This window comes from Rhea pennata, chromosome Z (assembly GCF_028389875.1).
Source record: "Rhea pennata isolate bPtePen1 chromosome Z, bPtePen1.pri, whole genome shotgun sequence".
Classification (NCBI taxonomy): Eukaryota; Metazoa; Chordata; class Aves; order Rheiformes; family Rheidae; genus Rhea; species Rhea pennata.
Genome location: NC_084702.1, coordinates 30893450 through 31037628, shown reverse-complemented (window position 1 = coordinate 31037628; position 144179 = coordinate 30893450). Strand labels below are relative to the sequence as shown.

At 37.9% G+C, this 144179-nt stretch overlaps 4 protein-coding genes and 1 long non-coding RNA gene across 12 annotated transcripts; 3 read left to right on the top strand and 2 right to left on the bottom strand.

Annotated features, from left to right (window-relative positions):
- Nucleotides 1–8480: 8480 nt before the first annotated feature.
- Nucleotides 8481–11242, top strand: LOC134153122 (protein FAM240B-like). The gene is made up of 2 exons (XM_062598956.1): nt 8481–8626; nt 11110–11242. The coding sequence occupies exons 1-2, from the start codon at nt 8481–8483 to the stop codon at nt 11240–11242; spliced, it is 279 nt and encodes a 92-aa protein (XP_062454940.1).
- Nucleotides 11243–54240: 42998 nt separating this feature from the next.
- On the top strand, nt 54241–58541 carry PRXL2C (peroxiredoxin like 2C). 2 transcript variants are annotated; one of them, XM_062598974.1, is made up of 6 exons: nt 54244–54477; nt 55011–55079; nt 56619–56672; nt 57099–57213; nt 57484–57615; nt 58251–58541. In XM_062598974.1, the coding sequence occupies exons 1-6, from the start codon at nt 54298–54300 to the stop codon at nt 58376–58378; spliced, it is 678 nt and encodes a 225-aa protein (XP_062454958.1). In that variant the 5' UTR covers nt 54244–54297; the 3' UTR covers nt 58379–58541. The 2 variants fall into 2 exon arrangements, with proteins under 2 accessions (XP_062454959.1, XP_062454958.1); XM_062598975.1 differs by lacking the exon at nt 57099–57213 and having other exon boundaries at nt 54241–54477; nt 57489–57615.
- A 1698-nt stretch (nt 58542–60239) lies between these two features.
- On the bottom strand, nt 60240–61844 carry LOC134153131 (uncharacterized). Its single transcript, XR_009961118.1, has 3 exons — nt 61719–61844; nt 60412–60538; nt 60240–60308 (listed from the first exon to the last, which is right to left on the bottom strand). It is a non-coding gene; the product is annotated as an uncharacterized LOC134153131 (long non-coding RNA).
- Nucleotides 61845–61875: 31 nt separating this feature from the next.
- On the top strand, nt 61876–105686 carry CDC14B (cell division cycle 14B). Of its 6 annotated transcripts, XR_009961117.1 has the most exons (15): nt 61876–62219; nt 69468–69561; nt 70587–70662; nt 72461–72553; nt 82359–82435; nt 84895–84961; nt 86419–86481; nt 87362–87449; nt 87779–88009; nt 89940–90078; nt 90204–90357; nt 91031–91131; nt 93770–93915; nt 97688–97813; nt 100131–100213. XR_009961117.1 is itself a non-coding variant. In XM_062598970.1 (14 exons), the coding sequence occupies exons 1-14, from the start codon at nt 62057–62059 to the stop codon at nt 103962–103964; spliced, it is 1500 nt and encodes a 499-aa protein (XP_062454954.1). In that variant the 5' UTR covers nt 61876–62056; the 3' UTR covers nt 103965–105686. The 6 variants fall into 6 exon arrangements, 5 of the variants coding, with proteins under 5 accessions (XP_062454954.1, XP_062454952.1, XP_062454957.1 ...); XM_062598970.1 differs by lacking the exons at nt 93770–93915; nt 97688–97813 and adding an exon at nt 103928–105686 and having other exon boundaries at nt 100131–100247; XM_062598968.1 differs by lacking the exons at nt 93770–93915; nt 97688–97813 and adding an exon at nt 103925–105686 and having other exon boundaries at nt 100131–100247.
- A 6001-nt stretch (nt 105687–111687) lies between these two features.
- HABP4 (hyaluronan binding protein 4) lies at nt 111688–137713 on the bottom strand. 2 transcript variants are annotated; one of them, XM_062600263.1, is made up of 8 exons: nt 137286–137713; nt 127759–127909; nt 126856–127017; nt 126586–126657; nt 124610–124693; nt 117592–117760; nt 115588–115764; nt 111688–114508 (listed from the first exon to the last, which is right to left on the bottom strand). In XM_062600263.1, the coding sequence occupies exons 1-8, from the start codon at nt 137611–137613 to the stop codon at nt 114452–114454; spliced, it is 1200 nt and encodes a 399-aa protein (XP_062456247.1). In that variant the 5' UTR covers nt 137614–137713; the 3' UTR covers nt 111688–114451. The 2 variants fall into 2 exon arrangements, with proteins under 2 accessions (XP_062456247.1, XP_062456248.1); XM_062600264.1 differs by lacking the exon at nt 126586–126657.
- Nucleotides 137714–144179: the final 6466 nt, after the last annotated feature.

The following is a 144179-nucleotide window of genomic DNA, read 5'->3' as shown; positions in this document are numbered from 1 at the left end:
GCACCCAGGATCAGCTATCTGCTCTGTCTGACTTAGAGCAATGAATCATGAGCCTCCTGTTACATTTCATGGCTGCATTCTACTTGCAGCCGTGTTGCTCACTGAATGGCCAGATAGTGGAAAAATTAATTTTGTAGTCCATCTAAACTATGTAATGGCACATCAAAATTTTCTCTCTTCCTTTCTTTTCATTTGCTAACTTCTCCCACATTCACCAAGCACTAAATAACCTATTTCTCTTTATTGTAAGAGTTAAGGTGACCCATATCACCTTTCGTCTACTATCTTCTCTTTCCTGCAGAGGATTCAGCTTTTCTTTCTGATGGCCTCGTCAAGATTTAGCTATTTAAACTGAGAGCACTTGTTCTAAGCTGCTATTTAGCCCTGAAGTTTGCTACTTCTATTTCAAACCTTGTGCATTTTTCCCAGCTCTACCAGCAGATCTAAGAAAAGATATTACCTCTACCTATGAATCTCATCCAAACTTTAGGCATTGACAGAGAACTCAATAAAATATACTATTATAGTCATATTCTGTAGCATTTCAAATAGAGCGATTGGTTTGAACTTGCAACCCCATAAGAATTTCAGATAGACTTTGGCAGATTTAATAGTTAAAGATCTGAAGGCAAATAGGATAATGCAAAGTTGGTTTGCCAAAGGTCAACCATGGCACATTAACTCACTGCTTCTCTTGGCCCTGATAAACATGACCAGATAAATGTAGGCCAGATAAACTGTCAACCTCAGTAACATATTTAATAAGGTGCCACACTGAAAATTACCAGATAGGCTGTAAAAAATGGAATCCGGTATAAGACATAGAAGTGGATAAGAACTAGTTAAAATCAGATAAAATCAGCACTTTCAACAGAAGCTACTCATCTGCAAGACAGTTTTGATGGAATTCCTCAGAAGCTATCCTACTGCTTTTTGAGTGGTGTTACTACAGTTTTGAGCAGTGACATTTGACAGAAAATGAACGCTGTTGAATAAATGTGTTAAAGAAATTTTCCAGATATCACAAAGTTGGGAAATTGTCATCAGCACAAGGACTGAATATTGCATAAAAAAGAAACAGGTGACTTGAAGGACTGAAATAGAGAAAACAACACAAAGACAGGTCACGAACTTAGGATTTAATTAACATTTCTGTTGTAAGTAGGAGCTTATCAGCTAGAAAAAATAAATCAGGAGAACTAGAGGAGTGTGTTAGCTGATTAGAGAGTGTTTAAGAGCATGAAACGTCTCTGAAAAAATAAATGTGATTCTAGGACATATCATATTTATTTCCAATCAAAATAAGGAAGCAGTCACACCATGTTTAAGGTACTAGTACACTGCTCGGATATTACATACAGTTCTCATTACATGTGTTCAATGAGACTGAATTAAAACCAGAGCAGGTGCAGAGAAAGGCCACGAGACTTATCAAGAGAATGGATATGGGAAGAATCCAAAAGCCTTGACTGATTTATCTTAGCAAAACAAAGAATAAGAGGGGAAATGATTTCTTCTATATATACCCAGAAGGAAAAGACAGGGGAAATTCTCTCTTGAATAAATTTAGAATGGAAATTAAAAGAAATGTAAAATGCATTGAGAAGAAAATTTCTGGAGCAATCTTTCACTGGAATTATCTGGAGCCAGAAATGTACTTCATTTCAAAACGAAACAGAGGGGTTATGTCGTCAGGTTGCCAATAACAGCTGGGAAAAGGAGGTCTCTCCCAATTTTTTCTCCTTTTGTCAGAATATGTAGCACCTTACTGCCTTGTGTTTTTTTATTCCTCTCAGTGGTACCAGCAGAGGAGGGAAGAATCCACCCAAGAAAGTGGAAGTGCTAAATTCTATAACAGATTATATATGCTATGATCCCAGCTAGCAACCAGCTGAGTTCAGATTCCTGTGCTATTCAGAGTATTAACAGCTTAGCTGGAATCCTGTCATGTAGCCTACCAGGTGCTCTTGCAGAGCAACACTTCAAAAGGAGAAAAAAATACGTATTTATCTGTCAGTCACACAGTGACACAAGCCTGAAACAAGCTGTGTTATTCAACACGTTCTGTTCAGATCTATCCATTTTCTTGGAGGTGACAGGACCAAATTCTCGCAAGTCATATGGAAGTTATGTTCCAGGGATCTGCATTTGTCAAAGAATAACTGTTTCTCCAGAGCCAACTTATGACATCAGCGGCACCTGACAAAAATTATAGCATAGATCAAATGTGGCATTCGGAGTTTGTGCCCTGTAACTGCCTGGCCACGCCGCTGCCTGACCATTCCACCTCACAAAATAAGACTGTGGGTCTGGGCTTTTTCTCCCCCTGCCGTAAAATAAATTCAAAATAGCAGATGTCACCACTTCTAAATAAAAATGAGTGATGGATGAAAAGGTTTCATCAGTTCCTCCTGGCAGTTGCAGTCCTCTAGAAAAGGGGAACCCAGAGATAAGACTGACACTATTCTGTAATCACTCAAGAAATCCATACTTTGACAGAAGAAGAAGCTACTATACCACCAAAGTAAGCATTTATATTCTTATATTTTGGCCAAAATTAAGATTTTCTCCTCCTATCTTGATTATTAAACTCACCTAGATACACATACACATACATTTATTTTATTTTTATTAGAACCTGTGAATATGAATAATGCTTTCTTGTTTTCACTTCATGACCTTGAATTCTCTATATTACTGTATATTTTACTAGAAAATAATCTGATCCTGTGTGATTTATAAAATCTCAGCAGTATTCTGCCTCTATTTTATTTCATTCTAACCTTAACTTCCATTATTAACCTGTTGTTTCTTCCTATGTTGGTTTTGTGCACTGTTATTAGAACTTGTGTAGTCAGTTAAACATATTTCAGCTGAAAGAAAGGCATTAATTAAATGAATATGCAAGAGAACATTCAACCTATCGGGATAATTTAAAACATTTTAAAACATAAAGCTTTTTTCAAAAAAACAGGTTTTGAGCACACACACTATACTGTAATAGCAACTCTGCAATGCTCAAAAATGTTCTATGTTTAGGTAAACAAATCCCAGCAAAGGGCAAAAGGAACAGGAGACTAATTAGCGGCCTGACAAAGATAAAATAGCTCAGGCCATGATATGACCTTAGGGACTGATCTCAGCTGAAATCAAAGACAGTCTTTCCACTCTTTGCCATGGGCTCCAAAAAAATCCTTAAATGGCTAGGGAATTTCTTTCCAAACATAAATGTTCATGTTCAACATTCAAAATGGCTAGATGTTCAAACTCTTTGAAAGTATTAAATTTATCTCTAGCTCCAACTTGTACACAGGAAACATTGTTTTAAACATAAGCAAAATCATTCTTGTCAAAGATTTTGTTATTTCAAAATAGGCATTTTGGAAATAAAATTGAGAATTGTTTAAATGTTGTTTCATCTTCGTGCTTAAAATATTTTCTAATGAGAAATAAAACGTATGGTTGACTTGTTTTTTTCTATTACCCAAACCAATGGATTGATTTTTTATTATGAATCATTTAGATTAAAAGTGACTTCTGAGTTTTCTCAAAATGCATTTAGTTATCAACAGCTACACTGGATATAGTAAAATATTTTTCAGTAAGTAGATTTTCGGTGTTTCTCATTGAATGTTTATATATTGTCCTTCAGAAATGGCTAGGTTAAGACATAGTTTTCACAGAAAGACCGAAATTGGGTAAAAAAATCCTGAAATTTTTCATTTTGCTTATTTTACCTAAAAGTTACTAAAATAGTATTTTTGTTCAAAATTATAGGAAAGTAATTTCTCACTCTAAAAATTTCTTCTGGCATAGATTCCAAACTAAAAATGCAGTTATGAAGATTGGAGAAGAGAAATCAGATATTTGTTGAACCTTTTTTAGTATCTCAGTGGAGGTTGTATGAAATTCATATAACCCAATACGTGCAGTCTGGAAAAGAGCTAAGACCAGAGCATTTGGAAACACCTAATTAACACCTTTCCAAAGCATGTTTGGCCTGCAGATCAGTTTTAAAGACCGGAGGTTGTACCGCTGTCTACGTCTGTATTAATTTTGTGGATGTGAAAAAAGGCTGTGTACACACTAGCTTCCAGCTAGAAGCATAATTTCTTCTCTTGCACAGAAGAGAACTACTGAGGAAAATCTAATCACTCACACTTTAATTTCCTTTAAACATGGTCTGGGGCAGCAGTTCAAAGAACTTAAACCATAGTATTTGTGTGTAAAGACTATCTGTGTATCATGAATGATAGCTGCATGGCCACGTGATTTGATTATAAATGCAAGAAGTTTTTCTTTTGTAGTTAATTTTGCAGTGACTGCAATTTTGTTGGCTATCAGCTTTTTTATGGATATTATCTACGAATTAACAGTTTATGAACACATAAATTAATTCTTATAAATAACCAATACTGTAAAAATCCTCTCATACACATATGATCATATTTTTGGCAATTGAGTTTCAGAAATATCTAACAGATAAGCTGCTTCAGCAAAAATCTAGCTTTATCTTTATTTAAATGCTGTTTTATCAACTTCACTCACAGCAAAATCAACCATTTGTACTTCAAATGGTCAGGTAATACTGCACAATTTATACAAAAGTATTCTCTCTTCAGCCATCTTACCTGCAGATATAGGAAGGGAATCTGCCTTGCACCATCATTATTCACACATTAGTGGTCCTTCATAGGAAGTATATTGCACAAATTTTCATAACATAAACTTTCAGTTTGTAAAAAATACTCACACCTATCCAAGCCCTCTGAATGAATCGTTATGAGTCCATAGTAGTGGTATTGTTGCCTAATTTTTAGTGTTATTGTTGCCTATTTTTGTGTGCATATTTTATTTTAACGTTAGGGAAAAAACATATTAATATAACCTACCACCAGCAATCAGAAAGATGTCTTCTCAATTTTCTTTTAATTTTTCTGGGACAAAACCTCACTATTGGAAATAAAAATACAAATGATAAAGAACCTTCCTGTATGCCTGATCACTTTCTTTTCAGAAAAAAAATTGGTAGAGTGATCCAAAGAAATATTCATCAATTGCAGAGGTGACTTAATTATCCAGGTAGGATCTGAACGCTGGGGTATCTGTAGGCCATTAGGTAAAGGAGTCACAAGCAAAGTCTTCCAGAATTAACTTAAATTGTCAGTGTAACTTCAATTTTTATTATTGGGATATCTTAAAAGGAAGCAGAAACTCAACCAACAAAAAGCCTTCTAGAGGAATAATTTTTAAAAAATGATTGTTACAAGTAAAACAAACTCAGATAATTACTCAAAAATCCAAACCAAAGAATTCTGTTCTTAAACAGAATTCTTTGATTAGAGAAAAAGAAGGTATTATACAGTATATGTGAACTCTAATCTTTCTATACATAGATCTTTTAATGTCAGGATCACAGAAAGGATACTTTCACATATCACAAAATGAGACATGCTGACTACTAGTGCCAGATGCCCTCATATACAAAAGTCTTGGGTCAAGAATCTGCTCAACAAGGACACTAGGGTGATGCCAGGTGAAACACTCACTATCACTGACATTCCTGGGAACTATCACCAGGTCAAATCCTCTTGGTTTTCAAAGAGTCCCAGAATCAAGCCGGAGTAAAATTTGCAGAAGTATGTCCTTCTTTGGGGTACCCATGCTGATCACAGCTTGTGCTTCTGAGTAAGGCAGCCAAAGACAGAGGCACCCGAAATTCTCTAGCACTCTCCAAAACCAATTTTTGTAACCAATTTACACCTTAAAAAAAGACTGAATGTCCTCTTTTGTACAACTTGAATAACTTTTAGAAGTTGAATAATCAAAAAGGCTTAAGCATAAGCATAAAAGCTTGTATGAAAGGTTAATCTGTTATGGCAGGCTCCTAGAGTAGGCAAAGGATAATAGGGTTTGGAGGGCAACCTACTCAGACAGTTTGTCAGCAGGTTGCACTTGGCTTCTAAGGCAAGAGGATAATTATCTGAAGAGGGTCAAGTGGGCAGCTGCTAGTGATAGAGGAGTCTTTAAATGATGCAATGACCCAGGTGACCTGCTGGTCCAGGAAAGATGATATAATCATACTCCCTCACTCACAGCAACAAGTTATTACTAGAGACTTCTTCTAACACTGTTCAAAGCCTACAGAATTAGGATACAGACAGGGCATATTCCAGTGCATCTGTGACATGCATATCTTTTTTGTAGGGTGAAGCCCTGAATACTACTGCTGTTTCACTGCCTCATATTGAGATAAAAGATGATTAGAAGATTACCTTTATTCTCATTTAGACCATATCATTGACATACAAAGCACATTTAGGAAAAGACGTAGTTGAGTTGTCCTGTCCATAGCAGTGCAGCAGCTTCGTGTCTACCCTCCTGTGCTTTATCTGTGGCATCCCAAAACCACAGCAGGGGAAGCATTAGACACCTGCTATTTACCTCAGAGAAAATACATGATTGTTTTAGTGGTATTACAGCTCTTGCTAGCGTTGTGTAAAGAGGACCAGTATTTTAACTGCTCAGATGTGTCTGATACTACATCTGATAGGAGATTATATCACTTGTAGGCATACCAGTGCACACACTTACTACTCTAGTTGGACTGTGCTGGTCATTAAGCATCTGGACTTCTCTGTGGAAAAATACTGCATCTGGAAGTGGTAGACTGTTCTTTTTGTTTAGCAAGTATTTTAGTCTGATCAGACAGCAGAGATTTTGACAAAATTGTTTATTTTGGGGCTTTCTTAAAAATCATTTTGTGAAAATTAAGGAAAATCCAGAATATTTTGGCTAGAAAGATAAATCTTTCCCAAGTTCTTTTCACAGAATGATTGAGGTTGGAAGGGACCCCTGGAGTCCCCATCTAGTCCAACCCCCTGCTCAAGCAGGGTCAGTTAGAGCACATTGCACAGGATCACATTCAGGTGGGTTTAAAGCATCTCCAGGGACGGAGACTCCACAACCACCCTGGGCAACCTGCTCAGATACCCACAGAGGCTGCGACGAGGGTGGGATTCAAACCCATGCATGCAGAGCACAGTGGATTAGCAGTCCATCACCCTAACCACTCAGCCACCTCATGTTTCCATGTGTCTTTTTAAAACTTCTGGAATTTAAAATAGAGTATTGATAGGAAGACCTTAAGTTCTTTATGCCTTCCTGTCGCATCTGACTCTCCTTTGATAATTTTCCGGTCTTCTGATATCAGCATAAACAGTGAATTACTCAGATTGGTCTACATGCGCAGAACCTTGTCAGTATTTTTTATGGATAGCTCATAAAGTATTACCTGTCTACAAAGTAGACTCACAAAAACATATCAGGTTCTATGAGGCACTAATCTTATCAGCAATTCCAGAGCAGACAGTTGGCAAAAATATCTAGTGATGGCCAGATTATGGACAAACGCAAGAAGGCAAAGGGATTTCACAGGAGACCCAAAGTACATATTCATCTAGCTGTGAAAAACTTGGGAGCATGTTTTGTTTCTTCCTTTCATTATGCCACTCTCCTACCTGTAGGAGCAAGTTATTGTAGGAGACTGATACAGGAAATCTTGCTTCAGGCTTGTGGTGTAAGGAGTGTGAGGGGTTTTTGGTACTTTATTTAATTTCATATCAGAGCAATATTTGACTGGCAACAAATATAGCGTTTGATGCAAATTTTCTGTTAATTTCCTCTGGGAAAAAACAACAGATTTTAACTTTTCAAGGTACCATTAAGATCTGATAACCAATGCATATTTGGTGGTATCAGCAATCACCTTGGACATGCTGAGAATTCTAATGTCCTCCATTTGAATATTATGCATTTAGCAAAGAGAAATTCCCCTCATTTCTGTGCTTTCTCTCATTTATTAGATCTCATCTCTGTATTTTAAGTATTTAAGCCAGGATTTTTGATAAATGAAAGAACAAGGCCATAACATGCTCCCCAGTGCTTTGCACTCTGTGTGCTTCAACTTTAGATTCATAATTCCCCTGCATAGTTTGTGCTTGATATAATTTGCAGCAGTATTAGGAATCATTTAAGAGCAACGTATTTCCTTTGAATAACAACTATCTATGATCTCCTTTGAAACTACAGGAGGTAGAAAAAGAGAAAACTCTTCAAAACATCTCATCTAAACTACAGTGAGGACAGCACTATATATGAAAGTATTTTTCCCAAGTTCTTGCAATACCATTTAAAATCTTTCTCACACCAAAGCCTCCACAGTATTTCAGAGAACTATACCATGCCTAGTCATTACTCTGTACCAAAAATATAGGTATATTATTTAACTATCACCCAGGCCTTTTTAATGCCTGATATTTGCTGCAAGGCAGAGTAAGCATCAGTTACCTATTCTTCTCAGGCAGCATACTTTATTTTAATAGCACTTTATGAGAAAGAAATTGCAAAGGGCTCAGCAACACAGTATCTGCCTCAGGTCAGGCTCCTGACCGCTCTGACTTCCAAATTGCTTTCAGAAAATGAGCAAGCATACCAACTTTAAGCGCCATAAGATGGCTGGTTACGATGCAGAAAGGCTGAAGAACTTCTGGGAAAAGACCATTCAAGAACAAACTAAGCAACGAGAAGGTGAAGAGGCTAGATTAAGCAGAAGTGCCTTGAATAAGTAAGTGTCATTTTTCCTTTTGCACAAGAAAGTAGGCATGTTATCACATGCTTTAAAATAAGGTAACCTGTTATTGTACTGCTTTATTCATAGCACAGATTGTGTTCTGTATCTTTGGCACCTTTCCTCTCACAGCTGTTTGTCTCATATTTCCATGGCTCTTCTGTATGGAAACTCAGACACTCCTCACCCCCTGAACCTCATGAGCATTCTTCAAAGGTCTTGGAGCACAGTCACGTTAAAATAAAGCACCTTGGCACTATAACTTCTGACAGCCAGAAAATATGAGGATTTTTACCTGAAACTGGTATAGCAAATAAAGAAAAACATATTATATTAAGGGGACAGGGAAACCACCCATTAATGTGGAATACAAGGAAATTCATAGCACCTTTATCATGTTTAACAGCCTTTTATATCATTTAATCCTGCAGCCAGATATGGTACAACCTGATTTTCCTACCCCATGGAACACATTTCAAAAACATTTCTGTATTATAACCGATAAAAAACAAGGCTATTTGATTGGTTTTTTAACCAAAAATTTGTAGAGCTATGGGCACCACCTAAAAGGGGCTCTGGTCTCAGTAGAGATACTCTACTGCTAGGTGGGATACTGCTTCAGATACTTGCTCTATTAGTTGTACCTCTGGAGTTTGAACCAGGATCCTACGCACACCAAGGGAATCCCCTGACCAACAGCTCAGCTGAAGGGGTAAAAGGATGGTAAAGGTGCATATCTTTTGTTTTTTCAGAAGGAGTTTCCACCCAAAGCTGACAAAGTTGTTTTCCTGCTTAAAGTTTTCCCAGTACTGGAATATTCATATAAATTAAATTTATTTCAACAAACTGGGATGTGCTGGTAAAGGATTGTTTTTTTAAGCAAAATTCCAGGAATTCTGTTCCTGATGCCCAAGGAGACATCTTGAATAGTCATTTTAAAGATGCAGAAGCTAAGATCTCTGCAGGCCTCATGTCCCAGCAGAACCAAGCTTAGAGAGCCCTGTTCTCAGGATCCTACTGCAGCTAGTCAGTGACATTCCCAATTCCCAAACACTAAGTTGCTGGAAAGAAGACACAGTGTTCAGAAAGTCTTCAGAAAATGTTCAGCTGCATCGGCAATCTTCATCACTGTGGATCCACAATAAGCTGCCACAAAAAGATATCTCAAAGCAAATGCCGTTGCAGGTGTATAAACAATATTATTTTTATTTTACAGAAGTGTTTTTATATGGTCTTTTCTACATAGAAAATAATTCACCAAAAGAACTCTGAGTATGTCGTAATTAGTTCAGGCACAACTGGAACAGTCCCAAGCAAGTTCATACAAGGTCACTTGACCAGAGCCCCAGGTGTTCACAAAGTGTTCTATAATTTGAAAAGAGGTACTTCTGTAAGGTTACTGACACTGCCATTGTAAAAGCTACAGGGCCACTATCTCATATATCCGGCGCTTGGGAGAATTAGATGGCACTAAGTATAAGCAAGTGCTCCTCTGTGGCCCCTAGGATGCTAGGTAACAAGGAACAGCAGGGAAAAGGTAGGGCTTTGAATGGCAAATATTTCCCAACCAATTGCACTGACTTTTTGAGGTTTGACTATGCTTACAAAAGAATAGTGAAGTCAAGTCATAACATATCAAATGGGAAAAATTTAATACACAATTTGCAAGTAAACTCAGAAATCAAACTAACACAAGTGCCTTTGCAAAACAGCTACAGTTAAGCTATTCTCAGAGGAAATTTTTAGCTGCTATTCTTATTAGTATATCAAATGTAATATAAAAACCACCCATGTATTCCATGATGCATTTGGCATTAACATGTGATATCTAATCCTATAACATTGCTGGGTCAGGTGTTTCATAACATGATTTTCTTTGGAAAGTGACCCTGTCATCAAAGATCTGACAGTGGTCCCTAGTGATTTTCTTTTCTGTCTGTATTATACTAGTATCTTAAAGCTACTTGGATCCTCTCGCATATGAGATCAATTGCTTTCATTATTAAACACATATAAGGTCTGCAGAGATTTTGGGTCCTAAATAGTTACACTTTCTCTTTCATTTCTTGCTTCAAAGTAATTTGACGTAACTAAAATCCTGCTTTCTCTTCTCCAAAGTATCTTACAGTAAAGTTTAGGGAGTTTTAATTATGACTTTTAATTTACACATTGCATGACCTTAGCAGGAAGACAATCCTTCTGTGTGGCTTTGAGAATACCCCAGAGGGAAAAAAGAGTATTTCAGCAGTTGTTTGACTCATTAGGAATCCAGCAATGTCACCCACTGATACCATCAGCGCTATCCTTTTCTCCCTTGCATTCCCAATCTAGTAAGCTACAGAGATGTGTAGATGGTAAATAAATACGGGGCAAGTGCTATGGTGATGAAAGAGAGGTAAGCTTCGATACTGCTGAAAAGCCCTGGATACACTTGAAAGATTTGGCTCCGTGTTCACTAAGTGCTTGTTCTCTCTTTGCAGACTTCGCCATGAATGGACTCAGAGGCTGGAAGGACGCGCAAAACAGGTCCAGGCACACACGAAAAGGCAGAAGGAACAGATGACGCTGCTGTCTATTGAGGATCTTTCTTCAATAGATAAAACTGTTGCTTAAAGATAGTGGGAAAACAGAGAAAGCATTTGGGCCTGACCCTGACCTTCTGCATGCACCCGAGAACAAGCACTTACACAGCTGGGCAAGCAAGAGGTCAGAATCAGGCCCTTTCCTAGACCAGCTGCAAGAAATGCCAAGAAAGCCCTGCTGAATTTCAGTGCAAGAATAGCCTCAGTACATGATCTCCTAAAAACTCCTGAGGGAGAGATGAGAAGCAGGCACTTTTAATTTTGCATGATATATGATTGCTCTGCTGTAACAGGGCTTTATTATGTAACTCTGCATTTCCAAGTGACAATAACGTGTTCCTAGGAAAGATGATCACTTTTTTAAATAGGTATAATAGTTTCATAATAGGCATGCAAATTTTCACATTTCCATTTACAGAGCTTATACACAGTCTGGCTTAATGCAGGTCCTGCCTGTCTTGATAAGCCACTAGTCAAGGTAGTTAAGGATTAGTCTGATTAGCTAGCTGGAAGGAAAAAGATATTCTTTAATGGAATCAGGGAGAAAAAAAGAATGAGCTTTTCTGATCAACATATAGTGATTCTCCAGATCTTAATCATTAAATGAAGAGAGAAAGGATTCTAGCTTTTCTGGGGTAGGTAAGAAAAATATTACTGAGGTTACTACAAACTTGTTTGAGGAATGTCAGAGGAAGCGAGTATGAGAGTTTGAAAGACAAGGTGGTAAATCTATTCATCATAACAGCACAGGAATACTCTGAAAGGTATCACTTGCCAGACCTGGTTTGCACTAATACAAACATTTTTTATTATTATTTCATCTTCTTCTAGGTCAGATGAAATACAAGAAATAGCTAAGCACAGGGTAACAGTGCATGACTTCTGTTTACCTACACTTTGGTGTAGCTAAATGTCATATATTTTGGAGGCAAGCCTTTACTTATCTCTTCAATTCATTACTTTGATACTCAAGAGAACAGTCATAAGTCTAAGCAGTTTTTTTTCCTAGTGACACTGAGCCAGATTCAATTTTGCCTTGCATCTTTATTTATACCAAGCAAGCATATAGCAAGTCTGCATTTGATAAATTTCAGAACAAAATAAAAATCAAAATAAACTCACAGAAATGGCTTTTTACCCCTTTAAAATCACACTTCATTGAAATTCATAGTTTAACGGGAAGTCACACTTTTAGAAAATGTTGTTCTCCCATAGAAAAAAACCACTTTATCACAAAATATTGCTATTCCATAAAAGATTAAAAAATTCTACAAAGTTCTTTGGTCAATGTAAGCTTAAGGGAATGCAGGGTCAGACTTTTTTCATGTAACCTAATGCATAAAGCAATCTTTTTTTTCCCCACTGTTTTCTGCTCTTAGAAAAGCAAACTGAACAATAATAAAGTTGTAGCTGTTTTTGCCTTTGCTGTGCTGGTCTCCTACTTCTATGGTCATTTACATCCTATAATTTTGTAAAATGTTCTTATGCTGCCACACTAGTTAAGCACTAATCTTTTGTGAAGCAGGTCAACAGGGTTTGAACATGCTGCTACTTACATATAGAACAAAATACTCCACAGCTGTTGCTAAAGGCCATAGGCAAGACCTATTAAATTGGAGAAGTGTCCAGTTCCCCACTTCAGAAAATCAGAGGCCTGGTAATCTAATAATTTAACCACTGCATCATAGCATTGTAATTTCACCTAAAGGAGTGCGGGTTACCCCCACTTTATGCTGGGTTGACAAGAGAAAAAGTCTCAGGAAACTGGCCTGTAAGCATTTGTTGTTAAGTTTGATGGCAATATTTTTAATTACTAGGAACACTTTCATGATAGTGGATCTCTTTGCTTATTAAGCTATTGCTGATGTTCTAAAAGCTACAGGAAAAAGAGCACAATCCAAGCAGTAGTCTTCAGCACCCCCCAGCGCGTACCCGAGAGCCACAGTAGATCCCTGAGCACCAGCTTTTCCATTTGGAGCTCTGAGGAAGCTGAGGGACGTGTGAAATCACTTCCACAGCAAGCAGGCAGCATCGGACTGACTGCGCTCCGGAGGAGTGTCACGGGCGTTGTTTATCACAGCGAGTACACGGGGGCTGCTTCAGAGGCGAATGCATTCCTGACACATTCACTGCAGAGCCGAGCTGATACATAACAAGTGTGAAAGACAAAAATCCTCCCGCTCTTAGTGAAAAACAGTTCTTTGGGAGACATTCGAGTGCACATGCGTTAGTCAGGCTTACCGATTCTAACACATATTTTGCACAACAGCAGTGTCCTTGCATCCCTATAATATTGGATATTAACTGCTTTTTGTTCCTGGATGCGTGTGTTCCTCCATTTTCACTGCTACTGTTCCCACAGCCAGACTGAGAAAGGAATCAAGTACTGGATATAATAATGTCTAGCAGGCAGATGTAGCCAGATATGCTGCCTGCAAATTGCAAAGCTGAAGGCAGATAACAAGGTGAAATATAGCATTTTTTGCTTTTGCCTTAGTTACTGAGTTGGTGAAATTCATGCCTGAATTTAGACATTTCAGGCATGCCTGAAAACGTGAAACCTGGCTTTCATTAAAAAAGCAAGCAAACAAAACACTCAAGTTGGAGTGTTACATTAGAAAACATCTGTTTCATCCTCATGCACAGTCCCCACTGATAAAAGAAAATATCCACTGCGCACAAGCTTCCAGGATACTTTGAGCACAGTATTTTTCCCTCCTCTGTCCCTGATTCTTCCCACTTTCCCATGAAAAATGAAGATTCAAATGAGAATTTAGGCTACCAGCTCCACTGCACTGTGTTAAGAGCATCAAACTAGCTACTTGAGAGGAAAAACTAATTAACCAGCTTTTTCTTTTTTTCTTTTCCCTGGACTTTTACTAATAGAAACAGACTTGAAATTCAGCATCAGTTAGTCTGCATGCACAGAGCAGTGCTACACCGAGCCTGCACTAGCAAGATACTACCATGCCTTGTATCTGCATACAAGCGGCCTAGTACTTGCCTAAGCCAGTAAAGAACAAATTAACTTGTAGAACAAGGCAGGGATTGAAATTTCGGTCATGGGACTTAAACCTTATGATATAGGAAGCAATAGATGTGTATCATATCCACGAAATAACTTATTTGGCATAGTGGTGTCAGCTGCAGAACATTCACCAGCACATCAAATTCGTGTGCATGATGTAAGCACACTCATTCACATGGCTGCTATTAAGTACTGCTTCTGATCCTGAAACCAAGAACTAATGCTTCAGAAGTCTCAAGGAAGGCTTTCTTAAGCTGTCTCTAAGCAGTGGCTAGCTTTGAAGTCCTGCATGCCCAAACCAAGGCAGTCAAAGGGGTAAATTTAAACCATTTCAGCTGCAATTCAGCTTTATTCAGAGACTGTCCAGAAGCACCCACAGACACAAGGTATTTTAAGAAACATTAACCATGACCTGCCAGCTGCTACACTGGAGTTAGTATTTTAATCAAGAGCAGGAGAAACCTTTTTAAGTCAATCCCCCCAGTTGCCTCCACTTACAACACACTGATTCGGCTCAGAGCAGATCTAGTGCGTGCAAACCAGATTTCATTCAGGAAAAATTAAACTAGACCAGAAGTCCTGCTCCAGGTGCACACCCTCAAGAAGCCCCAACCTCTTGGGATCTGAGACGAGTGCTAGTTCTTCAGACAGCTTCTTGCTGCCTATAGGCTGGGGATGTTCAGTTTAAGGAATGAAATTAGATTCTTTTTGAGGTAAAAGCCCTGAACCACGTACAGGCCAAGACAGAGACTTCAGCACTGGCCGCTTTGATCTATTGAGCTGCTCATGAGCTTAATCACTTTCAAACGCAGACAAATTTACAAAACAATGCAGATCAGCTGTGACACTGTGATTCTGTGATCAGCTCAGTTAGTACATTGAATGTTAGTACATTTCATGCAGATCCAAAGGCAGTACCTTAGCAGACCTGATGCAACTGAACTCAGGATCCATAATTTAATTGTATACTTACGCAGACATGCCAACCTGCATAACTACATGGCTTCTTCAGCTGACCTACTGGAGCTGGATGTATTGGACACAATTTACCCACACTAATATAACACTTGCTACAGATCTGGCTTTCAAAATCATAAAACAGTTAGACGTGATTCCGTTCTACAATTAAATAATAGGATTATGAGTATAATTACTGATTTCCTAGTCCAAATGCTCTTCCTAATTACAAATTGGCCGTATCCTGAGGTCTGGCCTTCACTGTCTTAGCTATTAAACAGCACTTGATTGCAGCCTCACTGCTACAATTGGAATAAGGAATATTAAATCACATAAAATTTGCACATAAAAAAATAGTTGTGGATTGAAAAGGGCATCTGTAGACAAATGAAGATAAAATGAAGAAGAATTTTAGAAAATCTTATACTTCCTGGGCATGCTTCTGTGTATAAACTAAGCATTGCTATACTATTTATTTCTAACAGAGGAGGCAGCAGTTATTCATAACATTACATTTGGGACAAAATTCCACACAAAAACTCGGTACTAGGACCGCCATAACAAAAATCTCCCTATTTGTCCTACTTCTCATCTATTTCATCTGAGTGTGCTTGTATGTATGTAGTACGGTACTTTTTGCATAGTGCTTCAAAATCCATGCTAAAATTTGTATGTTCTCAGGAGCATTTAATATTCAAGCAATAGACTTTTAGACTTTTAAACATAGTTCAAGCTAAGATGGATACAAAGCAGGGAATATTCCAGTCCAAACAACAGCAAACTGGCAAACAGCCTGAAAACATTTAAGTTTCCAGAGAAGACAAAGTGGACAACAGGTTGCTAACTATCTCTATAATTAAGTGTACTTGTGTGAAATGCCATTGCTTAAAAGCAGCAACAATTTCTTACTAGTGACTATTGAAATGTGAGAGTCTACTGGCTTAATTTGTACCTGGTGCTCAATGCCAGTTGTCAGCCATATGACAGTATGACTTTGGAGGCTCATAATCAGGATCACCATTTTTTCCATAGCCAACAGCATCAGTGAGAGTTAAAATTTCGAACAACTGTAGCAATAAAAAAGTTGCTTGACAATAATCAAAGGGGAAACAAGGATGCAGTATGAAATCTGAAAGATAACATTTAGCTTGGATATTTTCACAAACTGGTCAATTCTTTAAAGGCTGGACACTTCATTTTCCATTGTAATAATGCTCCACACACAACCTGAGCACTGGTGCTATTTGATCAGAACTGTAACTTCCTTGTATATTTTGAGTGCTCAACTGTATACAGAAGGGAAAAAGATCTAAAAGTGAAAAGCTCTTAATTCTTTTAGCTTTAGTATCTAATGTGAAGGAATCATATCTGCAAAATAATACAAAAAGCTCAATCTGTATTATTTATTTGCAAGTACGCAGCAGAGAGGCTTGGTTTTGCTTTCATTTGTCTTATTTTCACTCCTTTAAACTTCTACAATAGTAATGCAATTGTTAACTAGAATTAGAGTTTGCATTGTGTGTTACATGTGTAATTATGCAAGGAAAACACAGCATTACTGGAGTGGCCAATAATGTATTTTAGATAAACCTTTTGAAAAAGGACCTTCATTTCCCCTGATGTCTTAATTTTAATATTTTCAGCATGATGTTGATTCCACTGCAGCTTCTCAAAGGAAATTTATTCTGTAAAATGTGTATTAGTGCGTTTGCATGTATTTTAATAAGTGAAAATCCACACAATTGTTCATTTTTACGTGTGCAAAAGTCTAATAGTAATGCTTTCTCATTAACTACTGAATATTGTTGCAGTAGAGTTCTTATTAAAGCTTAATGATAAAGTGCTAACTAGTCAATTGATACTCTGCAGCTTTTGGAGAGTGTATGAGTTTAGTGATTTTGCTGATACTGTCTTAAGCATTAAATATATATTTATAATAAGATTAACAGTTACTGAAAATAAGCCCTACAAGCTATAAGGGCAGCCTAATATAAAATATCAGAAACCACAGTTATTATCTGCCATCTCAAATGAACACTTAATAACCTGGAACTAAATCCCTTCAGGCACCATTTATGATATGTGCACACTTCTGTTGCAGTGATGACAAATACTCCATTTCCCCAGAACTAATGACCCCTCTATAATATGTACTAGGGGGCTGACAATTGTATAGAATGAGTCTGTCAACAAACTAACAGAGTGCAGCCACGTTTGAAAAGTTTTATGCCTAAACTACAGGCAAATTTCAGCAACTCCAGCCCATAATAAGCCCCTCTGGACCTATATCGAAATTCCATAGCATATGTTTGGTCAAGAGAGTTTCTGTTTCTGCTTTGTTTATTTTCAGTTTGGTTACCTTTGGCTGTTACAGATAATTAGGAGCAATACATGAAAGTAATTAATACGTAACACTTCACTGTGTTCTAACAAAATATTAGTGTCTCATGAGATGTTTTATTGCTTTAATTGGTGGATGCACTAAAGGATATCATCTTTATCCCAAAATGCAAACATGCTTTTATTCCAAGACACCTCTGAAGAAGATTTCACACTAGGAACTGGTGTATCTTACAGCTTCACTGCAGGGATTTTGACAGCACTCAGTTAATTTATCACTACAAAGATTAAGGATGCAGAAAATAATTATAGCTTTAACTGCACTAACTGCTGTATCTATAGCTTAACGTGGACACTGCAGGTACACATCCCACAGTCGCCAGAGAAGACAGTAAGTTCTGATAACAGACCAGCACCTCTCCCAGCAGGATAATTTTGAAAAGTGTAATACTGATTAGTCCAAATCCTGCTAGATCTGAGCAACTGTTTTCAACAAGAGCCAGCAAAGTTGAGCACATATATTGCCTGGTTCCATTAGTGCCATCTTAGCATTTATTCAGGCACCTTCTTACCATTCACTATTTCTTTTCTCTTTTGGAAGGTGTGTGTCTTGACAGCAAAATCACTGTCACATGTAAAATCATCTGTATTCAAGACACAGTTACCAAGCAATCTTTTCTCCTAAGAAACAAATAAACCAAAAAATACCTTAAGTCAAACTTGGAATTTCTGGCAGTCATTTGTGACGGCTCTCATTCAAGTGCAAATTCTCCTGGTTGCCTCAATGCACATCAGTAAGGTCCAGTATTTCTGCTGGCAAGTAGGAAAAAAGATTTTGCAGCTAAGTTGCAGAACTGTTGAGTGGAGGAACTTTATTTAAACTGTCAAGAGACAACTATAAAATATGAGCCAAGTAAAAACAAGGCCTCCTAGCATGAATTCTGGTCTATGTGACAGGGCTTCTCGAGTTTCGCTCTGTATGTGGCACATAATTACTGTAGATTTCTGATCAGGAAGCTGTGTCTCGTAGGTTAGAGCAATTCCTGACTTGCACACATACATTTTTTAACAAGAAACTAGTACTTGAAAGGCATATCTTAGAAAATTAATTTTTAATCGTTGAAAATAAAAAGAAATAAAAGCAATTATGCCTTGAAACATTAGAAAATTACTCCAGATAAACATATCAATAAAAAAAAGAACAAGCTAAACAAGGACAAAATAATTTTGCCTGGGTGAGATACAGCTTTTCTAGCAAACACTTCTTAAATTTAAGCAGTTAAAATTGAAACAATGGAAGCCTTCCATGTGCAGGCCTGGAATTACCGTTAAAGACAAGTTTTTTCTGTTCCACGGAAAAGCACGTGCAGACGGTATCATAAATGCTTCAGCAATTCCAGTCTCAAGTTTAAATAAATATCATTTCATAATTTCTTGGCTCCAGTCTGGACACAACACAGACACAGTGCTTTTTCTCCCTATTTCTTAATATTTGGTGTTCTGCAAAATTTCACCTGGCTGTTTGCCAGTCAGAGGAGGAATAGATCACACCAAAAAACCCTGCTAGGGAAAGAAAAACTGTTGAATCAGTACTGAATACATCTCCCCATCAACTGCAGAGCATGGGTTCTAGGAAGCTCTTAAAACAAAATACAGCTGCTTCCAGAGAAAAAAATCCTCTTTTTTTTTTTTTTTTTTTTTTTTATCTCAGAGGAGTAGGGTCTAAGCAGGGACCCATCATGGTCCCCATGACAGTGTTTGCAAGTCTGGTCCCAGTCTGGAACCAAACTCTGCGTTTTCCTACGCAACATGTTTTACACTTCTGTATCTGTGTTGCTGAGGTGGGTCTCCACTACCTTCTCAAAGTACCAAAGAGAAGGACCTGCAGATCTGTACAGCAGATCACACCAGAGGGATGTCCACCACAGGCAGCTGCCTCTACAGCTGCCATCCTGCCAGCAGGTCTAGGGTCCATGCTACAGCTTCATTCCTCTTTCATCTCACTTTCCATAGCCTCCTCCAGCTACATAAATCTGACTGCTAGTCATGAACTATTGCAGCTATGACGGCCTGTGAGGTTTATGGCGGGCAAGGTGGAAGGGACTCTGAGGAGAGGAATCAAGATACTCTTTGATATTCTTTTACCCACCACGCTCAGATGGCACAGCACCTTTACATCTACTGGGCTGAAAGCTACTTACTGCTCTCATGGCAGGCCCTGAGGCAACCAGCTGCAGCAGTGGAGTAGTCACTACACCTTAGGCAGTGGGCATTGGGCCAATCTTCTCTTTGGTGCTCCCAGGTAGCCGCACCACAAGAGGAGAAATGTGTAAGCAAGAGAAAAGTGGAGAAGAGAAATGAGGATTATGGCAATAGTGCCAGGATACAGCACTATGGAGAACAACAGATGTTCTGGAGCCAAATAAAAAATCGCCCCAAAAAGCTTTAAGTTGTTTATACACATTTCTCTATGCAAATAAAAGACTGTTGAGAAGAAAATTTTGCATATATTCTTTGAAGTCTGCTCTCTCAGATGCCATTTTTCCTATGCTAACATTTCTCAGAATTTCCTGGAGAGCTCTCTTTAGGGTCATGCAAATTTTTAACCAGACTGATACAAAATAAACCACCCACATGCCATTATACATTACAGTCAATCCTTGGTATGCAAACATCATGGACCAACCTCCCAGAAACTCATGATACTGTTAAAAATGCGGAGTTCCTATTATTCTCAAGTTTCAAGCTTTCTGGCCTTTTCCTACAACACTGCAAGCCACGAGCATTTTGCTGCATTTTAAGTCCTTACATATGCTTAAAAATTTAGCATTTGATCTTTTATTCTCAAGCTCTAGAGGCTTTTATTAAAAGAGTACCAAACATCCTTGATACTAAGATACAATCTTAGAGCTGTCAATGCTTTTTATAGGGTAAAATAATCACATTAAATGGTTACATTACAACCAAATTATGAGAAAAGTCTGTATCTGTCTTAAGTCAGAGTCAAATTGCTCTGTAGGACTATTTTTATTGAAGAGAGACTTGTGTGGGTTCCACCCTCTTGAGCTCACTTTTAGGGCAAAGTTACACAAAGCATTGGAGCTAATGTAATATTATTCACTACCACCAGAAAGGACCTTCCTGCCCTGCTTTTGTCTCTGCCTTCATGCGGTTGCAGAGTCCAGCAATTCACTAAAGCAATTCTCTCGCTTAGTAGAAACCTAACCAGATTTTACTGGGTGAGTTTTCTGCTGGGTTAAGGAGATGTGGCTCACCACAGGGTCTGACAAACACTGGGGCAGGCACAAGGAAATGACACACAGGCAAAATTAGGAGTAGAGCTACCATGGGAGTGAATTACCTTGCATAATGTCACACCTCACCAGGGTGGAGGATTAAATATACGACACTCACACCATACAGCTGCATTCCACGTGCAGTAAATGTACATGCACAAAACACGTGGACTCACATGTTTTGTTTTCAATATCTACTGCTGCATCTAGAAGGTTCACATACACCTTTGCTGTCTTTAGCCTTGAGCACTACATCAAATACTCTGGAAACACCCCTGGGAGATCGAATTATTGTGGAATATAGCTTCGTGTTTCCTGTTTGGTGGCAATAAATGTGCACATACAGCAATTGTGTATTGCTCTCCACTTGTTTGAAGGTGAGGACTTCCAATGATTCATGTGACCTGTTATAAGCTGTCATCTTTTGGCTAATCTCCTCCTTCTGTAATTCTGGCAAGGCTTTGCAAGTTGACAGAGAAGTTCCTGCTTTGGGGAGATTCATCACTGATATCTTAATTCTGACCACATTTAACAGTGATAATCCAGCAAATCTGTAAAAAATCTCAGTTGACATTTTGTGCTTTCTTCATCAAACAACAGGACTGGTTGAGTCCTGATTTTTTTTTCAATTCTCCTCATTGTCGTATTCTCAGAGTCCAGTACTAATGACCTGCAACTCACACTACAAGTGAGAAATATCTTCATCAGCTAGCAGAGCAAAGATGTCACAGAAATTAGCAAAATAATAATTCACTCTCTGTGGAAATACTAAGAGTGCATGAAGAGAGATGAAGAGGAATAGGAATTCTCAGCAGCTTTATGTTTTCTCTAGATAAAAATTCAAAATACTGTTTGAGATCCAATTTACATGGAATTGAGATTTCAGTAAAATTTGCATCAAGGGACTAAGTAAATTTAGAAAGTTATTCAGAAAAAGGAGAAGCTGGGAGGAAGGGTACTAAATTCATTTCACATTTGTCTCCAAGCAGATGAAGCATCATTGAAAGATGCAGCTCTGCTTTTCTCAAAGAGGGAAGAAGTTTTACACAATATAGTTCAGTTCCTAAAACTCAGGAGACTTTTCCTTTCTTAGTTAGGGATCAGCTAATAGTCTCAGGTAACAGAATTGATGTTTTAATTAGTAGTTTTAAATGCATATTCCCGCAGCTTCCATGCAATATACCAACATTAATTTACCCACTGCCTGAAAAAAAAGATTTTGCTGTGTCGTAATACCATATATGCTCTTGGAATTTTATATTACTTTTCTGAGAAAGTCCTAAAGAGCTTAGAATTTTGTAAGAAATTTTATTTGTGAGAATTATATGTATTTTTAAAATCTGTAGGAAAAAAACTTTCTTTCTATATTAAAGAAACAATCAATGCAGGAAATGCAAGATATGCTTCATGTTAAAATTAATTTTTATGGGTTTGGACTATTATACAAAATATAAAAAATTTGAAAAAAATAAATTACCATAAAAACAAGCAAAAATGATTAAAGTTATTAGCATATTTAATATATATAATATAATATACAGCATAAATATTTAATACAGTGTATGTACATATATACAAAATATTTTATCAATTATGCAGGGCAGAGCTAGGATTTTCCCTACTTATTAATTCACAACTCATTCATGTCCAAGCTAGAAGTGAAATATAAAAATTTTTTGATCAGCTCAAAGCAATGGTGAGAGAGAATAAGAGAGTCAGAACTCCTGGATAGATTTGCTTTTTTTTTTTTTTTTTTTTTTATGAAAACTAAGTAGTAAATTCACTTTTTCCTCTTTTCTGAACAGCTTCTGCTGTATGACTTGAAAACCGATCTGCTGGTGCAGCTCAAGGCCAAAGTTGCATTTTTGGTGTTTCTTAGGGCTCCTGCAGAGACATGTTGGCAGATCTAGTACTACCACACACAACTGTCTGTCTCAGCTTTCAGCCTCTGTTTCCCGTATTCCCAGCCCATAGGATCTCCTGAGCACAATCCAGTGAACTAGCTTAAACCAAGAATAAGGTGTTGCGCTAAGACCAGTTGTCCTTGAGGTGGGACAACTGAAGTACAACTGCAATTTCTACTCTGTTATCGTTGCTTTGAAAAGTGGTAACTTGTAACTGATAAGTAGAAATAGGCAGGCCATAGTAATTTTTTAAATTCCTGCAGCAAAATCTGCCATAACTCATCTATCAGAGTCCTAAAGCCCCAGCTGAAGCTATTGCAGAGAGCCAGTTTGTGCAAACCATCTTAGTCAGCACCAAAGGAAAATCAAGTCTGGTGTATCCAGCCTGATCAACTGTTCTTCAGATTTATTAAAACAACTAAATTAGCAAAGGAGGCCATTTTTAGTCTTTTTGGGATGGGAAATGAGCAACAGGGATGAACACCTGTGGAAAAGGAAGAGATAAATTTTGAACCCTTCACCAGAAAGACACAGTAAGAAAATAACTCCTCCACCTAACAAATATGATCCCATTCCCTAGATATCTGAAACTAGAAGATGAGCAAGAATTTAACATGAAAAACAGTTAGGCTGATCAAACCTTCACAAGGCTGAGAGATGTACATGGAATTTATCTGCTTTATGCTACCTTATTTTCCTACAATTTTGTTTTCCCTACAGATGAATCAAGGACAAGTAGAGTGGAACAGAGGGAAGAGTGCCACGGCTTTTGAAATCCAATCTCTCTTACCTTATACTGCTAATTTGGGGATGGAGGAAATTATGCGGTTCGATTTACAATTAGGATTCCTCGATAATGATGTCTTTCCTCCACAGTTCTCACACAGAACATGCATCTCTTCCAGAAACCTAAAAATAAAGTATATTGCGCTGTCCAGCTGTAGTGTTGTTTAACTGGTGTTAGATTGTTAACTTGGTGACAGATTGATCAACACAAATATAGACAACTCAGAAAAGTCAGTGAGGGGCTTTGACCAAACAGATGATTTGAAGGGCATGGCAAAGGAGCAATCTGAGCAGCTGTCAAAAGGGTAGACTTTCTACAATGCGGTTAATGTTCCAAAAAGTTCTCTGTTATCTACCTATAAACAGGTCTTTGCAATGAGGGAATGTAAGGGGATGTATTGTTTCCATGTACTGATGCTCATTCATCCATTCAAAATTAAAAATAATACGTTTAATAAGGGGTAAAGCAAATCTACAGTGAAGGCAAATCCCCTGCCCTTTACTATAAAAATGGAACTACATCTACACACTGCCAAAACTTGCTAATTAATACTACATTTGGTGTTGGCTTGCCAGATTACAAGTTTAGGTAAAAAGCATCTCTATTCCTCAGGAATTTTGATTGCCACATCCATTAATCATGCCAAAATATCCCTTAGGAAATAGAACTAGAAGTTTGGCTAATATTCTGTATGTTAAGTCAAAAACAGATTTTAATTTTGAATTTACTTCTTTTGGGGTGCAGGAATGCTAAACTGTCACTCTGAATGACAAGTTGAATGTCTAAAATAGCACTCACAAACTAAGAAATCACTACGGCTTTACTTTTTTCACTTTACTGAGTTTCACTACGCAAGATCAACTACCCCAAATAAAACTAAAGATCCATGGGAAACACATATAACACAGGAGCATAACAAGGTCTTAGCCAAAATGCTTCTGGCTGGCGGATGAAGCTCTTCTGGAATGAGATGCCCCATTCTTGAAAAATGTATGTCCTCCTTTACCTTGGCACGCGGACTCGTATCCCTGAGTCATCAAGTTAGCTTCACTTACAGTGCGTTACACTCTTTTCTTTCTTTCTTTCTTTTTTTTTCCCCCAGCTAAACTAGATTTAAAAAGCACACAGAACCAGTTCTGGTATTTCCCACAACTTGGCTGTTCCTCACAGCACGGGTGGTGGTCACAGATGAATGAAGGCGTAAGTGTCATGAGGGGAAATCTCAGCCCCACTCAAGTTAATGGAGACTTGCCACCGTGTTCAGTGGTGCCAGGATTTCACCCGGGCCTTCATTCATCAGCCACGGGATGACAGGGTGTTGAGCCGCTTCGGCTTCGGGAGTCAGCACATCAGTCTGCTCAGAATCTATCACCCTTCCTGCGAGGTCAGGTAAATGCAGCCGTCCGGCTCCTGCTTTCGTCCTCCTACGGTCAGGTCTTTCTCCTCCGTTCTTTCACTTTCTCTCTTACCAGCAGCAGCTCTTCCGAGGTGCCAGAAAAACCTATCCTCTATCGAATAAAACACGAGAGCATTCCCTGCCGGAGAGCAGCATCCACGTGGCTGGTGCTCCAGGCTGCCTGGGTGAGAACTGTCTCGGGAGATGATTGGAGAATATTAGATGAAATTACTGTGATGCATTTTGCAACATTTTATAAACCAGCAATTCCGCAAATTTCTTTCCTCTCCTCCCCTGTTATTTCCCCAGTTTACAGCCTTCAACATATAATTCATAAACACATAAAATTTCTGTGTGATGCCTAAAATAAAGGAATTACAAATCAATTTTTCATTATTTGCCCAGACTCTTATGCTTTTGTAAGAGTTCATGCTCAAATAATAGCACAGTATTTACAGAAATTGTTAGAGTGCCACCTATTGGAAAAAGATGTACGAATGAAAAAGACCATAGTCATCCTGCATAAAACAAGCGTTTGTTATCCAGGCGTTGATTTTAACTATATCAAGTTAAAAGGCTTTAAAATACATACACTTCATGTTCTCTTCATAATTATGTCAAAATTTAAACCAACGTGTAGCTTTTAAAAGTGAGCCTCTCCAAGGAGTAAAACACAGGGAAGTAGTAGAGATTTACAGTCCTGGAGTATCACACAGCAAAAATCTGAGCAGATTCACCTGCTTAAAGGATAGCCACCTGATTAAAATCTGAGTCACATCATTAAACTCCTTATCCACTGTTGGAGTAAGTTTTATATCAGATCCTGGTTTGCACTCTGTAGAGATGTATGTGATATTTAGCTTTCTCCCTTTAGTTATATCTTACAATCTGAATATAAACACGTAATTTTCCCCAAGGAAAGCAGATGCCTTTTGATAAAACCTCTGCCCTCTCATGGAAGACTTAAAAGTCAGGAGGTTTGATTTCACAGTCTTGGGACAGAGCAAACGGTTTTTATAACACTGACCCTTAACTGTCATTGCTGTCTGGAGGACACCTGGGTGATGCGGTGAGTGAATTCTCTCCACTCTCCATCCTCCATGAACAGAAAAACCTATGTTTTTTTCCTCAGTTGCCTCCCCAGAACTACAGTCCCAGGCCTTCTAAACTCCTTGAAGTCAAAATGTGTTGAATTGCACTTGAAATTAAATTAGATTGCAAAGAGTTCAAGCCGATGTAAAACTTGATCCAGTCTTCGGCCTTGAACTTTATGCTTGGGCTGTCTGCCCTCTCTCCTGCTGCCCAGCAGCCATCGGCTTGGGAGTGTCGTGACCTGAAGAGCATCATTACTGAAATCCTCGTATGTCCGCGTCATCTCCTCTTGCCTTTACTGTTACAGCCTCTTCCTCCGCAGCTTTACAAATTCCCACACCAAAATACATTTCGTGTCACCAGCTCTCTTCTGTCTAAACATCTCAGGTTTGACCTCAGAATCAGACTATTCCTCTTCCAAGTCCTTCTGTTAATTAGCACTGACCTCTGTCCAACTTGTGACAGCTCTTTCACACCTTTGCCAAGGAGAGCCGCATACACACACTGAGTAGCTGCTTTTGCAGATGAACCTATTTTGAAAAATAAACCTGCTGTTGATTATACTTGCCAGTATGATGTAGAAAAGTAAACAGGAAAATTAACAAAACATAGAAACAAAATGAAGTAAAATACACTAAATATAGGATAAAATATAAAATAAATTTTTATATATAAATTATATAATGTATATTTAAAGTATATTTAATGTCACATACATTACATTGTATATAATGTATTTAATATGTTATATTAGATATATGGTATATTGTTATTGTATTTAATATGTTTTATCAAATATATATTATATTAAATATGCTTACTTAACCTATCTAATCCTCAGATTATTCTGAAGGTCGATCATTCTGATCAATGCAGTTATCCTCACTGGTCTAAAATTTCTTTCAGATTTCTTTTGTTTGGTAATATTTTATAAGAAGTTTACAAAAAATGATCTATAGAATGTGAATATGAATTACTAAAATAGATGCTAGTCTTTCTTATTTGCAGTCACCTTTTTTATTTATATTGCTGATGAACTGATTTAGAAAATGATTCTATCACTTAGTATCTAGTCTGTCATCCTCTTTATTTCCAGAAAGTGTCTGGTATATATTTGCATTCTTCACAATCACTTCCTCTTTTTCCTGTTAAGTTACATCATTCTACCATTGCACGCTTTTTTATTCTTTTGTTTTATCTCTTCCTCCAGATCCCACAGAGTATGCTCCAGGCTTCTCTGTGGTTTATAAAAGACCTTTTCTCTTATGGCTTTCTCTTGAAACTTCAGTCATTCTCTGCTTTCCTATGGCGTGTACTCTCACATATAATTTCCCTGCCTTAACAGTGTATTTGCTTGTTCTCTGGACATGTTTACAACAAAAGTTCAGGGCAATCAGAAGTAGCATTTCTTCAGTGCAACAGTTGTGGATTGTTAGTCAGGGAAGGGGAACGCAGTCTGCTGACACTTTCCTAGTGGACCAGGTGGAATGCAAATTAGGTTAAATTAATCTCCATGTTGTTGTGATGACAGTGCTCATTCAAATGGCAAAGAAAAAAATAATATTTTAATTTTTATCAATAGCCTGGAAGAAATTACATTTTCAATGTGATCCTCAATTACAAATAGCTTATTTCAATTACATCCAAAATTTTTCCCAAAAAACTTCCTGAAGATATTTTGAAGAATAGTATAGAATATAGGAAAACAGGAGTTTAGATGCACTTATAGCTAAAAGCAGGAAGGGCAGATTTAGGAGTACTGTTGGTCAGGCTATACAAGAGCTCTGGGAAGGAGATACAGTAGGTAAATGTGAATGGAAATTTATATTTTTCATAAACAAGGTAGCTGGATAAAAGCAGACCGCTTTCCCTTGCCTTCCACAAATGAAACAAAGGAAAGAAACAAGGCAGGAAAGCAGGAAGGAAGGAAAAGAGAGAAATCCTAAGGCCTGAAACCTTCCTCAGTCCTTTCAGGATATCACTGATCACATGATTTAACCTGAATAGGTATACCAAATAAATGAGGGGATTTACAGTTTTCGCTTTATGGGTTTCTCCTCTATGACATAAACATCTGCAAAAAGCTCCCATGAGACATGGCAAAATATGCCTTTAACCTTTGCATACATAATTTCAGACCAGCCTGGCATCGTTTTACTAAGGATGAAACCATATGTCACCTGATGGCTCAAGGGAGATGCTGACATATGGAGCTTTCACCATCAGTTTGAAGCTGGCCCAGGTCAGTAACAACCAGCACTGTTGCCATCTGAAGGCTGTTGGATGATCTGCGTAAAACGAGCTGGCCATCACACTTCAGGTCCTACAGCAGCGTTGTCCACCAGAAAACTACTCTTGCAGACGGCTCACACTGGCCCCTTGTGTTGGCAGTACCAACCAGCCAGCTAAGGATTAAGCAACTAGAGCTGTTAGAGCTTTCGTAAGGGGTAAGAGAGGTTCGCAGGCAGGACAATTTTTTGAGACAAAACCCTGCGCTGGAACCCCTGGCGCCCACCAGCCACGCTGGGTCGCCTGCGTGTGCGCTGGCACCACACCGCCTCCTCCCAGCTCTTCCTCTGCACGGCTTTAACCTTCCAGACACACCAAAATTTAACGTCTGCCTTAACACTCTACGCACCGCAGTAGTATTTGGGTAATGACAGCTGTTTTCTAAAGTGAAGGTTCAGACTTGTGAGAAGTTTTAGAAAGCAGAATACAGAATTAAAAGCATAGTGATAAGGAGAGGTTAAAACGCGCAGTCGTTTTATGAAGGGTATAGGAAGGGTAAGGGAAAAAGTGCTATAGGATAACAAGCAGTTAAGTCTTTCTGAAATAGTATCCTGGGAACAAGAAAGAATTAAATTAATAATATCAGTATGTGCATTGCATTAAAGAACACTGAAGGCCTAAGGAAAAAAAATAAGACATTTTAAAGCTTCTTAGAAAAAGGATTACCAGGGAGTCTTTTCTTAATTATCAACAGCAGAGATTTTCATCAGTATGACATGAGAGTTTTCCCTTTGCAGTAGTGAAAACATTTTATGTTTGTATTATTGCTTCTCAGTGAGGCTTCAAAAAGTAAGATTCTGTTTCTAATTCCTACTGGAAAAATTATGAAGACAGACATTTTAACACATAGTGCGACACCGACCTACTGTTGGGAAATGAAGGTAAGCAAATTAATTGATAATGCAGTTCTTTACGCGGTCTGTGGGAGCTGCGTCACAGAGGAGGCTGACAGCAGTGTTTACAAAAACAACAGAAACTAGGAGGGGATTTTAAAAGCAGGGCTCTTCTTCCTGATCGGGCTATATTCCACGTACTGCCAGGTAACCAAAGAGCTTATGTGAAAGCATTAGTGCTAGAGAATCACTGCCTCGCTGATATAACAACCCATTTTTACCTATTTACACAGAGTACTTTGTATTATCGGGCTTGATATTTTGCAGAGTTTTTTGCTGTCGTGGCTTTGTGTACCAAATATGCATACACCAAAAAGCAGTATACACCATTCACACATTTCTCTTTTCCTACTATTGTAAATTACATTGTTATTTCAGAAAAGATGTGTATTATGCCAAACAAGCGCGGGAGAGGATCCTGTCGGATTCAGTCCGTACGCCCCTGCGTCGCTATAGTAACTGCGCGGCCTTCGGTACCCCAGCTCTTCCTCCTCGGCAGGCTCGGCCCAGTCCGCACGCCCCGCTCCGCGCGCCCCGTCCCCCAGGGTCTCCCGTTCGCGCCTCCCCGGGTGCCGAGAGGAGGGTCCGTCCCTCGGAGCGGCCCGCGGAGCAGAAGAGGGGGGCACCGGCGTGCGGCAGCAGCCTCAAGCCTCCGCACAGTGCTCTCTCTGAAAAAACATTCAGCTAAACCCGTATCTTATTCCCCCAGGTCCCCAGAGACACGTTATCTTGACTTCTTCCTTAAATGCTTCCTATCGCACTGCTCATAGCTGACTCTAAACCAGAGGTCGCTCTGATAAACTTTAGCATTTGTTATAAACTCTAGTCGTTTCTTCTAGAACATTTGCTTTCCGATAGTTTAGATTATTAAAATATATTCAGACATACAATATCTGTTAAATTCTTTATTCCTTTTTAAATATTAATTTTTGCCTTCGGTTTCCATTAGGCGTGGAGTTCAAACTCAGAGAGTTTTTTGAACACGGACTGTGGATGCACAGTGTCTACCCCTTCTGTTTTATTTATCCTAGTAATAAGACGTTTTCACTTGGGCTGCATAAAATGCAGAGGACAATTTAAAGTGTGCTTATATGCATTAATCTAAGACTTTTTAGAAGTCTAATAACAATATGTTCATGATTGATTTGGGTTTTTAAAAATATCACATTGTTTAACTTAAGTAGGGTTCGTCACTATTTTAGAAAGAACACACATTTTTCCATTTATCAACACTAATGAATCATGAAAAAGACAGTTCTCTCACTGGGCTGGGTAGTCTACCTGAACATTAGAAACAGCACCCAATTGAAAACACAAGGGTATTATCCTTAATGCAGTTAAACTATTAACAGTTTTTAAAAGCTGGGGAGAAAACATTGTTCTAGATAACGGTTTGGTAGTATTTCGTTCAGTGGTATAATCTGTCTGGTTGAGGAAGAGATATCATGTAATTGCTTTTGGCATGAAGAGCTGGGACATTTGAATTGGATAAGGTAAAAGGGAATCAATACAGCAGCTGATGCTTAGGCTAGAGAGCTGGCTAGAAAAGACATCCCTCCGTTGCAGCTATTTCCTACTTAACTTTGCTCTTCTGTACTTGAAAAAAAGTAAAAAATTTCATAGCTGTTAGGTAAGTGGTTGATAAAATGCACATATCCATCACTAATTAAATAAATCACTGAACAGAAAAAGAACAGCCTGTCATCCCTTCTCTACAGATGGGCTGGTTAAATATTCAGGCTGATTCCTCGTTAATGGCCAGACTCAAGCACAATTTGGGTTTAGAGTATCTTTTCTTTGACAGGAAGCTTACTGTATCATGACATGACATGCCTATCCTTTTTTGAACCTTTAACAAGGGTGTTATATTTTCCCTTCCCCAGACTAGAAAAATGTAACAGCTTAAGTCAGGTTTCAGAATTTTCTCATATGATATCTACTCAGACAGTGGAAATTAAGGAGATATATATTCTAACTCTGAACTTTGCAAAGAGAAGGGACTAATAAAGCGTATCACAAATACACACAGAGGCAGTAAAGGGTGTGGGGGAGAAACAGGGAAAGTATTTCTGGTAAAAGGAGCCTGTAGACTGGACAAACAGATAATCCCAGAGACATACCTAACGGTCTGGCCCGGGGAGCAGCTCTGCTAGAAAGGTCTTTGTGGGACACCAAGCTGAGCAGGTGCCAGCAGCAAGCCCTGGCAGCAAAGGCAGCCAGCGGTGCCCCAGCCTGGGTCAGGCAGCGGACAGCCAGCAGCCCAAGGAATCAGATTATTCCTGGAGATGAGATTATTCCTCTGGGCACTTGTCTGGCCACACTTGGAGCACTGCATCCTGTTTTCATCCCCCTAGTTCAAGCTAGACGTTGAAAACCTGGAAAGGTTCCGGTGGAGGGCCACCGAGGTCGTTAGAGGGCTGAAGAAATTGACACACGAAGATGGAAGAAGTTGGGTTTGTTCAGTCTACAGAAGAGAGGGCTCAGGGAAGATCTAATTAATCACAGCCCCCCAATACATAAATGGCAGTTACAAAAGACATGAAGGTACTCCCTACAGGTGACAGGTACAAGCTGATTCATGGGAAACTCCGTCTGGATATAGGGAAGAAAATACTTCACAGTAAGGACAGCTAAACCCGGGAAGTGGTGGAATCTCCTTCACTGGAAATATTAAAGACTTATCTTGACAGGGCCCTGGATAATTTAATCTAAGGCCCTAATTCCAACAGGATTTTGGAATAGATGCTACCCAAGGATCTCTTTCAATGTAGACTTTTCTGTGATTCTATGAATTTCTATCCTGTTGTAAATTCTCTCTCTCTCTTTTTTTTTTTTTTTTTTTTTTTTTTTTTTTGGCAACTGGCTGTAGTCAAGTTGGACAAAACCCCTAAATATTAACAAAATATTTATTATTTTGAAGCAGGAATTTTACAAAAAATTATTTGGAGCTGTTCAGCTCAGTTCGGCAAAGAACTCTGCCCAATCAGCTGCCACCCTGCCCTCAAAGTAGTCCAAGGGCCTTGCGGCTCCTTTTTCTTCTGTGGGCCAGATATCCAACCAGATGGCAGACTGCTGCCATCACAGAAATTGCGGCCAAAGTTTGCTCAGAAGAGAAAAATAAGAATAAAAATTATGCCCAAAGAAGATATTTCTGCATTCTGAAACTTAGATTATGACATCATTATGTTGCAAAACAATTTTAAGTGCTACTAAAAATGCAGAAAATGGTATCTGCCTTTTCATAGTTTCAAAGCTGTAAAGACTACATCCTTTTCCAGAAGGCTCCTTTGTCAAAAAATCTGTTCACACTCATTGCTACATAGGGTAATAAGTATCTTTGTAAGCGTTGCTGAGAAAAACCTAGGCATATTCATTGCTTTCTCTGCTTACTCATCTCTTTCTCAGAAATCATCCTTTTCTTTTAAAAGGATGATGCTAGGACAGGACTATGTGCCTATTACTTTGTTTTGAATGCAATATGGCATCTTTGGGTAAAATCAATTACAAACAATATTGCCTATATTTTTGAAAATCACTGCCTTTTTTAAAAAACTATTACCAGTACAAAACAGGCCTTTCTTTTACCTCAAGGCTTTTTTCTATCTGGAAATACCTTTTCAGTACAAAGGTATCCAATTTCCAGTACCTCCATTACCTTTTTGTTAGAAATTTCCCAGGTACATTCTTTCCCAGATAGTTATATACTTTCTTTCCTGTTACAACTGGTACTACCAATGTTATTCCTTTTAGGATGTTAACATTCAGTTATAGTAATGCTCATAAGAAACTGCAGATCTTACACAATTTAGCATAAAGAGCTTGATAATACTCGTAATACTACTTGTTTTCTCTATCATCACTCCTATCGCATCAGATATCCACTCTGAAGTATTTGTTGCTTCCATAATTTTGCTATTTATCACACTTCCTAGTAAGTTTTCCAGACTGAAGATAAACTCATATTAAACATTATTTGCTAAGAATACTAACAGCTGGAAATTCTCCACTGATGTACACAGCTTGTTCCATCGTTCTAAGTATGCCATACATCAAGCTACCTACCTGCAGTGGTGAGCATATTAAATCACTTGAAGCTCCATTTGCATGATCATCTTTCTAAACAATCTTGCTGTGTTGCTGACTCAAGCACTTCGAAAGACTCACTTGAAATTACTGTTTAAAAATGCGAACATTGTCTCACTGAGTATGCAGGAAATGAAATGTGTTAGCTCTTATCCATTTCAAATTAGATTCAGCACATAACTGTCTAAAGTGAGCACACCTAGCTGTAGTTTACTTTTGTCTCTCCAGTAAGCTTTTTAATCAAAAGTAATTTAGTGTTAAGCATATCAAAAAGCCTTTCATTAGCCATGGATGGAGCTTGATTTATTCATATGCTGCACAACATGTGTTGCTGATGCTGCAGTCTATCACATCGTCAATTTTAAATAAGTGTTTTCATTTTTGGTTGATAATTTTGGCCAAGTGCCCATTTGAAGTTTTGCACTGTGCAAGGCAAGAATGGTCAGTGTGCTCATGGAGGCTGGTCTGCACTGGTGACTCAGCTGGTGAACTAGTCATAGGACATCAGGTGACACATTGAAGGGGATTTTTTTTCTGTTCACTTGGGTCATGCTGGATTTTGGCCACAAGGCCTTATCCTGAACAAAGTATTTAACTGGAATAAGCTATTGCAGTGCACAAAGCTCAATGGTAACAGAGCAGGGCTGTGTCAAGGCACAGTGATTGAAAGGAGTTCTATGCCTACATTTACTGACATGTCATCAAGCAATTCATATAGGACCATATTTAGAGATACGTAGGAAGTAGAGAGGAACTCCTGAGAGTCCTGTTCAGTTTAGCTTGGCATTAGACATAGGCATTTCTGATTCCTCCCAAGCATGTCTCTGCATTAGCTAAATATTAAAACATTCCTCCATAGCCTCCTCACTCCTCTGTGGGAGGAGTGGCTGATATAGCTGAGGGCTGTGCTGCCATTCAGAGACACCTGGACAGGCTGGAGAGCTGGGTGGAAAGGAACCTCATGAGGTTCAACAAGGGCAAGTGCAGAGTCCTGCACCTAGGGAGGAATAACTCCGTGCACCAGAACAAGCTGGGGGCTGACCTGCTGGAGAGCAGCTCTGCAGAGAAAGACCTGGGAGTGCTGATGGACAACAAGATGACCACAAGCCAGCAATGTGCCCTTGCAGCCAAGAAGGCTGACAGTAGGTGCATTAGGAAGAGTGTTGCGAGTAGGTGGAGGGAGGTGATCCTGCCCCTCTACTCAGCCCTGTTGAGGCCACATCTGGAGTACTGTGTTCTGGGCTCCCCCAATACAAGAGAGACATGGAGCTTCTGGAGAGAGTCCAGCATAGGGCTACAAAGATGATTAGGGGACATGAGCTTCTCTCTTATGAGGAAAGGCTGCAAGATCTGGGCCTGTTCAGCATGGAAAAGAGAGAAGACTGAGGGGAGAACTTACAAATTTCTACAAGTATCTTAAGGGAGGATGTCAAGAGGATGGATGTGGACTCTTCTCAGTGGTGCCCAGGGACAGGACAAGAGGCAATGGGCACTAACTGAAACACAGGAAGTTCTGCCTGAATATAAGGAAGAATTTCTTTACTGTGAGGGTTACAGAACACTGGAACAGGTTGTCCAGAGAGGTTGTGGAGTCTCCCTCTCTGAAGATATTCAAAACTCCCCTAGAGATAATCCTGTGCAACATACTCTAGGTGATCCTGCTTGAGCAGGGGGGTTGGACTAGATGATCTCCAGAAGTCCCTTCCACCTTCAACCATTCTGTGATTCTGTGATGGCTGAAATACTGGTATCACTTCTGTTGCAAATTTACTGAATCCAAAATTTCACTTGTTTGGCTTGGATCACTTTGGGCTTGGATCAGCTAGGTATTGCCAAAAAAAGAGAATTATACTACCTGTCTCATATTAGTTCAGCACCAGTCACACATGTATAACGTGTATGTATAAACAGACATTTTCCACTGGTGCCTCAGATAACCCAACCACATGTTACCTTACAAATTTCTGTTACTGAAAGGCAGATATTTGAAATATTCTTACGAAAGCTCTAACTGCTTGAAAAATTTAGATATTCCAATATATTTAAAAGTTCTTAGTATCTAAACACCATATGCAGTTAGGGAGGGCAACAGCATCACGTGAATAGTATTACCTCATTGAAGTGACTAGAATAAACACACCAGAATGAAGTTCCTCAAAGATGCATGCTTAAAGTTCAAGCATTCAGTTATATGGAAGGAAATTTTTCTAATTCTTTCACTAGTGTGCACTTTTTTAGAGCTGTCTTTAGTATAGGAAAGTTGCCGACAGTGTCTGGTAAGAACTGTTAAAATGTTCTAGTAGGGAAGATAGCAGACCCTTGCCAGTTCAGGAGGCTTGAAGGAGGGTGAAAGGAGAGATGGGCAGTCCATTAGAATACAAAATTAAGTCCATTTCCATTCATCCTGATAAGTGCAATTCAAATGAATATACATCACATCAAATACTTTATGTTATTTTTATGGTTATTAAAACATATGCTATCTCATGTGTGGCAGGAGATACAGTTCAGCATCATTTCCTCAGTATTGACTTGTGTCTTCCAAGAGTTTAAGCTAAAGAGCAGAGACTGAATTTTTACTCTGTTGCTCTCCCCGCCAGCACCCCAGGGGATGAAAATTTGCTTTTATGTACTCTCGCAGTGTGTCCATGCCTGATTCCATTTCTGCCAGTCTCTTTCCCCTTAGTAGTTTTTGAACCTTATGGCAAGTTTCAACCAAATAAGACACACAGGTCTCAAAGCAACTTGCTTGAAAATAGGCAGCCAGGGAAAGGAGAAAAACCATATTAGTGCCCTAAAGATGAAGAGGCTAAGACATGCATTTTAGACACCTGATATAACCTGTGGAAAAGAAATCTGGTGTTTCTCAATAATCTCTGAATATTCCAGTTCTCAGAAGAGATTGAGTTCAAGCTCAAGTCTTATTAAACCCCGTAAGGCATAGACAACCCCCGGGAATTTGGTTTTACTATTTCTGCAGTTCCCGAGACATTTTTTTTTCCTTTCTCCATAGCCCTATCCTCCTTCCTTCATTATCTCACAAGCAAGCTTCATTTTTTGTGTGATGGACTATTAAAAATTTGCTAATACTGTTTCCTCCAGCAGCACCTTTATTCCACTTTGCTCCTTTGGAAAATGGTCTCTTGAGCATGAAGCCTTTCTGCTCCCTGTGTATTTCTTCATCTAGCCCCTTGGACTGACTGCCTCTAGTTATCCATTATTTCATGTAAAGAAGGAAGGCACCAAAGCCCCACAGTGATAAAGGACAAATACCTTCTACACTGACTGGAAAGGGAGTTATTCCTACCTTTCATGAATGGGAAAATATTTCCTGCGTATCTCCTCTGACAAGAGAACTTCCCTCCTGCTCATCTCACTGCCCCACAAAGACCTCCCTAATCTTTAGGGTACTGACTGAAAGTTTACAATTTGCTTGTTCAAGTTAGGATGCTCTCAAAAGCAATCTTCAACTGAGCTAGAGCAGAGAGAGCGATACAATGACAGACAATTGACTTGTAATGTTTCCTTCATTTAAAATGGTATTATTTGAATTATGAATGGACATAATTACTTGTGTTTGTGATGCAGATTCATCTGTCTCAATAAAATAATACTGTATGAACAAAGATGTATTTTATAATACGTGGCAGAGGGAAAGAAAGCTCATTAATTTTACAGAACCATTCTTTATATACAATAATCTAGCGACATTAAAACAGCACATGATTTTAATTTAAATAAAATAATTAAGATTGTTTAATTAAACAGTGTTCTTGTCATACAGAACTTTTAAATATTTTATTCCACCATCAAAATCTGCTGATACACTTCAAGGGCAGCCTAGTAAAGCAGATAGAAACCGAATCTGGATAAACAGTGCCATCTAGTGGAGCTCTTCCCTACGGAGCCCCTTGAAGGGACCTCAGGACCTACTCAGGCGAAAATTAGTCTGAGCTCGTATTAAGTTTTCTAAGATACATAGGCAGAAGAGTGTCCTAAACGCAGGTTGCACAACAGAAGTGCTATGGTTTAGGTCAGCTGAATCTTGGCCGAGATATCTTGGAAACTAAGCTATAAAACCTCTCACTTTTAAACAGCTATTCTGAATCGTAAGTGAAACAAGCATGCTGTTCCTTTCTCTAAGAAGTACATCTGGCAGCTGAGATGCTCCGTTCTGCGTACAAGAACAATACTGGATGAACAAGGAGACCGAACTTTCATCGTGCTCACAGAGATGTAGCCTTTAGGGCAGGTTTGACATAGAACGCTGGATCAATGTAGGGAAATCTGAAACACTCCTAGCAAACTAGATGCAGACATTGCACAGTCTTGTCAGTTCGGCAAATTTCCCAAACATGAAACTTGCTTTAAAAACCGAGACGTTTAGCTCCAAGCTCAGATGAGTCAGTGAGTTATTTGGGGACAGATTAATGAATGATGAATAAAGAAAGCCAAAGATGAGTCATATCACCATAACACCAAAGAAGAGATACAGCATTCTTGGTTCTTCCTCCTTTTGTAGCTTTCTGTTTGCTTGTTTTCTGTTTTTTCTCTTCATTCAGAGTAATTCCAGGCTATTGCACTTCAATTTTAGTTCTTTAATGATATTCTTCTGTAGAGCTGATCTGTGGATCAAGGAGGTATTTATCTTCCTGATACATTATTAATCAGCCTCCAGTCTTCAAACCCCTGGCCCTGTTTTCCATTGAGTCAACTAGTGTTAGCTCTAAAGCCTTTTCTTCTTGAAGTTACGAAGTTCAGTACCCTATTTAGCATTATCACCCCTCAAAATGGATCCACTGAGCAGCTGTTGAGCAGTACCGGACAGTAGCAATACCAGAGATTACACCTTCTTTTGCAAGTTCTTCAGAAAGGAAAATGCTGTCCTAAGAAGTTTCATAATTACTTCATTCAAATTAAGACTTTGCTGGAAAGCCAGCTAAATCTGAACTCAAACAAGCATAAAGTTGATGGGCAGTCACTGGGTAGCTGAGAAAACTAAATGTGAGAGGCAGGGTGAAAACCAGCACTACACAGAGGTGAAACAAGTGAGTTTCTAGGCAGTTAGCATGGTCTTTTGGATAAGCAAATAAATTTGTCTGCAGCATGAGGAGAAAACTCAGATCAGCTGCCAGCTTGAGAGACAGCTTCAGGGTCACTCAGTGATGACATCATACTTCAGATAGAGACAGTTTGTTCATTTTGATCAGGCAAAACAAAATTTATGCACTGTTTGGCCTACAGTACCAAACAGGTACCCTATTGGTAGTCTACAAAAAAGATCACATCCACCAGTGAAAAAAATAAAAGCAGTCAATTTTTGCTGCAAGGAAGTAGCACCAGAAATGTCCGGATGGGATCACAGGTACATACAGCGATACACTGGGGAGGTGTGACATCAGGATCACTGTACATGTAGTTGCAATTGCAATGCTTGTGAAGACAAGCTTACAGGTTGCTTTTCGTACCAGAGACAGTCAAATAAGTGTTCACTGAATGTTTACTCAGTTGCTTTCTTGTAAAGTAGAAGAACTAGCTCCACAAACAGAAATGTTAGGGGTGTGTGTTAATGGTGGTAAGTAGCAGCAGAAAGTACATTAACGTACCTAAATTTTTCCAAACTCCTAGCCATCTCTCTACTGATTGAAACTTTGTACTGAGCAATTGCTTCTGGGATCGTAAACTTTTATAAATTTAATATTTTTTGTTTGAATTATCAGAGTTTTCCTTACTCTTTATCCCAAGGGCAGAGTTATATGAACTTGTCTCATGTACCTTAAAGAAGATTAGTGTCATTACCAAGAAGGATGGGGCCAGTGAAGCCGGAAAAAATGCTCAGATTTCAGATCTCAAGCTAGGCTGGCAGCTAGAAAAAAAATGACATTATAAACAAAACAAATTTGTTACCTGCATCATTGAAAGAACAAATATACTATCACAGAATGTCAGTGATGCCGAATGAAGTGTTATACATGCCAATTCTTATAAACTGTGGTGACAAAGGTTAGAAAAATATCTTAGATCATTTTTCCAAGCACTGTGTAAAGTTTATTCGATATATTTCTCTAATTCCAAACACTGTGTATAAAAATAAAACATCTCAGTCATACTCACAAAGCATCTCTTATAACCATCATAGATTCTACTTATACAGTGAACTAGTCATCAAGGATAGCTGGCATAAAAGTTTTCTCCTTATTTTCTCAATCTAGAAATGCTCTGTCTCTTTAAATAACAGTGACTATGAAATAAAGAACCTTGGCTCATATATGCCTCATTAACATCATTTCTTCTGGCAACAGACCTACAGGAACAAACAAAAATCACTTTCCTCGGTAACATTTTTATGCATCTCAGCTTCCTTAGAATACAGCTCAATATAAACTTAACCCTGAAACTTCTGTGGCTACAGGAAGACTTGTATTAATAGGATGTGAAAAAATGAGCAATTTTGAAAGGACTAAAGAGTCACATAACTTAGGATAAATTTAAAAGAATCAAAATCAATTTATCAAATTACCTGGCATTTATCTCCCCTGTAAGTAGTGTCTTGTTCTGCAACATGAGAACTGGGCTTGGTTCTAGCACTCAGTAAGAAAATTTAGCAGAATATACACTGCAAGAAAAGACCTGTTTCTAAGCTGAAGTACTCTAAGTACACAGATGAACTACCACACAGCACTTTTACCTAGAACCCCAGCCTCAGAGCCAAGAAAACCCAAGGTGATGTAGCACTTGGATTCAGAAGAGGAGAGACGCTCTCAGAGAAGCTGGTATGCGTAGAAGAATAGTGAAGATTAAGGACCAGGTTACATATAAATATCCCTTTTAAAATCAGAGAAGGCTGGCACTCCTTCCTTCTCCTTCTTTATTTCTTTCTAACCAGAGCCTCGGTGCAGTGTGTTATTTAAAATCAGCAGATTGAATTGAGACTGTTCTACAAATACCCCTGCAGGCCTACAATATCATTAAGCACAGACCATCAGCCGTGCACGGCAGCCAGAAGCAAACAGCGGGCCTGATCTGCCTTCTGCTCTCTGCCTTTACATGCTGGTGTAAACGAGGTACCTCCATTTGCGAAAGGATGCAATCGCTCCAGATTTTCATCAGTGTAATTGAGGGCAGATTTGGCCCAGGTTGTTCACTGGCCACCAGGGCCTACAACACACACGCAACGGTGCACAGATGTGCAGTGAAGTTTTAAAAACATACTTTGTACACGCTTCAAAAAAAAAAAAAATACAATGAATATTAAACAGCCCCCTGAAGTTCCTGTTGCCACTTGCCTAGAACTAGCATCGCAGTCCCTATTACAGGCAGCGCTCTTCCAAATGCTGATGACTATTTAAACTAATTCAGAGCAGACAGGCAAAGAGACAGGGCAGCCACAGGGTGATGGCATTTACTATGTGCAAGTTTCTTCTGTAGCTTTATGTATTCCGTTTCTTTCTTCTTTATTTCAAACAGACATTTTATCCAAATTGGACTATTTCTCATAGCCCCAGAGGACAAAAAAGTGATTTTCACATCCAAATGCTTAAGATGCCCACAGGCCAATTTTGATTTAGGGGAAAGGAAAGGCTGCCAGGTACTAGAATTTCGTGTTAAAGACTAGGGTGACTAATTGAATCATAAAGGAAATGGATATGAAGCCTCATAAGAAGCATGGTATATGGAATTTCCCTGCTAGCCACAGGGCTTCTGTAACCTTATACTTGTATTGTAAGTATACTCACACTAGACTTCAAAGAATTACAGGACTGAAGTAGCAGGAAACCTAAAAGATATTTAGTCAGAGGACAGCAAGCAGGTGATGTAAAAGCTAATTATTTACATAACTAGGAACACTGTACACAAAACAACATACAACCTTGTAAGTTAATTCCTCACTAGTGTATCTCATCTTTTGCTTATATTCTCTGAGAAGTACCACTGCTAATGCATGCCAGCAATAAAAGCTAATAAAAAGACCTACTTTCTATAGATCACTACAGCTTCCATTTGGTAACTTGAAAATGTGTTACTGCCTTTTTTAATTGTTTATCTAACAGGGCTACCATGGCTTGGAAGAACTAGTACTCAGGTAGTAATCATCTCAGGCCATGGTAAATTAAAGCTAATATGATCTACTCTGTCTTCTATTTCTGTGCCTATGCCCTCTCAAGGGTGCCTTCCCCAAATAATCACTTCAGCAAGTCCCAGTCTAAATCTAACCCATTATTATATAAATGTATCTTTCGAGGAATACTTCCTTAAATAAGCAGTCACAAAGTAAACTGATTTTTTTTTGCAGTGGGAACTGGTACAAAATGCAAACTAAAATGAACCAAAACATTAACATTGGATTCTCTGACATATTTATGAGCACCTAAAAAAAAACAAAAACAAAAACAAATCAGCACCTGAAGTACAAGTGACTGAGTTTGTAGACAACAACTGGGTATCCAGATGGTGTCTTGTATAGTGTCAGATTAAGCTCTACTTGGTCAGAAAGAGAAGCCAGGACTTCCAAGACACTCTAATAGCTTCAAAGACAGACTCAAGCTATTAAACTTGGAGATAGATTTGATTTTAAATACTCTAAAATGCCCTGACACCATGGTGTCAAATATGGCTTTGCACTTTACTTTGAGACATATGAATATGTAGCGCACTGTATTTCCTCCCAGAGCAAATTCCTGACTAGAAATATGCAAACTGCTCCACACTCCTATATTATGTACCTACCTTTTATTCTCTGCTCAGCTGATCAGGTCTGTTCCTTATTTTCTTCTTCATGTTCAGTACATGTCAAAGCAGTACAGTGGAAGGGAAACTGTGGCTGCACCCTAAACAAGTATTCCTATGCTTTCCCTGGGACACAGCTAGCAACTGTTGATGCTATGGCCTTTGTGAAGTGTTCACAAGGCAGGAGGGATGGAGACCCACTCTTTGGTGTCTTTCTGAACATTTATGCAAAGGTTAGAAACAATCTAATGCAGGAAAAAAATAAGATCATTTAAATCCTTTAAAGGAACCTGAGGTTGTTGTCTAGCTGTCCTTGATATACTTAACTCAGCTTATAGCATTCCTTTGCCCAATGAGAACAGGAGGAGTTATGTTGTTTTTTTAGTAGATGCATAATTTACTTCTAAACTCCCCTGTATAAATCATTTTAAGGTCTGAGAGCTCCTTTCAAAGGTATAGTCTTTCAATATGCAACTCTGGGGGCAAATTTGCGGCATAGAAGAGATCTCTACGAAGGCTTTTGTCTCTTTCAAACAGCTCCAGCTAAATATATTCCAACAGGGTGCATTCCTACCAACATTTTAGCAAACCAAAATATGCAAATGAGCTAGATAAAGATGAGGGGAAATGAAAACTAATTGTGAACACTGAAAGAGTAGAAAAGAGGAAAAGAAAAATAAGAATTAGAAAAAAAAGAGAGAAGAGCCAGCCCTTTGCTGGAGCCCCATCTTAAAAATAAACTTGCACAGTGATAGCCACAATCCGCATAAGACTGATCTCACCACGTCTGAGCAATGATGGGCTATGCTTTCATGACACCAAGTGGTTGGTCGGTAGAGGTGCATTCTGCCCATCTCTTGAATGTTCTCCACACTCAAGAGAATGTTAAAAAGAAATTATACTCAAAAGCACTTACAGACATTCCTCCTAAGCTCACCTTGTCCGTGTCACAGGTCCCAAAGATGGCTTTTCATAAGAATGCCACATAATGTCAAACTATATTTTTTATATTTCATGCTATCCCTTTCACCTTTCAAAGGATTTTTTTTATTTGTACGCAAAATAGTATACAGTAGTCAGATCAAGCAATTAAAAATATCTCATCTTGCAGAAATCATACCTATAATCGACATAGACTAGCAAATACCTACAAAATATTTTTCAAAAGAAACAAACAACAAAAGATAACAGAAGTTAAAAAGAAGTCTGACACCAAACTGACTTATCTCCTTCCCTTACAGAAGTGATTCAGAAAAGAAAACGTACGAATGAAGAATGGAAAATACAAACACACCAGCATGACTGTCATTTTTTTCAGACCAATTGTTTCTCAGAGTTAATGATTCCTAGGATCCAGATGTCTTCAGACTCTCTCAGCAGTAAAAAATCTGCTCCTATTGACTATAATCAGCATTCAGGAAAAGAAAAATCACATTTTCCTTTACAATTTCAATAGTCTAGTTAACAATTAAAATGAGTGCAGTTGTGTTTGTTTCTGCTTCTCATAAGGCTGTCATCACCACAATTCCTATACATTTTCAAGTTATTAGAATATTCTATGAACTCTTCACACTGAACCTTGTTCTCTGTGTCTGGACAGTTCCTGTTAGACAGTTAAGCCAAATATGTCCAAATTCTCATTTGCTTGCTCATTCCTTTCATTCCTGACCTTACCATTAATATAATTGTATCTGAGGTAACACTGGAGAACATTTTCATAGCAGCTAGGCATTGCAAATGCAGTTTAAATTCAGTTTTATTTCATTCATTATCTCCATCCATGGTCAGGTGACCTCCTACCAAGAGCCTTGTCTGTCCTGAGCTTTTTAACTGTGTGGTTTCTGAGAGAACTGCTATGGCATCAAGCTACAAATGAAAAAGAAATAGATTAAATAGATTAAGAGCCCTTGGAAGGATACTAGAGGTAAAAAAAAAAAAAAAAAAAGAAAAAAAAAAAAGAGAGAGAGAGAGAGAGAGGTGGAGGATCCTGGGAACTATAATAACTGGTTGGTGGATTAGGGAAATTGATTGTCACCATCACACCAGGTGAAACTGGTGCCTATCACAACTTTCAGCTGTAGTTCATTACTGTAGTCTTACCTTGAGGTGGCAATCACCAAGATGGACTGTCCTCAGAAGTTCTTCATAGTACAGAAAAAGAATTTTTGCCTAGCAAGTTGGCTGTTAAATAAAGCATTTCACACTTCACACTAATGCAGAGTTTTGCAAGACTTGCCTTTGGTAACTGAAGACAGATACCCTTAAAAGAACATCGGTTCTGTAATCAGTCCTTAATACATTTTGTTTCTGAATAGTCTCACCTTCAATCTCATCTACATGAGCTTTGGATACACTTTTCTCAAACTGTTAATGTCTAACAGGCACTGACATCTTTGAGGATAAACCAGGTTCAAGAAAGATGCTATTACCAAATCCGAAGTGCAATTCTCTTAATTTCTTATTTCAATTTTAGGAGACTGCACCCACCTGTGTGGAACATTAAAGACAGCGTTTTGGTAGCTGAGGCCAGCAGGGGTGCCCTGTGTGGGAGAAAGCCATGAACTACCCTGTGTCAGTTACTGTCACTTCCAGCTAACTCTGAAACCAGTGTGAGTGTTACCTTCATGCACTAAAACTTTAACCAGTGGCAGGAGCATGTGGCGCTTCTGTTCAGACATATTTAAGAAGAAGTGGCAGCTGTTGTTGGGGTAAGCAGAAACATGGGAGGGGACATTGCTGAGGATATGGCTGGAGATGCACATTTAGAAGGAGGTGCTCCATGCCAGGGGAGGTACACTTCTGAAGATACTGCAGCCCATGGAGGGCCCACCCTGGGGCATGGACACACCAGAGGGACTGTAGAACATGGATAAGCCATGCAGGAGCAGAGGAAAATAAGCAGAATGCAAGAAGTGGCAGAAAGAAACCATTATGCAAACAGTTCCCCAAGAAGAGGATGTTTGGCCCATGACAACATGTCAGCCAGGCCCCTGTGGCATCCCACTGGATCAAGATGTTCCTGCAAGTTCAGTGAAGGAAGGCACCATACGGCACCTGCGGCAGAGCCGTGTTCACATCAGGGGTACATGAGAAGCGGGTCCCCCACAAGCCTTCACGACACACCTAGAGATGCTGGGTTTGTTTCAGTTCCAGCTTTAGTTTCACAGACTTATTTCCTCTGAGGAAATTGTTCTGTAAACTCTTACCCTCCAAAGACTGTTACAAGTATGTCACATAAAATGCACGCTATATACTTCCTTCCTTTTGAGGTGAGAAATAATTGCCACACAGCACCTGTTTCTAGGCAGATATTGGGCATTAACACCAGTGACTCCATTGGTAGTACCCTCACCCCTAAGTTAGTATTACACTAATATCCCAGCAGGATGTCAGTGTGAGCTGAATTATTGGAAGTGCTGTCTTTAAGACACAGTATTAAATCTAAATCTGAAGTATTTACAATCGGAGATCTCTATGGCACTGTAAACAAGGCTATCCCTGGAGTTCTGACTAAATTACATTTTTGCAATTGCATTCTGTCAGCCTAAATTTCCACTGCAGTTTTGTTCAGATACTGCATACTCCTTTGCCTCCTGTCTTAAACTGTTGTGATGTATTTGTGCACACTTCCAGAAGCTAGTACGTTTCTAACCGCTTGGAGAGGAAAAGACAAGGTCTTGTAGCGGTTTCAAAAGGCAAACTGCTTTTATTTGCCCTCAGACTTAAGAGTGGTGTCACTGCATTCCTCCCTTCTGCCGTAGGCCATGCTCTGTCAATGTGAAGGCAGGCATCAAAAAATACAGAAGTATCAAAAAAAGGTGGCCAGTAGTGACTTCAGTACTGTCAACTTCAAATGTTCAAAAACTTACTGATCTAGAACTCTTAGAAGAGGGGATCTTTTTAGCTGCATTTAAATTCTACGTACATTGATTTTATTTTCAAGCTTTCCTACATCAAGAAAACAGAATAAGTTTCTAGTGAATGCTTTTCAGACTGAAGCTTGTCCCTCAAATAGGCAAGAGAACTGAGACCTCTGCATCCATGACAAACTACTTACCCACTCTCTCCATCCTTAGAAGCCTTTCTGTACAGTTCCTGTAACAATGCCAGACCAAATTTTGTGGCAAAACTATGCTTTAGAGTAAACGCTTATCTAGATGTCATGAATGCTTCAGCATATAAGATATGTTGCACCCAGGAAAATAACAAATTTTTACTCCTGCTTCAGCTTTTCCCCTTAATGTAGGAAAACTCTTCCTGGGACTCTAATTATTTAGAGATTTAGTAAGGCTTTTTAAAATTATTATTATTATACTATCATTTGTAGAGGAAACTTAAGACAGACTGATAAACAGCCTATCACCCTCTTTGTGCAAAAACTTGTCTATCAAACTAGTCAAGCACAGCAGTCCAGTTGTTAACTCCTTATTCTTCATGTTTTTCTTTCAGAAAGGGAATCTAGCAAAAAACTTACTCTGAAATATTACAGTCAATTTTCCTCAAAGAAAGCAGTCTAGTTCAATTTTAAATAAAATAAAAGTTATTTTTATCTTATTGTTGTATTTGATATCACTTAAAAGAAATGTTCCCTGTGAAATTCGCATAGAAAGCTAAAGTAGTACAACACTGAAAGTCTTCTCACAGTTTGTCTATAAACCAGGTAGAGATATTCTGAACAACTTTGTTTTGACATGCCATTTCCTGAATGATAATCCCTTGTTCTAGTTTACCCTCATTATTTGAAATTTATTTCACATAAGCAGAATTCAAATAAGTACATCCACAAGTGGAGTTACTCAGCAATAGCCACAGAACTTGAATTTAAATCTACTTTAATCAGAATTAACTTTTGAGTGTTAACAAGCACTGTATTACCTTGTTAGAAACAAAGATTGAAATACAATAATCTAGATAGGATAGAGCTGCAGAGACTTACAAGAAAAACTAATTACAGATATGAATTGTAGAAGTATTTTATTAAAGGCACAGGTGCAGAATTCAAAAGTCACTGTCATAAGACGAGGTATTGGCCAAGGAAGAAGCATTCCACAATAGTCATCCATATATGTATTTCAAGAGAAAATAGATAATGCTTGTCTGTGTGTGTGTGTGTGTGTGTAAGTTTCCAAAGTGGACCAAATGTTTCCTGAAGAAGATATTTTTAGACTAGGATAAGTACTTTCACAGACTGAGCTGATCGAAAGCCATTTGATGCATTTGTTAGAAAATAAAATATGTAATTTAAAATATTTCTGCTTAGACTCATCTGCCTTGGCTATGAGCAGCCTAGTAGGAAGTAGGAGAGAGGTAGAGAGGGATCCATAAAGATCATCAAGATAACTCTATTTAGTCCTAGGTTATGGGAACTTTTCATTTTATAAAAGCCGTAGTGGTTATAACTACTCAGCAGAGTCTACACAAGCTACATTAGCTGTGACTAAAGACGTGACTCCTGTGGGTATGGCGATTCCAGACCCTGTGCTGATCTCTTCTGGAGTGTCATCCAGATTTCATTCATCATCTGCCACTTCCCAGCAAACTGGTTATTTAAAGAATTTCTTGTTGCAGAATTAAGGGCAGCAGCACAGAAATAAATATGTTTTATGTCTTGACTGTTATGACACCTGGCTAATATTTTGTATGATCAAATCGATACAAGTCACTAGAGTTCTTTGTCAGAAACTAGGAGACTGTGGCAGGACCACAGCCTGAATGCTAATGTGTCTAATGAAAAATTTTGAACACTAGCTGTTGATCGTTTTTGAACCAAGAGAATAAGTCAGTTCAGCCTGAAGAAGTGATCTGACCTCAGGATTATACACTGCTGTGCAAAAACAACAGAAGCTGCATTTTAGAAGTTGTTGATGCATGATAATCAGCATCAAAAAACTAAGCGTAAGTTGTTGTGAGCATTTTATAGAATGTAAGGAAAATCAAACAAAATTCTGTTAAGATTTTGGGAGTGAAATTGATGGGAAACAAAATGTAATCAGCCATTTTTCATTCCTTTGCTATTCTCTTCCCTTGTATTCTTCTTGTTTGCTTTTATTCTTCAACTCTTACATGTGAAATCTTTGGATTTAGACAGAAGGCTGTTGCACATGCTAACTCATAACATGAAAGACAGCAGTATAAGGGAACAATAGTACATAAATTGGAACTAATGTTAATGACCTTTCATCAGTCTGCAAAAGCAGATAACACTGGATCATTTGCAGATGATTCAGTTAGAGGAGTGTGTTTTAGCTGATATGTTAATACATTTAATTTAAGATTTCCTGTAGCTAAAGTATATTTGACATTCTTGTATTCCCCCTTGTTCTGTTAGCTTTCTACATAAACAAATAACTGCAACAGAAATGTGTGTGTAGAGAGTGCTTCATTAAGAAGTGAAAATCTTCTGAAGCAGATTAACATCTTTGTTAAAGAAAATAATGCAGTTATGCAAACATCAGAAAAAATAGCTTTCATGTTTAAAACACTCAGAAATTACAACATCCTGCAGGGTCCACCTTCTTTAGCCCCAGGCCAGCGATCAGTTCTCAAAGCACCAAGTACAGAATTCACACTGACGTCAATGCAAATTCTGGGTTTGGAAAGCTTCAAGGACCAGACCTTCAGTCCCAGCTGTGGCATGAATCTTACTGACAATGGTAGAAGTTTTCATCATTAAGGAACCAAACACAGGGACTGAAGACATTTTTCCACTAAAAGCATTTTAAAGGCCCAGCTGAAGAACTCTGTAGTTTAAAATTCCTGATGAACAATTCATATGACAGCCACTAGAAAACATCTTAACTTCAGACTCCTTTTCTTTAAATCTTTTCTTCAGGAAGGACTTAAAAGAAACTTGTGGCTTATTTGGTAAAGCCTGGCACTCAGTCTTGGTTGGACACACAATAATCAGAGAAAATGCAGCTACCCATTTTAGTCATTTTCAATGTAAGGAGAATGTGCATGGGCCATGGACTTGTAGCCCTCAGGATACAAGCAGTCAGTCAAGCTTAAATACTTGCATACATGCATGCACGTACAAGCTACCCGTATGTGGGAGCTGGCCTGGCCCCCTCCTCATTGAACCCATTAGCAAAGAGGCACAGGAGATGTATTTGATGTCAGTGATGCTACTCTTGACTATATACCAAGAAATAAATGAGATCTTTGTCAAATCTCTGCTAGAAGTAGCCCAGATTATTAACTTCTAGCAACCATATTATACCATTCACTAGCTTCAGGAAGGGAATTCCTAACAGTAGTAAAATGTCAAAGTTGTCATATGTAACAGAGCCAGCTGAACTGAATCCACTGCTAAGTACACAGCCAGCACTCTGTGTACACAAACAATAGAAAGAGCAGCTGCAGAAAATCTTCCTACAATATGTTTTTTCATAAGCAAATAGTAGAAAACTGTGTGGGGGAAAAAAAGCTTTAGATTGTTCTAAATGGTTTCTGTAAAGAAAAGCTACAGTATCTATGATTTTCAAGAAAGTATTTGTTTACTAGTAGGACATTAGAAGAGTCGTATACAAGAAGGCTTACTCTGGCATGAATATTGCATGTGATAACCTCCACTTCTCCTTCCTCATTCCATGAGTCTCTGATCTAGTTTGCACCATAATTTAAACTCTAAAGATAATTAGCTTACTTTCTAAGAGCCTTACTACCAATAAGACATATGACAAACTAGTTTGGATTGTAGCTTATCTTTTATTTGCTTTTTGCCTATTCTTTATCTGCTTAAATAGGTCATTTCTGCAGGTGAGAAACTTGCTTCCTCTTAGTTCTTCAAGGAAAGATTTAAATCATTAGTATTTACAGAGAGCAACAGAACTGTGTCTCCACATATAATTTACTATTCTTCACTCATAGGTAGTCATCCTAGTTTTTGATTTAGAGCGCACAAGGTATCTACATAAGGTAGGCAGCTGCAAAACAGAAATCGCCGATACAGACAGCTCTGACAAAATATGTTAAAGGCTTTGTTAATGCCTTGAGGCTACTTCAATATCCAGCTGGTGTGCATTTTACTTAACATTACATTTTGTTTTATACTGAAATTTGTAGTTACTGCTCTCCCTGTGAGGTTTGTGTAACAAAACTAAACTTGTCAACATATCACAGGGCAGAGTGGGAGGGGTGTTCTCCGTATGTAAGCATGATCACTGAGCTATAACAGTATCTTTTTGTTATCTTTAAGCTGTTCTTGTGTCATAAGAAAATAGTTAATGAGCATACAATACACACCAACCTTGCGAAGAGACTCACAAAGTCCTTAGTCTTGTGAATAACCCAGAAAAACTAGAAGGACTGAAAATCAAAGTGGGCATGTGGAAACACTTAAGCAAGTTTTGAAGTTGTAAACTCTCCTCCTTCTATAAGAAAAAAGAAAGAAAAATCAAAAAGAAAACACATCATGGTTTCTCATGTAAGTTTAAGAACACTTACTAGGAAAAAAAAAAGAATGGAGATGAAACCAACAACTGCAACTTGACTCTTTTGAGGCTGTAAGCCATTCTCTCTAAAATTACCATTTAAAAGCAGTTTAATTTTAGCTGGCATACAGCACAATAAACTTGCATTCAGAATTCTAGCGTAAAAAGCCTTTTAAATGATACTTAAGACTTATGTTTTATCTAACTAAATAATACTTAGCCAAAAAAAAAAAATGTAAATACACTAGCAGTAAGCCCATAACACATCTTGGAGTAAATTGGTAATATGCTGCTTTATAAATAAACTCTATATACCCTAAACAGAGTGGTCTGCTATTTATATAGGCCGAGATTCTCTTGTCAGATATTTTGTTCCACTGTTACAAACAAAAGGATTCAGGTTACATAATTACAGTGGGTATTTTGTTTCATTAGCCAATATAGAAGAAATAAACGATTCTATATCTGTGTGTAATTATTTTTCTTCCTCTTGAGATGGTAGGAATCTGAATTTTGTCCACAACGCACAGCAACTCAGCTGTTAAGTTTTAATTTAATTTCTCTTTAAAACTGTAAATTGCATTGCCATGAAGAAAGGGGAATGAATCTTGAATGCTACATCATGATTAACAATTACAGAGTACCAACTGATTCTCTGTAAGACATTAAAAGACATCACTCTGATGAGTACTATATTTTTATGATATAAACATTTCTATATTTAAAGAGCAATAAAGAAAAATGAGGAAGGGAAAGAATGAAAAATCTTTCTAATCACAGCTCACATTGTAGGACTTTATGGCTTTAGTGGACCATATTCTTAGACAGACAATACTATGCAGAATAGATCTAAAGTCAACAGATATGGAGTCTTTCTTTTCATCTAAGCGAAATTTCTATCAGTATTTTTAATAAATATATACTTAAACGAACAATTTTAAGCTTAAATTTTCAAAAATGATGGCTAATCTGAGTGATTCCTCTTTCAGAGAAAATGTCATTGTGAAACTTTCTTAGTCTCTCTTCCTTCTCTGTAAAATGAGGAATGATGGCAATTTATGTTTGTATTCTATTAATACTTGAGAACCCCAATCAAAAATTAGAACTGTATTGTTTTAGGGGCTATTTTCTCTTATTCAGAGAACCCTCTGACATCCTTAGAAGAAAGCTGCTAGTCATCAGTAGTATATTGCTGAAACAGAATGTAAAGAATATGCTTCTTCAACTAGTTTAAGATGGCCAAACAGCATAAAAAAGAGCAATCTGGAGGTAGCCTCGACTGCCTTAGATGGAAATGTTTACCAGTTCCAGTGGATAGGCTGGGCTCCTCGGAGACTTTGTTTCAAGTCAACTGAGAATGAGTTCTCTGGAGTCTATGCACAAGATCAGCTACCTGCAATATCAGGCTTGGACTGATAGTGTCCTATGAGTATGTGACATCCTGCCTGAGTCTTTCCAGAGCAGACTCATCCCTCTGTGTAGTCCCATGCAGAGACTGCAGTGATGGCAGATCCCCTGGAGCAGCACCACCTCCTATTCCTTATTTCCAGCTGCAGAAACAATAACCCTGCTCCAGTCTCCAATGACATCTAGGTGCTGAGCTGCTTCCTCTGCTCCTGCCTGGCAAGGCTTTTGCTACCCAGAGATTTCACTGCGGCCATAGCACAGCAAGGTTATGCCCCCTTCACCCTCAAGATGAAGCACAAAGCATGTCAAGGCCAGTTACCTCCTAGGGTAGGAAAGGGTAAGTAGAGTGCTCCCCTCCACTGTGGCTGAGGGGCCACAAAGTGCTGCTGCACAGTCCAGATTTGGCTCGGGGCTGCTGATTGAAGAGACCTGTTTGACAGGATAAAGTATATGTAACTGTTAAGTGAACCAAGATGTCCGATAGCAACAACACGGAAGGAATACTGCCCAAGCTCTTGCCAAACAGAACATAATTTTCACAATAGTCAGAAACAGTCATCACCAATCTGAACGCATTGCCTTTTAAATCAAAACTAATGTGAGGATATACTGGACCACAAAATTAGTCCTTGGGGTGCCCAGCCATAGGCAAATACAGAAAAGTGTTTTACTAACATTCAAAGTGTGATTTACTGTATCAGAAAAGTATTAGTATGATCATACTAACCTGGTAAAGCCACGGGTTAGATCTATATCATAAAATAAGTGTCTAGGCTGAAACAAGAGGGTTAAACCAGCAGCAGGATAGTTTTGCCTGTATATATGTGCTAGATACCTGTACACAGCTCTATCAGCCAGGGATCACTTCCCCTCGTATTGTGATTTACACTGCAGTGCTAACAGTTTTCTTCACTGTTAGTCTGGCATAAAGCATTGTAAGCACCCTGATGTCTATTTTGGTAAACCTTTTTAAACGGTTAGGGACTACCTCAGCTGTGGTGTTCAATTATATGGTATCATCACATGAAAATGTCTTATATAGAGCTAATCTGACCATTCAGACATTCTGAAGTTAGAGCAAATTTCTTTCACTGAGCATTATCAGAGGAACGATAGTAACACACTCCCTGCTAGGGAAGGCCTGTCAAAAAACAGCTAGGGGTTATAGTGGACCTCAGGCTGAATTCAAGTCAATAATGCTGTACTGCTGTGAAAAAGATGCAAGAGTGCTTAAATGGATGTACAGCCCCTGAGATGAGTGAAGTGAACTTGCCACTTAGCTGAAATAATATGCCTAGTTTTAAGCTCTGAACTTTGCAAACAATCGGAACAATCTGGAAAGTCTAGAGGAAAATACAAAATATGTATTCTAGAAGTTCTAGAAAACATGACCTATGAGAAGAAAGAATTGAAAAAAAAATAGGATTGTTTAGTCCAGGAAAAAGAAGATTCAGGGCAGCCTTGCAATAGCCTGCCCAGTGACAAAAACTTGATGCAGCAAAGTGATCGACTTGTTCTATGTGCTCACTTTCCACAGTGTAAGAAGCAAATGGGCTTAATCAGTAGCAGGGGATTTCTGTTTGAGAAACATTAACAGTATAGATACTGTGTCAGTTGCCAAAGGAGCACTCCAGAATTGACACCATCAGAGAACCTCGGAAAGGAAAATAACTTCTGGAGATGCACCCAGTCCTATTCCCTCTCATATTATATTTTCTCTCTCCTTTTTTAAAAAGGTGCTGTCCTCCTCATGAACTTTCAGCTAACAAAATATGCCATTACAGACTGAGATATTCATCTGTCTTGTGTTCTTCTTATTTTAAGAATAAATAAATCTGTTCATTCATTCCATGTGTTGTTTTTGTGCAAATATGAACATCTGTACTGCTGAGCATTCTCTATATCTCTGTTCACCTGCCAAAGCCAAACAAAGTTTTACTTTTACTTCAAAACAGGAAAACATGCTCTGCCCTTTCTGATGCAGCAGCCTGATAGTTCTCAGAAGACAGAAGTTTCCAGTTCACTCACAACCTTCTGAAATGTTGTGACATCCTGCAAAGCAAACTCTGATCTCAAGACCTCACAATAACATCAGTGCTCTGATTACACTTAATTTCTAGTAGGTTTGGTTTGGTTTTGTTATGTTTTCCAGGAACGAATTGTATTCTGGCTCCCCCAGATATGCAGCGATTTTGGCAGCTGATTTCTCTCTTTATTTACTCAAGGGCCCCAAACTCGTCAACTCCTCCTTAAGTGAGTGAAGCATCTGCAGACGCGGAGTGCTCAGCTGCTGACCCTGCTGCTATTGGAGGTGGATCCATTCCAGGAATAGAGACGATACCCTCCCACCGAGCCTGGATACTTCATCACGGTCACATCCTCCCTGAGCTTTTCTGTCTGGCTCCGCCTTTCTTTTCCTCTATTTTCCAGGAGAGGAAAGCCAGGCCACTCAGCCATGGCCTGTCCTCCAGCAGCCCCCGTCACGCAGCAGATCTGCAGCTCACATGTCTCGCTGCACCCGGAGCCGGAGGAGCTGAGAGAGGCCGCCCAGTGCCTGGTGGTAGATGCGGACGGGAAAAAGATCCCCTTCAGGGCCCTGTATGAGGAGCAGAAAGCGATCGTGGTGTTTGTGCGGGTGAGGAGAGAGGAGTTTCCAGGCAGGAAACTCCTTGCCTGTCTGGAGCTTAGAGCCACTTAAGCAAACTAGAAAACGAGTTACATGCAGTGAGCTCTAGCTTGGCTATAAATGGAGAGGGCCTTAAATGGGCTAGGCTGGAGCAGAGAGAAAAGAAAATGTTATAATGCAGATCAGTTGTTTTCAGGAACCCCTACTCTTTGGTAAAAAGATATAATTTTTATCCGAAGGGAAAGAAGCTTGCTACCATGTGCTTTGGGAAATAAGAATTATGTTCCTTGATTTCTCTGTCTGATAAGCCAGCTGTCACATTCCTAGTCATAAATAATAGCAAGGCTTCAAACCCAGTGTCCCTGTTCTGCCTTGGATAAAACCAAGATCCTAATCCAAATCTGGCTGCAGCAATAAAGTTTAGTCTCTCCCGTTCTACATTTCTGGTCACCTCTGAAATGCCTTGTGTCTGAACTCAGACTTCGATGCTTCATTGCTATGCAGTTACGTATTTCTGACTTGTCCAACTGGCTATGTTGCAGAATTTTTTATGTTACACCTGTAAGGAGTATGTAGAAGACCTGGCAAAAGTCCCCAAGAGATTTTTAGAAGTAAGTACAATGCCTTTAATATGTATTTGTACATGGGATTGCTGCAGTCACACAGATTTCTTACCTCCTGCTGCAGATTTACATGGCGTTTAAGCCTTTTAGGAATAAAGCAGTAGCTCAAAACAAAGATAGTACTCTCATTGTTTGCTACAATTACCATAATGTTTCTGCCTAGAAGACATATGAAGGAGTCTATTGCACTACATCCGCATTTGCAGCAGCATTATTTCTCCCTGCACTACTAACTTGATTTTTTTTTTTTGACTGTGTTCTGAACAGTTAGACAAAATTTGACAGACATTTCTTTCTAAATTAGTGCTGCTCTAAGCAGCTGCCTGTTCTCTACCACTAGCTAACTACAGCCTTTCCTATTACACTGGTACAGCTAACTGATGCTGGTGCATGGAACAAAATCAGGAAGTTGATCTGGATTAAAAATAGTCTTTTTTTTAACAGGTTTACTTTTTATTTGTAAGCTGCATCAGTTCTGCAACCTGTTCACCAGGCAGCTACACAAATAGGAGTGACATAGTGACAGAAAGGAGAAATGGAGTAGGCAGGAGTTGCTACAGACTGGTATTTGTTGAGTAGTAGGAGATACCGAGGAAAGAATGATCCTCTGCTAAATTAGAAAGATCAGCCTGTCTCTTCTGGTCTGCTGATTGAAATTTTGTAGTATTTTGTTTCCCACAGCAGCGCAGCTGATAACAGAGACTCAGCAGGCCTTAAACATAGTAGGAACTTGGGGGTGTAGAGGAGCAACTTCTTCAGGATCCCCTTTCAGTAGAGAAGCTTCAGCTGCACTTCTCAGGGCAGGATTTTTCTGAATCATTCAGTTAATGTTACTTTTTAAAATTTTGACTGCTCAAATAAATACTTAGAAAGAATCAAAGTTCTCCTTGCTTTTTTTACTATGAATATGTGATTTTTAGGAGAATGTATTTTGCTAAAAAGCAAAGTGATTCCACTGGTCAAGCATTGTATCATAATACTCAGATAATCTTAAATTCCATTGACTGTATTACTGGCATCTAAGTAAATTTATGTTCTGGCCTGTATTTTAGGCTCAGCCCTAATGGTGCACCTGCAAAGGATATCAGTACTTGTGGGTGCAGGATATACATATATATATATTACTAGGCATTCGTACATGTAAATCACAGAGGTACTAGTACATGCACCAATATTTGCATGTTGCTTTTCTAGAGATAAGTAAAAATTTGTATTTCTAAAACCATAAACAGTTTGCAGTTGGTTGAAAATATCTACTAATGTTACCGAGAACATAAAATTTACATATTTGTAACCTAAAAACTACCTTTGAAAAAATAATTTATCTCTTAATAGATTAGTACAGCCACTCACTGTAGGTGACAGACAAAGGTAAGCGCTCCAAGTGTGTAAGCAACTTTAATTTCAAATAATTTTAATTCAGTATACACTGATGACTAACTTGGAATACTAGATTCTGCTAATGTTTTGCAGCCATGCAGAAACAGAGTTCGTCTTCATAGTTTCAATATCTATGTTCTGTTCTAGGATGCAAATGTCAGGCTTATAGTTATTGGACAGTCATCTCATCATCACATCAAGGTAAAGAAGTCAATAAGTAATGTATTTAAGTAAAGAGTATATGCCGTCATGTTTTATGTTTTAATGACTTGCACTGAAGAATTTTGTTCTGAGGGAAAAGATGGTCATTCACAATCACAGTAAAATGAGCTTTTATTATTTTCCATGAAACAATTCTAATAGCCGTACACAAATAAAACAAGTATCTAAAACTTTTGGTTTAAAATTCAGTAAGAATTAGTCAGAAAAATATTTACTTGATTTTACTGGAACCTGCATTTTAGTAAAAGCTCCATGGTTAAAAATTTTTGGCCTTTAACTTCATTTAACATGATGGATTCAGATATTTTAAAATCAGGATTTTTTTCAAAGTATTTTTCCACAGACAGTAGATCTTAATTAATATCTTAACCTTAAACATATTTTCTGTATGTACATATCTTGCAGCCCTTTTGTAGTTTAACTGGGTATACACATGAAATGTATGTAGATCCACAAAGGGAAATTTATAAAACACTTGGCATGAAAAGAGGTGAAGGTAACAAGACACCAGGCACACCAGGTAAGAGTAATTTTCTCACCTTGATTTGTCTTACATAGAATAAAACAAGAATGCTCTGATAAAATAATATGATCGTGATGGAAATAGGAAGGGAGCTGCCCATCAGACCATCTCCTTATAGGCTGTACTTTACTTTGTCTAAACTTTGAGAAACTTGTGTTTCTTCAATAATCAGGAAATTGTAGGCTATTCATAGCAAAAACTTCATTTTGGTTTCGCCTTATGTAGTTTTGTATTTTTAAGTAACAAGTATTTTGCTCTTTTGTTTAGTGCAGAGCCCTCACGTAAAATCAAACATGCTCTTAGGAAGTATTAGGAGTACGTGGAGGGCGATGACTGGCCCAGCTTTTGATTTCCAAGGAGATCCAGCTCAGCAGGGAGGAACTCTGATTTTAGGCCCAGGTGAGCCTGTTTACTCTGCCTGAAAATTACAGTCCCCTCCTTCAGCTGTTTCCCTTATCTGCTTCTGTCTTGGCTGCTATCCTGAGGCTTCCAAGGAGGAAGGAGAGGCGTGTTGGTTGTGATAAAAGAACTTCTCAGGAAGAACTCTGCAGAAGTGGCATTGCGTTGTTCCACCTCCAGCAGAGAGGGCAAAAGCTGATCACCAACCTGATCAATAAGATTGTTGCCTTCAGCTTGAAGTTTTGACTTTTTTTTTTTTTACAACTCTATGTTTGCTTACACTCTGCTTTTACATTTGATCCTAGGTGTTTAATATGTTTTTAGGAGAGGAATAAAGCATGAAAGGAAGCTATAACATGACAAAATCATCTCCTTGCATCATTGGGAAGCATCCTGCTACAGTAGATTTAATTTAATTACATTTCTCAATGCCCCTTCTTTTTATAACTTAGAAAATTTTATTTTAAAAAATCCATGCCATAGTTTTAATTACAGCTTACTGCAAAATCTACAGAGCTAGTGCATAGTTTTACAAGAACTAGTAGGAAATCAGAATGCTTCTTTGATTTACTTGTCTTAAAATAAATGAATATTTTATTCAATTATTTATATATTTTTTTCTCATTCCATTCCAGGTAATGAAATTCATTTTTTGCATCTTGATAAACACAGGTTGGATCATGCTCCCATCAACGCAGTTTTGCAGCTGGCAGGAGTTAAAACAGTAAATTTCACAAAAAAATCACAGATCATTGACATATGACACTGAGACAATATATCACTTTTTATTTGTAATCTACTAGGACAATACTCCAGAGAATTCCCACCAGCATCGGTATTGTTGTGTCTTTATGGGACATCTGAAACTATATCTAGCATATCACAGCACTGAATAAACTACTTTGCATTGAAGATGAATACAAAAATGCTATTTCTATTGTATATTAGATAAAAATAACTGAGTCTTACTGCAAAAATTCATTTGGCTTATTATTTTCTAATCAACCTTGTTAATACATTTTAAAAATCTTTGGTTTTTGTTCAGGATGCACTGAACTATGGTAGAAAAATCTCTAAACTTGGCTTTGCTCAGAAGGAACTTGGGATTCTTGCCTTTTGGTAGATCATACTGACTTTTCAGTTCTTTTCAGTGAAACTTCAAATGTTCCAGCACTGTGAGACAAATGTATTAAAATATACCTTGAAAAATCACAATTGTTAACATTGACACTTAAGCTTATGCATACTCTTGTATCTGGCACTGACAGACACTATGAAATATTTTTTATAATTTTATATAAATATTTTAAATATATCATCAGTTGTCTGCAATTCTTTTCTGTCTACACAAAAAGTTAGGTTTATAAAACCAGGAGAGGTATGTCTTAAACATGTTCCTGATCAGATTGCCAGTTTTAAAGCAGGCCATAGTGGGTTAACTGTCTTCCTATAAATATCTGCAGAAAAATTTTCACTTCTAGATAAATTTTCTCTTGCTCTCTCAGAGCAAGAGGTCTTTAAAAAAATATCTTTAGTTATTTCTATCACGGACAGCAGAGCTGAGGACAACAGCATTTCAGTTTGTGGTCGTCTGATTTCTCATTACCTATTTTTCTGGCAGTATTTATGTTCAGAATCTATTGCTTTCATTAGAGTAGAACTTTCCCTCTGTTTTCCATGAGCTGCACTTTAGCAATTTTAAAATGAGATTGCCTGAGATTTATGGAGGAGCACATCCTCTTCTGCAGCTTATGATTTTTGGCCTTCACGGTAAACTGCTACTATTCATACATACCTCAACTGCAAAATCTCTCCAACTTTAAACCTTAACAATAATGCAATTGTAAAATGGGTTTCTATGAAGAGATTTGTCCCTGCATCTTTTAAGGTCATTGGCAGGCTCAGAGTAAACTCTTGAGAGCCCTACATCATGTGAAGATCATGTGAAATTAAATGCACAAATTTTCTTTGACCAAAAATAAAACTCATGCTTAAAAAAAAATTCAGTAATGTAATTCCTGCAGAAGGTACTATCCTACAGCAAGTTATTAATTATATACACGTTTTACAGCTGATTTGGATGTTTGAGAGACTATTATTTCTGTGAAAATACTGTATTTAATTCCCTACTTTGATTAAACAGCACTCAGAACTAAAAGCAATCATGTGCAAACTCTGAACTCTCATGATGTCAGAGTCAACCTGAACCTTTCTTAGTATTTAGCATAATAGACTGTGACCAGCTCAAGAGCCTTTCTGGCAGCATCAATTCACAACAGTAAGATCTGCTTTTAATGAATTACTATCTCTATGTTCATAAAGAACTATCCTCCCCTCTTTCCAGGGTTCCTGCACCTTAACATCTCCGAGTAAGCCAGAAACTCTCGATTTCAACTGCTGTGTATTACTGAAACCACAGCAAAAAGCAAACTAGAAAACTCTTCCTGTGTTTGTTAAACACAGGTGTTATTAGAAATGCAGAAAATTAAAAATATATTCAAAGTGAAAGAACGACAAATAAGCAGTCTCTTTGTAGTGTCTCCACTCTAATACATTTATCTGATCATCACTGTCGAGGACACTGAATTCAGTTCCACTTTTGTTTTCACAGCGATTTCATTTTCATGTTCCTGTTGTCACAGTGCTTTGACTTTAAAGCAATTGTTTGGCTGGCTGTTTTTCTGCCTGTTTTGCTGTCGGTAGAATTAAAAAAAAAAATGACGGGAATATTTCTACTGTTAAATTTTACAGGCAAAACAGTAAATAAAATTAACTACACCTAAAAGGAATGTGTACCTTTGAAGTGGATTGGAAGGCATTAGGTTATGTAGTTTGACAGCTGTATAGATTGATCTGTCCTCACCCATTCCAATACTGACAGGAACCACACCATGACCTCTATGTTATCCCAGCAAAATCACTTCTTCAGAAAGCAAAGACAAACAAAACAAAAGAGACACAGAGGAGGATTCAGTAGAACAACCACCCTAATTAAGGAATAAGCCCTACATTTGTTGCATGTAGGTGGACTATTGCATCTGCCCACAGCTTCACTGGAACTGTGTGAAAGAGCAATACCCCCCCCCCGTGCATAATAAATTGTAAGAATTATCTCCATAAGAGAAAATATTTTCAAAACATCAGCACAATTTTAGTGCTATTTAAAAAAGTATTTTTCAAAAGAGCTGCAGTGAAAGGTGGAAAACAGGGGGACATAATCGCTGACCTCCTACTCAGCTGAGGGTAGAATACTTCCAGCGAGGGCTTTCGGCATAGCCAACTGACAGAGATGGGAGGCTGCAGTTTTTAGAAGCTGTTTGCACTACGCTCTTAGTTTATTTGAACACATCTACTTAAAATACTAGTGTATTTTAAAGTATCGCTGTGCTTGAGAAGTAGACACAACAAATAAGTAGTGTAACTTTTCAAATAAATCACTTTTATTTTCAGGCCCAAAGAAAGGTGCATGTACTGGATTGTTTTCTCTCCAGCTGCATCAGCTGGAAAAAAGATAAAGCCTCTCCGCAGCATCCGTGCTTTGTGCCTGTTGTAAGAGGTATCCGAGAGACTGACAGACGTCACGAACGCAGTTTAAAACGCTCCCTCCCGGGGAAGGCACAGTTTTTATGCGAGAACCCACCTTCCAGGCCTTCTCCCCGGAGCAAACCCCTCTCGCCGCCCCCGAGCCGTGCCCCCGCCCGCCGCTCGCGCCCCTACACCCCGCGGAGCCCTGCCTCAGCGGCGCTGCCCTCCGCCCACCCCCGGCCCGGACAGGGGCGCCCCGCAGGGAGCAGGCGCCTCTCCGAGGCGCGAGGAAAGGGCAGCGCGGCTGCCCGGCAGGTGGAGGTCTACCGTTAACTAACCGCCGTGGCTCTGCGGGGCCCCTCGGGACAGCCGCGCCCGCCGGGACCCCGCGGAGGCGCCAGGGGGCCGCCGCGAGGCCTCGGTTAGGCGCTGCGGCGGGGCAGCCGCGGGCGGGGCCCCCCGCGCCGCGGCGGCGGCGGCGCCCCAGCATGGCGGGCGGCGGCCAGGCCGTAACGGCGGCGCCCGCGCCCGCGCCCGCGCGCGCCGCCCCGCGCCGCGCCTCACACCCCGCGGCCCACCTGTTACGGCCGGCCACTGTGACATCACCGCCGCCAGCACTCCGCGCTGGTGACGCCACGCCGCCCCGACCCAATCAGCGGCGGCGGGGGAGGGGGCGCGGGGAGGTGGCGGCGCGGCGCCGCCGGTCCGGGGCGGGGGGCGGTAGGTGCATGGGGCGGCGGGAGGGGGCGGTGTCCGCGGAGACGCGTCAGCCGCCGCCGCGGGTCCCTCCCCTCCCGTCCCGTCCCGTCCGTCCGTCCCTCCCTCCGGCAGCCGGGGCCCCGCGGGGAGCGGCGCGGCGCGGCGGGGATGAGCCGCGCCGCCTCGCACCCACCGTAGCGGCGCGGCCGCCTCCGCCATGAAGCGGAAGAGCTGGGCCGAGGCGCGGCGCCGCGCGGCCCCGCCGCCGCCGGCTCTGAAGAGAACTCGGAGCGCGGCGCAGAGGGCGGCGGCGGCGGGGGGCGAGGCGGAGCGGCGGCAGCCGCCCCCCGCCGCCCCGGAGACCTGCGTGCAGCTCGCCGGTGAGGGGGCGGCGGCGGCGGGGGGCGAGGCGGGGGGCAAGGCGGGCCGCGCCCCCTCCCCTCCCCCCTTCTCTCCCCCCTCGGGGGCTGCGAGTTGCCGCCGCGCGACTTGGCCGTTGAGGGGGTTGGGGGGGGCCGGGGCGGGGGGCGCGGTACCGGCCGGCGGCCCCGGGCGGGAGGCGGGAGCGACACCGCCGCCGGGGAAAGTTGGTCTCCAAAAGGGCTCCTCCTGCCCCCCACTGCTTTTTAAACAAAATCCACTCTGACAACTTCTGAGTGCGGTACGATTTACAATTACTTTTTCTCTCCTTAAAAAAAAAAAAAAAAAGAAAAAAAAAGAAAGAAAGAAAAACACAGAAACAAACCTCGTTGCTGTCTTTTCTGCGAAAGACGGGCGCAAATGGGAAAGTGCGTGCGGGCAGAGCAGGCGCGGGGACGGCGTCAGCGCGGAGAAAGCCGCTGCCGGCGGAGCGGCGCGTCCGGAAACGGCCGGGAGCCGCCCGCGTGCGGGGCGAAGCGCGGGGAGGCAGCGCGGACGTGAGGTCCCGGGCAGGTTCCTGCCGTAAAGGAGCCTAATAGTGTCGGGGAACTAAAATTCCCAAATTCTTCAGCATGAAAAAGCAGTGTTTTAGACGTGTCCTACGCGGGGGGGACGGGGACACATAACGGTAGAAGCACAGTCGTGACGCTGTGTAACTCCATGTGTGTGTCTTCCTTAACTGCAGTTGTTTGTACTGGAAATCGTGACGGTACTGTTTTAAAGTTCCCTACCGAAACCCCCTAGTTGGGCAGGTGAAACCTTTTTGATAGCAGAAGATGTTACCAGTATTGCACAGCCCTACCCAGCTCTGATCTCCAGCAAACAGGTCTGCAAAACCCTTCTTAGGCAGCAGTTGTTTGGGTCTGACCATACAGTCTGGCATTAAATAGGCTTCTCCGCTTACTGTATTTTCTCTTCCAAAGAAACATTTGCCTGTTTAAATAATACAGTGGAGCACATAGCATTGGACTTGTGTTTTTTCTCTGGGATGTCATCATACAGAGCAGTATATAGTACAGCAAACTTCATTAAAATGCAGTAGATTCTTAGAATTTGATACTCTAAGATTCTCTTTAAAAAAAAAAAAAACTTTATTGGCTGCATGCATCTAATAACGGAACAATTATAGTCTAATCTTTATTTCACTAATGTGATGTACTTATTTTTGAATAGAGAAACCATAAAATAATAAGCCTATAAGCTTACCTTTTCGTTCAGCTGTTTTAAAAGTTATTTCAAGTCTTAAAGTGGCAATTCTGTCTTTCTGTGGTGTAATTCTGGAAATGAATTAATGGTTCTACACTGGAGATAGATAAAGGCATAAGGTGCTACTCTTGAAAATAAACATACTGGTAAATATTTTAGATTCTGTATAGGTTAAAAGATCTGCACTAGCTTGTCTGCTTACAGAAATAGTGCAAAACTCATTAGGAACACTGCACACTTCCCTCGTTTTCATCTTTGCCAAAAACAACAGTAGTAAACAAACCCAAATACTTGTAAAGACTTCTGAATGTAACTTATTTTCTTGCTTGATGTTACTTTTATACACAATAGATCTTGTAATCTATTATGTGCAGAGATTTAATACTCAGAATACATGCAGTATTTACTGCACTTCTTTATTTCCTTGTGAGTTTTGTCTATCAACTGTGTGTCAGAATCATCTTTAAAAAGCACTCTAAATATTTTTTGTTTGCTGTTAAGGGTGGCTCAGGAAAACTATTCTTTTTAAAATATTGTTTGTTGTGGTGTGGTAAGCTGCACAGAAAGTTGTACCATTTTGTCTTTGTCAACTAATGCATGGGCTTGCTGGTATGAATTCAGTTTGTTGGGTCTTAATGCATTTCTGCCATTTATTAGAAGCATATTATTATATCCTAGTGATCTCTCAAAGCAGTAATTTATACAACTTAAAGAAAACTTAGCAATCTTACTTGAGATGCTTGAAAGCTGTAGATTTCCTTTCTGGGGCTTTCTGGGGCTGTTTGTCTTTGCTGTAATCGTGTAAGTAGCATTTTAAAGAAGATTTGGAATAGTAACACATAAACTTCAGGCAAAAAGTGTGTATTTCTTGCTTACCTCTTCAGTTAATTCCAGAATGAGTTTGGCAATAACTATATCTGGAACTAAGTTATTTTAAGTGCCAAACAGTGGGACATTTATTGAGGATTGTTTTCCTCCTCCTAAGTGGATATCCGCTTTGCTTACAGTGAGGAACTAACTTAAAAAGTTCTCTAAGCTGTATCATATATACCTTTTTTTCTTTAATTGAGAATCATTTTACTTGCACAGCCATTTGGAGTTTTTATGAAATAGCATTTGGTTTGATACGTTTATTGACGAATTCAGCAGTTTCACCAGAAAAGTTTTCTTTCAGTATTGCTGGTTTGCTGCTATAAAGCTTGTGTATTATGGAGAAAACAAAGTTTTCTGAGAATGATAAGAACACTTTCTTTGAATGTCACCAAGCCTTTCAAGATTTTGACTATAAATATTTTCAGTTAGTTTTCATTATACAGCTACCTCAGCACAAAAGTTCTTTTTATTCTTTTATCAAAATGATCTCACCTATGAGTCTTGAACTGAAGATTTAAAAAGTGAGTCTAAGGATTTTACTTTTAATCCAGCACTAAAAGTGCAGGAACATGTGTGATGTAGTCTTTTAAATCTGACAGCAGCAGTAGCACAAGGACTATATATGTGATAAGTGAATGTTGATCAGTCATGATGTGACCCTGAAATAACTTTTCACAGTTCTCTCTTAAATAAAAAGTTACTTTAACTTTTTAGTGTGGTAATCATTTACTTTCTCAGAAGGCTAGGCTTTTGCTGTACTACCAACAATGTCACAGCTTAAATTTGAAATATATTGTAATGATGAGTGACTGAACCCTTTCCAGGACAGAATAACTTAAAAAAAAAAAAAAAAAAAAAGAAAAAAAGAAAAAAAACCTTGCATTATTGCTTACATTTTGACATTGCAACAGCATTGATGTCTTTTACATTCTCTATTGTGCCTCCGTTATATTTTGGGGCCTTTTAAATCTAGCATATAACAAAATAGTTGTGCTAATTCCAAACCTAAAAATAAGCTGCATTTTTGCTACAATTGTAAAACAAAACAAAACAAAACCCTCTCTGGTTATGTTCCTGATAATTCAAAACAGGCTTAAGCTGTTTTCAGTTGCACTGTCAGTTTCCTCTGCATTTTTTTGTGTGAGGCATCTGTTTAACAATCAAATACAAATACAGCATTTCTCTTTTTATGAAATGATCTTTGCTATTTGAATACAAAGTTGTTGTCTACAATAAGTGCCTGCTCAGTATTTAGTAGGTTCTTGAATCACTGAAATATTTTTTTCTTAGGCCTTTACAGCAGATCCTTAGAAACATCAGGCTGATTGATAGTAAAGGAAATAGAGATTGTTTTGTGTCATCTCTAGAATTACATAAATGTGATTATGAAGTGGTAGCTCTCAGTGTTCTACAGAGACCTTTCCACAAAATACTGTTGATCTGAAAAACAAGCAAAAAGCTTTTCTTCCTGTAAGCGTGCTGCAGTTGAATGCATGACTGTAGCTTGTGTAGACATGCTTGTACTAGCTTTATTTTCACCAGTCCGTGTACCAGCAGCAGTGAAGCTGTGGTAGCATAGTCTTCAGTTAGGGGAATACAGGCTTATTTTGCACCTGGGATGCTTACTGAAGTTAATATCCTGCAGTGAAGTCCATGTTTCTATATTTTTAATGAATTTGTTATTTGAGACTAATAAAATTAAATGTAACAGAAATATATCTAACCTGCTGCAATCATATCTTTTAATTGCAGTGCAGAAGCAGCCTGTCAACTGCATCTCATTCTTCTGATAGAGGATTAGAAAAATCGTATTAGTTTATGATAGTGTAAGGATGACCTTTTTTCTGAAATTTGAAAGAATTTGGAAGCATACATTAAGTACATTAAATGTAAATGCAATACCCCCAAAAATAAAATAAACCAAGGAAACATAAATATATATTAAAATGGAAGGCTTGCTCCTTTAGTCCAAATCTTTGTTGAGTCCCGTTGAAATCAATTCACCAGTGTATTATAGGTAGTAAGCCCTGATCCTGCGGTCAGATACTTAAGGCAGGAGTACTCATTTCACAGTGTATATTATTCCTGTTCAAAAATTAACACACTAATCCTTGGCTACTGTAAACAAAACTGGGAATGTGTTTGCAAAAACCGGGTGAAAATAGACATAGCAAGTAATTTATCATTTTGTCTGGTATCAGGCTACTAAGACAGGAGAAAAGTAAATACATTTATGAGAGAAGACTTTTCTGTGTAGTTCATTTTCAGATCTCCCAGTAGGAAACACCTAAAAATGATGGTGCTTGTTGTTTATTTAATGGGGAGCAATTGTTAGTAGTGCACTGAAATGGACAGCTTATCAGGGTAATGGCATTTGACATGCACTGCTGCTGCTGTGAGGTAGCTATGTAAATTCATTAAACTTGAGTTTCTAAGCTAAACTCTTTCGGGTGTCTTAAGAATAGCAACAACTAATGTGATTGAAACATACTAGTGCAGAATATAATGCCAACAGCAATTCAAAAGGCTGTGAATGTGCTATTCATTCAAAACACGAATTGTTATTTTTGCAGAGGATCCTCATGTAAGCAAGTGATTCTGGTACTCCAAAATTAATGCTACGTTTTGGAGCAAAGCACTAAAATCTTTCAGTCCTTTGGCCTATGCAAACATATTTCTTTGTATTTGTTTTCTTTTTCCCCCACTCTTGTATTTGAGCTCTTGGATTACGCTTTCTACAGTGCTTTCAAATTTTCAACGGTGATGTAAGGTTTGTGAAGAGGTTAGTGTACAGGGGGGTAGCATGTGAGTTTTATTACTACAACTGTTCTGTACAGACATTGGTATGAATATTGATATATTCACCAAGAGCCCAGTCCTATGCAGTGATGAGATTGGTCTGAAGGACAAGTGCCGCAAAGGGAGAGCTGTTGGCTCTGTGTTTCCACTGCTGACCCACATGGAGCTGGTTCAGGGAGCTAATGCGGAAGAGAACTTTCCCGTATTGGGAACCTGGTGGCAGCCAGCAATTAAATCAGTTTAGAAGTCGTGTGAAATTACAGCTTAGGGCTGTAAAGTGTTTAATCTGGCAATGCCTGTTTAAACACAGTCCCTGGATATCATATCCTCTCAGTTCGTATTTTTGCTTCTTACTCTGCCCCCAGCCCTCCCTCCCATGCACATATTAGCACTCATCCTACCATAGGGTGAACACAACCATCAATGAATTTTATTTATTATTATTATTTTTTAAATGTACTAGGACACCTGTTGTCGATGCTGATCTGGGTTCATACAATGTGTTTTAGCACAGCATAGGGAATAGTGCAGGGACAGATGCAGGGGAGCTCTAAGAGGCTGGTGGTGTCGGTATCCCCCCTGTCCTGGCCTGTGTCAGCCAAAACATGTTTCTGAGGTTGTCTGTCTGCAGTTCCCCCCCAACACACGTTGCATCCGCTTGGGGTATTGGTGCACTTGCTCCTCCACACTTGCTGTCCTGCAGTTTAGCCACTTAGAAAGTCACAGTGTTACTCTGTCAGTTTGACCCTTTAGCTTATTTTCGGGAAATGCTTTGTTAAATGCTGGAAATAACATAAGTTCCTCAGTTGGTAAAGCAGCTACATATTGCAGCTACTATGCCTGCATGATGGGACTCTTAGTAGTTAAATAACTAAGTTTGGTGCCTTGCTCCTATTGAGAGTGGGAGGGAAGTAGGTGCCTAACATGCACAGTAGTTAGTGTGCGTCCCACTGGTTCCATCTGACCTGTAAATGCAGAAGTTAGCTGTTGGTGTCACACTGGTGTTCTGCAAAAATGTATATTTACTGAATACACATTGTCTAGTGTCATCGTCAGCTGTGTACCTCCCCAGTACTGCTTTTGGAGTGAGTATTGAGCATGTGAGCCTTCAGACAGAATTTGGGGCCTGCTTTGGTGCATATTTTGGTGTTACATCTTACAGTCTATTTTGCAGGGACAATTTCTGATTGCTAGTGAACTTGTGGAGGATTTTGATCTAAGATACAAAATGATTTTTTTCTTTCTGCTCTCAGAGAAGGGAGTTGCAGTTCTTCTCCTGTATGAAAAGTATACTTCTACATTTATGTGCAGGTGATCTGTTTTGATATTTAAGTAATATATCTCTTTTGGGCAAAGCAAAAAATAAAATCTTTCCTTTTAGATTTGAACTTTACCCCTTATACTTTATAATGCTATTTTTTTTTCGACAGGAAAAAAAAGATACTGCTATGCACTGCAAGGGCCTCAATTTTTATTGACCAATTACCACAAGCACTGCAATTTACAGCAGCAGTACCATCAGTGTTTAAAGTTCACTGGGGCTACAGCTTTCACAGCCATAAAAATAATTTATATCTATATGAGTAGCAGTTGCATTTTTTTTTCTTTCTCAGCTTAACAAAACAAACTAGGGCAAAACTAAGGTGATGCCAGCACACACGCTTGAAAGAGGCTGCCCAGATCAGCTTGTGATAGCCAGCTAGGGCCCAAGCGCAGCCTTGCTCCTCTGCCGGAGGCAAGAGGCACCGGTGCAATCCCCTGCTTGCCTTCCTCATGCCTCAGGCATGTGTGGCTATGAACTTAAGTTTCACACTGCCATCATCAAAATCACCATTTTACTGGAAAATTGGAAGCATCATCTGCAGTTCAAGGTCAATATAGCTTACAGTTTAGTTTAACATAGGTACTGGAGGTGTTGGGGTTTTCATGCTTGAAGGGGCTGGAGGGGGAGGTTGGTGTTTAGATTGCAACAGCTGAGGTCCGTTGTGTGGCAGACTGTTACCCAGAGGAGGTAGGTCTCTCTTGTGTGCATGGATGCAAGTCGGGTTCATGCTGTATTTCAGTCTTCAAACAGGCAGCTTTCCTGGGAATGCTTTGTTTGGCAAAGAATACTAAAGAGCCATGGATTACACATGGAACCACTCCTAAACAAAAAGTCTCAATCTTTGTGTGCCTCGTTACCTAGCACCAAAGAAATAATAATGTCTAGCTCAGTAATACTTAAAGGAAGATGTGGTTCATTTAAAACCATATAAAGTTGTTTCATTGAGAGCAATACTTTAGATTTTCTGCAGAAAAAAATGTAGTGTTTAAATTCTCTTACATTTCAGATCGCCTTCATTTTGCAATTCTCTGCCAAAAACCAAAGAGCGGAGCTGCAAATACCCATTATTTCTGCATAGATGATGAACTTGTATATGAGAAGTAAGTACAGTCATTTTATTAGTCAGAACAAGAGTAATAAGGAGCCACTTTAACTGGCATTCTGTTTTTAATGTAGCTGAGGGAAACACATCATTCCCATTATAGAACTAATTATACAAGTTCTGTCCTCTCAGACTTATCTGCCACAATGTTTTATGCCCCTTAGAATGGTTTCTTTGCTTCTCATCAGAATTTCTTAAAAATCTTTTCAAAGCAGAAGCTCTCATTATAACAATTCTTGTTGGAAGATACTGGGGCATGTTGCAACAATATCTGTGCAGAAACACATGTTGGAGTATTGAGCTAAAGGAGATGTCTTTTGCTGTTCAAGTGTGAGGTGGAGTGTCTAAACTTCCTAGAATGAGGGAGAAAACTGGCAAGCTTAATACAAGCCTTTATGAGCCAAGGATGGATATATTTCCCATGTAATGAATAGCATATGCCTTTGTATATAATCTTAAATGCCACTAGTACTTCAAACATTTTTGACCAAGGACATACTCTTTTTCAAATTCATTTCAGAGTTGAAATACAATGAAGTTCAGCAAAGTGAATCTTTGCTGTCTATATTCACTTTTCTCAGCAGTACTGTGTGTTATATCTTTATTTCATTGAGGTATTTTACCAGAGTGTACCAGGAGCACTCCATGTATGTAAACAATCTTATTTCCTTATCTGTGAGGTACTATTAATTGCCTTCTAAAGTCATGGCTTTCAGATTCTTAAAATAGTTTCAAAACTAGTGCTACAGGGTGATAATTTACTGAGAACTTTTCAAGCCTTATGCATTCCAGATAGTTTCTGAGTAGTTTTGTGTGGAAAACAAAGAAAACGGTGCCTCTTTTAGTCTGTACTGAAAGATGACAAAACTTTCCTCCAGTAAAATAGTATGAATGCAAGAAGGCAGTCTTGTGTTTAGAATAATGCATGTATATGTTATTACTCCTTGCTTAGTGCATTCACTTTAGAAAAAGAAGGCATTTACAGAGTTCATGTATAAACAATTTACCCCTTTTTCTTACAAGCTTCTATGCAGATTTTGGACCACTCAATCTGGCAATGGTCTACAGATACTGCTGCAAACTAAATAAGAAATTAAAGGTAACATTTTTATTATTATTAAATATTCTTGTGTTTTCAAAAAAGAAAAAAAAATAGGCCCAAAGTTTGTTGTTGAAGTGCTTCCCTGGGGTCTTCATCAAGCTCATTTTTGAATGTGCATGTTAAACTTTATCAAGATGCATTTAAGGAGGAGGAGGGTCAGGAGGGAAAGACTGCTTACTTTTAAGATGTAAGTTGCACAGTCATGGCAGTAAAGGATATTACACTGCTGGAAGACAATCACTAAGTAGGTACAAACTTCTTTGAATGTAAAGCCTGCCTTCTCTGGAATTTAGTCTCGTTGGCGATCTGCCAATATTGAGTGACCTTTAGGATACAGTGCAATATATTTTTATTTGAAATGGCTTGTGTTTGAAGGGTTTCTCTCCTCGTCCTGACATCACATTTGTAAGAAGCAACATTTGATCTTCAAATCATAGCATTTATGGCATGGTCTTGAACAGACTGTTACACTTCCACTGAGGGAACTGAAAGTTATCATCTCTGAGGGGTACTCAGTAGTCTTCAGGATTAGACTCTTGGTAGAACACAGTGTCTTTAAAACAGAGAGCTCCTATATTAAAGTGAACCACTGCAAGTTAATTGACCTCTAATAGAAGCTGGACTACAAAACCTGTTAGGCAGATAAAAAGCTTATTAGCATTAGTGTGAATCACAGTTTGCCTCTTCCAAAGTGCTTCGATCTTGAAGCTGCCACTGAACTGTTAAAATTGGGAAGTATACAAAACATTATAGTTTAACAGGGATTTTTTTTTCTTCTCTGTTCCTTGGTGTATGTTACTGATTCTAGTTTACCCATGATTCAGATTCATTTTGTGCCTGTGACATTACGAATAGATTTGCCTGAGACAAGATTATTTGATTTTTATTAACAAGGTACTCTGCAGCAATACAAAGCTTTTGAATATGCTAGCTTGGGATATTGGAGAATTGTGTTAAGATTGATGAGACCCTCCTTTGTTAGATATCTGGGGTTTATTTGCCTTGAGTGCCTTGAATAACTGAGCAAGTAACATTGTTATTTAAATGGTGATCTTTTATGATAGATTTGCAGTTGATCAATTGAAATGTACAGCTTCAAGCACATTGAAATTTATTGTAATGGTAAGTTAGCACAGAAATTTTGCTGCCATCGCAGATATTGTTCTTGGTATTAACAGTTCCATCCCACCCCCTTTCTAAGTTAGAGGAAACTGTACAGCAAGCAGTGTGGTGAAATTTTAAAAAGTTGTTTCTGATAAGGTAGAAATCAAAGTGTTTTAATTTAATACTGTATTTTCCAGAGTTTCTGCTCAAGTCATATTTTAGAAACAGCTATTAGTAGAAAACTAATTTATGGAGAGCCAATATTTCTTTAGAAATTAAAAAAAAGTCTAAATTCTATTTTCAAAATCAGTTAAGATTTTAACACATCTGTGATGATTTTAAGAATGCCATGTAATATTTAGTTCTCATAAATACATGTCATCTGCACAGGACTAGGAGTCAGAAATGTTGAATGCCTATAAAGAGGAAAAACTGAATCAGTATAATTTATATCAAATACGATTCAGGTGGGATGCTAGTAAAAATACTGAAACAAGCTGACAGGGATCCAATAAACTGTTCTGAAGCTATTGAGGAATTAGCCTACAGTATACTTGGTGCTCTTGTGCATGTGGTTGAGAGTAGGCAAATTGTGCCTGGCCTGATTTTATATTTTCTCTGATTTTATAAAAGAAGGCATAAAAAGTCCAAATTGGAAAATTACAATATTTTTGTTCATTTCTTGATACAGTCATTTTCATTGATAAGGAAGAAAATAATTCATTATACTGGCTTTGATCAGAAAAAGCAAGCAAATGCTGCATTCCTCATAGGCTCTTACGCAGTAAGTATTTAAATTTTTGCCATTATATCAGACTGCTAAATGTTTTCATTCTTTCATATTCAGTTTTAAAATATCAAGATAGAAGCAGTTTTTTCCATGACTAATCTTCCTACAAATATATTTTATAATAAGGTGCCACATTCAAAATCAATTTTTAAACTTTAGCAGGTATGTGTAGGTGGGGCTTTGGTTTGTGGGTTTTTTTCCCCTCATGGCAATCTGTGCTCCTTAGCCCCTCAAATGCTACTGGAGAGATAAGAGCGCTGCTGGGGAAAAAGTCTTTTTGAATGTTTTCGTGTAGAAAAAATGACTGCTTCTTGATATTTTTCCTTCTCTCCCCCCCCCACCCCGCCCAGTCTCTGTTTTTCTTTTTCAAAATGGAGAAATATTATCTTGCGCAAAATATGGTGTATCATTTCCTACTGTGTACGCTTTAAAATATACCTTTTTTTCTCCAGTTTCTTTTCCTATGTGAGGTGATCTCTTCAGTTAACCTAGGAGAAGGAGCAAGATCACGTGTGGCAGGCATAGAACCAGTATAAAGCCCAGGGATGTTCAAGGTGGCTGAAAATTTACTGGGTCATGGCCCTGATCATAGAGGGGAAAAAAATTACTTACTTTGTATCATAACCACCTCTAAAAAAGTTGGTATTTGGTGCCACCAAAGGGGAATGTCAGAACAAAACACTTAGTGCCTAAGAATGAGAAATGTGATGTCCAGTATTCATTTTTTGCTTTGACTTGTACTGTACCTTCATTGTGACCATACCTTTCTCTTGTTCACTCACTAAGAAAATGAAGAGAGAACCTGTGCTTTTTCTCATGTGAGAGATTTGAGGGGTAAGAGTTTGTGTAGCCTTAGGTCAATTCATTTTATTAGCTGCAAGGCTATGTGAGGTACTGGCTGTGATGCTGGCAGTCTCCTTGGTGCTTCTTTACATTATGGCAAAAGTTCCATTTCCTGCTCTGCAGAATCTTCTCTGTTTTCCACTTTCCAGAGTACTTATAAATAAAGAACTTGACTTTAAAATGTGTCACAGTTTTTGTATTTGAAACGCACAAAAGCTGTAGGAATTTTGCTGTTAACACTTGCATTTGTGGTTACTAAGCTTGTTTGCAGTTGAGGCTTTAGGTTAACTAAACAGCTGTAGCATTTAGGAAAACTAAATTTTTGAGGTGACTTGGTTATATTATAGGCCTAGAAAATAAGGGTGGATTGATTTCAGTTATCAGCTATTATTTGGAAGGATATTGCTTTTGTTTTTGCCCAAATTTTCATTCTGAACATGGATAGTATTGCTGTGCAGCACAGTATCTGTCATTTGGAACAGCATCCGCAATGCCAAAGTTACTAACTAATGGCAAACAATCTGTTTTGAAGATATTTTGGTTGACTGTCCTAAAAATGAACTAAAACCTTAACTTTATTTGTGATCATTCAGTAGCCTTGCCATGTTGCAATAACAACAAGCAGATGGAGTGAATCTTTGAATGGACTTGCATAAATACCTAAGGTCTTAGATTAACATGGCTTATGGTGTTGCAAAACAGAGTAATTAAAACTAAAGACCTTTGAACAGAGTAATAAGCAGTTTTTGCTTCAGAAAATCCTACTGAAGGAGACGGGTGATGCAGAGAGGAGGCTAACACAGAAGCCAGCTGAAATGGGAAAAGAGATTCTCTTGCATAGTTAGTCACAAGTCACAGGCGGTGGGTAGCTCTTGCTAGATCCTGATTTTGATTCGAGTGCAACAAACTCTGGGTTTGGTATTACTTTTCTTATAAAGCAGGGTGTATTTTTTTCACCAACTGATGTGGGAGCGATTCCAGTGCAGGAAGATGACGGAATAAAGACTCTATCCCTGAGGCATACTTTTTTTCCTTCACTCTTTGATGATCTTTCATGAAGAGCTGTACTTAATTACGGCAGTCACTTTTAAAGTGTTCAGATACATATCCAATATTTCCACTTTGTGTAGGGAGATTTTGTTTTTTCTTCATGTGGTGAGGAATGGCTTTAATGTATGTCTACAGACATTTCCTTATTGAAAGAAAAGGCATTGAGGCTTTTTCTGTTGAAAATATATGTAGGCTTAAGCATCCAATTACTTCAGCAGCAGCAATGGTAAAACTTTTGCTTTCTGATGAAGAACAATTTGTTCAGCTATTGGTCAAAACTTTAGGAAGCTTTATTGTAATTTTAATTTATCACACTGTGGACCTACTGATAGTACTGGTTGCTCTTTGAAGATTATGATTTTGTTTCTAATTTCTGATCTCTTGTTGTTTAAGTGGTTGGTTGTCAATGTATTTTGTATTCTGTGGGATGATTTTTTTTTTCTTAAGTGGGTTCCCACTTCTGCAGGTTACCTTAGGTTAAGGAAGCATGTGACCATGCATCAGGCTAAATAAGAAGAGCTCTGGTGGGGAGACCAATAAACTAGAAATGGGAAATAGCATCCACAAAGTTACTTATAACGTAGTGTTCGTCTGTGTGTGTGTTGTAAAGCATTCAGTGACTTAAGCCTTGTTTTGAAGGCAAGATACGCCATTGCTCCAGGTGTGTTAAATTTCTTTTTAGGAATAACAGACTGCCAGCTTTCAGGAGTGGTGCACAATAAGTATGTGCGTGCTTTGCTTTTTGTTTTAGATGCACACATACTTTCATACATACCTTCACTAACCTATAATGAAGTGACTATAACAAGTTCTTCCCTGGAAGCTGCGTGTCTAAGAGCAAGCACTCAATGTTGTTATGCTAGCAACTTGCAAGTCTGTCCTTTTAAAAGCTGGTTGACCTTAAAGTTACATTCTGTGTAGTATTAAACAGATGTTGTTTAACTTCTATTTAAATAAATAGGAATATATTGGCAAGATTTATCATTTGGCCCCTTTTGTCTGTATGTGTGTGTACCTATACATTATGTATATATGTATGTATTTACATATTTCGTTTGGGGATATGCTAATTTTGACTGCTAAAGCAATTGTGAAAGTCTTCATTAACTGTGGTGGAGTATAAGGGCAGATGTTAGTGTTCTAGTTTACAAGTGAAGTCTGTTCCCAGTCTTTCCTTCACAGTTGGTGTTTGAATGTTGCCCCTGAATACTTCATCTAACTTGTCTTTCCTTCCTCTTTAGTGGAGATGATAGTTTCTGAAGGGGTCATCCAGGCTACACACTCCTTTCTTCCCTCTCCTGCAACTACTGCTTCCTTCCAGGTGTACTTTGATGTTCCAGCGCAGCTTAACTAAAGCTACAGGGTTCTTCAATATTAAATGACCTTAAAGATGAAGAACCAAAGTTTTAAATACATTGTTATAAATGTAGTTTCATGCCACATTGTGAATTTTAGAGTGAATCTTAACAATTTAGACCTTAATTCCTTTATCATTCATCTTCCATCTGTTGTTTAATTTTTATAGATAATACAATGCATAACAAGAATGATATTCTGCTGTGTAGATTAGAATAAATTTGGCATGTTCAGCAGGGCAGCTAAAATTCAGTGTGGGGGGTAAATGTCAATACTTTATTTGGGCGGTGATGGGGAAAGAAGGGAAAGGAAAGAAAACTTTTGTTCTTCACCTTTTAAAGAAGAATTACTTTTCCTTGGAAGCTATCTCCACTGTTCAGGCCTTGCCACTCTACCAAAGCAGCAGTGATCTTCTGAGTTGATTTCTACAGTGGCTTCTCTTGATTCTCGCCAGGACTTGGCTGTGGGTGAGGAAAGTCTGCTTCTTCCACCATTGCTCCTCCTGTATTAAGAAAGAAAATGTACCCTCTGTGCCCTATCCACCCAATACCCAAGCTCTCCCTCTCCCCTTCACTGCGTTAACTTAGTAACAGTATTTCTTTTCTCAGGCCTGGCACTAATTATGTACTTGGAGGGTGACCCTCCGTGGGTACCGCCCCATGAGCTGCTGTAATTCAGGTCACCTTCTCCAGGACTCATCTCTGTACTTTGTCTATTTTCTCATCTTCTTTCTTCAGGGTAAGCAGCATTTCCTTCATCCATTCTGATCCATAGTATTGTTTTTACCTTTTCAATTTGTTAGTGTCCTTCCTAGGTGTGGCCTACCATTGGGTAAAAATTCGAAGCTGTAGAAGCAATTAGTACCAATCTGTATAATATCGAATTGCTCTGCTCTTACAGCGGCATTTGCAGAATGATCTCTGGCTAAGCAATGGGAAAGCAGGTGAACCTGTTTCATGGTCCAAGCAGAGTAACAGCAAAAGGGTAAATACTGCAATGCTTAAATTGGAAGTGGGTAAACTGTGTTTACCCTCGGCTAAGTTTTGGCAAAGGACTTGAAAAAGTACTTGAAAAGTGAGTGGCAGAGAGGAGATGGAGAAAGAAGTACTTGCTTTTCGTTTAAGAAAAGTTGCTTCAAGGCTTTTGTCTTTCTCTCTATTAATTTTGTCTAAAGCACTACCTCCTCTGAATTGTATTTTGGAAATCTTGATGAGACTTCATGATGGCAGTTTTTCCTGCTGTTTCTACCAGGTTCTTCCTCACCATGCTCTGATTAGACTCCTTGTCTCCATAGTGGAAGAAGTTACTCCCTGGGGTTCCCTTGCTGTAGTACTAGCTTCCTTTCTTAGCTGTCATGAAGTACTCCCTATGTGGCCAGCCTGGTCTGTTCTCAGCTGATAGGGATTTTTATGCCTCCTTTCCCTCTGCTGTTTGAAAAGTGATTGGATGTTTCTTCCTTCTGCTTATGGTAAATGAAGAGAGTTGCCAGAGACAGGTGGTTGTTCCTTCTCTGCCACTTTTATCCACTTATGACTGTTTCCATTAATAAAAGGACATTTGGCCACTTATCATCACACAAATTTATACAGGAGGCTGTTTTATTTTAATGTCTTTCTGGTTTAATTTTGCTGTTTTTAACCTTGTCTTGTAAGGAATTTTGTTAGAAATTGCAGTTGTTAGCTGACTAGTATATTCAATGGAGCATATTAAGTGAAATAAAATGTCTAATACTGTGAACTTACAACAAATTTATGCATGTGCGGGACCTTGTGTTTGAACCTTGTCAATACCTTATAGGACTTGCTGTATTTGTTCAGAATGGGTTTGTGTTTATTTGCAGTTTACAGCTGTTGAGATTATTTTGAGTGATGTTTTTAAACAGTTGTATCACGTGAAATATGCTTGTATTGATTTTAAGTCAATGTGGTTGGTAAAATGCATGATTTTGTTAGCAATCTTAAGTAAATTTTGTGTTAGGATGGGCAGGAAAACAAACTTGATTACCCCAAGCACTTTATAAATGTGAATTCCAAGTATTATATACTTCAAATTGATGTGAGTTGATATAGCTTTTAACAATTAAGTATCAGGTTTAATTTTCCTGAAAAAACAATAGAAGAACATTATCAAAAATGCTTTGTCTTGCCTGCAATATTGCTATTTCACTTGGTAGTCGCATGTATTGGTTAAGGTACCCTTTTTGCCTGAAGCCTCCTTTCCTTTTATTTTAAGAATTTTTTCCTCCAATTGTGAATATTATTTTCATGATTTTAATCATGAAATTGTTATGTTTTTAATCAAGGAAACCTCTGTTTAAAATAGAGCTGATTTGAAAAAAAAATATAAGAACTAGACAGTAGCACAGCATGCTGAAAGAACTGTCATTTCATGGTTGATTTTAAATGCTCAGAATTAAATACTGGGTACTCTGGTCTTGCAAGCCCTTTTATTTAATTCAGTGAACATTATAATGGCTGTTAGACTACATGTCTGTGTTGGCACGGATAGTGCTTGACTGCACCTTTTTCCAGTAGTGCATGGATGATTCTTGACCATTCACAAAGCTGCTTGCAATCTCTTAATTAGAAACAGATGTCCTAAATGAAAAGGATGATTAGAGCAATGTTAGTGGTTCAGCTGCTAATCACAAATTTATGGCTGTATTTTGAGCTCAGCGGGATTTTTTGTGTGTGTGCGTAAAGAAAAACAAATTTCTAAAGAGTTGGTACACAAGTGATTATATAGATTGATAAAACAGTATAGTATGTATTGCTTGAAAGATGTCAGCTCCTTCTTGTAACAATTTTTCTGGAAGGTCCTAAGCAAAGGATTTATAAGGGATTTTAAGAGTGTGTGCGTGTGCGCGTGCATGCATGTATGTATCTCAACAAAGTGATCTCAACTCTGGTATATTTTAATTTCTAAAATTTCCCCATACACAAAACATACATCTCATGATTTCAGAAGTACTTCATGAAATGTCTTTGGTTTTGCTGTTCATCAACTCAATATTTCTGTTCTGTTCTGAAACTTCAGTTCTACTTAGCAAGTCCTCATTTCTTCCACATCCATCTATTGCAAGTCTCTCTCTACCCTTTTGCTTTCTAGCTCTCTTTCATTGGCTTTCTTAAATCCCCTGCTTTGGTCGCTCACGTCGTTCTAGTAAAATTGTTCTCCCTGAAAGCTTTAGTGACCTTCTGCTGGTCAGGCACATGAGCTGCCACTCTGATCTTGTGCTATTAGGTATTTCTGAGTGCACCTGCAGTATAGTTTAAATTTGGTCAGGAATATGTTTTTTGAAGTGTATCTCTCCTAAGCCTTGCTCAGCACACTCTGGATCACCTCCCAGCAGCCTGGGAGCACTCCTGCAGCTAGCAGGCATTCACTTCACAGAAATGACTGGAACTAGCTGCAGCTAAAATCCTTGAAAGCTATGGTGAGGTATCCAGTCCTCAGTAGCAACTCCTGGTCTACAGATCCGTTTCTGTTGGTGCATGCTATATTCTAATGTAGGTGTAGCCTTTGCTCCTTTCACTTCTGTTGCTCCCCTGGGCTCTGCTGCTCTTTCTGTCACTGCTTCAGTGTCACCTGTTTGGAGACAACTGGGCTGGTTCACTCAGGTCCAGCTTCGCACTCATCCAAGATTTCCTGCCAGGTGTTCTCTTGTAGTCTGAAACAGTGCTAGGGCTAATGTCCTCACTTGGACTGTTGTAACTTCCTGTGTTATGTTACTGCCAGGATACTTTCCTTGTGAACTAAGTATCATTTTGTGATCTTTCTCATTTTATGTAAAAACTGAATGCCATTCTTTCCTTTTGAAGAACTCCAGACCATCATCCCAGCTGTCCAGATAACTGCAATGCTAGACAGTTTTTTGCAAGCCCCTTTTCTCTGAGAACATCATATGACCATTTTATCTACTCCTACCTCAGCGGCTGTTCACACATTGTATCTCAGATGTGTAATAGTGTCACGGCTGAACTGCAACAGGATCTCTCATTTCAAAAAGTTCTGAAAAATCAAACTCCATTGAAGAGCTTCCTTCTTCAGTAAATGTACTGTGTGTTGCTTCAGATGTATCATTTTTGCTTGGTACTGGTTCCTTTAAGCTTGCCTACAGTGAGAAATGTCATGTCCTTGAAGTGCACTTTCTGTACATAGAAAATTATGTTAAACATTCCAGTACTTAGAGATCTTTGCACAAGAAATTATGTTGGCTGAAAGCATTCTTTTCTGCAGTGAGTGTTCATATAACTGTATTAAGTAAATCTGTGTTCATTCACATGTATATTCAAACAGTGTTTCTAGCAACTTCATTACTTAGTTCATTTCTTAAGTTGGATCTATGCTTAAGAAATAACGTATTTCAATGTGGTGTAATGTTACCTAGGCATCTCAGTACAACATGCAGGGCAGAAACTGCTTTTGCTACTGTTACTCTGGGAGACAAACATTTTTGCTATTGGAGCTTCTTCTGTTCAAGAAGCTGGTGAGCTCAACAGCTATGGGAGTAGTCCTTACCCTTTTTGAGCCATGTGTGTGCACAGGATTATCTACAATTAGCCGCGTTTCTATATGCGTGTGGTACAAGTAGTACTGCCTGTAGTACCCAACCTTACAGCAGTGAATCCCTACTGTTTTTCTAAGTGACTCATTAACTCTATTTCTGCTATTAACTACAGTGTCTTCCATTTGCTAGTGCTCTTTTACGTCTCTGTGAGGCTTTTTCTGGGGCAGGGCTTCTTCTGGTAGGAAAGCAGTGCTGTATTTGTATGGTTGTTGGCAATCTGTGTTCATCGTGCTGCAAGACGCAAAGTATCACTGTATCAGAGCACCCAAACTGAAGTTTCTTGGAACATAACCTTTATGTCCAGTTTATGCAATGACTTGTATATAGTGTATGTCTGCAAAATCTAATCAGAAGGCAAACTAAGGGAGCTGCAGAGTAACTTTTGAATGATATTTTGGCTTTTTAGTTTCTTTTTTATTCTGGGTTTATGCTTGTGATTATAAATGCAGATCCACCCATCTCATCCTGATGAAAACAGACGCAAAAAGCACGTGGTTTTCATTATTTAACTAAACTACTTAAAACAGATGGATTTTTCTTTGGTTTTGCTAATTGCGAAGGAAGAAAACTCAAAAAATACTTAACATAGTAAACAAACAAGAGGACAAACAAAAAGGGTCAGCCATTTCCATGTGTGTTTAGCCCTCTATTGGGGTTATGTTTCAAGCTTTTTTTTGTGGGGGGGGGGAGCACCATCTGTTCCAGCTCTTATTCTCACCCCACAAGAATGCATGTATGTGTGTGTAGAGAGGATGTTAAAGGTATGTTAAACTATTTGTTAAGGTTAGTCTGCAGCAGAGTAAAAGAAAGTTGGCAATGCCAACTTTCAAAAGAAAAAAATGGCAAGATAGCAAAAAAAAAAAAAAAAAAAAAAAAACAGACTTAGATTTTTGGAGGATGTTTATTGAATTCTTATTAGGATTCTTTTAAAATGAACTCTAAGAAAAAAGGTAATGGTTTACAGGAAATGTAAATAATTTTACTGAACTTTAAAACACTCTGGGAAGTTTTTTCTTTTTTTATATATGCTTAGCTAAAATAATTTTAAGGAAAAAGGATAAACTGGGAATTACTGAATATTGACCTATTGCTGACAGCTTGTTACTAATAGTTGTTCTCTTCTGGCCATGCTGGTGATGGTATTTGATGGTATGGACCAGCAAATTTTGGAAGACATGTTCTGCATAAAGAGTGTACCTAAGGAGAGCTTAGGGCTATCAAAGTGGGGTCAGTCATGTGGTGAGGGAAGATCATACAGATGCTTGTTGGGAGTTGGTCTGTTGTCAATCTAGTATTATTTCCTGAATGTTTTTGACAGTAGAAAGCTTGGTATGTAGTGTTTCCAGTATGTTGTTTCATTATGTTCTCAGTATTTTGCTTCTTAAGCTATAGATTTCTTTTTCCCTTAGCGGCATCTGGATTTAGTTACTGGACACTGCCTTACCAGTACAAAGAAAGAAGTACAGGGTCTGAAGTAAAGCAAATCTTTTGGCATAGGAAAGTCAAAACATATTCTAATAACTGTTTTAACCTTGTCTGCTGAGTACATATGCTGTTTTATACACAGGCTAATTCATAGCTTTGCTGGAATATTTGAGGGGTTTTGTACTTTAAATTACATTTTAAAAACTTAATTTGAAAATATCTGTGAATTGATCCAGGCAGGTTGCAGTAAAAATACGGAAAAGCACAAACTGACGGACAGAAGCTTTTTCACTGCAGCCTAAAGCTGAACAAAGCCTGGGGAAATCTATAGATTTAATATACAAATAAATGCATATATAGCTTGAGTAATATTTTGCATTTTGCTTTATTTTAGTTTTATTGTTGCACACTTGTATTCTTTCATTCTTGATGCCGTTCTTTTGAGCTGTTTGTGATATTTAATCATGCCTTCTGTAGTAAACAAGTGATTTTTTAAGATTGATATACTTTCAATAACCGTAACAATACTTTCTTTGTCTTTTCTCATAAAAATAGATAATATACCTGAGAGAATCCCCAGAAAATGTGTACAGGCTTTTATTGGCTGGAAACATTTCATATCTTCCCTTCAGGTAAATAAAAAGATATTAGAACTTTCTGTAGCTTGATTTTTTGAAGAGTAGTGTGGCATTTAACAGTCCTGAGTTTGGGCTTTTTTGCTAAAGGTTTAGGACACGGCATATTCACTGCCTGAGTTTTGAGGACAGACTGAAAAGGGTGTTGGCAGCTAGTACTGAAGTGTCCTGACAGACATGGAGGAGCTGAAGTAGCTACACTACTTTGTATATATTCTTGTTGTGCTTTTTAATCTACGCTGTTTCTCGCTTGGCAGCCCGTTTTTTTTTTTTTTTTTTTTTTTTTTTTTTTTTTTTTTTTTGTTTTTTTTTTTTTTTTTGCCACTAGTTAATAGTTAAACATATCAAAATACCCGCCAGTCATCACAAATGGCTTGTAGTACTTTTGGTACTCCCATTTTTTCCCCATTTGCTGAAAGCATGAAGCAATCTAAAATACTATTTTGTGCAAAAAGAGTGCTAGCTAACCTCATATGATTTAGAGCAACTTTAAAGTATTACTTTTTACCAACAAGGAAATATATACAACCAGACTTCATAGTTGCTTGTCCCTGGGGGAGTGTAATCGTAGCTGTTGCAGACCACAGACTTCTCATTATGGTATCTACTGTGCTGCTTTACGTAGCAAATATGGTTGATCCATCCTGCAGAGGAACAGCTTTATAACAAGAGTTTATAAAAGTTGGACCAAACAAGCATTTCATTCACTGCCACGATGTGCAGAAAGAATGGCCAAAAAGCTTTCCAGATGGCAAGTTGACTGTCCATATATGTTGCTATGGGGTGATTACTTAAGCCCTTGCTTGTTTATGTTTTCCAGCTGCCTTGCCAAGAGCTGGGTTTTTGGCATTTTGAATTTCCTTCCCCCCACCTCCACTCTTCCACAGTGCCAGTGTTTAGAAGCACCTCTTTTATATTTGCACACTTTCATTATCTCTTTTTTTTCTTTTTAATTCAATTTTTTATATTTACAGAAAAACATAAATACTCCTTAAGAAGACCTATAAATCTTGTTTCCAAAGATCATATAGGTTTGTGTAGGAGGGGGAAATAGTAGCTTTTAGCTCTCTTTGTAACCTCTACCTGAAACCTCAGACTATCATCACTTCAGGGGAATACTGAAAGAAATGCAAAGGTGTGTTATATAACAGGAATTACTGAGAGCTGACTTCTGAAGACAGTATAGATATGTCCAGCCTGTGGGATAAAGAGTGCAGTATGAAATCCCTGCCCAGTGTCTAGGTACTTTTTCTTAAATCTACCCGTGCATCTGTAGATCTGGTGCAAACAGAGGAATTACAGTTAAAAGAATGAAAACTGAAAAGCTGTTATGGCCCATGTTCCTTTCAGGTCATGTTCATCTCTGCAAAAAGCAATAATTTCTCATAGAATAATAAACAGTTAATCAGGTAGTTGCTACTTCTGGTTATTATAAACAGGAAATTTTTTATTAGCAGGATGCAAAAGATTTATCAGTTTCCTGAATGGGATTCTATTATTTCCTTCTATTGCTGATTTTTTTTCCACTTCACCCTGATTCATTAGGGAGTAGAAGGATTCAGGTACTTCAGAAGTACATCCTTGTGTTAGTTTAAATTTGAAGATGGTGATACATATTTTTTAAATTTTACATCACATTAATGAGTCTGTGCATGAGAGCTGTATGTTTTGACAGAACACCTAGTTCTAAAATCATAATATTCATGGATATAGAGGCACAGTATATATATATGTATTTTAACTTGGTTATAGTATTCTTGTAAAAAGCTTATTCTACAGTGCTTATGGATTCCATAATGATCAGGTACTAAGAACATGATATTCTAGAATCAAGAGGGTTTAAAAAAATAGTAGTTGAAAGCTTGAAGTCTTTAATGAAAAAAAATTTCCTTTTTTAAACAAAAACTATTTTATGCCTCTCAAAGAAAGTCTTTTAATGCAGCTACACAAAGGTGCATTTTGACAGATATATATAAAATTCATGTGCACAGCAACTTTTTTATTTTAAATAGAGTCTGGGGAAAAATCTTGCAGTATATTACAGTTTGAAGGATGAATTTTTTTTTGAGAATGTACTTCAAAGGAAAATGTTTCAAGAGCAAATGTCAGAACATGATATTTATTTTGGCATTAATTTTTGCCAAAAGACATTTTTTTTAATTTTTTTTTCCAAATATGGCTGTCCTTTTTTAATATCAAACATTCAACATATCACTTTTACTGAAAAGTGTAATTGGAGTAATCTTAGTCTTGGATCATCTGTTAGTATAATCAATATTATGTTTTGTTATTATCAGCTGCAAGACAGGGGAATTAATCATTTGATGTAATTATTTTGCTGCAATAGAATTATCTTGAAGTAATCTTTTGAAGTTGTTTTTTGAAAAATAACTTTAATTACTTTGTCTTGGATTCAAATGGGAACAGTTTTGGTCATGAAAACATATGTGTTACAGGGATGCTTCATTTGGTACTTGCAGTTTTCATCTAACATTGCTGGATTGTTTTCATGCAATAAATAAGGTCAGTAAAACAATATTTTTTTCTTATGGTAAAAGGCCAGCTAAATATGGTCCTGCGGGAGGTGGGGGAAGAGAAGGTAGTTTAGGAAGCTAGGAGCCAACTAAAGCAATTCAATAACAGTTTTCTGATTGTTGCATAGCGTATGTATTATGCATTGTAACAAAACTAGATAAGGTATTTATAGAAGTTGACTGATATATAAGCAACTAGAGAAGTTTTTAAATACGAAATTTCAATTTCTGTTAGGTGATGTTTTCAGGACAGTCATTTGCACCTCTAAACACTGAAAATTGCACAACATATTTATCAAATGGCTCTCTGATGTTGCATTTTTAGGCTGAATACTCACTTCGAAAGAAGTTGTGCATAGCTTAGAGATGCCTTTTAGGCATTTGCAGCATGTGCTAATGATTTCAAGTTTTGCTTTAGAAATACAAATAGAACAAATAGTAGTAGGCAGGTGCTTTTTTGAAAAAAGGAAAAACTACAAATCACTATCGTCTGGTGTCGTATTGCAACACAGTGGTGAAGTAACTTAAGGACAAGGGAATTTTCTATATATTCATTCATTTTAGTCTATAGAAGCAGTAAAATAGGAAATTATATAGCTCTCCTTCCTACTATTGCCTTTTTTATTATGGGTGTCTCTGCCAAATACTGGTGTTGCTACTGATTAAGCCAACCTCCTGCAGATTTGTGATTTGAAGTTTTTTGGATGTTCTGACATTGGCTGCTCTTATGCCAAGAGTGGTGAACTGCTATTCTTGTCAGTACTGGTGAAGTGCAAGGAAAACCCCAGAAGGTTGTGCAGCGAAAGAGGAGATTAGAATGTGGTATTTAAAATATCTGGGGATATAGAACTGTTTGTGTTTGAACTTCCTGACTTAACAAATGGGTAAACAGCCAGTTACCCAAATATTTAGTACAGTATAAAAATGTAAACATAATACTTGTGGATAATTCTTGAGCATCGGAGACGGGGCTAAAGTCTGCTTAGAATTGTAGACAGACTCCATCTGCAGGCAATTTAAATCAATGAAGATATTAGAATTGTAATGACAGAGAATAACATTCATACACCAGAAATATTTGTAATCTTTGAAAGTAGAGTTTAGAATATACTCATAATTTAAATAGGTTTTTTTTGCCAACTATTTTTCTCTTTGGCACTCTGTACTGCTAGCAGGAGTCAAAAGAGAATACTTACGTAATCTAGAATTTTCTAACGATTAAGTAAAAACAGAAGGAATGGGCTTTCTGGTTTACCATCACTGATATAAAAATTCACAAATCTGTCTTGAAATAAGACTGAGTTGATCCTTATTTTTGCAGATAAATAGAAAAATCTCTTCAAAACAGTAGAACAGCTTATTAGTTTTTAGTAACCCAAAGGGGTAATGAACTGTCCTCATTGAGAGAATGTTATCTTTATTTAAAAGCTGTATTCTGAATTTTAGGCTTTGCGGTATGGTTTCCTGGATTTCAATGTGTTTGATGTAAATGAATATGAGCATTATGAGGTAAGTGTTCAGTATCACTCTCCTGGTTTGTTTGCAGTTATTAATGTGAAGATGGCTGTTCTATCATTTATACTGTTTCTTTTGTAGCATAAAGTTCCATTTCTGTGTTCTGCTTTGTCTCCTTAAGCTTGTTAAATAAAACACATGGTCAGAGAGTAAAATTCTGATTTTAGCATGGTGGGGAGAAGGTGGATGTTGCTGAATCTAAAAGGGAAATCAAAATTTTTCATGTTTTTATTAAATCCATGGAAGGTGAGGAGGAGAAGGAATTTGTTCCTTGGCCATCTTTTAGAAGTTATCCATATTCCTGAGCAATCTTGATAAGAAACTTGAGAACATACAAGTCTGTGTCAAGTTGGCTTTTGGAAAGCAGTTAAAGTACCTATCTATGAGCAGATGACAAAGATCTGATACTCTTTGAGGTAAAAAGAAAAACAGGGCAGGGAAAATTCAAGCCTATAAAATTCACTCTGGGGCATGAAGGGCTGCAACACTTTACTGCATGTATTCTCACAAAGGCAAAGCAGTCGTTCATCTATGAAGAGCAAATTAGGTGTTTTTAGAATTAAAAAATTACTTAGTGGGCAGAGGTAACACCAAGGCCATAATTTATATATGTATGAAAAGTTTAAAAAATTGAAATTGCCCTTCATCTGAAGGGCATCAGTTGCTTTATTCTAAGATTGTAATTTAGAAAGAGGAGAGATAAGAAGGATGAGTTTGAGAGCATCTGGCATTCTCCTGATGAAGTATAAAGACTACTAACACACTTCCTTTGACAAAAATTGTACATCTCTTCTATCTAGCATGTATTTTGAAACAATAAGGAAAAACCTGAAAATACAGGGTTAATGATAAACCAAGCATTTTCTCTTGACAGAGAGCAGAAAATGGAGATTTTAACTGGATAATACCAAACAAATTCATTGCCTTCAGTGGACCTCATTCAAGAAGTAAAATTGAAAATGGTATGCTTAAAAAAGGAGGTGGGGGACACAAGCCCACTGCTTTTAGTTGATTGTTACCAGTAAGAACAAGCTTTAAAAATTGTTCCTCAAACAGTATGTTTTTTTCCTTGGCTCTTTTTCTTTTATAAAAATCCTGACAGTAAAATTTTAATGCTTGGTTTAATTGTATCTGAACTTGGTGATTATGTTAAAATTCCATTTTCAGTTAGTCAGTTTCTTTATGTTGAACATGAGTTTTATTTTGAAAGTGTTTTCATCTGTTGATTTGGATCTTTACATATTTCGGCAGTTTGAAGCTTATTCTATTTTTCTTTTTTCTTTTCCAATAGGCTATCCCCACCATGCTCCAGAGGCTTATTTCCCATACTTCAAGAAACATAAGGTCACAACTATAATACGCCTCAACAAAAAACTATATGATTCCAAACGATTTACAGATGCTGGATTTGAGCATTATGATCTCTTCTTTGCTGATGGAAGCACACCTAGTGATACTATAGTAAAAACATTTCTAAGTATTTGTGAAAGTGCTGAAGGTGTTATAGCCGTTCATTGCAAAGGTATAGAGTACAAACTTCTTATATTACAGATGATGCTTATAGTTACAGTTCCTCAGATGTTTTGCACTATACTTCCATTATTTCCAGTTATTAACAACTCTGCTGAGCTGCAGCTGCTTCAAACAAATTCTTTGCATGCTTTTGTTCTGCATTTCTTTTTTAATACTTTAAGTCCAGCAAAGTCTTTTCAGCAATTTCCAAGAATGAGGTTGGGGAAAATGAGTTTGCCAATATTAATAGTTTGAGCAGGGGCTCAAAATTCTGGCAAGGTTTATAGTAGGTCTTTGAGAAAGTACAGTCAGATATACCAACCTATAAACTTTTGAAAATGTTAGTGGAGTTTTTTGGGGACAAGTCTTCATAAAGTACTGGAGTGTTCCTCCAAAACAGCAGAAATACTTAGCCCTCAGAAACTTTTTTTACTAGCTACATTGGACGTGCTCTGAATATCTGTTTCATATATGGAAAGTTCAGAGTCTAACTCTGAGTATCCAACATAGCATAAATGATGTTTTCCTCCTCTCACTCCTTACCTGGGATTGGAAACCAAGATAAAACTTCCCATTTTTGGTTCCATATACTTTATACAACCCTCATTACTGAGCAGCATTTTAAAACTTTTATTTCCAGTCAAGGCCAAAAATTTATGATTTCCACCTATTTTATTTCAGAGTTAGCCTCAAATCATTTCTTGTTGAGTCAACTATAGAATTGTTTGTGCTGTTGTGAGACTCAGGTATCCTTCATTTGCCTTTGCTACATTTCGGAATTAACATACTAGACATAGGCCTAGCTGAATAATGAACCTATTCTTGTAGAGCCAGAAACAAGTCATTGGAACCATAATTTTAACACTCTTCTGCAAATAGCTTTGTAGTCTACTCTTCTAGAACAACTTTCTACAGGTATTCTTTATTCCTTTAAGTTTAGCTGGCAGAGGAGTTTATGTGCCTAAATGTCTTATTTAGGCCTGATGGAGGAACCAAAATAGCTCTGCTGTTGCCTTTTACATGTTTCACATTTTGGGCATATTGTTTAATAAATAGCATTTGAATGTTGGGTAGCAGTGGTGCAAGTTCTTTGTTTTCATTCAGGTTTAGAAGTTCTCTGACCTTTAGCATGATTAAGGTGTCTAGACTACATTACAATCTTCTACGTGATGCTGCCTCTTCAAAAAGCAGAGAAAGCTGGCGCCTATTCTTTAAGTTGGGCAATGTGTGGAAAGTGCTGTGCAGTTGTCTTGGCTGTTGGACCATACTGAAAATTCAACACTGGTGTTGGTCAGTCAATTCTTAAGAAACATCTGGTGATATGTAGCTTGACATTTACAGCAAATGGTCAGGGAGAGGAGCTCTTGAGCTTGGAGCTATCTTCCTTTCTTTTTCATATTTGCAAGTGTAAATGGAACTGTTTCTAGTACTTTTTCAAAGAAGGCTTCTCAGTTTGGAGTACTCTTTGCCTGTCTTGAGTAGTGCCCAGACTTCCTTGTTGCAAAAATTTAGCTCTTCCTTGAGAAGTAAAAACAGAGATTGTTAGAGGATGAATCGGAAGAGCAACTGTTGTTAGTACAATTTGAGTAATTTACAATTAAAGCGCTCTGAGAATATTGGAAAGAGGCAGCTGTTTGATACTGTGCATAAGAAGATTCTTATAAAAAAAAGTCTCATGCATATGTATGGGTGTGCGTATACATATACATATATTTATATATATTGGCTGTAGAAAGTCACCTCAGTCAAAAAACACATGGGCAATATATTAGTAACTCTGTAAATGGTGAGGAAAAAATTCAGAAGGTAAGTTATGCTTGCCCAGTTTGACCAGTAACAGGTTTAATAAGATAGGAAGTCCAAGTAACAATGTCTGTAGCTACAGCAGGTTCGAAATAAAAATGGATATATAAAGGAAGCCATTCTTTTATCTTGTACAGCTGGTCTTGGGCGAACTGGCACACTTATAGCCTGTTATATTATGAAGCATTACCGGATGACAGCTGCTGAAACTATTGCCTGGATTAGAATAAATAGACCTGGTTCAGTGATTGGACCACAGCAACACTTCCTGATGGAGTAAGTAGATTGGATAAAATAAATAATTTTGAAGATCTAATTTTTTCTTATTTTATTGTGCTCTTTATCATACTTGGTTTTAATTTGTTACTTTTTTTGCATTTTTTTTTTCCATATCATGATAGGAAACAGGCAGAGCTTTGGACAGAGGGAGATATTTTTCGTGCAAAGTTGAAGGAAAATCGTAACATTGCTGTAACAAAAATCCTATCAGGAGTAGATGATATTTCAATTAACGATACAAAAAACAGGAGAGCCAGCCGAAAGGACATTGAACTGGTAACTGTCTGAGCATAGTGCTGTTGTAGGAGTTGTTACTGCTGTTGAGGATCTCTTAGGTTCTGAACAAACCTATGGATACAATACGTTATTGGATTCTTCTTGTATGTTTCCATCCTGTACAAGGAGATTGGGGGGCAAAAAAGTATAGTCAGCAAGTATGAAAGATGAAATGCACTACACACATAAAGTAAGAGTATCCTTATCATGCTTTAAGCTTATTATACAGTCTATATTAGACCAAGCAAAGACTCAAGATCTACAGTGAGAAATGCTGTGATTGAATTTTGGATTCTCTTTGTTACATGTGCTTTTTGGAATGAGATGAAGAGCTTTTTGCTCTTTTTAGTTTCTAAGTAATTATAGATTCTGAAATACTTTTTTGTGCTGACTTTTAAAACACTGGTAGTGCTGTTTTCAAAAGACAAATGGAAAAGGAGAAAAATGCTGTAAGTGAGTGAAAATTGTGCTGTACCTAGCAAGTAGCTAGTTTGGGATGTGTGTCTGGTATTTTAAAGGTAGATAACATTCCAAAGAAATTGCTTTCATTTTATGATGGCAAACTTTCCTCTTGTTGATCTTAAGGTTTAAAATAAGGTTAACTATTACATAAGTACATATTTTAATTCTTGGTTTTTGGGTGCTGGGGTGTTTGTTTTTTAACTCTATCCAGTACAGTGATGAAGACGAAACACACTGTATAACGCAAGGTGATAAACTTCGTGTTCTGAAAAGCAGAAGGCAGGCAAAAGCTACAACCACATCTCCACTAACGTAAGTCAGTTTCTACATGTATAAATGCCAGAAATATTTTTATCCTTTTCTTGTGGACTTCTTTTAATCAGTACAAGTTTTTTAGCAAGGCATTTTTTACTCATTTAAAATCAGTATGAGATTCACTGTTTCTCTGAAGGCTTGATGAGTGTTTGGGAGGGAGAAGTTTGGTTAAAGAACTGTATTACTCAACTTTTAGTTTTCTGTTTTGATTTTGATTCCACTGCTCTGTGCTGTACAAGTTCCCGCAGTTTTTCTAAATGGTGTAGATTTAGTTTAATTATAATCATTCCATTTTCCTTCCTATGGCAGTATAAAAATAGAAGAATATCAGTCTGTATGGTAGTGTTTTACTGGCTGGAATAAGGTATGTACTTTTTTGAAGTAAGGTCAACTACTTCAGAAGAATTGAAAGAAAATCTTTAGCTTTGTTTGATATCCTCTGCTTTGGAGAAGAATCTTCCCTAAATCCTGTGGGCTTTAGGAGAATGCCTGGTAGATCTGGAAGGCAGGGAGTAGCAGTATTTCACTAAAAAAAATTCAAAAGGATTGCAGTTCTACCAGGGAGCCTGGTATGCTGATCTCTTTATTTGTTGGGTAAGTAATGCGATACCAGCTCTTAAAGAAAGTTCATAGTCACCTTTACATCTGTTGTAGCTTCTGGCAATGCAGGTAGAATAATTTTATGGATGGCTTTACATAAGCTTCAAGAGAATACCAGACTTGCAAGATTTATCTGGGATTTATTTTGATTGCTGGGAAATGAATGATTCCTACTGTCAGATTTTAGCAAGTGACACAACTCCAGAATCACAAACCCAAGGCAGCTTAGGTTTTTATTAAGCTCTCTTTCTGTAGTGGATGACACTCCAAAGTGCTCATAGCTAGCTTTTTTATTTTATTTTATTTTTAGACCAAACTTTTTTTTTTTTTTTTTTTTTTTTTTTTTTTTTTTTTAACTTAGTATTACATTGAAGTAGCTATACTTATATCAGGGAATAAAACCCACCACCAACAGTAACAAAAGACAGGGTTCTACAGAAGACAGACGACATTGCCTGACTTTTAGAAAAGCAAGAGGTATATAGTAAATAGACACTGAAAGTACAGGGATGTGTAGCAATATGTGAAGCTTTCTAAAGACATGTAAATTCTGTGTTTGTTTTTAAAAGTCTTTTATCTTCATGCTCATCATTTACACAGGGCAGTTTTATAATAAAGAGCGTATTTGGACCAAAGCCCATACTGAACTGAAGTAAATAAAATACACCACCTCAGTTCCTTCAAATGGCACAATGAAAAGTAGCCAACTTGCACATAGGCTTAGTTTTTACTTCATAATTCTTTTTAATAAATGGTACTTTAAGTCACTTAATGCAATATGTGACAATCTCGTTCACTGTACATTCCATAGAAAAATACTGACCGTAAGATACAGTCTATTCATAGCCATTGTGTCAATATGCAGAAAGTCTATCAACTGTTAAAAATCATGAAACATTCTGCATCACTGCTTTAATTAAAGCAACTAGCTAGTTTGTTTTTCTATGGAATTAAAATAAATCAACTAAAGCTTATAAGTAGTCTTTCATATTGTGTGTTGTAGCTAGAAGAATAGTCTTCTGAACTGCATTTCACATGGAGCTTGAATTGCCCTCTTCCTCTTCTCCCAAAATATTTGTGTAGTTTGCAGCTTGTACTGAAATAGTTTGGTGAAAAATGTATAAATTTTTACACTTTGATTTATTATACCTCTCTATATATGTAACTGCCTTACTTTAATTAGGAACCTTCTCTACCTGAATAGCTATTATTCTCTTTTCCTTTTAGTTCAGGCTGGTAAAAAAAAAATATCATGCTGTGAAAACTATGAATTTTATCTAGAGAAGCAGAAAAAGATTTTTAAATCATCTAGGTAGATGTATTTCAAAGAAGGAAAAAAAGCAAAATAAGAATATGAGAAGCTGGTGAGAGCTAGAGACATTACTCCATTTAAGTCGCAAAGGATTTATGTTAAACATTTGTTATAGTTTACTGAAGTTGGCTGTATAAATTCTCTATGTCTTGTTAAATGGACTCTTTCTATATAGATGTTCTAATTAGCAATATGCTGCACCTTTGGCAAAGAGATTACTGAATTTTTTGCTATTTTGAATACAGAAAGGTAATATACCCTCACCATCTGGATGTTTTGCATAAATTGTTTGTTTGTTCTTAGAAAAAACAATCTGTCTCTGATTTAATGTTTTAGTATTAAAACACAAGATAGTTAAGTAAAATGTATGAACACAGGCTGGTCAAACTACATTCTTAAACAAGAGATAGCAACAAATGGTCAGAGATACACTGTGCTAGAGTGCGTTTATTTTTCGAAGGAGTGGTATAGGCTTATTTGGAATAGAAGCCTTCAGTGAGGATGTCAGAGAAGTTGCTTTATGTTGACTCCAGTAGCACACAGATAGAATGTTTGATAAGTATGGTTGCATGAACCTGTTACAGCCACAGGAAATTAAAAATGCTTGGCAAAGATTATAGAGCAATATTCTTTTAAGGAACTTAAAATGAGCTAAAATGCACCAATAGCTTTTGCTTTTGAATTTTTGTTCATCTTTTCCTCCCCCTCCAACCCCTTTTTTAGATGGCTCCTAGCTATGCTGGTGTCTACACTGTGTAGCATTGTCATCTGGTGGATTGTATGTGGCTCCCTTCTTCCCAGCCTGCTATTCTGTCTAGATGGTTTAAGAACGTAGTAACCATCAGGACCCCCTGAGAGAGAGCCACTGTGTAAGTGTCCCATTCCATTTCTCTACAATAGCTCACGCTTTCTGTCTAGTATGTCTCATAAATGCATGTTCGCATATCATATTTCTTATTGGCTTTATTGCAAGAATAAATTTCATTCTCTCGCACTTTTGTCTTTTTGTATATATGATTTGAAATAACAGTAATTTTTATGGCTGGCTTGCAATACAAAAGGTGCAGAGCATTTATAATTAGGATACTTCATAATTTTGGAGCCTTTCTTTTCTATATGCTCTTGCAAATAATCAAAGTTAAATTTGTAAAAAGGAAAGAATAGTGTTTTAAAGTTGATCCTGTCCTTTGCATGTTGCAAATGAAGTTAAATCCAATCTTTTTTTGAGATTCGTTAACTGGAAAGAACTTCTCAGGAATGTCAGTAGGACTTTCTTTTTTGCTACGATATTATTACTGTGCCGAAAGAGGCAGTAAAACAGGACAAATGTGTGCTTTTTGTTTTTCGAGTTTTTTTTCTCTAGTATAATGGAAGACAATGCAGGTGGGTCAAGGCACACATAGCATTTCTCCACCTAGACAATCTGGCTTCATTGTCTTTTGTTCCTAATCGTTTTTCCGTAGGGGTTTATGAGACTAGTTTAATCCCTTCTTTCTGTTACTTAAATTCAGGAGCTGATTAAATCACTACAAACATATTAATTCCTTGAGTACCATTTTGATTTTTTTTCCTCCTTGCTTTTGTCAGAGTGGCTGCACAGATTGCTGTGCCTAGCCTCCACTTCAGAGGTATGTTTTCATCAAATGGTGACTTTTGTATTTTGGCCAAATAAAACTTCAGCTTCAGCAGTACACAAAACTGCCTGGCAAACCAAATGATATTTCTTTTTGCTGCCTAGCTCTGTGGTGTTTAGGGGATCTTTTGGTTGGTTGGGTTTTTTTTTTTGTTTGTTTGTTTGTTTGTTTTTTGTTGGTTTTTTTTTGGTTTTTTTGTTTGTTTGTTTTTAGCTTGCCAACAAGCAGTATGGTTACTATGGGAGCATGCTTGAAATGTCAGTGCTCTCAGAGGGTAAAAGAAATTGGTCAGGAAGTATTTTACAACAGAGTGTTAAGTAAGAAAAGGCCTTTTCCCTGCTAAAGCTTTAAAGTTAAGAATTTCTATCCTTCTGTTCAGCCTAGCAACTTTTTGTTGTTCACACTCTAAAAAGCCAGTAAATATTCTTCTAAAGTAAGTGATGCAATGAGCAAAAATGAGAATTGGGGAACTTGCAGCAGTTTAGATATTCTGTTAACTTTAGCTAAGATCATCTGATTCTTTTGGGGGGTTTTGTTTTTGTTTTTTGGCAGGGTTTTCAGGAAAAAAAAGAAAGACTTGGAGATCAGTTGGGTTATTTTTCTCATAGGTACCTAACTTTATCAACAAACAAATTTAGACAAGAGTCTTGTTTCCCAGGTTTCACACTGAATTTACCAGTAGCATTTGTCTCAGGATTTTATAGAATTTGAACATCAGATTTCTAAACATAGACTAAAGAGCAAAACTTAAAACACTGTTCAAAAAATGAAACAGTCTTCCCTTTTGTTTTCCTGAACTGTAAGATGAATTCCACTGAGCTGTTTTCCTTCCTCTTAACATTTCTATGTTCTATCTGAAAACTCTCTTGCTAGAAGGAAAGAAGAAAATACTCTTCGATGTTGGTAAATTCATCATTATATAAGCAATTGGGATACTGGTGCTGCTGCCTCATATTCAGGTTGATTATCATACAGTGTTTTATGGCAAGGAAAGAGAAAACTTTTTTTAAAAAAAATAAGCTAGACCAATGTGTTCTGTACTGTACAGCTATTGTCTCTTGTATTTCCAATCAGGATCTCATAGGTAGCCAAGCAGTGCTGTAGACTGAAGCCCTGTAGACAAAAGAACATCAGTCATTTATTGATAGCTTGAACAGCAGTAGGTGTCTGAGGATATGGGAGAGGTGTGGCCTGTTTTCCTAAAAATCGTAAGGTGATTAGGGAGAAAGCAATATTGCATGTGACAACCCTCATAAAACAGATAACCTTGGCAAGAATAAAACTTCCATCAGGAGACGAGAGAATATATAGTCCTGGGGTCTCTTCCGCTCATCCCTCTCAGTGATACTGCAATCAATTAAAATTAAAAAAAACTTTTTTTATATACATTTATCTCCCTCCAGGGCATGTTATCTTGTTGACTTTCCAGGTTTGGGGGTATTGTGGTTTATGTCTTGGGTCATCCTGTTATGATTTTTGTGTCATATCCCTCTTATTCACTCCCACTGCTTCCCAAGATAACTGATGAAACAAAGTTGTGAAACTATTTAGAAGATAGTTCCTCTGACTGAAAACTGTTCCAGTTAAGCAGGTTTTGTTTTGTTTGAATAAGAAAGCCGTGTGTGAATCAGTACGGTGTCTGGGAAAAGTGTTATGTTCAGAACTGCTAACTGATGATTCCCTTACAGATTAACTGGAAATGAAAAATTCTTGGAACATGTGGATTACTCATTTTAGTAATATGCATATTATGGTACCTTGTGGCATGCATTCGGGATATTTTCTGAATTTTTTTTTGTTTGTTTTAGTTGTATGTCATTAAGATACAGTATCCAATATAGCGAAAGGTTTTCTTTCTACTCGTGTTTCTGGTTTTTCGGTTGTACAACACGACATGTTATTTTACTTGCACAATTATAAAGCAGTAACTTAGGTGTCCTAAGGATCTCATTCTTCTCTAATATAGTGGGATTTGGAGGGTGATAAGATTCTAGGAGAGTTTCCTTTACTGTGGCCTCATCTCACGTTCATTGTGAAACCTAGCCACTACTATAAATTGAGGCTGCTAGTCTGATGGTGTGTTAGAAGAAAATTCCCTGTGTTAAACCTGGTTTCTTCACTTAACTTAGCTTATAAATATGTGGAATAATATAAAGGCCGTGATGGCACTGTAGCTCCTTCTAAGCTAACAGTCATTAGGCCAGAGGACATCTCTGAGTGTTTAGCTGTGATAGTGTGCCAAACACTGGTATAACTGGAAACTCGTCTATCTCCCCTGAGGTGAGATAGACACTTGCAAGTCTGAAATTTTAGTCTGATTTAAACATCCGTATTTGATCATTCAGCAAAGTGTTTGCTGAAAGTGTGATCGTGTTGTTAACACAGATTTCGGTTAGTCTTTACTCTGGGTATCTGTGTGATTTATATCACTTACAAGTAAAAATGCCATGGCAACTAAAGAGCAAGTGACACTAAAGGTTTTACCATGCTCAAAGCTAGCTCTTAGCTGACCTGTAAACCAGCTCCTTCTTTCCCTGCCCTTTGGTAAATACAGCAGTATTAAGAGGAGGATGTCATTGCTGGAACAGTGAAATTGTATGTAATGACTGTTCTATTAATCACCTTCCTATTTAGAACTTTTTTTAAAATCTACATTTGCTCTGAACGCAAAATAATATTCTGTGGGAAGTAAGGAACTTTGAATCTCTGGGTTATGTCAACCAGATGAAAATTTAAGTGTTTTTGCAAGAGCATATCATAGCACTCCGCAGTATTGTAGATCGTATTAGCTGCATATGGGGGATTAAACTCAATGAACTGACATCCTTTCTGAACTTCTGGTGCCTGGGAAGAATGCATGCTTATAAGAGAAACAATCAGATCAGACTCCAATAATATTTGCTGTGTTTTATATATATATATATACACTCATGTATACACTCACATGTTTATTCTAAATAAATTATATATATTTAAATTTTTATATAAATATTCACTAAATTTTTAGATTATTTTTTAAAACATATAACCTTGAAAACTGTGAAAGCCAAGAAGAACCAAGACTTTATGAAAACAAATTATTTTGATTTGGATCGGATGTTTACTACATTTGAAAATGCTGCTGTTTTCCAGGGTAAATATATAACTGAATTTCTGTATATTTCTCCATGTAGTTAATGTAAAATAGAAGGATTGTAAAGTATAACAAAGTTAATTTCCAGTACTTTGCCTTATTGACTCAGATATTGCCAAAATTCTGCAGCTTTTTCCATAGTGAAGCAGTATTAGAAGAATGGGAGTCACACGGAAAGAGATTGCTTGTGCCTCTTAGCACATATTCAGTGTTAAATTTAAGGAGAAAACATATTTCTTCCATACTTGGGTTTCCAAAAGCACTAATAAAGCAGCATGTGAAATGGTTTGGTGATACTCATGTTTCAGTAACTAAATGTGACAGCGTTAGCAGGTTTGGTATCCTTATATGAAGTCTTCAAAGTTGCTGATGACAGAAGTAAAAGGTACAACTCTAGGCTCTTCTGCTGTTGGTATTATTTCCAAAGCTTAGTTCAAAATGCAAGAGCCCAGAATCTGTTCATGTTGTATGATGATCATGGCAGTGAAAAGATAATTATTAATATTAAAACTTGTTAGAATTGCTTCATAACAGCAATAGAAGTTATAAAGTGAACTTTAAGAATTTGGATGATTTTATTTTAGCAGTACAAGGAAAATAGATTTTTTGTTAGAAGAATCTGTGTTGTCTACTGAATCATTATATAATTTTGAAGGTATCTGCTACTTGGTTTTCAGCATCACAAATAGCTGATTAAGTTGATATGTTTACATTCCTCCAATTTTGTCTGCGTTGTGTTTGCAGTAACACTCACCTTGCTTTATTATAGTCCTTGGAACAGCAGTCTTATATTATCTTGGAGGAAGAGAAGACTGTTTTGTTTGGACTTCTTACAGATTAAGTTACCAGATTTTGCAAGTCTGAAATATTAAGAGATTTATTCAAAAGAAGTTTAAAATACTTCAGCAGTGTGGTTCTCCAGTCACCTGTTCCCTGAACAATCCAGAAGTAGGTGGCAAGCAAGGTTACCGGCCAGCTTAACTGCTGCGAAGTGGAGAAATACAGTACAGAAGGATTTTAAATGGAACTGTGTTATGTCAGACACATTTGCAGATTCTTTCGGTCACTAGTTATAGTATCAGACCTGTATAAAACAGTGATAGCTGAGGTTTTTTTTGATTTCTGCTTTCACTAATTGCCTTTTGAAAGGGGAATTTGCTTTGAAAGTACTGACTTTTTTTCCCTTCTTGTATGCCAGTCGACTTCTTGCACTGAAATTCCACGTTCTGCATTCATATCTAGAATTCATTAAAAACAGTCTTTTTCAGAGAATTTAAGCAACCAAACTACAGTTTATATAACTTAATCAAGGCTTCAATTTTCAATCTAATACAATCTGCTGACAAAGATGGACTCAGTGAAGCTGCTGAAAATCAGTGCTAATAATTCTGCATGAGAAAAAGGAATGAATTTCTAAATTACATGAATGTCTTAATGAATGTTTTTATAGTTGAAAGCTTCCACAGCTAGAATGACTAGAAAAAAAGATCTATAAGATATTGCAGTAAATATTGAGCTGTTGTCACTTTTATCTCCTTAGTATGATAATTTTACTGCAACTATATAGGAATATAAAAGATGTTATCTCCATACAAATCAGTTGATTACTGGCTGAAAATATTTATTTATTTGCATTTCACAGTCTCTAGTTCTTTCATTAGTCATGCTGACACTAGGATTGATTTGTCAGCCTGTTTAGGCAATAGTTAATACATCCATTGCTCTAGAGAAGCTGTTGAGCACAGCTAGGTTGCAAAGCTAGGTTTTAAGTATAGTATGATCATTCTCTGTTAGAGCAAAATGCTGGCACATTCAATGTTTTCCCAGCTTACTTTATTTCAAGGAAATTTTTCATGGTTGGTGTTGGGACATTTAGACTCTGGTCCTCAGAAACTGAATTACTTTTTTTGTACTTTGTTTGTTAAATTCCTTTTTAGGTCAGTCTGGAAAATAACATTTGTTTTTCACATTCTTCAGATTTGCTTTTTTTTTTCCCTTTTGTTGCAATATACTTAAAATATGCATTTTATAGTTTTTTGACTTCCAGAAACAGAAAAGAAAATCTCAAACTATTATTTAATCTGTTTTTTTGAAAGGGGTGGGAACCTTAATAAATCAACTTGCATTAACTTAATTCTTACAAGGGCATTGTAAAGAGAAGGCTACGTGCTTCAGGCAGAACAGTTTGCTTTTTGGAATGATTAGTGGAAAGCTATACGATATTTGTTAGCTCTACTGCAACTATGATATCCTCTTTTCACTGTTCTTCTAGATACTTTCAAGTTATATAATCTTTCTTTTTTCCTACTCTTTTCAGAGTAATTCTACAGTCCAGTGTTCAGAAAACTAAAACCTCTGAACCTAGCATTTCTGACTATACAGACATTACTAAAAGAACTACCAGGTCTGCTGCAAGAAAAAACAGTTTAAAAAGGTGAGAGTTACCCTCTTTAAAGATCGAGACACCATTCTCTAGATAAAAACTTTGAGCCGTTGTATCCATTGCTGCAAGGGGCTTTTACCACTGTTCAACACCTTCTCCTAGTAAGGAGAAGTGAGTAACACCTGTTTTACATCATGTACTAAGAATATCTGGAGCTTTAAATCTCATGTCATTTGTTTATGTTGCCGAGTCTTTCAAATTTCAGAATTTTATGTTGTGATTTCTAATGTGAGTAAGAATTACTGAAGGGTGAGTGATTCAAATAATGCAAAACTATACTTTACCAAATAAGAGGATTTCACTGGAATAAGAGGATGAAAACTGGTTCACAGCATTGAGTAAAGTATCAGTACTTCAAGTCAAAACCAAGAAAAATTAGATGGACAACTGAAATGCAAGAGAAAGAACCATATGGCTGTGGATATTGGAAGGGTGAAGTATATAAGATGTGAATATATATATTGGTATGAGATTTTGTAATGAAAGAGCAATTAGAAATCTGAACTCAACCTATGCTATAAAGTTTAAGGAAATGTAAGTCTTAGATGGATTTATGCACGACTGAAAGTGCTTTTTGGCCAAGAAGCATATAGCCATGCTTCAGCAGATGCTGGTATGCATATGTGTGTGTCCCTAAAGCTCTCTTATCCTGTAGGTCAGATTTCCCAGGCATTACCAAAAAAGAGCCTGAGGGTCTAGCTCTAATCTTTGCTTGCAGTCTTAGATTAGGAAGATATAAACACCAGTATTTCCTTCCTGGTGTTGTCTTGCTTTCATTTGTGCAGACATCAGTACATGACAAAAAAGTTTTACTAAACTGGTCTGTTAAGCAGATTTAAGCCCTACTTTAAATGAAATGGTGTAAATCAATTTCTGAGCAGTTTCCAATGGTTACAAATGATAAGAATTTGTCTTGTGCTTATCATGAAAAATTTTCAGCAGGTCTGTCAGGTGCTGAAGAGAAACTTCTTTTTATTGAGAAGACTAAAAGGTGGCAAATAAGCTTTTCCCCCCACCCCAACTCCCCGCCGCCCCAAGCTTTGCTTTGCTTTGCCCTCGTACTCTTATGAAGATAACAGGAGTTACAAAGCCTCTTCTCCACTGGGTAGGAGAAACACTTCATTTAATAGCAGCCTGTAGGGATATGCTAGTCAAATAATTTTGAATAGCAGCTATATAAATTACCTTGGTAATTCATAGAACAATTTGCAAAAAAAAAAAAAAAAAAAAAAAAAATTTCTGAAAGACATGTTTTACTGGAACCTCGAGTATTTGTGAGAGTTTTCCTGATCTATCTCCTTTTTGCATTGTTTTTACCATATCAGTTTTGGTCCAGACTGACTGGTGTGATTCTGGTTGCTCTTCTTTTTTTTCACGGCTCTCCCAGTTTTAAGCTCCTTCCAATTCTTGGTAGCTGTATACATAAGTACGTGTCATTGAGCAGACATGGCCAGTTCCTGGAAAATGCATGTTGGAATAGATTTTTGTGTTGTAGAAGATGAGAATACTTATTCTTTGGAGGAAGCAACATCCATGTAGTTAATTTCATGGCAGATTTCAAGTACTTTTTAAAAGAAATCCTTCAGGTATATTGCCACATTTATGACTGAGAAGCAGGAATGAAATGATCTCAGGCTTCATAAATTATGTGATATTTTAGTGTATTTTTTTAAAACTTCTATTCCAAATTTCATTCCATATACTGTTTCTTTTTTCAACTTTTAAGATAAAGCAATTTCAATCAATTTATGCCTGATCCTGTCATCAAAGTTGTCTTAAATAGTTACCTTCCAATCTTGGAGTTCTTAGTGTCTTCTCCTCTGAGAAGGCTAATTGGTTGCAGGTGCTTCTTAAGAGTATTTGAGATGATGGTACAGTTTCATGAACTTAATAAATAATGCAGTGCCTTCCTATTATCCCACTAATGTTCTTTTATTTTCCCTGTAGCATTTGACAAAGCCTCACCCCGTTTTTTTAAGCCTAGCTTTTTCTATCCCTTTTCATGAAGTTTATTCAAATTTCCTGAAATGTATTCATTTTGTGTAATCTTATAGTGCTCAGACTGATTTATTCCCATTCAAATTTAGTGCATGGTAAAAGACAATACTTGTATTTATTGTTAGAATGTTGAGATCTTACCTTAACACAACATCTTTCTCTCCTCAGGACCTTATTGCCTTCTCCAAACTTCTGACATTACCATTCACCCTCATTCTTCTTCTTTTTTTTTTTTTTTTTTTTCTGTTTGGTATGTTCCAGTGGAATCATCTTTAAATATTTTTAAATGAATCTCATCTGTTGAGGCTGTAGTTCATTTTAGTCAGGTTTTACTGTAGTTGATCACGTTTGTGAGCCTTCCTAGTGCAATATAATCCAGAGGTCATTTGCGATTTCATCCACCAGCGTGTATCCAGAATGATTCTTGTCTTCAGCCAAAACAGCTATTTACAGCTAACATAGTCTTTTCTAGTTTTGCAAAGGGATCTTGGAGAGTTTCAGTCCCATTCATGAAGTTCACTGCTTTTCCTTTACAGAACATATCTAAGTGTCAGCTGCCATCTAAGAAAGATAGCACCAGTGGACACAATACATAATGTCTGGTGACTGAAACAGCACAATCACTGAACTGCAGAAAATCACATTACTAGAGCATTCTCTGCAGTCTTTTTATGTGGATGCCCATTGCCTAAGTATTGTTTCTCCAGATGAGATGTATGCCTTTTAAATATGCTACTTACTGAGAAGTTAGAGTTTTTATTTTAACAATATACGTGTACCAGATCACTCTAAGAATAAATGTACTACTTCATTCTCCATTTTTTCTCTTCAAGTGATAGAACACCTGTGTGTCCCAGACAACAGGGTTACTTTTCCCACAGGTACCCAATAAATCTCCAAACCAGTTGAATCACAGTATGACCCAAATGAAACAGAGTCTTTCTTTTGTTATTGCACACTACAGAATCAGGATTGTGTCTATAATGAGTAATTGATTAGAAATGGGACTTTGGCATTTTGGTAGGTAGCGGTACTCAGTGGAGTGGAGATTAGGTTTTTACAGAAAAAGAATGGATTTTTACTTTGGGAAAAGGAAGAAAAATGTATGAAAACTGTACTCTGTAGATTCCTTTACTTCTTTTAGCTAGGGAGGTATAGCACAAAAAGTAACAAGGAAGAATTCACCTTGATAATCTAATATGCTTTTGCATTGCTGGGAATTGTAAAGCAGCCTTCTGCTCCCTTATTTAACTGAAAATTGCCTGCAGCATTTCAGAGCTTTGTCTATGTGTAATTTAAATCCAGCTTTTAAAAAATTAATATTTCTTTACTATTCTTTCTACTTTTCCTACAGTCTGATACCTCAGAGAGAGAGAAGGAAAAGGAATGCTTTGCAGCAAATGCACTTAATGAAATTATGGTACTTTGAATCCTCTGTTGCTTTTCTATATGAAACTGAACCCTTTCTCATATTGTCTGTAATCAGACCAATCTGTGCTTTCTTTACAACTGACACTGCTTTGTCCTTGAATGCAGTGAAGTTTGTATTCTATTTGTTCCTTTGAAGCATTGTTGGCATATTTTACATTGGCAGAAATATTTGCTTAAAATACTGGCTTTTGAGAATATATTTAACTTTTTTTTCTCAAATATATGTTTTATCATTTCAGCAGCCAGTCCATCCCAAGGACTAGAACAGTATTGCGTTAAATTTCAAATAAGCAACCAGTGTTGAAGAGACTATTCAGGAATGAAAGGGATATCACTAGAAAGGATTTAATGCAATTCAAAAAAGAAGATGCTTTGGCTCCATTTTTCGGCAAAGATTAAACAGTAAATCTTGTTGGATTTGTAGAATAAAATGAACTGTCAACATGCTTAATAGACAGCTTCCTAATGTTCTAAACACTTCCTCAAACAAAACCAACAAAATCTGTGTAAATTTGGACTCAGGTGTAAATACGTAAGCTCTCTATTATAAAGAGGACTTGCTAGTACATATGATGCATGTGTATAAATTGTGATGGCAATCACTTAGTTGCTGACCACCAGAAGTGAAAAGTAGGTGGGAGCTTTTAAAATATTTAAATCTGTGTTGTCCATTCAGATTGGGCTTGGGCTGAAGTCTCCAATAGAGAGTGAAACCCCACCGCGAGATCTTTATTCTTATAGTGTGGGTACTCTCTTATGTTAATTGGCTGTCTTTTGTATTTTGTATGAAGTATTTTTATGAAGCTGTCATGTTGAGTGTATAAAATAATTATCATCCACCAAAGAGTGCTTTATTTTCAAGAGTTGTGTATTTTCTTTTTTAAACTTAACTAAAAGCAATTAACTTGTTTTGTTTTTAATAGTATTATGTTTTACTTGTTCACAACCAGTGGCTATTTTAACTAGTTGTAATTGCTTTAAATCTAGTATGATTGTAAAGAGGAGGAAAAACAACAGTTTACCATTTAAAGCAGTGCTATCATACTGAAATGTCATTATTATTTCCTTTCCTGTTTGTAAGTGTATTTTGCTGAAACCCTACTGTACCTAAAAGGTAAGAATTTTTTCCGGGTTTTATTGGTACATTTGATAACACTGAACACCACTGTTAGCTTCTGTTGACACTCTGAGTGCAACTCACAAAAAAGGAAAATAAGATTGCAGAACCACTGAAACTGGGAGTGGAATTCAGTGGCAGGTATAGGCCATCATGTTAAAACAAATTATTTCAAAACAAGTGTTTAACATCTGATTAACACTTCAAAAACTACAGCTTACCTCTGTTAAAAAGGAATGTAGTTTTTAGAGGAATCTGAGACTTAAATTTTCTCCCACTATAAGACTTCAAACACACACTGGCAGCCTTTTTTCCCCTACCCTTTTTCACCTTGTGAAAGGTGAACTTACTCCTCAATGATGAATCCTTGTCTGCCAACTTTAAGTTTATATCTCTGCATATCCCTCAGACTAGATCTGTTACCACATAGCCTTAAGTAGAATACACTTATCTATTTGGTGATGGTTGTATTAGAGAGCAGTAGAAATGGAGAGATCTGGAACGTTTTAGCAATAGACTACTATCTGACGTTTTTAAAGATATATCTATGACTTTGGGAAGGACGGGGGGATTTTCTTTCTGTGAATGTAAGTAAGTGGGCAAATTCAGCTAGATCCAGTATACGTCCTTTTCTTTTCTCTCAAAGAAATTAAGATTCCTAGTAGCAGGCTGGTGAGAAATGCACACTGATAGATCTCTTTGATTGAATAGATCTCTTTGATTAGGCAGAACATAATGAACTGAAACATGGACAGGGTGTGGAATACATAGGAGATTGCAAGTAGGATCTTTGGATTTAACTTTGCAAATATGAATACAAAGAAAATGCAAAAGACTTGAATGATGCAAAAAAATAAACAACCAGTAAGACTTGGAGCCAAGAATACTTCTTGTTTGTCTCTTATTATTTACAAGAAGCACCTTAAAGAAAGGGACAGAATTCACCCTGCTATTGGATTAAAATTTCTTGGCATTTTTTTTAAATGTGCCACAAATAAATTTGCCACAAAAGCTCATCCATAGATGACCACAACAGCATGTTGTGTAAAAATATTTGTTTGTTGTTAAAAATTCTTATCTTGAAAATTGTCAGTGAACTTACTGACAAGCCTTAATAGGCAGAAGGAAAGGATAGAACCAGTGAAGTGGATGAGAGTCAAAACAAGACAGATTTAGTGAGATTTGTTGTCTTTGGCTTGCCCTTCCTCTGCTACTACTTTTCAGCTGCTGCTGAATTTCTGCTAACAGAGAAAGGGATTTTATAATACTATGATATTTGCAAATATTGGATACAGAAGTAACATACTATGTGGATCAAATGAGTTAAAAATAGTATCTCCAATAAGTATGCCTTTCTTGATCAGAAACTAAGTCTGAGTATCTGTATTTTTATCTGCAGATAATCAGGTTGTTCCACACCCCTTCCACATACTTATCCCAAAAAATGAACATCAGGTAGAAGAAAACACATTTTAAACAGTGCATTTTAAGTAATCATCAGAACCATTAGCACTTTCAGGTTTACCAGAACATCAGAAATAAATTTGCATTAAACAGTGCATAAGAAACACTAACTACTAATAACTGGCAACTGTAGCTAAACCAAAACTATGTTTGGCATGAATGTGTTTCAAGCTACCCTTTCCTCCAATGTGTGTCTTACCAGAAACACATGAACATCAGCTGACATTTTGAATCTGAATTCTCCAAACAGCCTTATGGAAAACTAATCCATTACCTCATTTATGCCCCACCTAATTGTATTGCTTAATTTGCACTTTTGAGTTTTAATACTTTGCCTTGCATTTTTATTACACTGCACCAAAGCTGTCTTAAGTACAATTACAAAGAGTGGGCAGGGGTGAGAAGGTCCTTGGCTTCTAGGTCTTTCTCAAGTTGTGAAGTACTGTGTGCCAAAGGGAATGTGTGTGCAGCAGCTGCTTTGGAGGTATAGCACAGGTTTGCTGAAGGAAGTCCCTTATTTCTGCTGTCATGAGTTAATAGTTTTGGTTAAACTTTTAATTCCTCTCTGTTCAAATTCATAGGAGAGACAGATTTTTCCCTTGATCTCCTACTCAAAGGGATGCGACATTCTCAAATGTTATAGTACCTTGGGTCAAATTGCTGGATGCCATCACAGCATCACTATCTTAGAGTTAAACTCTGACCTTGTCCTTTTGCCCCAGTTAGATAATAGAGGAAGTGCTGCTGTTTTAAAAACAAAAATTAATATTTGTAGACTTATGCATTAAATGGGGAAAAAGTGATATTCACCAGTTTGTTGCACTGCAGTTTTTATATTAATGGTTTGCAGACTGTTTGTCTTGTGTAAAATCATGTACAGACTATCAAGTTCTAAAATTTGACTAATCAGTACTGTTCATTCTGATTATTTTTAAATTGTATATTTTAATCATATTTTTTTAACTTGGATTGCGTGACAGAATGGAAGTTTATTTTGCTGAAGGTATTTTTAAGATAAAGCTTCATATTATCTTGTAATATTAAGTAGTTCAATATGCATTTGTCTCTCATTTGAAGAATACTGCATATTGTATCTGGTTTTATACCAAATACTGAATAGTAAGAATTGTAAACATAAATTGTGCAAAATTAAAGATAATCAGAAGCTTGTTTTCTTACTTTTATTTCCAACATTCTTTAAAAAAAAAAAAAGAACAGAAGACATATTTCTATAGGTAACTTCTATGACACTAACTCATAACATATGTGCTCTTAAATAATTTCACCTGCCTGAGAACCCTTAATTAAAGCACAAATCCTTAGGAGATGCACCTTTTTTTAACTGAAAAAAGGTAAGAAACTTCTGGCTGCACAACTCAGAGGACTGCCTCTGGAAAAGGGGTAGTAGTATTTGAATAAATTTGAATGGGGATACTATTAACCAGTAAAACAAACAAACAAACAAACATGAGAAGCTCTCACGCCATAGTGCCACATAGAACAACAGGATTCTTATGCCTTCTTCCTCTGCAATTGCATGGAAGTCATTTCTGGAAACTAGTGAGTTGTTAAATGCTACATACTCTGATAATTCTCATGAAAGTGAAAGTCTCAGAAGTGAGAATCTCCTTTTAGAAACTCTCTGCCTGCCTAAGAAGAAATAACAGTGGTATATTTTAGGGGGGTTTAAGGCTTTGAGAAAAAGATATTGACTTTTTGTAGTAACCCTTACTTTCCACACATTAAAAAAGGCAGAACATGCATCTCTCAAGGAGAACCTGTTTCACAAACAAGTGGACTTTCTCTGCACGTGCTCCAAGAGGTTGGAGTTGTTCAAAGAATCTCTTTATACTTTCACCTGGTATGAGATACCCTTTTTAGACTGGCAAATGTGTGAACCACCTTTTGCTGGCAAACTAGTTGCCTGATGAAAGATTATATCTAGAACAACATCAGTGCACCTGTCATAAGCTCTGATTAGATATTTCAGCAGTACTGGCAAAATGGAATAAAATAATAATAAAAAAAAAAAAGCGCAGAACAAACCAAAACAAACCCAAAACCTAAAAACCACTACTGAGGAAAAGACTTGAACAGTGACACAGGTCAAAATCATTGACATCATAGCACTACAAGGATAATCTGTTTGCAGCATTTCTAGAACCCATTAAACTTTGATTTGGCTTTATTTAGCCACTTTAGTATTACACTTTCTACATAGCCCATGTAGGAGCAGAAAAAGAACGCTGTAGTGGAAGTGTTGTGATGCCTTCAGAAACACTTAAAACGTGGGCTGGAAAGAGAAACTACATTCTTTAAGCCTGAGTGACTAAGTTTGTTGATAGAGAAGTTGTTTTCCTCTAGCTTTTACCATGGGAGGGAACAGGAAATTGTTTCCTTAAACACAGTTTGTGGCCTGGTTCAGGACCCCCTCATATTATCTGTGCGGAGCACACTGGAAGAACCGATGCTCCAAAGACCACTCAAAACCCCGTGACAAAACTCTACTGCCCACATAGTCCCAGCTTTTTGTCCTTCGGGAACCCTGCACCCTACCCCTGCACCCCAGTGCACACACACATGCCCATGCACACACAGCCACGCACACACACCGGTGCTAATCCCCCTGCACCCCAGCTCTTCCCGTTACCTCAGTCCCTGTGATCAGCCCCAGACTCCTTGTGCTCTGACCAGACAGAGGAAGCTGGTCCTGCAGCTACACGACCACCCTTGGCAGGGGCTAAAGATACCCACTAGGATCCGTGCTCACCACAGTGGGCTTACGCTTACCCCTGCCAGTGCTTCGAGGCCAAATTCTTGGGGGTGGGTTGGCATCCCCCCGGCTTCCTTCTCTGCAGGAGAGTTCAGCCTCCTCATTTAAAGGATTCCAACCCCCTTCAAAGACAACTTACCCCTGACCCCACCTGAGTTTCTGCCCAGGTTTGGGTTCTGTCATAACCAGATTCCTCTCTCACTATTCTTCCCAAAATTTCATGCTTCGAGGCCTGAATATTTACCCACCACAGGCAGGAGGACTTCATGCTTTAACCTTCACAGGTCCAGAAACTTCTGGAAAATATCCTGCTCAGTTCCCTCTGCAGGAAAATCCCAGCAGCCCGGCTGTCCCCCATTGCAGCAGCTTTCGACACACACTGTCTGCTGTGCGCAGGCCTGCTCCAGGTGAGGAACTCCGGGCAGGGGCCGAAGCACAGCCCCGCCACGATGGAGGCGCAGGCAAGGCAGCGCTGGCTGCTACCTTCTCGAGCGCTGCCTGCATCAGAGCTGCACCTCACACACCTGAGGAAACGCCAACCCCAACAAAGTGGATTTTTCACACTTTGTGTGTTAAGGTTCTGCATTGGCTACTGGCAAACAGCCCTTCTCACGCCCTCATAGTGTTTTGGTGGTTTTTGAAACGCACACTCCACACACAATTGCATCAACTTCTGCTCTGTCAGATAGGATTGCACCATGAAGTGACACCAAAGTACCAGCAGATATGCCCCATTTCTGCATCCCCAAACTGAGCAGAAAATGAAAGGTCCCCAGCATTATATGACTGGAAACATTTCCAGTGCCAGAACACACCCTTCACACAGCCTACTACAATAACATCAGTTACTAGTAACAGTCCTTCACCAGCCCTCACTGGCTGCATGTGAAGGTTTACTGAGATAACGATGGAAATTGGTAGTCACTTTTTCTTCAGAGTCACACTTTTTACCCATCCCCTCCACTTTCACATCAACTTTTTTGATTTTTTAAGTAAATTACTGTTTGATGAGTTTTTTTCTTTATTTGAGGAATTCTCTCCCCCACTGATGAGGCATTTTCCATCCAAGGCTCTTTTTCACTTGAGGAGAAGCTTCATTGAAAATGCTGCTGGGTTTTACCTTTCCTCCCATAGCTGAGGCTTCCAAGTCCAGAGACTTCGCTAGAGCCAAGAAAAACCCAAGGTCCTGGCAGTGACACCATATTACTCTGAAATACCATACCTCAGAAAACAGCATTCAAATCATAGATGTTTAAAACAAAAAAATCCCACGTACTCGCACTAACAAGCCCAGAATTTCCAGATTACATCAAAAAATCATTAAATCTGATCTTTTTTTCCCCTGCTAAGAGAAACCAAACTAAATCTACACCTTGTTTCTGCTATTTTTATCTTTCAGCAAGGCTGTCCTGCACTATGCAAAACTCTCAATTCTTTCATTCAAGTCATGGTAACTACTGTACACATCTAGGCAGGGTAGTTTGCCAATAGCAGACAGCAGCTTATTGTTTCTTGTCACTAGCTAAAACTAAAACATTGTAGAGACAAAAAAATTGAGAATATGGATATTTACACAGGTTAATCAAACAGAGAGAGCAAAAATATTGTTTAAACCATTGAAATTTGCCTCAAACATTGTGCTGCCTAGGGCACAATGCAGTAACATTGCTCTGAAGGCTCAACTATCTGCAATATTTGTTGCATCACGTTTTCAGAAAGGCATTTGCTAGCAGACAAACTCCAGTTGAAGATTTAAAGCATTTCAAATTAAATTTTAAATAATACAACCTAAGCATAGCACTTGTCACTTCTTGCAAAGACTGAAACTTTTTGCCAACACAACTCCCTGCCTAACACACACACAGTTTATTCAATAACTTGCCCAGTGCACACTACTGAAAGAGAAAAGCTCTAATTCCATGTTTGTTATTCAGTGACTGAAGGATACTTCTCCTATAAAGATGATCATGTTTTAAATTCAGCTGTTAGTCCAGAGACAGCAAGCCAATGTTACATTGTTTTCAACACTATATAAAGTTTAGATATGAGTGTAACTATATACAAGTTTGTCTATATGTATATGTGTCCCTGCAAAAATTCAAGGGGAAAAAGGCACGAATAGCTTTAACATTGCATCTTATTGGCATAAGCATTCAAGGGCTGTAGACTTTGTTCTTTTAAGCCCAAAGGCTGTGCCTAACTCCTAGAACCTTATTCACACGTAAAAAGTGAAACAGCTGAAAGATCACCTCCCATAGGCTGCTTTAGTGGTTCTGATAGCTTAATATCACTATTTATCACCTAAATTTTTCTCCCAGGGTATTTTGCTACCGAGTCTTTTTACGCTCATATGTTAAACACAGACAGTCCTCATCTACCTTCCTTGAAAGGCAGTCACATAGGAATCTACCCTTGTTGAGTTCTATGCCATGATACCACGTATTTCAGCTATACCACAAAGCCATTTAGAGCTCAGTGTTGGCATGATATCTAAGAAGTGATCTTTCTAGATAAGCTTAAGGTAACTTATATTCGTCTAAAACATGAAACTAAAATGCAGGGGTCTGAGATGACTAGAGTAACTAACAGCAGAATACCTTGTAGTAGTGTATTAAAGAGTAGCATGACTGAGATCTGCAGCACTAGTCTTTCTCAAAGAGGTATACCACATTTTATTAGCTTTTACAAATATATTTACATGTCTACCATTTGGTTTACATGACCGAAGGTAAGGCTAAACCAGGAGCCACTGGTGGCAGCAGACATGTGCAGAACAGATTCAGCTACTTTGGATCTAAACCTTGGATACGACAGAACATTGAGGTTAATAAGGTGTTCATTTTTCAGCGCTAGGCAAAGTAATAGGTTCACTGTTACCACTTAATAATTAATAATTTCTTCTCTATATTTAAACAACAACAACTAGGGAAACTTTCAAGGCATACTCAAGGCACACTGAGGAAAGAAAAAAAAAAAAAAAAAAAGAGTCACACCTAAGCTGTTCTAAGACATTTGATTTAATGTAGAGTAACCAGTCATCCTAAGCCTCATTCCTATCGTTCTTCTTAAAAAAAAAGGCACTCCACAGATTAAACAGAAAGTCTTAAAAACAGCCCACTTTTTTTTTCTTAAGCAGGAGCTTTTAAAATAAACCATTTGGTCAGCAGATCATTTACAAATAGACTTGGACAACTGCTTTAAAGCGTTCCCCATTTGTCATTCTGTTTTAAGAAACAGATCAATGTTAGAGCAGTAAACAGCAACTTTGAAGTAGCAGTACAAATTTGGAACACAGAGGTGATCCTTTCACTCCTTCCCACAGAATGGTCAGAACTGGATCAACTGCATGCTTCAGACTTCCAGTAGAAAAAGGAAGGTTTGCTTTCAAGTACTTAATTATTTTTCTCAGCAAAAAGAAAAGTTAGTAAGGTAAGAGGCAACAAGAAAAGATACACCTTAAAATTTGATGGAAAACAAAACTGAGTCCTCCAAAGAAGCTCTCCAGGCACTCATGTGATAAATGAGGAGGAAAAAAAAAAGGAAAAAAAGAAAAAAGAAAAAAAGTCAGACTTGTTCTGTCCTGCCTCTTGGGAAACAGAGGACATGGAGGGTAAGAACGAGCAAAAAGCTCCAAGAGCTCCATAGGGGGATTACTTATATTTCATAATCATGAAAATTCCCTTTTGGGGAGAAACAGATACTTTTAAAAATAGTACAACAGCAGACAAATCTCAAATTGCAATGATTTCAAATAGTAGCTTGCTCCTACAAGATGAAATAGTCCTTTACATTATTTCATCCAGCTCCATAATGCAAGAAACGACAGCATTGGTTCCCATAATACCACTGCTTTCAGTTAATTATGCACGTCCTTTCTACTACAGTTTATCAGATTACCACTATGCCATTAGGATGACCTCCTTTGGGAATTTAGAATCTTATGTTACAGCAAACTGTCACACAGCAGAATTTAACAAAACGAGAAGTACCATTTGGGCAAACATAAGTTTGGGCGAACATCGTATGGATCATATTAAAAAAAGAAAAAAGAAAGAAAAAAAAAAACAGTGGTTTTCCTAGGATTATATCCTAATTGCATAAAGCCTTACCACCGAGATAAGAGTTTCTTTAAGTTTCTAAACATGTCTCACTCTTACTAGAGGTTACTCCAAAGCAAAGTAACAGGTTTCCCCCACCACAAGCCTCATCTGCCATTTAGTCTCAAAGGAGATTAAGAAATGGTATAAAACAAAATGAGGCAGAGAACCGAAAAAGAAAAAAGTCTATATTCATCCTGCTTTCCCAGTAAATCAGCGTCCAAGTTGAGCAAGAATTTGAAGACTCCTTTGTGGCTGATAGTCTTTTCCAGTACGTCCAGCGTAGTTCTCTCATTTCTTTCCCTCATCATTTCTGGTACAATTCACTCATTTCTCTCAGATCCCTGAGAATGGCTCTGAATACTCTTTGATAGAGAAAGAGTTACAGTGTCTGACTCAAATTAAATCATGTTAAAGCTGAAAGGACAGGACCATCCCATTTCATCCTCAATGTTACACAAACTTCTTGGTAAAGCAAGAGGTTTTAGCATGTAGTTGCTCCTGCTAAAAACAGAAAGTTTCCTTAACAGTTTGGTTCTGTCTTTAGATCAAAATCATTATTTCATTTCACCTTCAACATCTTCAGATTAGTTGTAGATTACAGCTTGTTACTGAAGCAAGGCTTGTGATAGTCAGCTATCAGTTAAAAGTGTCTGTGCTGTCTTAATTTTAAGATCACTCCTATCTAGAGAGATGATCACTGTTTTGGGTGAGTAACATTTGCTGTTTACATTCTTTGGACTACTGTCAAACAGCAAAAGCTTCAGTCTGCTACTCTGACTTCTGAAAATAACACCTCAAACCCAAACCAATGAGCATTTTCCTTTATTTGCCAGCCTCCAAAGAATTGCAACTCGTAACTATGTAAGGTATGCAAAGGTACACCTCACTTAAAGAAATAGGAAAGCAGCTTTCAGTTGACTACAGTGAATCACTAGAGTCCCAATTGCAGACCATGTTGTACAGCTTACATTTCACTGTGCTGTCTGGAAAACTTGATGTAATTGCTATATACATATTTTAAGCACTGTACTCTTGAATGTCACTTGAGTCCTTGTAGTAAAGTACCATATGCCTTCACACAGTTTCCGTAAATGGAGGCAGACACAGGAAGCTGTGACAGAATCCCAGTCCACTGGTATCTCCAGAATCCCCTTCCAATAGCACAAGGGTGCAATCATTTCACATCAAAAAGAAAAAAACAAATCAGCTTTCCATGTAGACTCAGACTTTCTTTTTCCACAGCAACATAAAATTGGTCTCTTCACAGCTATGCCAAAGCTACTTTTAGATACTGTCATTCACAATAGTTCCTTCAAGCTAAAGCAGGAAAATCCTCAGGATCATCAGGATTTGGAGCAACAGTCTGCACCTGTGAAGTCAGAAAGGAAGGTTTATAAAAATTGTGTTCATTTCAAAAGCAGCATCTGACAGCTTTTTTTTTCTTTTTACCCTGAAAATGTTCCATTCCTCTAGTCATCCAAACTACAGATTAATAGACTCACTTTCACAGAAATACTAAACATTTATCTCTGAAGTTATGACTATCATTATTGTTATGGCATGAACATGTTTATAATGCTAGTATCTTGCCTGGGCAGGACCAGATGATCTGCAACACTAAAGTAAAAAAAAGTAAAGCCAGTCAGCTTTCCACCCATAAACCTGGTTTAGCAGTGCGCATTATTAGCTTTTTACATTCTAAGGCTGCTGCACACATTTGGATTGCAGTTTTAAAATCTATGCTCTGATACCTTGAAAGAGCCTCTTTCATTCAGATGAAGCAATCTGCATCAAGTCACATTCTTCAAGTTCCAAAACTTAATTAAAGGAAGTATTTTACTCAGATAAAACTAAACTGAGACCTTGCATTATTGTGAAGAGAAAGATGTCATTTTTAAACTGTCAAACACATTCAGACCTTGTTCATTAAGAGGAAAGGCAGTGGAAGTTTTTTGTTGTTGTTGTTGTTTTTTGTTTTTGTTTTTTTTAGTTGAATTTTCATGGAATCAGTCTAATAGAGACTTCAGCTTGTAACCTCCTGTATCTTCCTCTATTGGGTCCCAGATTTACCAGTTTCTCTTTCAGTTAAAGTTCTATCAGGATGTAAACAATATTTCTTGTACAACATACAAGCTTTTAGTCATTTTAATTACTTCCCCATTTATATCAGAACTCATTGCTGAAACAACTCTTCATTGCACCCCTTCCTCTAGTTACTGTTACAGTAAATAGTAATCTGACCTTTGAAAGTTATGTGTTAGTTATTTAAGCTGAACTGGAACTTAAAATTAAGTAACCCCATATGGGTCAGGAACTCAAAATAGCCAGGCTAACATACTATGAGGTAGGAATTAGAAACAATTCTGCTGTCATTAATGAGATCTTGTAGAAAATAAAAGCAGCAAAAAATCGCCCCCCCCCCCCCCCCCAAAAAAAAAAAATCCCTACTTCTGGTCGAGGCCCTGTCTCCTCAACTCGTCTGCCACGACCACGACCACCTCGTGCTCCTCTTGATCCACGGCCAGGGCGAGGGAGACTCCCAAAATTAATATCCAGCTGAGACGTTATGTCATTCACTGCTCTTCGAAAGACGTGAGAATCATCTTCAAAGTCGTCTTTTTGCAACTAAAAAGAGCATCTGGTTAGAGTCTAGAACTTCCACATACAAACTTTCTCCCTCCCCAATGCACTCACACTTAAGCTGCAAACTAAGCAGTGGATTAGTCAAGATGACACCCATAATAGTAAATAAACCTTAACTCACACAGCGTGTGAACAGAAGCAAGACAATCACAGTTTCCCAGACACTTCGGCTACTTCTTTGTTAGTTCAAATAGTCATGAGGACAAAATCTTCTATATCAGCTCCATAATAAAGAAGTTTTCAGCAATACAATCTACAGGTTTCCTAAGGGACTAGAGAATCTGGCTTAAGCTTCTTACTCCTACAACTATCTTGAAGTAATGGTTAGAAAGCCATATTAGAGCATAGTAGCTACATTTAGCTACTAACTGAGCTATTTGTCTATTTGTCTGCAGCTATGAGATTATTACTGTTTTAAATCTGGATGTCCACAGGAACTAGTGGATGTAAGACTATTTCTCAACATTGTATTGAGGTAATATGCCAATAATATGTAAGCTCATCCATGCACTGGTGAATTATTTGATGATGAGTTATTATCAATTTATACAATGTTTAGAACAGTGATCCAATTCATCACATTATGCAGTTCCTGTACCTGCTGCTCTAAGTTCATTTCAATAAGGTCCCTTGATACTGCCAGCTAAGAAAATTTAGGAGCAAAAATAATAAGCTTGCATGCATTCTTCAGACACTTGCTTATACTCTTCAGAGTCTGTGAAAGCTAATTATGATTCTTTTTTCTTTTCTTGTTGGGGGAAAAGGAGGTGGCAATGATGGTAATTGTCACTGTGCTAAGAAGGACACTGGCAACTTCAGTATTAGAGTCTGTCCTGGAATTGTTCAATGATCAAAACTGATTAAGACTTACTATGAAAAGCTATAAGTTTGGAAGTTAGTATTAAAACTACACAAAGGATAACATATATATTGCACACATGCACATAGGCCTTAACTAAGGATCACAACTCCATCATGCTAGGCTATGACTATACGCAAATACTTGTACAACCTTCAAAATTTAAAATCTAAGTAAGCAATAATCTATGAATGAATCCTCCTCCTTCTCCCCAGCACCTCCCAATCATATCAATAACCTACAATTCTTCCCTGAAATGTCAGAACCAGCAATATAGTGGAAAAAAAGTTTGGGAGAGGGAGGAAAAAAAGCACATGACTACAAACAAGCTCTCCAGAGTTACTTCTAAGAAGCAGGACCCTAAAACCAAAAAAAAAAAAAAAAAAAAAAAAAAAAAAAAAAAAAAAAACTTCACATATTCTAAGTACACAATGAAAGCTAGGATCCAACAGAGATGAGAAATAGGACACTTAGCATCCAGACTAACAGATGCCAAAATCAGAATTTTCAGTATATACATGCAAGTGTATACTGCTAAGTATTAAAACACGATTCAAAGTTAGGATACAAGAAGTATTCAGCAAACCAAGTTTCTCTAGTGATGTTACCAGAGATCTACACAGGTAGCAGCAGCAAAGACACAGATTTTGCTAAATCTGAACTATAAGGTAGAACAATTTGAGATAAGTATTCATGATAAGTATTCAGATAAGTTTGATATGTTACATATTTGCATCACATAAAATAGAGCTGATGATTAAAGAGAAGAAAATGAATAGGTAATAAGTTTAAGGCAGGTTTAAGAGCACATATATGATTACAGTAACAAAGCTTGAATATGGATTTCCAGTCTGCTTAGATTATACTAAATCTCTTAGAAAAAGAATAGAAACAGTTTCCTAACCCTGCGCATAAAGCAGAGCTTACAGAATTTCTGAGGCAATGCTTACATCATCACTATATTTTGACTTGTGTATCACCACTGCTTTGGAAGGAACAGTGGATTCTGGCTTCCGGATGTTGAATTCAGGCTTTGGTCGACTCTGTTGCTGAAGAGTTTTCCACTCATCTAAGGTCATTTCTTGAACTACTTCTTCCATTGGCTCCCCTTCAGCAACTCTAAAGGTTTATAGTTATAAAGTAAAAACCATTAGCTTGCAACATGCCCAGAAGAAAAAGAATGCTAGTCTCTAAAGAAATGATATCACACTGTAAGTACAAGCACTCTGGATTCTTGTCAGTCTGTCTTTTGACCTGGTATATTCTCAACTCTACTGTTTCATCAGTGAGTCTGCTCCTAGCAATACAGCCATAGTTATAAAAAACACCCACATATATATACATATATATATATATATGTATATGTGTATATATATATATATATATATCTCAAGCAGGTTAAAACACCCTAATTGCAAGGTTTTATTGATTGCAGAATGACAATATGAGATGGAGTCATGCTTTAGCACAGCTTCTGGGCCTCTAAAAAGAGCCAACCATATTTGGAAACTTCTAGATTGTTATTAATATGTCTTTTCCGAATTCCACAAGATTTTTTTTACACGTCTGTTGTCAAATGCAGCAGAGTGCAAGGAGATAGAATTTATCACCTGCCAAAAATAAATAGAATAACTCTTGTTCAAGTTCACATTTATTACACAAAGGTGTAATAATGCTGATATGATCTAGGAAAACACAAGGAGCATGTCAGAGTCTGCCTTTTTTATCTCTGAACTAAAGAATAGAGACTATATGCCCAAGGCTGCATGTCTGTGTTCAGAGATACATAGAATGAGATTAAAAATCTTTCACCTTCTCTACTCATCACTGCTTGACTATTCATCCTGCCATTTTTCTGATGCTAGCCATCACTATTTTGCCCAGGACCAGCAGCTACAGGTGTACTTTTTTTTTTTTTTTTTTTTAAGGATATTAGCAGAAATCTATTACCTACCAAACAGGGCCAGATGAAGAGAGCACAGCTCAGTTCATCATGACACTTGTTTCTTGTTCCAAACAAAATCAGATGCCATGAAGTACAGGAAGCCTTGCAGTAATTAGTCCCAACTATTTCTCCCTCCTCCCCTTCTCCCCCTAAACTATTACGCATGGCAACAATAGTCAAAGATGGCTAAATATTTCACTAGCACTGTTTTTCCTCAGTTTATTTCCCTAGTAAAATCAGAGTTCAGGTCATCTTCTACCAAATCTTGAAGACTAAGAGTAGAATTTTCCAGTGTAAATACACAGTTGATTAGATGCAAGTTTGAAAATTAGTTTTCATCGTGGAAAGATGTAGAGACAAGTAACAATCAGTGAACTGTGCATTTTGACTTTGAAGTTGTATGAGTATCCTAGCAGAACACTAATTTGCTGGAAATGCTCTGCATGTTTAGAATCAGTTTCTGTAAGAATAGACTTACACTCTATTTGATCTTGCACAGAATTATCTTTTTACCTATCAGTCAACATTATATCATTTTTCCAAAGCACCCAGTATATAACAGGTAAAAGCACAAATTTGAACTGAACAGTAAAAGAGCTTGTTTTAATTCAGAATACAGTTTTGAACAAACTTCAAAAAAATACACAAGTCAAAAATATGCAAGCCCTGTACTATATGCTGACCCTCTAATATACCTTCATACCCAGTTATTTAGAAAGTTTCGGTTGTAAAACACTGAAAATGAAGATGACAGGTAAACAGTTTGTAATTCCAAACTGACTAAGAAGATCTAACCCTACATTATTAGAAGGATTGTCAGGTAAAAGGTTAACTCATTTACTGAGTTAAATGAAAAGGATACTGATGAAAGGATACTGATGAAAGATGCAACTACTTCTAGAAAAAGACCAACAGATCCTGTTCTGCATGCAAAAGCATTAAGAAATGCTTACAACCCAAACACTTCCATTTGTCATCCTGATGAGGAAGAAATCAGATAATTTTAGGTCAACTATCTGAAGCTTCAATTCTGAGAATATTTATTAGAAAAAACAAAACTATTTGCAAGTATCCAGAAAAAAAAAATTATCAAATCAGGCTGACTTCTTCCTGAAAACAAAGCAACAGCCACTCTGACAAGCGAGAAACAGTAATTCAGATATCTGAACTTCAGGGAAGTCTCTTGACCTTGCCTCCCATGAAATTCTCAACAAGTTACAGAGTCTATTTCAGATGTTGATGAGACCTGTAGGAAGATACGAAACTAACTGCAAAACAGACACGGAAAGTAACCTTAATCTTTTAAATTACAAAAGAAAAAAAAGTGTATTTGTGTGAAGCTTTAAAGACATCTTTATTCAACATTTGCAGTTGAAAAAGTAACATTCACTACATTTTCTATGGTACAAAATTCAGGAAAGAAAAGGGCAATATGGCATGTTTTGAAGAAAACAAAGGTACTGACTGTTATGAGATCCTAAAGAGTTAAGTTTAAGTTGCTAAGAGTTAATTTAAGAGTTAAGTTAATAAGTTGTTAAAAATAAATAATAATAAAAAAATAATAATAAAAATAGAATGCAAGTCCCAAAGAGAAGCAAGAATACTCAGGCAAAACTATCAGCTGCCCAAACACAAAATGAAGAACCATAAGCAAGGTAAAAGTTCTGAAGTAATCCCTCTATGTGCTCCCTAAAACATTATTGCAGGTAACTCAAGCTAAACTTTAAAATCAACAGTATTTGCCCTTTTTGAAACAGTGTAACATTATAAGGACATACATCAACAAGAGTTTGTTTGAAATACATTGCTCAGTAGAGTGGAAGGATTATGCCACAATGTGTCAGCTGAGTCATGTATTCCAGCCAGTGGAAACAGATAGAGAGTTCAGATGAGAATAACAAGATAGATACGAGGTCTAAAATACACGACCTGTAAGGAAAGCTTTTGAAGAGGAGCTGAGGGGGAAAAATACTTAATATTAAAATGAAAAAGAAATTGCATATCCGTACTGATTAAGACAAGATTTGGGAGAGGGTAAAACCATCACTACAGTAGTTTCCAATGCTAAAGGATCAAGAAACACTGGAAGTATATCCAGGGACACTGAAAATCATCTTTACAGAACAGTTATTAAGCAGTCAGACAGGTATTAAGAGCAGTATAATTACAGTTGGTCCTGCCTCGGGTTGGCAAGGCCTCTTTCATACCTAATTGCCTGTAATCACAGGACAAGAGGACATTCTGCTAGACAGCAATCACAAGTGTTGTTTAAAACAAATATAAACATACCCAAACCAACCCTTCCTGTTATAAAGGAAGTACAGAAGTGCCTACAAAGGAAATTTTTGGTTTCTCAACTTGAAAGTACAATTTTATCTTTACTTGAAAGGATGGTTTCAACTGCTAGGTTATTAGCAGAAGAAATTTGTTTTCGAACACTGAGAATCCAACGGGAAAACATCTCCCACAACAAGATAAAGCAGAAGGAACCTGTGTACCATATTTTGGCAAGAGCTCCAATTGTAGCTAGTTCTTTTAGGTCTAGAAGTGCACTCTGTGCATTACCTTCCATCCTCTTGCCCTATTAATTTTTAGTAACTACTTGTTGTGCATTTTCATTAAGTTGATGAGTTCCTTGGCAAACCAACAATCGTGTTTACAAAGTTGTGCCAAATACATCAGTGTGGCCTCTAAAAATGAGGAAACTGTATTCACAGTGCAAATATATATCAAAATACCAAACTGGGAGCTTTTAATAATGATTTCTACTGCTTCACTACTTTTAATGAATGACTATAATCTTTAAACTATGCATTGTTTACTATGCACGTCTTTCGTCCATGAACAGAGTAATATACAGAAATGAGGACCAAAAGAATGGCATTCAGTTCAGCTGCTCAGCTAATTAGGTTCATAACATTAGAAGTACCGATTCTCTGGCTTTTTTCCTGATCAGTTTTTCCATTACTTCACTGCATAATGCTTTCTTGATGAAAACTGAAAAACAATTTGCATGAATTTTTCCCATTAAACATCATTTACAGAATCCATGGCTTTTAGTGCATTACAACCACCAGTTTAAGCAACTCTGAAGTTACACAAGGTAAGATAAGATCAAGCTACAACAGTACAAGTTAACTACTGAAGAAACACAGTTAGCCAAATACTTAAAGATTTCATCTAGTTTAGTAATAGCTTTATATCACTTTTAATAAGGCACTTTCAATAAGATGGGTAAATAGGCCAGTAAACTTGAAGACAGATTTTGAAAATCTTCATGATCAAATGATCTGAAGAATACACAGATCACCAAAAAGAAGCAAGCTCCTGTCATCAAGAATCCTGTGCCACCACAGAATAAATACTAACTCTCCGAACACCTTTAATAAGAAATTGATTAGATTGTGTCATACTAGTGGTGAGGAAGAGTCAAAAATCTATTTGTTTGAAATACCAGGCAACTAAATTTATTATATTGCTTGGGCTGTGAAGACAATTCCAACAGAAGCTCAAGCAGCTGTGAGGACAACTGAACTAACATTATTTTATACTTATTATTTGCAGAAGAAAGGCATGCAGTTTGGCATGCTACAAATAGCAGAAAGAGATGCTATTGAAGAGTCAATAGAATCTGAAGACCTTGGAAATTATAACTAAGTTATGTAACTATAAAGAAACCATTGTCCAGCAACATTTTGCAATGGAAGGTCAACAGCAGTGTAGACACAGTCCTAAAGGTAACAGCCAGTAGTTTACAGAAGTTTGAAAACATCTTTGTGGAGTTGCATTGAAGCATCAGTACAACACCAGAAAACTGTACAGTACTTCCACACAGTCAGAGAGATTATTTCCATTTTCCAGGTGTTTCTTTCCTTTTTAGAAACAGTTATACTAGGGAGGAAAAAAAAGGGGGGGAGGGGTAGTTTCTTCTCTTATTTCAGTACAAGCACATAACTGCAACTAAGCAGTAGGGGAGAAAGATTCCTCAAAGTTGCTGCACTTAAGAAGAGTCAAAATGAGAACAATTCTGGCAGTAGCTTGAAGCAAGAAAACCCACAAAATCTTGAGGCTGTACAGAGAACAGAAAGTAACCCAGCTAGAAACTTCTGTCACATACGCCACCTGCCAGAAGACAGCAAGTCTGGAGAACAGGTGCAACCTAAATGGATAAGACCTTAAAATTAACTCTAAAGCACATCAAGCCTGGAAACCATATTCCATCACTTTCTGCCTTTAAGCATTAAGAGAGTTCTAAAGAATTAGTTCCTTCTTGTTACAGAGTATTCCATACAGCCATCCCTAATTATATAGGCACTACTTAGCACAATGTTCTCTCTTTAAAATAAAGTCATCAAGCTGATATTAATCTCATGAGTAACTGCAAAGAGGTGTGTGTGTGTGTGTCTGTGTGTGTGTGTGTATGTGTGTGTGTGTGTGTGTGTGTGTGTAAAATTTTTGCACTTGTTTTGTATACAGATCTAAGATTCTTCAGGATACTTACAGCACTGAAACACTACGCAAATTTGTACATGTAGGTTACTTGCATTTTCGAATCCTACAGATTTCTGTGGACTACGCTAAGCTTCTTAATAAGAGACGAAAAAGAATAAACCCATTGGGGACAGCTCACAGTCTGACAAAACACTTAGTAACCTTTGAGAAAGTGAAAAGAATTAAAGTCAACTTGCAGACTGAGATGGTTTTGCTACTAAGTTGACTTTTCATAGCCTATGTTCCACATGTAACTGATGTCAGGATACATTTACAAAGAGCTTGAATTTCTGGCTATGATTTCAGCTAGCAGGAAGTGAAAACTGATACAAGCCTCTGAAAAGAGTAATGGCATCATAAGTTTTTTTTAAAAAAATGAATAGCCATTTTAATATTTACCTAAGTTAGTCAGTACAGTGGAATTTTGAGAGATCGTCTACACTACCCATCCGATTTAAGCTAAACTAGGAACAGTTTTCTGGAAATGCAGTGAACTTCATTCAATTCCAGAGATAGATTCCACCCTCTCCCCCTGCCACATATAGTAACTTTTAGATGTAAGTTAATAATAGTAGTCTTAAATAAAAAAGTCAAAGCTGGATCTACTCAATCACTAAGGAAGTTTTACAGTTTGAGCATAAAACAGGTTTTGTATGCTAGTCGGCACTATAACTTTTGAGTTAAAAAAATGAATCAATGCAACCATCAAATATAGCTGCACCATTAGGGAGGAGGGGATGAGTCTCTGGAACAACAAAAGAGAAAACTGACAGATTCCAGCCCCTTTCGCTGTTCAAGGGACATTCACTGTAAGCAACTAACTTGTTTTTTAAAGTCTATTACTCAAAACACTCCAGTTTTTTTTTCTTAAGGCAAAATGTTTATTTCATCTGAAGTAAATTATCTCATCTGAACAATGAATGCCAGAAGAGGAAGGGCAAATTTCTCTTTCATTTCCCATAATTTTAAGGCTCACAGTAAACCTTTAGGCTCTACAGAGTACTTTCATGAATGACAAACATTTGAATGGTATTGGTAATTCATCAATTACTGCCTTGAGAATTTACATTAGTGTATAAATGTATTTTTATGATTACACGGGTATCTTGAATACCCTTTTCTTAAAGAGTATCTTAAGAAAACCAGGGCAGTTTTTTACAAGTTACCCAAATTAAACAGGTAACTGACAATATGTAAGCCCCCAGTAGTCAAACAACCTTAGAAGCATAAGCATCACTGATCAATCAAATGCAATTTGCAGTTATTCAAATTAAGCTAGACTTTCCGTACATAAAGACTACCAACACTTTGAAAGTTTCTGTTATTATAGCAGCATTTAAGTGGTTTAGAATTAGGGACTTTTTTGTTGAGTAATACAAAAATACAGAAAAATTTTCTCTGTTTTTAAAAATTTGCACTTACAAGATTTTCCAGTTCTGATTTCAAGAAGTGTACCTTCTAATACAAGTGAGGAATATCAGTAACAGTTTTTCTTTGAATTTAGAAAGTAAAATAATTTAGTCAGACTATACTTGTTCAGAGGTTCTCCTTCAGATGCCCCTAGTTGCTCAGCTGTTTCAGCAGTTTCTTCCATTGGAGCAGTCTGTTCCATCTCACTAAAACAGTAAACAAAAACACAAGAAGTCTTGATGGGTCACATGGGGGGTGGGGGAACAACAACAAAAACCAAACACTTTTAGATCAATACATCACTTTTTCCAGGCATAATTTCTTGAACAGAGGGAGAAGGCGGGGAGGGGAAGGCAGTCAAAGAGGAGGAGGTAAATAAAATTCTGCAGTTATAACAAGGAATTTGATCTATTACATAACTAGATTAGTGACTTAAAATTAGAAGTATTAGGAAAACTCTATTTCTATGCATTTTTCTTCCCAGAAAAGAAAAGGACTAATGATGAAAACTAATGGCAATGCTTGATTACAGCACATTGGTCTTGTATATTTTATTTTCAGCTATTAAAACAGAAAAAAACATACTTGATATTAAATTTAATATATTTTCTGTAACACTGACATTAGTTCACTGTCAAATAAGAGCAATGGTATACTTATTTTCATTACATTGATAAGCATAAACTTCATAAAGTTAATATCTTCTAGTTTTAGTGCATTATTAAGCACAATTAATGCACAATAGAGAGGCTTTTAGAATTGTTTAGACAGTCTCAATTAATGTCACTTCTATTAGATTCATCACATTACACAAGAAGGCATTTCTATCTCATACATACAAGCCATGAAGCTGATGCTACTGAATTAAAAGTTTTAGGTGGGAGACAAAACAAGTAATCTTAGTTTTCTTGAACTTTATGAAGTTTGCACGGTCTTCCATAACACCCTAAAAAGTTTGTTTATACAAGTTTTGTACTGTTGGTCAGATACTTTGTGTTACTGTATTTGTATAGCTGATTCCCATTTTGAAAAGCACAATACCTTACCAATCTTTTAGTAACAAATTAAAGTTGGTGCAACCTTTCAGAAAGACTTGGAACATCAAAGCCCAAAATTATTAGCCACAGAGGAGATAATCTGGTTAGATTAAAAAAAAAAAAATCTTAGGAAATCTAGTATACATTGACAAATATTGCCATATTTAATTGCCTGAAGCCATTTTTCTAAGTTATAAACAGGAAATTACATTTTTAAGTATGATTTTGTGAATGAATGCGTATACAGCCAAAGATCTTTGCTGGAAGCTGGAAGGTTCAACTTTTCTCTGCGCACACAAAACTTCCATTTAAAAAGTGAAGCTTCATCCAAACTGGTGAAAAGTTGATCTAGTCACATATTGGGACAAGTAACTTAAAGTAACTTTCAAAAGTATATTTTGAAGTGCAAAGAATGGAAGAAAACTCAGATTTCTAGTGAGTTTTTGCAAACCCAAATAGAAGCCAGTAAGAAACATGCAGAACTGAGATTTTTAAGTGTGTAGGGGAGGAGGGGAGCAGAGAATCTAGATGACTATTAATAAACTTCCAAATTCTGTCACTGATCTTCATACAATTTATAATGTATTCCAGTAGCATGCTCAGATAATATTATCTCTAGAACTGCATTGAATTTCATTACAGCTTTGCCATCTATAATTTAGACATTATACATAAGACTTGAGGGGAAAATGGGACTGGATCTTACATCCACCAACAAGGTTCAGTTCTTAACTAGCATTGGAAAAAACTCAGTGAACACCTCAGACCATTTGCACAAATATTTAGGGGAGGGGAGAGGGTTGTACTTTATTCCAGTTAAAAGATTTCTTGGTCCCAATCAGGAAAATTTTGGCCCTCACTCAAGGAATATCACCATGCTTTTGACTACACTTCATCTCACTAGCGCAAAGACAGAGAAAAGATTAAAACTATGCTCAATCACAACTATTAATAAAAAGCAAGAGGAATAAAGCTTAAAATACCCACGAAACTTCAAAATTACAACCATACCCATTCCACAGAAAATGATGACCTATGGTGGGCACAAGTATATATTGTACCTCATATCATCTTTAACTGTTCCCCAGTTGCGAGCTCCACTTCCACTCTTTTTCTCGTCTGCTCTTATTCCTCTAGAGAGAGAAACAGTGGGGTTTTTTTTAAGTTTAAGAGCTTTTCTTCCATTAGGGCCTCAAACTAAAACCAATACTGACTTTTCGACAACTCACTTGGGTTGAAAAGAAAGAGACAAAATACTTAAGAGATACTAAAGTGCTGAGTGTACTGTTTACTTGTACACTGCATATGAACGAACACATGAGAACACTTACGTTTTATCACTCCCACTTTGTCTTTCAAATTCCCTTTTTCCTCTTTGGTCAAAGCCATCAAAATTTCTACTTATTCCACCACCTCTTCCTCTGCCTCGCATTCCACCTCTTCCTCCACCACGTCCTCGTATTGGCCTTTCACGGTCAAACCTTTCAATTGGTCTAAAAATAAGTTTTCTAGTCAGATTTTTGTTGTATCATTAGAAATGGCAAACAAAGATACAACAGAAATAGAAACTTCTGCTGATCATTGAAAATCGTGAAAACATTAGAAAAAAACAAAACACTAAGAAGTGTCATATCTTTGGTGACTTTATTAGGCAATAAGTCCACTATTCAAACTCATATTTATATGTAGCTGCTAACAAGGTCTTGGAATTTTAAAATACCAACTATTGTGACAAAAAGCAAAAACAACCATGCTCTTAAGTATTAAGAGTTCAGATGTTATTATTCTGTTACCTACAGAGAAAGCAAAAAGGACATGCACTCATTATTCAACTGGTAGATGTAGGATAAACGTATAATTTGAGTCTGAACTGTAAAATCTGTTCTACTTCAAATCTGCATGTTCTGCAGAACTTGGAAGATATTAGAATTCAAAAATAGAATATTTGTCCTGCAGACTAAGGGTTAGGTTTCCAGATATTAACACTTTTGTTAAATGTTAGAAATACAACAAAACTAAAACTAGCTGCAAATCAGTTTGCAGGGAAGCTGAAGTTACAGCTCTGACAGGTCTAAACTGCTTCAGTAATTTCACACCAAATATATGCACTAATAATACAATCATGCCTCAAATCACCCCTGGCTACTAAGCATTCAAGAATTTCAAAGTCTTTTCCTTCACATCTCTGTGCAAACCTTCTATGACACACTTACAGCTCCTTAGATTATACATACTTTTCTACCGTGAATTCCGCTTGTCTTTCAATTTCATAGGAACGATATTCCCTGAAAGAGGGTCTCCATTCAGATTTGTCTTGTTTTATCTCTGTTCCCCTGTTGTCATTCCATCCTTGTTGTTCTCCCCGTTTAGGAGCTCGCTTCTGGCCTGTACACACACACACACACACAAATTACTAACAGTTTAAAATAATCCACATTAATCAAGTGAATTGCAGTCAAACTGTAGACTGAAGCAAGTTGACTATACCTTACAGCCTTCTCCTTTACCCTCTCCAATCCTGAGTCTGCCAAAATATTAGAAGTATACAGTTAACGTTACCACAAACACTGTTTTAAAGATGGTTCCTTACTTTTTCTTCTGTAAGGAAGAGTGTGCCTCAGGCAGACATTCGTCTGGCATAAACACAATTCAGCCACTTCAAAAAAAAATCAACTAGAAAAAAATCTCATTTTGCTAACTGACATAAAAAAGGAGAACAAACACTGATCCTGCTATGTTATATCAAAGAGCTTGCTAACATACTACAGACATGACAGGGAAACTTGGCTGGAAGATATGAATTGCAACACTTGCAGGAGCAACGAGGGAAAGAGGGAAAGATGGGGTTAGTTACAGACTGGCATTAATTCTTGATCAGACAACACACTTCCTGCTAGACAGATTGAATTTAGAAGCTGAGCCTACACTTCTCTACTTTAAGCTCAAAGTGTATGAAATCCAACAATAAAATGGATCACATTCACTTACTGCTCCATGGAGAAGGGAACCATTTACTAACACCATGAATCATTGAGTTTAAAAAGCAGAAACTCATACAATAAGTACAAGGGCTCCAACACTAGTAATTAATTCTAGAATATAGTAGTCCAAGATGAAAATTAGGCATTTGGGGTTTTTTTTTGTTTGTTTGTTTGGCTACTGTTGTGGTTGAAGAGGGGGTTGTGGGTGTGGAGAAGGGGAATAGTATGTTGGTTGCAGAAGTTTTAGGTTTCAGTGAATCCAGCAAGCAACTGCAGAAACAAAAACTCTGATCTCAGCTCAATAAAACTGAGCTCTTCCTTCCACAAGGGTACCTGTGCAATGCTGGCAAAGTTTCTGAATTCAGGTTAGTGGATATATGACAGTCCTAGCTACTGTGCCTCGGTTTCTAGTACATAAAAAGGATAAAACATACTCTATGCCACAATATTAAAGTGCAAATGAATTCTTAGCTCTGTAAGTGGGAGGTGGGGAAGACTTCTGTTCAAACAGGTAGCAAAACATAAGTGTCAGACATCACTGTTAGAAAGAAAACTTTGGAGAACTATCCACTCAATGGCAGTAAATAAAGTTTTGTTACGCAGTAAGGACAACCATATTTGTATGCACAAGATCGTTTAATTTGTATTGCACAAGCAATTGTAATTTGATGGTCTTTAAATTGCAAGCCACTTTATACAGTAAATGCTGACAATTATGTTTTCTGAAGGTTTTGAGTCCCTCATTCCTACAAAACTGTATTTGCCTCAAAAATTATGATGTAAAACCTGAATAAAGAACAACTTTGAAATTAGCTTCAGACAAAGCTTTTCTAGTTAGAATGCTTTAATAAAATAACAAAACTATAAATAATACAAAACAAAATAATTCAAATGTATGCAAACTTTCTGCAGTGCCATTTGGAAAACAAGCCCACTGTATGCACATTCCGACTGTACCACCTGTTACACAAATGTTACTTCCAAATCGGGAATCTTGCTTTGCATAGCCAGTAGAGAAACTTCTTTTGATCTCATTTTTGTTATCCTATGGGTCTGAATGGAGAACTGCAGTACTAGGATGCATTGTTAGTCACTTTTTGAGCCTCTCCCAGCCTATCAGAAACATGTTCAAAATAGAATAACTTAATAAGAACAGGGTAGTTGGAGATCCATCTCCCCTACATACTTAATATTAACCTCTTTTTCACCCAGAGACTCAGAGAACTGCTTAGTAGTAGTAAAGCAATACCAAAGTAACAAGGGTACCAAAGTAATTTTAAAGATGACAATCGTAGGTTGCTAGAAACTAGCCCTTAGATGTAAAAAAAAAAAAAAAAAAAAAAAAAGTGGGGGTTAGTACACATGCCACTAGCACTGACTGCGCTAAACAAAGCAGTTCTATTCTATTGATTTCAACATAAGGCTATTTCATTGATTCTAACAGATAGCTGTAATTGTTGCAGATACTGCAGATAAAATTTAAGTACCAAGAAGATTAATTAGGATACTTAAAACCTACATAAAAAATGTTTTTTAAAGGGTACTGACAGTCACACGGTAGTAGATTAAAACCATACAAATCTAGTAACCACACCTTTCTAACAAACAGCAGGGCAGAAACCTGCAACCTCTTGTGAATCAGTACAAATACAATGCAATTTTCAGTTCAGCACATAAAGGCAAAGCAAACTAGAGTTTGGCAGTACTGAAAATAAAAGCTATTCATTTTTAATCCTCTGCCATATTCTTGGCATAATGACGACCCATTTTTAAGTAGCTGAAGGGCCACCTACCCTTGGAGTGGGGGGCTTCAGGGAATAAAAACAAGGGCAGTCTTGTATAGTGCTGCCGTGATGGTTTTCCTTTACGGTGAAAGAAAAAGCCAAGCCTTCAACCTTCATTAATTAGCTCTAGTGTACTCCAATTTCATTTATTTGTTTACATATACAGAACAGTAGACAGGCTTCCCCTCAAAACTTTGAAACAGCCCAAGGTTTCACAAATCACCTACTTGAGTTCTTACAAACACCACACTGGAAAATTGAAGATTGCTCTTCTCTAATTACCAAGCTTACCCTCCATTTAAGGTGTTCTTCACATGTCTTCCAGTTATGTCAATACTCAGCTGAGAAGGTCATTCTTCCTCATCTCACCACTACTCTTCCTGAGAAGCTCCTGCACCAGACTAGTCTATCAGTTAAGTTGCCTGACACTTCACTTTCTGAACTGATGAATCAAAAAATTTTCATGCTAAAACTGCTTCAACGAACTTAGCTGACTGGAGACAGTTGAGTTATAGACAGAATGATATCTGCAAACAGTAAATTTACCAGGTACTGGAAGTAGACATTGTTAGTTAGACAAAATAATAACAATAAATTTAAAAAGAAAGAACCTATTTTATCAACTAGTGGTAAAACTCTACATCCCACAGAACTACAGTGCTTCAAAAATTTTCACTTTGTCACATTAATACCTCACTAGCTTTTCTTGTAGCATTTAGGTAGGAAGACTTTCCAGAAAGTGTTTTTAAGAAGCCTATTTCAACAAACTCAATTGGTAAAGCAGAAATGCTATACCTAAGAACTTGCACTGTTCCCTGCCAGTAGACATCTATGTTTTTACAAAAGGATTTAAAACAGCTCAGCAAATTCTAGCCTCCTTTGAGCCTTTTCATCTAGCTTTCACCCAGAGTTTCTCTATCCATAACAAAAGAGTAGAATTCTTCCTGGGGAAGAAACATTGTTTTAGTTTTTGTGGGCTACTCACTGACCTCTGCTGAGACATGGCACCCTCACCTTCCCCCTCTCCCCCCCTCCCCCAAGGGAAAAGGGAGCATATTAGCAGCAGGCTCACTGTTTTCCAACTTGCTCAACTTGCAGTTGCTGTCAGTCACTATAAGCTATACCAGAAATTTTGTTCCGACTCCCCTCCCTCCTTATCCAAGGAGCAAGCAGGTGATGGTGGCAGTTCGCATGCCATAGGCTAAAGATTACTGCTGAAAAGAACACCAAAATCTTGTATTCAGACCTAAAATCCAGCTGACAGTACCATATCAGACTGTTTTATGGATCCTCATAAGCTTGAGATCAACTCATCCCACGAGAAAATTGATATTCAAGCCTACCTAGAAAATCGCATCAATACTCCATTTCCACAGCCACAGCCAGAAATGAGGAAGTACCAAACTAAGTTATTTGTGTTTGACCTAAGTAACATACTGTTACTTAAGTAACTGGAACAGAACAAAGGCACATGTTTTAACTCATTTTAGGTGAATGTTAGAGCAATTGTAGAAGATCAGACTGAAGATGTATCTATTTTACAGCAAAATAAAATTAGAGAAAGACAACAGTGACAAAACATTTCCCAACTTCCAGCAATCTACGCTTACTTTTTTTTGAATCTAAGACTGTAAGCATTGGTTTATGGAGAGAAAGCCCCACAGAAGGGCTGACATGTCTTTACTGGGATTTTGCTCTGAACAGATGCATACTTTTGTCATCGTTGTCATCTTGTCCTACAGCAAGAACTGATACAGGTCTGTTCTCTATAGAAAAAGCATTCCTTCTCCTTAATTTACAAAATATGTCTGAATTGATATGCTTTGATTTCTGTATAATACCAAGTAATAAAGAAACATTCTGTCTTCCCCAAGTCCTACCAGTAGTTCTAAATACAATTCTATTGTACCCTCACACAACTCTCCGTAGAAGAAAAGCCTCAATTTAACTTCTTCCAATACACAAATGATTCTATAACTTCACACTTGTCACTCATTTGTGAAGCTTTTCTAGTTTTAATATTTTTTGAAGCAACCAAAAGAGCACACACTCTTCAAGATGCAGAAACATCAGATTCACTTAAAGGCATAAAATTCTTTTTGTTTTCCTTGCTACTTCCATTTCAGTAATTCCTAACACTGTCTAACTTTTAGACTGCAACTGGAAATGGACCTGTTCTTTTAATACTATTAATCCTAATCACTCCAATTCAATTGCTACTGTAGTTCAGGAAAGAGCTTAGAAAAATATTTCATGGTACCAGTAGCTAGCAATGTTGCTCCCTCATTTCCATGTACATTCTCCCAAACATATTACTTTATACTTACTGATACAGAATTTCATTTATCATTTAATAGTTCATTCACAATGTATGTTGCAACATCACAGTGTTTGGCCATTTTAGTTTACTGAGCTAAATTACCTTGTAACAGTAAATCTCACTGGTCATTTTTTATTTATCCCTTTTGCAAATCTTTTTTTTTTTTTTTGCAGATTTCCAACCCGTATAAACACAAAATAAAGAATTTGGACTGGGTTTTAAATTTTCCATTTCCACACAAGTTTCACATGCCTTGCGGATATCCAAACTAATAGCAACACTTTCATCGATCCTAAAAGCAAACCTCTTTTCTCTTCTTCCAAGAGACCCATACCCATCATCCCTCAGATTTCAGCTTTACAGCTCATTTTTAAATGAAGAAATCTGTGTCTCAATAAATAATTTAATGGGTGTTCTGAAAAGCAAGTAAGAACAGAAACAGAAATACTGCTCTGGTTGGTCTGGAATGATAGTGAGTAGAGAAATGACACTATCATTCAAGGATCCCTGTTATTAAGTAAGCCTCCATAGAAGGATACTGTTACCTTAGCATCTCAGTAACACATTAATATGTTTATGGTTAACATATCTTTCTTTAAAATTGCATAACTGTAAATATTAAAAAATGGTTCTCATCCACATACACTTTTTGTTTGAGGATTAGAACACATCAGATTTAAGACTGCATGGATAGCCTTAGTTCTTCCCCTATGCATATGGGTAAGCCAATGTGATTTTAATTCTAACCTTCAAGTGTTTAATTTTGTGAGCTAGAACATAGGTATGGCTAATTAAGTGATTTGCAAATTAATACTGTCTCTCAAAATATGAAAAGCAGGCTTCAGCTATTTCATGCTACACATCAAAGACAGCTAAATGGAGCTAGACTCTACTTTGTGATATTTTGTTTCCATGTGTGCCAGCACTCAATTACAGAATTGCCTAAGCAGCTATCTTCTGGACAATCCTTATGACTGTGATTCTGAAAGAATGATACTCGAACTATTAAAACAACACGACAACTGCAGTCAGCATGACTTAAAATTCCTCAGAAGCATTCCATGCCATATTGACCTAAAACAGTAGCTAAAAATGCAGTCAGATAATATTCAGGAAATACATACAAATGTTACATGATTTATCAAATGTACATGAAAGAAGAAAACCTTTTAGAGGTATTAGCAACAAAGGTTTAGAGATTTCCACTGAACAGAGCTTATTACTGCATACTCAACAAATTTAATCTGCCTGGACTGGTAAAGAATGCAAGCTCTGCAACTGAGCCTTTTGAATAAAGAGCTGGCAAATGCAGTTTGCTAAAAGTGAATGGAGTTAACATTAAGAGATGCAATTACAAGAGCTGCAAAACCTCTAAACAGCCTTTACACCAAGGTAAAGCACACAGCTTAAGAGTGACAAAATGTGAATGTCAGTAAAAAAGAAATAAATACAAGTCATATCAGCCAAAGAGCAGATAACGTGGTAGACTATGAAATAAGGATAGAGAGCAGAGAGCAGAGAAAAAAGAAAAAAATCTTACTAGTGCATCAATTCACAGTAGTTTGGATTGTAAATGTTTAAGTACTGAATTACCTGACAAAGTCAGCTTCAGAGACTTGTTTCAAGTTGGAACGATTTCCAGAAATTAAGTAAAAACTTTTCTGGAAGTGATACTCATGAACCAAATAGAAATGAAGACATTGGCTTACGATGTTTTGCAAGAACATCTCCCATTTTAACATTAAAATGTAACACTAAAGAAAAAGGGTCTCTCAGTGCTTCAAAGTCTTACATTTATTAGTCATTTGAAATCACACAGAAGGTCTAGGCTTGCTTCAAGTCCTTAAGTAAAGCCTATTTTGTTCAGATTTAGTAGGTTCAAGAAATAATACAATAATAAGAAAGTAAACTTAACTTTTACCAATATTTTTGAAGCCCAGGCAAGCAACATATCCCAGTAATTCAATAAAAGTATGACAATGCAAACTAAATTTTATCACTTCGATCAGAAAACCAGAAACTGCTTCAGCTGTTCAGATGGGTCAAGATGTTCCTTTGTGACATTTAATTCCTAATAAGCAAAATGAAACTAGAGGAAGTGGTACCCTAAATCTGACAGCTTTTTTCCTTTTCTTAAAAAAAAAAAAAAATAGGAAAAACAATCTTTCAGTCCATTTAGTTTTTCACGTCTGGTCAACTTAAATAAATATTATTTATCCCTCAAATAAAGGGCCACTCTTCCAGTGACACAGCCATCCTCAGATGCTTTATAGCCAAGTTCAACTGGTGAGAGGAATTTACTGATTGCTTACTCATTCTCACCCATTAACCTCACAGCATCCCGAGTTTTTTACTACATTCAGAAGTTCTTAGCTTCAGGTCTGTACACTTAGTCTCTCAACACTGTATAACCGAAAATAAAATACTGTTTCCACCTTCTAAAAGCTTAGATTTTTTTTTCCTCCACTTGCTTTGTATTTGTCAGCTATGCTGTCACTGAACGTGCCCAAGTCAGGTGGCATTATCTCAGCAAGCCTGTCCCAAAAGAGGAGCTGGGCCTGCAGATAGCACGTCAAGAGCAAGAGAAAGCAGGCAGGCCCAAGTCTCAACTCTCTGCCCTAGTTATCTTCCCGATCATCATTTAGTTACAATCCTTATTTCACAACAAGCCCAAGACACATATGCAGGAGCACAAAAAAATCCAGGAGAGTCTCTTTAAAGAGGAAATTGCAGTGTATTTCAGACCAAATGTCAGCTTGTCTTAAACTAGATGTTCATTCACTTTCCTAAGCCTCCCATAAGCCAGCATTCTTTTTTCCCCATCTTAAATTAGCAGGAAATGAGAACAAGACACACACACTTGATGCCTCTGCATAGAGAAACTGGCTTTCTTGACATCAAAATAACAGAAAATTATCGAAGACAGTCTACACAGTTACTTAAGACACTGTTTTACACAGAAGATGCCTATGGACAAATAGGAGGTAAAAAGTTCTTCATCTATTTCCATGGTCCAGGAGGCTACTAGTAATAGTCATTACTTGCTCTAGTGCTTTCAAATCAAAACTTAAATTTGCTGTTCAATGAACAGGCTCCTTTGCCTTATGTTGATAACCAAGGAAAGTATCCTCAATATAAGCCAGTTCCTAATGTGAATAACCATCTTCTAGACAGCGATCTAGGAGTCTTACAAGAATTTCAGAAGATGACAGTTTTAGACAACTGTTTGGAAATGACTACTTGTAAGATCATCCTCTGCCAAGATGGTCATTAATTAGTGCATGTTTCATATTGAAGAGTCTCTGATCCACAAGATAAATAATTACTTTTGGGTAGTACAAGATTTTAAGTCTAAGTAATGGAGCTGGTAGCGCTGGCAACGCTTTAATGAAACAGTAATGTCAATGCAAGGGGCACATGACTATGGAGCATCTTCCTTTGTACAAAGTATTATAACATGTGGTTTAGTTGTTACTGCGCACCTAACAGGAGCTGCTGCACTAAGCAAATCTATACTTAATAATATAGAAGGAAATGAAAACCTAATGTTGTTAGTTTCATTGCAATTCTTTGTGGCGAGAGACTGGGAATTTACATGAATTTAAGAGGGAGAGAACTAGTCTTCTGTGCAAAGTTTCTCAACATTACACAGTCATCAGCCAGCTTTTATATACTTTAGATTTTGTCTCAAATTCAACAACATGAAGCTCAACATTTTTTTTTTAATAAATGAAATAGCCACAGGAGAAGGAGGGCGGGGAAGAGAAGGAAAGAAATCAAAAACCCTACAAATGCAAGATATAGCCCAGCAGAACATTCAGCTGCAAATACATTTTGATACAAAAGCAGAATAGTCACACTTACCACAACAAAACTGGCTCCAAGCACCAAAACTTAGCAGCTGACAAGCAAATTAGACTACACCTGAACGTTATCCTAAAGGATTCACCCAGGAAATACGGAGTTTTTTTAAAAAATTTCAGATATCAATGCAAGCTTAGGATAAATTTAGCAGAGATCTCTGAACATGCTATAACCTTGAAGAATCCGAGGTGCAAAAAAAGAGAGCAAGAAATCAACGCTTGAAGGTTCAAACCACTGAAAGGAGATGGCCAAAGTGCCAAATATTGAACGTACCAAGAGGGGTGTTAAAATAGCAGTTAAACGATAGATGCCACAGCGGAAGAGTTAGTACCATCACGAGACAAGACGCTCTTCTGTTTACCTCTTACAATTATTTCTAAAGTTACAATTTCAACATCCAAAGGCCTGTTTCCCCTCTGAAGCCTTACGAGCCCACTAAAACTCCGCACGAGCGAGTCTGAGCAGCGTGCCGAGGCAGCCACCCGAGGCGACGCTCTGATTATCGCTGCTGCACTTCCAGGTTCGCGCTTACAACACAAAATCCCGGGGCTTTTCAGCACCGTCCAAACACGAAGAGTTTCAGCCGCAGAGCGACCACCGACACTGCCGCCGCCTCCGTGCCCCAGCGAGGTGCCATCCCTCCCTCCGCCGGAGCCCCCGGCCCCGAGGGCAAAAACGACACACGGACAAACGAAGCCCCCGCGAGGGAAGCAGCGCGGCGCTCTGAAAGCCGCGGGCCCTCAGCGCCCGCCCCGCCGCCGCCCGCGCTCCCGTCCCGCGGCCGCGCCCTCCCCGGCGCGGGGCCGCCGTACCGGGCTGCGCCGCCGCCGCCGCCGCCGCCGCCGCCGCGGGCGCGGGCGGGCTCTCGGGCTGCTTGCGCTCCTTCTGCGACTCCCTCCTCGGGGCGCCGGCCCTGCCGCCGGGGCCGGGGCCGGGGCCGGGGCCGGCCCTCCTGGCGGCCGCCGCCGCCGCCGCCTCATCGCGCTTCTTCCGCTGCTGCTGGCGGCGCTCGGCCTCGCGGAGGATGTCGAAGGGGTCGGACTCGTCGTCCAGCAGCTGGTAGAAGCGGTTGGCGACGGCGCAGCCGAAGCTCTCCTGCATGACGGCGGCTACCGAGCCGCCCACCACCCCCTTCATCATCGCCGCGGCCGGCCCGGGGCTCCGGGCCCGGGGCTCCCGGCGCTGCCAGTGCGCAGGGCTAAGCCAGCCCGCACGGCGGGGGCAGGCGGGCCACGGGAACGGCCGCCGCGCCGCGCCGCGCCCCTCCCGCCTCAGCACCGCCCAGGCCGCCGCCCAGGCCGCCGCCGCCGCGCCATTGCCGCGCCCCTCGCCCCCTTTCGAGCCTCGCGGCCAATGGGCGCGCGGCAGCCCCCCGCCGCCCGGAGCCGCCACCTATCCACGCTGCCGGCCCCACCTACCACCAACACGCGTCGACCAATGCTAAACAATGGCAAGGGAAAGCAACCAATCGCAGCGCTGGTCTCCGGCCCGCCCCGTGGCTGCGGCTGTAGCCAATTAGCGCGCAGCGCCACCGTTTCAATAATGGCCCGCTGACCAGCGCGGGCTGCCGCTTGAGCCGCCTCAGCGCATGTTGATTAATTATTCATGAGCTCATGAATTATTCAGCAGCCGCTCGCACGTGGCCCCCCTGCCTCGGCCCGGGGCTCCGCGGGCTCTGCAGCGGCGGCTGCCGCGGCCCCGCGGCTCGCTGCGCTCGCTAAGGGCGACGCTGCCAGCAAATGCAGTGGCGGGGTGAAGCCCAGGCATCTGCAGTGCATTAATTGATCAGTTTTTCTTGACACAACGATCCCAGGAGCCTGGCAAACGTACAGAGCCAGGGGATGAGAACGCGCTATCATTGCTCAAAAAAAAATCAATATTTTTTGTTTAAAGGATGGTTGGAAGACACAGAGTAAAATAGAGTGCTTCAGATTCCTTAGATTTAAGAAAGGCGTTTGATCAAAGGAAATCTGGAAGCCTTAACTCAGTAGTGAAAGTTCAGTGCTGAAACTGGAGACTGCAGGAAAGAGTCTACTTCGAGTGCACTGAGTTGAAGCGCGCAAAGGCAGGGCTTCTTGTAGGCAGAGGTACTGAGCATGCAGCAACTAAGAATAAATACTATTTTTTTCAGTCTGCCCTCTTAAATTTTGTCTACCTTCTCTCAGGAGGCAAGCCTCTGTAAAGGCAGCTATGGAGGCACAAATATGTCCAGTCCAGCACCTTTTGCTTTAGTTTGCCCTCATGACACAGTGCAGGCAGTTGACAGCATTGGTGCCTTGCTGAAGGGGACTGAGCTTGCTCTGATAATAAGCACATCTTTTCATTTATTCTCTTGCTTCCCAAAACTGTCTATATATTTGCGTTTCAGGCTAGGCCATTAGGTCAGAGTCAAGAGCTTAGAATTTGTCATCATCAAATGACTGTTTAACCAACAGTCTTTGGATACAATCCACCTCTTAATGAGTGATTTTAATGAAAAAAGGAGCATGCAAGTATTCTGGCCTCTAAGAACAACTCAGCTTTACACTGACGCTTGCACAGACTAGCCTGGCATTTCCAAAAAGTTTGAGAGTTGTCTCTCTTCTTCTTAGAAAAATTTCAATGATAATAAAACCCCTGGATCTCAAAGAGCGAGCATTATACTTCAAATAGATAAACAGCTTAAAAGTGCAGCACTATAGTGAGACACGTTTTATAATTTAATTTGAACAGCTGCTATGTCCAGCAAAAACACTGAATGAAACTTGTCAGTTGTCACTAAAATTCAGTCATGTGAAACTGCGTGTAGCAGCAATCCTTTCTCTGAGTTTTATAAATACAGTCAACAAGGCAAACATTCCTGGAGACTCAACACATTCACTGGGAACGGATGGCTGCACAGACAAAACATCCCTGCCCAGCCTTATCAGCAGTAGTAACTCAAACACATGCTACAAAAATCTCAGCCATTCAGACTCAATTGCCGAAAAAGTGCCAATTAGAGCAGTGATTTCTGTGACAAGATTATGTTTTTATTGTAATCCTTAGTGGCAAACACACTTCCTCTACTAGTAGAAAACACATTAGTTGATCATTTCACTGTATAATCCTCATCTCGATTGGGAACTAATCTTACCCTTAGTGGAGACCTTGAAATGAAAATAGACTTCCTCCTATACTTCAATATCTGCTCTGTCCCAGATTTCAGGTAACTGTTTCCTCCCTTTCTTTCAGGGCACAGATAGGTCTGGGCACACCACAGTAAAACAAAGTCTAAAATAGTCAGAGGTGCATTCATCTATTAGAACAAGCCCTGCAAAGCAATGGTTGCATTTCCCCTAGCTTTCCTGTAGGTCTATTTATGCATGGTATGTCATCTTACCTGTACTGTATGCTAGACTAAAGCTAAGTAACTGTGCCTTTTATAGCTTATTTCTCATTCAAGACAGCGTAAGAAGTTTTGCATCAATGGAAATAGTGACAGCAGCTAAGTAAGGGCTATTATCTGCTCACAAACAGCTTTGCAAAATCCTGGTAGTCAACTCTGATCTCTTAGACTCAGAGACACTTGAAATTGGTGCAGAAAATTTTTCTAACTCAGCAAAGAGAATATATTATCATTATTTCTGCACAGTTTTTAAATTGTGAAAAAATAGCTAGCTGTAAAGTAATTAATGAAATGGAGGTTTCTAAAGATATTTCCACAAATAAGATGCAGCAGTAAAATACTGTATAGGAAACATTTGCCTAGGTAAACTGTGCTTGCCTCTGAATAGCTGCTTTATGCTGTAAAAAAAGATAGGTTTTCTGTGAAAAGAAGGAATTGGAAAGCTACTTTGACCTCTGTCCCATTCTGGAGAAAGTACAACACATTAACAAAACACAATCAAGTTTTTTCCAGCCTTACTTCAATATAGATTTCAAACCCCAAACTGATTAGAACTCTTGCATGGGCAGATAGTCTCAGGGTGAACTTGTAACCTTTCCATTTGCACCCTTTCACTGTATTTAATACCACTATGTGCTTCTTCAGTTATACAAACAACTCACAAAACAGTAAAAAATGATGGGCAAAGAATACCTAAATTTAGTTTCTGACATGAAATATAACATTTTGCTTGAACTTTCACTTTGAACAAATAAAAGTTACAGAGGTTTGGTATGGTTACAAACTTATGAGGATTACACTGGTGCCTAACCTCTCTGATGGCAGATCACTCACCTTATTTCAGTCTTGACAATGGCTGCCTGCTGAAATTCATCTTCCAACCAGGTTCTCTCTGTAGGTGGATTTTTCACATACACGAACAGCAGCCCCACACAAGTAGAGGAGACCCAGCTTCCTAAGCATGTATGGATTTGGAGTACGGTGCTTTCACTAAATGACCCCTTGTTTGTTTTTTTGTTTGTTTGATTAATTAAGTTCAAAGGTGCCTAACTACAGGAGGCAGTGAATCCCAAATGGAGGCTGATGTTCCTCTGACCTTTACAGCAAGGCATTTAATCACCAGTGAGCAGTATCCTGTCCTTCACCTTTCCCATGAATCTCATTCTCAAGTTCCTAACTGTCCCTTGCCCTGCAAAGAGACTTCTCAAACCTATCTGAGAGCTCAAGGCCCCCACTCTGGAGCTGGGCACCTAAAAAGGTGGACAGCACAACAACTTGTCACTTAGTGACATCAAGCTATTTCATAACTTCTCTAGCAATGTACTACTACAGAACTCAATTAACTACATGAGGTTCTAGGCCTCACAACAAAGAGTGACATCACTAAAGATGGACCGGTTTATAGCATCTGCTGTTCTTCCATTGCCTTCCAAAAAGAAATGGCAATACATCATCAGCATGGCCATACTTACCTCATTCTGCTTCCTTCCCTCTGGAGCATTTAGTAGCTGGCCTCAGCTGAACTAATAATACAACAAATTGTATTGTCTTAAAAGCACGGCTGATCTAATATAAAGCAGAATGTGAAAAATGGAGTTACAAACAGATAAATAGTTATTATGACAATCACTAAATTATTGCATAAATTCATATTACAAAATATACAAAAGTTATTTGCAGTATAGTAAGTACTTTTTAAAAATCTACTAAAGGCCATAATCATCTCAAAGCTCTCTGGTTAGAACTTAAGAATGTCACTAGAAATATTTGAAATACCTCCAAGAGGGACAAAGCACCTTCTTTTCTCTTCATTTATTATGTATATCTGTTCTGTTTCATTTGAATTGACAAATACAACTTTTAATGGCATGGGAGAGAGTTTGTTGTCCTAATTTTTATTCTAAAGGAGTTTGTTGTCCTTAAAGTCCTCAATTGTAACACTTCTTGCTCCCTACCCTTTCACTATTTTCCTGACTACTACCTCATGGTAGTAAGAGGTATACTTAATTGAAATATTAAATAGGTTTTGATCTGATGGCAGTACGTATATTTCATTACTTTGCTTCTCTGCTTCTTAGGGAGAAATCTTTCTTGTTCCTAAGCTAACCATAACTCTAAAATATTAATGCTTTTATACATTAACCTAATAGTATATCAAAGTAATATCTAAACATATTAAATGTTAAATAGCTCAGATAATTATTTGAAAACTGTTTTTACATAAAGTTAAATGATCTATTAAAGCTTACAACCATATGTACTCAAACACAGTGCATTTTAAGCTCCTTATGCCATGCACATTCTATGTGCATCTCCTCTTTGTTTTTCTTTCTTCCTACTACTTCTCTCACTTCGGTAACAGTTACAACTCCATGAAACCCCATTGCTCAGAGTAGTTATAGTATCAGAAGTGGAATCTGTGCCGCTCTCTTCCTTCTCTTTGGCTGTCTCTATTAATTCTCATAACAAAGATCTACTATTTGGCATTAATTATATATCTAAACAAGCACAGCCATGTAAAAAATTATTTTTCAGCCTGGCCCTTGAATGTCATTATGAAATTTAATATACATTGAGGTAGTATAGAATAATTAAGTAGCTATTAAGTTACTCAGTACTGTCTTTACTGCCTTGTATCAATTGACATTGTATATTATTGTATGTACTGAACTCTTAATGTTAATTCCATCAGTAACTGGAGTTTCTAAGCAAATATATTCTACTTGAAGCACCAATGGCTTTGGAAAATTATGAGGAACTTCCACAGTTTGGTTTTGGGGTGCAATTATTTTAATAAATCAGCCTTCTCTCCTTCCCATATACATTTAAAATATCTTTCTGTACTACCATTCCACTGCTACATTATTTTCTTACAGGAAGCTTCTTCCCCAGGTTGTTTTACACCTGAAGCCTTTAAGTGTGACGGAGGCAAGTGTATGGAGACCTGTGTAATTCCGGTAATAAAAATTACAGGCTGTCATGTTTTCTTTCTGACCTGTTAAGCAACTGTCATAGTAGTAGGAGGATTGTAACAAACAATGCTGACTTTCAGAAGCTGAAGTACCACTACTATGAACAAGAATTTATCTAAGTAGTAATTATTATTATTATTTAGAAAAGGGTAGTTGTCAGTATTTTAAATACTAAATATTTTAGTACTAGTCCAGTACTAGGCTCTACATTTTAAGAGGATCTGATAGGGATTTCATATTTATCTGGAGGATGTTTAGTTAGTAGTCACACACAGTTGTTGCTTTCCCTGCATTTTCCTCTTCCTTCAATAGTGTGGCTGCTAACACTTTTACAGGGCCACATTCTACAGCATAGAAACTGCAAAGAACAAGTCTGAGCAAAGAAAGAAACTTTCATTAGTTTTACTTGACTTCTCTATGCCTTTGATTCTAGAGTCAAAATTTAGCTATTAATGTAAGTGATATGAGCTACTTATTTCATAACCTGTAACTACTCGGTACAACTCACTAGGATGATAACATGATGAGGCAAAAAAAAAAAAAAAAAAAAAAAAAAAAAAAAGTAGTTAGTTTACTGTTCTTAGCTATCTGCATGTTAAAAGGTCTGAACCAAAGGCCCAAAGAAGTGCCCTCCTGCATTATATTAGGAATCTACCACTTAACAAAATGCATAAACACAGCATAAGATAAATAATACTGCTGCATCTGGTAAACCAGTGTATATTTTTACTGCAAGTAATCAGATTGCAAAAGAATTTAGTAAATGAGGCACAACAGCTAGATTAAAATTTAAAAGCCAAACACATGACTGATCTTCATTTTTTTTTAACGGATAAAGCTAAACCAATGAATTCCACTGTATTACCATATTATTCCTCCTTATCACTAAATGTTTCACTATTCAGCTACATTTCTTCTATTCACATGGATCAAGTAAGAGCTGATATAGAGCCCACTACCCCATGCATGTAGGAGCTCTGCATCCATACGGAACTGCAGTCTCTGTTCCCAGCTGCAGCTGGTTGTGCTAACAGATGAGAATTTGATTGGGTCTTAGTTTCAAAAGATGTGAGCTACAAATCTAGATTCACAAATAACATGTTAGTAACTACAGTACAAGTAACTAGACAGCTGTAATAAACAGAAATAAAGAGTAGCATGATATTAAAGTAATAACTTAGAAACTTTGGATTAAACATACTAGATAAATCTAAAAAACTTCCTCATTCCTACAGATTCATTAGAATTTATGAAGTGATAGAAATCCGGAGCCAAACCCATACCGGTATTTGGCACCCAGCTCCTACTGACTGTGTAAACGTTTGGGAATCGTGCCTTAATCGATCAACGGTAGCATGTTGGTATAG

Coding starts and splice junctions, on each gene's coding strand:
- HABP4 (XM_062600263.1), bottom strand. CDS start 137,613: ATGATGAAGGGGGTGGTGGGCGGCTCGGTAGCCGCCGTCATGCAGGAG. Junction 127,018..127,758: donor GCGGAATTCACGGTAGAAAA/GTATGTATAATC, acceptor ACTTATTTTTAG/ACCAATTGAAAGGTTTGACC. Junction 126,658..126,855: donor CAAAGTGGGAGTGATAAAAC/GTAAGTGTTCTC, acceptor TTCTCTCTCTAG/AGGAATAAGAGCAGACGAGA.
- LOC134153122 (XM_062598956.1), top strand. CDS start 8,481: ATGAGCAAGCATACCAACTTTAAGCGCCATAAGATGGCTGGTTACGAT. Junction 8,627..11,109: donor AGCAGAAGTGCCTTGAATAA/GTAAGTGTCATT, acceptor CTCTCTTTGCAG/ACTTCGCCATGAATGGACTC.
- PRXL2C (XM_062598974.1), top strand. CDS start 54,298: ATGGCCTGTCCTCCAGCAGCCCCCGTCACGCAGCAGATCTGCAGCTCA. Junction 56,673..57,098: donor CATCTCATCATCACATCAAG/GTAAAGAAGTCA, acceptor CATATCTTGCAG/CCCTTTTGTAGTTTAACTGG. Junction 57,214..57,483: donor CAAGACACCAGGCACACCAG/GTAAGAGTAATT, acceptor TCTTTTGTTTAG/TGCAGAGCCCTCACGTAAAA.
- CDC14B (XM_062598968.1), top strand. CDS start 62,057: ATGAAGCGGAAGAGCTGGGCCGAGGCGCGGCGCCGCGCGGCCCCGCCG. Junction 87,450..87,778: donor AAGAAGTAAAATTGAAAATG/GTATGCTTAAAA, acceptor CTTTTCCAATAG/GCTATCCCCACCATGCTCCA. Junction 100,248..103,924: donor AGAAAAAACAGTTTAAAAAG/GTGAGAGTTACC, acceptor TTATCATTTCAG/CAGCCAGTCCATCCCAAGGA.